The 144,179-nt window shown below is 45.0% G+C and overlaps 1 protein-coding gene across 1 annotated transcript; it reads left to right on the top strand.

The window, feature by feature from the left end:
- The first annotated feature begins 30,311 nt into the window (after nt 1-30,311).
- On the top strand, nt 30,312-130,049 carry minar1 (membrane integral NOTCH2 associated receptor 1). The gene is made up of 3 exons (XM_078529915.1): nt 30,312-32,483; nt 104,253-104,507; nt 129,852-130,049. Exons 1-3 carry the CDS (start codon nt 30,312-30,314, stop codon nt 130,047-130,049), a joined length of 2,625 nt encoding a protein of 874 aa, XP_078386041.1.
- The last annotated feature ends 14,130 nt before the right edge of the window (nt 130,050-144,179 follow it).

Below are 144,179 nucleotides of genomic sequence, written 5' to 3'. Positions count from 1 at the left end.
GGAAAAGGCTATACCTTCAATCACTACACATAGAGTAACACTGCATAGGAGCACGAGAAGGGGCAAAGGGTATGAGATTTATTTACTGATATATTGTTTGGTAAAATATGAGGGGCATGGACAGGGTGGATAGGGAGCAGCTGTTCCCCTTAGTTGAAGGGTTAGTCACAAGGGGGCATAAGTTCAAGGTGAGGGGCAGGAAGTTTAGGGGGGATGTGAGGGAAAACTTTTTTACCCAGAGGGTGGTGACGGTCTGGAATGCGCTGCCTGGGAGGGTGGTGGAGGCGGGTTGCCTCACATCCTTTAAAAAGTACCTGGATGAGCACTTGGCACATCATAACATTCAAGGCTATGGGCCAAGTGCTGGTAAATGGAATTAGGTAGGTAGGTCAGGTGTTTCTCACGTGTCAGCGCAGAGTTGATGGGCCGAAGGGCCTCTTCTGCACTGTGATTCTGTGATTCTGTGAAAAGTGTTGTGTGAGGGTTTCTGCTGTTGTGAGGGGGTGTCTGAAATGGGTGCACCATTAGAGAATGGTTGGTTCACATTGGGATGGTGAAGTTCCTTTTAGCTGAAGCAAAGCCTCACTATGTGGTCCCTCTCATTCTGACCAGTTGCATGTGGTCTCCTCCTCTGCTCCTCCTCCTCTTCTCCCTTCTCCTCCCAAAGTGGCACCTGGCTCCCAGGGGCTAGGTCCTCATATTTGTGAGGTTGTGGAGGATGAAGCACACCACCACAAACATGGGGTGCCTCTCTGGGGTGTACTGTAGAGAATCCCCCCCACCCTGGCACCACCACTGACTGACCTTGGTGGCAAAAGCACTATTTGAGGAGCCTGGTGGCTTGCTCCAGGGTGTTACATGTGGCTCCATGACTCTCATTGAAGGACCTCTGACCTCACACGGTGGGATGGCAGAATGAGGTTCTGAGCCGTGTAGTAGACAGATAACCCTTGTCACCATCACCATTCCTGAGGCACTGCACCTGGCTCAACCAAGGTGGGCCTGGTGCTCCTGGAAGACCCATTCAAGGTAGGGCCTTCTAAGGAGACCCATCCTTCTCCTCCCTCCTCAGAGAGGGTCCCCTCTCTGTCTCCTCTTCTGCCTGAGCTCTGATGCTGCAGAGCAAGTAACACTACAACTTCTGCCCCCATATCTATCAAAGAGTCTGTAATTCTCTCAGACTTGCTGTTGTTGCAGAAACCTCCAGTGACTCACTACAATTCTTTCATTAACTTGGCCTGATAGAAATAAACCAAAAAACACCTCAGCTGTAACTTGTTGAGCAGCCCTTTAAATAGCCCCTGAATAAGGCCCATTTTGTTTCCTAATAATTGTTGCAGGATCGAATAAGGCATTTAATGTCCATGCATTGGTTAATTTTAGTATTCTTGCACTGCATCAGACACAATTAATGACTTTGGGCACGTGCCAGGGATGCCTGTGTGTGCCAAACCAGTTGCTTCATGTGGGCTGTGCGACAAGTGGCCAGTCCCATCTCTCATGTTAGAGCATCTGTGGGTAGGCCACTAAAGCTGGAAGCAGTGCTAAGCAAAATAAATTTGTTCCAATGACCTTCTGGTGTTGAGTAAGACAGCTACCACTGCATCAAGGTGGATGTGTGCTTTCTATAATATGCAATTGTTCAATTATTCAGCATTTGATTCTGTGTCTCTGCTAACTGTTCACCGTATGCTATTAATCAAGCCTGGGTGTGGACACAGAGAAAGGAGAAGCTAAGCTGAAAATAAGCAGTGGAGCAAGCTGGGAGCTTGAGAGTGGAGACATTTTAAAAGCACTGTAACTAAAGCTCCTGCACACATAGAAACTGGTGTATCATCTCTTCATATCTCCAAGGCATAAAACACAACCTTCTCATAATTTATTCATTTCATGATGGCTTGGGTATGATGAAATCAATGATACTCATTACAACGCCAGGCAAACTTATAAAAAGTAGGTATATACTCAAGAATTTAAAGTCACTTGTAGAATATATTAGAGCCTGCATTTATTTAAAGAATCAGCTGCTGGCAGTCTTGCTACTGTGTTTGACGGTCCTGGCTAACACTGTAATGCAGTACCAAGGGAGTGCAGCATTGGCAGAGGTGCTGGCATTTAGATGAGGCAGTGAAGTGAATACTTACATTCCTGGTTGAAAAGAAACGGATAGTTCCTGGTCTCCTGGCCAAACCTCATCCCTCCAACATAATCAAAAAACAGATTAACTGATCATTGAAATCATCTGTTGCATGCAAAACATTGCTCTGTTCATGTTGGTGACCAAGTTTGCCAAAATAACAGTCATAACATTGAAGTTGAAATTTATTGGCTGCAAAACACTTAGGAACAGCCTAAAGATGCAAATGGTATGATATGAATGCACATTTTTTTCTTGTGGATATAAACTGTTGTGATAAAAGCAAAATACTGCAGATGCTGGAAATCTGAAAGAGAAACAGAAAATGCTGCCCCTTCACCTCCTCCCTCCCCACCGTCCAAGGGCCCAAACGCTCCTTTCAGGTGAAGCAGCATTTCACTTGCACCCCCTTCAATTTGCTCTCCTGTATTCACTGCTCCCAATGCGGTCTCCTCTACATTGGAGTGACCAAACGCAGACTGGGTGACCGCTTTGCAGAACACCTTTGATCTGTCCGCAAGCATGACCCAGACCTCCCTGTCACTTGCTATTTTAACACTCCACCCTGCTCTCATGCCCACATGTCCATCCTTGGCCTGCTGCAATGTTCCAGTGAAGCTCAACGCAAACTGGAGGAACAGCACCTCATCTTCCAACTAGGCACTTTACAGCCTTCTGGACTGAATATTGAGTTCAACAACTTCAGACCATGAACTCTCTCCTCCATCTTCACCCCTTTTTTGTCCCCTTTTATCAATATTCATTTTAATTTTTTATTTTTAATTTTTACATACTTATTTTTATTCTTATTTATTTTCATTTTTATTCATTGTTTTATCTCCACCTTTTATCCTAATTTCAACCTTTGTTCCCACCACCGTCCACTCTCCTCACCACCCCCCCCCCCCCCCCCCCACCCCCCACCCCCCACCCCCCATTATGGCCATCTGTCACTTGTTAATATTGTTCTTTCCAGAGTGCTTACCCTTGTCCTGCTATTATCACATTCTGCTTTCTGAACTTAATGCCACCATCAGCGCCTCCTTTAGCCAGCAGCACCACCATTAACACACCCCTTTGTCCTTTTGTTCATGACATTTTTATCAGTCTCTACTTTGCCTCCACCTATCGCTGGCCTTCTATCCAGCTTCACCTACTCCACCCCCCACCCCCCACTCTTAAACTGCTGTGATATTGCTTTAACTACTTTAATACTGATTAGCATACCACTGAATATGTAAATAGTTTAGTATACATTATTACAGGAAGTGATGCAAGGTGACATGTGATATAGTAGTTGGAACAGTGTTGGTCAGCAAGTATGGTCAGCAATGTCGATTAGCAAGTATGGTCAGCAATGGCGATCAGCAAGTATGGTCAGCAATGGCGATCAGCAAGTATGGTCAGTAATGTTGGTCAGCAGGTATGGTCAGCAATGTTGGTCAGCAAATATGGTCAGCAGTGTTGGTCAGCAGGTATGATCAGCAGTGTTGGTCAGCAGTGTTGGTCAGCAGGTATGGTCAGCAGTGTTGGTCAGCAGGTATGGTCAGCAAATATGGTCAGCAGTGTTGGTCAGCAAATATGGTCAGAAATGTTGGTAGGCAGGCATGGTCAGCAGTGTTTGTCAGCAATGTTGGTCAGCAAGAATGGTCAGCAGCGTTGGTCAGCAGGTATGGTCAGCAGTGTTGGTCAGCAAGAATGGTCAGCAGTGTTGGTCAGCAATGTTGGTCAGCAGGTACGGTCAGCAGTGTTGGTCAGCAATGTTGGTCAGCAGGTACGGTCAGCAATGTTGGTCAGCAGTGTTGGTCAGCAGGTACGGTCAGCAATGTTGGTCAGCAGGTACGGTCAACAATGTTGGTCAGCAATGTTGGTTAACTGTGTTGGTCAGCAGCTGTATGACGGGTTCCTCTGGAATTGTTCTTATTCTTCAAAAAGGAACCCTTTGTTTAGTTTGCTAATCATTGCTACAGTGTTGGTATATTTGTGTTAAAAGCCAATAATACACAACATAAACTAAATTTTATCAAGAATTACATTGTAATTGGGTTCAGTATAATCAAAATGCTTCTCTTGTGCTTGTTCAAATATTCTGACACAGTAAAAGTGGTCATTTGAACCAAAGTGCTAAATTTTGGAAACATGAAAAGGGTTAACACCAGAGTTCTGAAAGAAAAAAGGACCATAAACTCCTGTAGAATTAGACATTCAAAGGATTCATGCATATTGTTACCATTAGTTGTCCTTAATTAAGGACTGGCTGGATTGAGATAAACCTATCAAGGTTGCAAGCTGCCAGACTAATTAATGTTTAATGATGTCTGAGTGAATGGCAGTACAAGCTGGAGAAAAGAGCCTCATAAAACTGGTGATACATGGAACTTGGCTTATCACTGTTTCAGTGTTTGGAAAAGAAATGAGTGAAGAATCTAAGGGAATTCCAGATATTAGGCTAATTAAAGCTTGGCGTGCGCTTGTCTAATTCAACAACACCATAAGCTGCCAAAAAGAATCATAGAATCACAAAGCACAGACAGAGGCCATTCAGCCCATCAGCTGTGCCAGCTTTTCGAAAGACCTATCCACTTAGTCCTACTCCCCATCTCTTTCCCCATGGTCCTGCAAATTTAACCTTTTTATGTTTTTATCTTTGGACTAGTGAATGAATGAAAAAGCGGAAGAAGAGTTTCACCTTCTTAAGAACCTAAAGAGAAAATATCTGCCCGGCTCCAGGGAAAAGGTGGGGGTGTGAGATTGACTGAGTTGCTCTGACAGAGAGCCGCCATGAACACAACAGGCCAACTGGTCTCTTCCTGTGTTGTGACCATTCAATGATTCTTTGATTAAATTAAAGTTTGTTTTCCTCAAACCAAATCAGAAGGTTGAGGAAGGTTAAAGGAAGTTATGAAGAGTTTAAGAAGCAAGGTTTCAGTTTGCAATCTAAAGTGACTTGCAAGTTGAATCACATTGTGGAGTAAGAGCTCAGGTCACTGAGAAAGGAGAGATAGGGAGCAACTATAAAACAGCACAAAGAATAGCAGACATGCATTCATGTCAGCAGACATGTAGGCCCTGAGGAGATGATGCTGAGGAGATTGAACAGCCAACGCTATAACAACCAATCCATTAGGTGGTCAAGGTCTGTGTCTCCCAGTTTATAAGAGGGTAGGGAAATAACCTGAATGTTCTTGGCTAGGAACTTATCAGCAAATTACTGAGTGTAACTGTAAATGTAATCTTTTTAACTGTACAACGATCTTCAACAATGAGCATAACTGCTCTGATGTTATTAATGATGCTCTTGTTCTTTGGTGTATCTGTACCAATTTAAACTCTGTCAGTTCATAATATCTATTTGAATACTTCTGGTACTTCCAATGTTTAATATTTTCATTGTGGTAACCAACTTGTCAGAGATATCTGAGTGAAGCAGTACTGGTTAATGTACCTCTGAGTTTGAGCCATGTATGATGAGTCTGGCAATTAATCATTCCATCTGGTCATAATATGGCCCTATTATGATTGACGTAGTTTGCTAATACATTTTAGACTGGGTAATATAAGGCTGTTCACTTCTATGGTTTAAGAACACTGAAGACAAAGCAATAGTGTCACCTATCTTTACACACCACTGGGAGGTCTGAAGTGAGATACAAGACCACCTATCTTGGAAATGAAACTTGGACTCAATCAATCATGAGGAAAATGAATAGGTAACTTTCGTCATAAAATCATAGGATCTTACAACACAGAAGGAGGACATTCAGCCCATTGCACCTTTGGCAACTTTTTGAAAGTCCTATCCAGTTAGTCTCATCCTCTTGCTATTCCCTCATAGCCCTGACAATAGAAATGAGCATTGAGAGAAATGTAAAACAGGCTGCCAACTTGCTAGCAACCATTTTACACAATGGCACAAAGTCAAGATCTACCCCCATTGTTAGGTTCAGTCCATATCACCCATCCAACTATTGCCCCATTTCAAAATCATTTAGGAAGTTTGTCACATCTGCATCCAGCTCTCCTGGACTTGAGCTGAGGTCCCTTTAAGGACTGTTGAAAATGGCTGCTTCCTGGCTTGTATGGTTATTTTTGGGTGCGGTCAGGAACCAGCAGGCAGGTCAAAAAAGTGGTGTCCTGGGTTCATTCCTGCACCCTTTCACCCTGGCTACTGTATATCTATGAGCCCTGGCTGGTGGAATTGTAGACTGCCTGAAAATCACAATGGTCGGGACCTCAGAATTAAGCTGACACTTCTGCTTCCCTCTCTATTTTGGACCTCTACCACAGTGTTGTTAGGCATAAGTGAGGTATTGGGAGCATGAAAATCACTGCAGAGTCGAAGTATAATTCAAACATCGTAAATATTATTGAATTATTGTGATATCTCAGTGAATAGATGTGAGTAAGATCCAAGAGATAGGAGTGAGTGCCATCTACTGGTTATGAGCACAAAGTAACTCCCTCTATGTCAATCGCTTGTGCTCAATAAATACGTTCTAAATGTTTCAAAGAAAATGGATTGTATTTTAATAGACGTCTTTATATCTGAATATCATAACAAACATGGGAAGAACTAGTGCTGACATAGACAGTGACGACCTCCTGTGCTGCAATTCTTACAGATCTGTAGAACTGGGATCATTGACATATAGCTTTTCCTGGCTATTGATTGAAAGATAAAAGCACAGAGATTGTACTTCTTTGTTTCAGCATATATTGGCTGTTTTGTTTCTTCTGCACAGAAACCCTAATTTCTAAAAATGAGTACAGCAGTGTTACTTTATTGGTCTTTTCACAAGAGGATGCCATCAGAGGAACTTAGAAAGTTAGTAATAAATAGGGTAAAGCACTTTTAACTGGAAATTCATTGGAAGCTGGTTTTCAGATGGGCACCCGTGTACTGAAAAGCCCAGTATTCTCAAAACTGTTCAGCATCTTGTCTGTATCTATATCACAGTAGTCATGCCGAATTCTTCATTATACCCCATTTAACATATGGATTGATAGGAGTATTTGGGTGTCATGTGAACATCACCAGACATTCCTTTTTAATACCCCTAATCTATCATGCATTGTGCTGGGATATTCACTCCATGAATGGTATCTGTTCAATCATTACAACTGTAGCAAATTGCCTCTTGGTGTAACATAATTTGTGAGCCCATAGCTCAGTGTCAGCCCTGTGATTTATTATTTAGTAAACATTTGCTTTCTACTGTCTAATGAAGCCCCAAATTGGTATTTTCCCGTGATTCATTTTTTATGAGGTGACCACAGCAAAACATTCCGGGGTCATTTCACACTGAAGTACCTCCAAAATGGAGAAGATCACAAACCTTCAGCCAAACTAGGATTAATTCGTTGTTGAGTATCACACTTGAATTAAATAAAGTCACAGCAATTAGAGAGTGAGCTAAAGGTTGTTCCATGATACTGGGACCCAAATAATTCTTTGTGGTTGATTTTGGCTTTTTGGCAATTTCCTGGGGGGTGTGTTGCTTGACCTGGGAAGAGAAAGCCCCATGACCCCATGTGACCTTGAGGCCCCAGCCCGATGTACATTCGCCAGGTCAGCTGCATGGGCACCAAACTGAGGCAGGGCAGCGACCAGCAAGGTAGTTGTGGGTTAGGGAGCGGGGTTGGCATAGTCTTGGATGGTGAGGTAACCAGGTCAATTTGTTTCTCCTTCTATCTAATTCCCTTTATAAGACTACAGCTGAATCTTTTCTGCCACTCTGTCAGGCAGTGCATTCCAAATCCTAACCACTTGTTGCGTAAAAGAGTTTTTTCTCATGTTGGCACTGGATGTTTTGTCAGTCATCTTAAATTTGTGTCCCCTGCTTATCAACTTTTCAGGCATCTATGTAGAGGACCCCAATTTCCATATTAAAATGGACTTATCACCTAAAACAGGCAGGTGCTTTGGACACCTAGTGGTAGGCCCCCTTCAAAATCCACATTGCCATCGTTAAAGGAAGAAGCAGGATCCCATTACAATGCTGCTAAATCTAGGTGAAAGGAGTGAAAATCAACTTCTTTGAGTCTTGTTTTCATACTTTCTGATATGGCCTTATCTTCATGTTCCACTCAGGTTGACACTGCTATTAGTAAAGTACATCAGGGCAGGGGGCTTATAGAATGGGCGATGCCATTGTGGGGAATGGAAATTGTGGGGAAAGAGCACCTCTCATCCGTCCAAACTCCAATTGATGTAGGCCCAAACAGTCCAAACTTTCCTCATAAAATAACTCCTTCATCCCAGGAGTCAGTGGAGTCAACCTTCTCTAAACTGCGTAATAACCACATGTAATGCAAGTAATATCTTATTTCAAAAACGACCAACCAGAACTATATTTCATTTCTTTTAATTGGTGTCAACAATTTGATCTATTTTTGAACCTGACACTTTCACGCCTCAGTGAAATGACATTGTATGAGGTTTGGGCAGGAACTAATTGAGACCAAATATCCTTGAAATGGTTGTGAACCTCATTAAGTGTAGGTTCGACTGAAGTGTATTTGCAGTTTGACGTATGCTGACAAAAAAGGGAAAAAAAACCCATTGTTTTCATTTTTCCTTGTATTCTGACAGGAAAAATGTGTTTGCCGCTTAAAAGCGTGAAATTAAGCGGGTCAGCCAAGGATAAAGAGCTATTTAACTTCTTGCTGCAGGATGCTGGGGCAAGGTAAAACCTGCTATTTTTAAGATTCATTTTGTCTTGTAATTTTTTGCCATGTGAAATTCAATTGTGCTGAGCTAAATGAAATGGATCAGGATTTGGGACTTGTATAATAAATTAGTTCAATTATACCACAGGTCATTTAGAAATTAAATGACTTAGTCTCCTGTATTCATTACTGGCTGCGCTCTTTTTTTTATTCATTCATGGGATGTGGGCGTTGCTGGCTAGGCCAGCATTTATTGCCCATCCCTAATTGCCCTTGAGAAGGTGGTGGTGAGCTGCCTTCTTGAACCGCTGCAGTCCCTGTGGTGTTAGGGAGGGAGTTCCAGGATTTTGACCCATCAACAGTGAAGGAACGGCGATATATTTCCAAGTCAAGTTGGTGAGTGGCTTGGAGGGGAACTTCCAGGTGGTGGTGTTCCCATATGTCTGCTGCCATTTTCCTTCTAGATGGTAGCGGATTTGGGTTTGGAAAGTGCTGTCTAAGGAGCCTTGGTGAGCTCCTGCAGTCCATCTGTAGATGATACACACTGCTGCCACTGTGTGTCAGTGGTGGAGAGAGTGAATGTTTGTGGATGTGGTCTCAATCAAGCAGGTTGCTTTGTCCTGGATGGTGTCAGGCTTCTTGAGTGTTGTTGGAACTGCACTCATGCAGGCAAGTGGGGAGTATTCCATCGCAATCCTGACTTGTGCCTTGTAGATGGTAGACAGGCTTTGGGGAGTCAGGAGGTGAGTTACTTGCCACAGGATTCCTAGCCTCTGACCTGCCCTTGTAGCCATAGTATTTATATGGCTAGTCCAGTTAGGTTTCTGGTCAATGATAACCCCCCAGGATGTTGATAGTGGGGGATTCAGTGATAGTAATGCCATTGAATGCCATGGGGCAATAGTTAGATTCTCTCTTGTTGGACATGGTCATTTCCTGGCATTTGTGTGATGTGAATGTTACTTGCCACTTGTCAGTCAAGCCTGGATATTGTCCAGGTCTTGCTGCATTTGGACATGGACTGCTTCAGTATCTGAGGTGTTACGAATCGTGCTGAACATTGTGCAATAATCAGCAAACATCCCCACTTTTGACCTTATGATTGAAGGAAGGTCATTGAGGAAACAACTGAAGATGATTGGGCGTAGGACACTACCCTGAGGAACTCCTGAAGTGATGTCCTGGAACCGAGATGATCCAGCAACCACAACCATCTTCCTTTGTTCTAGGTATGACTTCAACCAGTGGAGATTTTTCCCCCTGATTCCCATTGACTCTAGTTTTGCTAGGGCTCCTTGATGCCACACTCAGTCAAATGCAGCCTTGATGTCAGGGGCAGTCACTCTCACCTCATGCCTGGAGTTCAGCTCTTTTGTCCATGTTAGGACCAAGGCTGTAATGAGGTCAGTAGCAGCCAAGAAGTATGTCCACCCGAGTGTCATTAGTTTGGATAGTCTAACTCCAGCACATTGATCAGCAGACGCTGTAGAAACAGTTGAAATTGAAAAAAGCCCCGTGTCATCTAAAATGATCAGAAATTACAATTGGTGCCTGAAGCATTTTGATGGATAACTGATTGAATTAAGAAAAAGGAAGGTAGGCTTGCTTTTATATAATCCTTTTCACAACCACCGGACATCTCAAAGTGCTTTACAGTCTGTGAAGTATTTTGAAGTGTTGTTACTGTTGCAATAGAGGAAACAAGCAGCCAAGGAAAAACCAGTTCAAAATGTTCAAATCCTGGTAAATAATCAGCAATACTGGCACCAGTAATACTGGAGTTCCATTTAAAGATATACAGGACCTGTTCAGACGAGTTTTACTTGTACCCTTCATTTCCAAGTTTTACTGTTTTTTTTCCCTTTTAGTAATATAATAATGACCAGATAATAATGGAATAAAGAGAATTATGTAATAATAATAATCTATTTTTTATGATGTTGATTGAAGGATAAGTATTGGCTGCAACACTGAGGATAAATTCCCTGCTCCTCTTTGAAATGGTGCCATGGGATCTTTTACATCCACCTGAGCAGGCAGGTGGAGCCTTGGTTTAACATCTCACCTGAAAGATGCAATCAGAAGCCAAAACTGAGCAGGCCCCAGTGAGATTTGAACTCACAACCTCTGCTTTTTCAGGCCATTGATCTAAACCTTTGATTTTTGAAGTCATTCAATGCCAATAAGCCTCTTTTAAAACTAGCACATCTTGAACAAATGTCCAAAATTTTACAGGCTTTATATTAGGAGTTAGGAGTGTCACACAGCTCAGAATGATTAACGCAGATATCAAATCCTGTTACAGAGCAAAATAAATGGAAAGATTGGCTATTACAGGGTCTAAGATTGTATATCTTCATATTCATCCTCCTAAGCTAATATTTCCACAGTAATAATCTACGTGATAAGGGTTTGTAGTATACTTATGTAAGAAATTTACAAATCTCACCATGAAATCACTGGAAGGCATAATATATCTATCACAGGCTTCCTCTGTATGAAATAGCTAATGATTTATTTATCAGTCCTTATTGTTTCAAACTGAGACGTAAAGAAAATTGCTTGAAAAATCAAAGTATGTCCCATTCAAATTTACTGGAAACAATATTTTCATTTTCATCCCTAGTAACAGGCATGTTAACTGGGCAGCTACCCTAGTTTATAAATGTTACTGCCCAATCTTGATCTTGATCTGAATGGTATCTCCTGCTGCAAGCTGATATGACCATCATCACAAACCCCTGAGCTACCCTGCCCCAGTTTTGACGTAATGATCCAAACATAATTGTACTCTCAGGTGAAAAGGTGAGCACCATAAAGACAAACAAAACCCCTGGAACTTATAGGCAGTGGAATACGTTACAAACAAAATACTTACTCTCACAGGGAAATTACAATTACATTAGTCAAAACATTAGAACTGTACCCAACAATTTACTCTGAGATTCATATTTTTAGGCTGTGTTAATCTAGCCTGAACGTGTATGGCACATATTACTGGCAGGTTGCTAGAACAAGAACCTTTACGGACATATGAACATACAAAATAAGAAAAGGAGTAGGCCATTCGGCCCCTCGTGCTTGTTCGGCCAGTCAATATGATCATGGCAGATTTGATCATGGCCTTAACTCCACTTTCCTGCACCTTGTAACTCTTGACTCGCTTATTAATGGAAAATCTGTCTAACTCAGCCTTGAATATATTCAATGACCCAGCCTCCACTGCTCTCTTGCAAAGAGAATTCTAAACACTAACGGCCCTCTGACGGAAGAAATTTCTCCTCACCTCCGTCTCAAATGGGAGACCCCTTATTTTTAAAATGTGCCCCTAGTTCCAGATTTCCCCCATGAGGGGGAACATCCTTTCAGTATCTACCCTGACCAGCTTCCTCTGAATCGTATATGTTTCGATGTTTTGATAAGATCACCTCTCATTCTTAGTCATAGAGGTCTACAGGATAGAAAAAGGCCCTTTGGCCCATCGAGTCTGCACCAGTCAAACAAGTACCTAACTATTCTAATCCCATTTTCCAGTACTAGGCCCATAGCCTTGTATGCCATGGCATCGCAAGTGCACATCCAAATACTTCTTAAATGTTATGAGGGTTTCTGCCTCTACCACCCTTTCAGGCAGTGAGTTCCAGATTGCCACCACACTCTGGGTGAAAAAATTCTTCCTCACATCCCCTCTAAACCTCCTGCCCCTTACCTTAAATCTGGTTATTGATCCCTCCCCAAGGGGAAAAGTTCCTTCCTGTCTACAAAACTTCAATGAGTATAGCTCCAACCTGCTCACCCTTTCCACATAAGATAACCCCTATCCCAGGAATCAACCTAGTAAATCTTCTTTGAACTGCTTCCAATGCAAGTATGACCCTCCTTAGGTAAGGTGACCAAAGCTGCAGATTGTACTCGCGGTATTGTCTCACCAATGCCCTCTACAGTTGTAGTAAGACTTCCTTGTTTAATATACTCCACCCCCTTGCAATAAAGGCCAAATTTCTATTTCCCTTCATAATTACTTGCTGTAGCTACAAGCTAACTTTTTGTGATTCATGTACAAGGACACCCAAAATCCTCTGTACCGCAGCATTCTGCAGTCTCTCTCCATTTAAATAATATTAATGATAATATTTTGGTACAATCCTCCATGTTGGTAGCAATGTCCCAAAATTTTCTATCATCTACAATTTTGGAGAGCATGGGATAAAAAATTTTTATGGCCAGTTTTTAGGAGTGGGTGTCACGGTTCATGACCTACCTGCACCCTTGCTATTGAAGCAGGCAGCGAGCAAACTTAGAGCTGGCTTCTCAGTTGCTGCTTGTAGCTTTGTTCTGAGCAGGGCCCATGTAGCTGGCTGCCTGAGTGCTCAGCAGGAGGCCCTAGGAGCATGCAACTGATCTCACGTGATGTGGACAGCCTGTTCCTCTTAAAAGCAGTCCGCACCTCTTAAATGGGAGGTGCACTCAATGGAAGGGAGCTGCTGCTGGCTGCTTGCACTAACAATGGCTGCATGTTGGAGCTGCACAACTGGAGCACTAAGGTAGAGAAGGGGCTCCTAAGTTCACAGGTGTGGCACTGGAGGTAGACAGGAGGAGAGAAGTCATGTTTCTGCAAGGTGTCAGGAGGCCCTCAAGGAAATGGCCAGGGAGATCAATGCACGGAGTCTGGCTGCGAAGATCTGGCAGCAGTGTCACAAGAAGTTTAATGACCTTACATAGGTAGTCAAGGTCAGTTAATGCATCTTCAAAGGACCTCATACCCATCTCACCACCAACCTCCAATGCTACTTAATGCATCACACCCCCATCACTCGCTCATCACGAGATGTCTGGCCAGAGCAGACAGGGAAAAACTGTTCCCATTGGTGGAAGGATCATAAACAAGAGGGCACAGACTTGAGGTGATTGGCAATAGAAGCAGTGGAGACATGAGAATAAATGTCTTTCACGCAGTAAGTGGTTAATATATGGAATGCATTGCCTGCGAGTGTGGCAGAGGTAGGTTCAATCGAGGCATTCAGGAGGGAAATGGATTATTATCTGAAAAGGGAGAATGTGCAGGGTTATGGGGAGAAGGCGGGGGAATGGCACTGGGTAAATTGCTCTTGCGGAGAACTGGTGAATACGCGATGGGCTGAATGGCCTCCTTCTATGCTGTAATTATTCTATTTTATTATATCAACAGTCTCTGGTACTCAGGACTCATGCAAATACCCCATATCACCCTCACACACATTGCAGTGATGTCTGTTTCACACCCAACTCTTATTGCATTCACACACTTCCAGCTATTCAGCTATGGCAGGAAGATCACCTAACACAGTTCACCATAATCACTAACATTTTACCCTTCCCCTAAGAAACATAGAAAATAGAAGCAGGAGTAGGTCATTCAGCCCTTCAAGCCTGCTCCGCCATTCATTATGATCATGGCTCATCCCCTATCTCAACACTCCCCCTCTCTCCCCACATCCCTTGATGCCTTTAGAGTCCAGAAATCTATCTATTTCCTTCTTAAATACATTCAGTGACTTGGCCTCCACAGCCTTCTGTGGTAGAGAATTCCACAGGTTCACCACCCTCTGAGTGAAGGCATTTCTCCTCATCTCAGTCCTAAATGGCCAACCCTGTATCCTGATGTTGTGACCCCTTGTTCTGGACCCCCAGCCAGAGGAAACATCATCCCTGCATCCAGTCTGTCCACCCCAGCCAGAATTTTATACGTTTCAATGAGATCCCCTCTCATTCTTCTAAACTCCAGTGAACATCGGCCCAGTTGGCCCAATCTCTCCTCAGACGACAATCCTGCCATCCCAGGAATCAGTCTGGTGAACCTTCGCTGCACTCCCTGTATGGCAAGTACATCCTTTCTTAGGTAAGGAAACCAAAACTGCACACACCGCTCCAGGTGCGGTCTCACAAAGGCCCTGTACAGCTGCAGTAAGACATCCTTGCTCCTGTACTCAAGTCCTCTCGCAATGAAGGCCAACATACCACTTACCTCCTTAACTGCTTGCTGCACCTGCATGCTTGCTTTCAGTGATTGGTGAACAAAGACACCCAGGTCCCTTTGTACATCAACATTTCCTACTCCATCAACATTTAAATAATACTCTGCCTTTCTATTTTTCTCACCGAAGTGGATAACTTTACACTTGTCCATGTTTTACTGCTTCTGCCATGTATTTACCCACTCACTCAACCTGTCTAAATCACCTTGAAGCCTCTTAACACCCTCCTCACTGCTCACATTCCCACCAAGTTTTGTGTTGTCAGCAAGCTTGGAAATATTACATTTGGTTCCCTCATCCAAATCATTGATATATATTGTGAATTTATGGGACCCATGCACTGATCCCTGCAGTGCCCTACTAGCCTGCCTACTATCCGAAAAAGATCCATTAATTCCTACTCTGTTTCCTATCTGCTGACCAATTTATAATCCATGCCAATAGATTATCCCCAATCCCATGTGCTTTAATTTTATACTTTTATGTGGAATTTTACCAAAAGCCTTCTGAAAATCTAAATACACCATATCCACTGGTTCTCCCTTATCTATTCTGCTAGTTACATCCTCAAAGAACTCCAGTAGGTTTGTAAAACATGATTTCCCTTTCATAAATTCATGTTGACTTTGTCTAATCCCATTGACATTTTCTAAGTGTTCTGTTATCACATCCTTTATAATAAACTCTAGCATTTTCCCTCCTACTGAGGTTAGGCTAACCAGTCTGTAATTCATTGTTTTCTCCCTCCCTCCTTCTTTAAATAGTGGGATTACATTTGCCACCTTCCAATCTGCTGGGACTGTTCCAGAATCTACAGAATTTGGAAGATGACAAGTTGAAGGACAAGTTCACCCAAAATGGCCAGAAAGACATCTGCATCTCCTGAGCTCTAAGGAGGAGATGGGTCTCTGAATCATATGGTTAGCTGTGACAGAGCCAGTAGCATTCAGCATTGCTGAGAGCAATGAGATGAGATAGTATGTTCCTGCCTCTCAACTCCCACCTCACCCTCATCCTGCTATCTGGCATGATATGCATATGGCTGATAGAGTGATGACAGACCTCTTGCTTTCCATCCCATCCACATTCCCTCATCCTAGCCCTCCGCTTTCAGATACCCAACAGCTGGCATCTGCCCAGGAGGAAGAGAGAGAGCAACAGCACTGATGGAGGCCCTATTGTTTGATCTGACAGTCACAGACATTAGCTCAGGTACTGGCACTGTGTTTACCTTGGAGGTAGAAAACTGAGCTCTGCACATGGTGAGTAACTGGGCAGGAGTGGGCTGCAGCCAGGCCAGGGGGAAAGGGAGTTTGTGTGCCAGCTCACTGGAGGCTGAGGTTGCAGTTAAGTCCTGTTACTGAGGATTTAGATGAGGACTTCGATGGGGAGACAGACACAAGTATGCTGATGAGGATCCACACCAAGATGCTGGATGTATTGGCTGGCCTGCCAGAAAGTTTCCTGTCACTGTCAAGGAGAATGGAAGATTCCAGCTCCAACTTGGCAGAAGTCATTGCACAGAGCTTCCCCTCTCTGCTGCCTATGCTCCACCTCCCTCTTGTGTTACAGACCCAGAGGCATAGCCATTGCTGCCCCCATACCTGTTGCAGCTTTTGCGTGGACAGGTCACCAAATTCTCTGCCCTCCCTCTGAGGATGCAACAACACTCCCTGAAAAATCCAGCAACTCACCACAACATTACCAAAAACACCCCACAATACATCTAAAAACTTTACAACAGCCTAAAGTTGTTCTAAATCATCTTTCCTGCAAGTTGGGTACCTGACCCTTTAAAGAACACAAGTACCGAATCCTTCTTGCAGCTACACAAAGGCTGTTTGGGGAGTGATGAGTGAATCTGTTGAGGGGATCTCCACGGCCAGGTTTGTAACCCGTGTGCCAAATCAGCCAGTACAACTGTTCGATGTTATAATGTGGTCAGTTGGGAAGCTTCCAGTGCACACACACAGCATGACCATGTGAGGGCCATTCCCATTAGGAAGCAGCCAGAAATGGTGTGTGCCCCAATCCAAGGGCCTTTGGCTTCCATGGTACCAGCTCCAGCAATGTTATAGAGCCAACTTTCTATCTCCAATTCCTGAGTCCAAATGATTTACATATATGGTAAATGGGGAGATGGTGGTATAGTGGTAATATCACTGAGCTAGTAATCCAGGGGCCCAGGCAAATACTCTGGGGACGTAGGTTCAAATCTCACCATGGCAGCTGGTGGAATTTCAATTCAATCAATAAAATCTGGAATATAAAACTAGTCTCAGTAATTGCGACCATGACAACTATCAACGATCTAGTTCACTGACTTCCTGAGGTAGAAGAGGGGAAGAGCAATAGTGACTGGGGATTTGTTAGTTAGCGGAACAGACAGGCATTTCTGTGGCTGTAGACGTGACTCCAGGGTGGTTTGTTGCCTTCCTGGTGCCAGGGTCAAGGATGTTACAGAGCCGCTGCAGGAAGTTCTTCTTGGGGAGGATGAACAGCCAGAGGTGGTAATACCAATGACTTGGGTAGGAAGGGGGCTGAGGTCCCGAAAGTAAATCTCAGGGAGAAAGCAATGGAGATTGAAAAGCAGGACCTCTAAAACAGTAATCTCAGGATTACTTCCAGTCCCACATGCTAGTGAGCATAAAACTAGGAGAATTGAACAATTGAACACAAGGCCAGAGAACTGGTGTAGGAGGGAGGGCATCAGATTTCTGAGGCATTGGGACCAGTTCTGGGGCAGGTGGGACCTGTACAAGATGGACGGGTTGCATCTTAGCTGGACTAGACTAATATCCTTGCAGGGAGATTCAGTAATGCTGTTGGGGAGGGTTTAAACTAGATTGGCAGTGGGGTGGCTGCCTGAGAGGGAGCTGATAAAAGGAAGTAGAAAGCAAAAATAGAAGACAGATGAAGCATAGATAAGCATCCAATAGGATCAAAGGATAATGTTAGAAAAGTAGAATTAAAAGCACTCCTATCTGAATGCACGTAACATTCGCAAAAAGGTCGATGATTTAAATGCACAATCACACCCAAATCATTGGGCATGACTTAATTGCCATGACGGAGATGTGGCTACAGGGTGACCAAGATTGGGAACTGAATATCCAGGGATATTCAGCATTTAGAAAGAATTGGCAAAAAGGGAATGGAGATGGGGTAGCAATCTTAATAAGGGACGCCATCAGTACATGACTAAGAGAGGATCTTAGATTGAAGGATCAAGTTGTAGAATCAGTTTGGGTGGAGCTAAGAAAGAGCAAGGGGCAGAAAACATTGGTAGGCATTGTTTATAGGCCACCAAACTGTAGGGCTAATGTTGGGCACAGTATAAATCAGGAAATTAAAGATTCATGCAACATGGGTAAAACAGTGCCAATGGGCTTCAATTTACACATAGACTGGGTTAACCAAATCAGCACCAATGCTGCAGAGGAGGAATTCCTGGAGTGTGTAGGAGATGAGTTTCTGGAGCAGGATATTGAGGAGCCAACTAGGGATCAGGCTATTTTGTATTTAGTGTTAGGTAATGAGAAAGGGTTAATTAATAACCTTGCTGTAAAGGAGCCTTTGGGAAATAGTGACCATTGATAGAATTTTGCATTAAGTTTGAATGCGATATAGTTCACTCTGAAACTAGGGTCTGAAATCTGAAGAAAGGAAATTATGAAGATATGAGGGGCAAGCAGGCTATGGTGGATTGGGAAAATACACTAAAAGCTTTGACGGTAGACTGGCAATGGCTGGTATTTAAAGAAATACTACACGGTCTACAACCTCTAAGGCACAAACATCCAAAGGGAAAAGTAAATAAACCGTGGCTGATGAAAGAAGTTAAAGATTGCATTAGATCAAAGGAAGCGGTTTATAAGAATGCCAGAAAAAGTGGTAAACCCGAAGATTGGGAGCAATTTAGAATCCATCAAAGGAAGACCAAAAAAACTGATTAAGAAAGGGAAAAGAGAACATGAATGTAAACTGGCGAGGAACATAAAGGTGGACTGTAAAAGCTTCTTTAGGTATGTGAAAAGGAAAAGATAATTGTTGGCCCATGACAGGTGGAGACAGGAGAATTTATCGTGGAGAACAGGGAAATGGTGAAGAAACTAAACACTTACTTTGCATCTGTCTTCACAGAAGAAGATATAAAAAATCTCCCAGAAATACTAAGCGACAAAGGGACTTGTGAAACTGAGAGACTAAGAGTAATTAGTATTAGTAAAGAGGTAGTACTTGGAAAATTAACTTGATTGAAGGTTGATAAATCTCTTGGACCAGATAAGCTTCATCCCAGAGTGTTGAAGGAGGTGGTTATAGAGATAATGGATGCATTGGTGGTTATCTTACATAATTCTATAGACTCTGGAAAGGTTCCTGCAGGCTGGTAAGTAACAAATGTAACTCCAATATTTAAGAAGGGAGGAAGAGGGAAAATGGAGAACTACAGACCTGTTAGTTTTTTTTCATTCATTCATGGGATGTGGACATCACTGGCTAGGCCAACATTTATTGCCCATCCATAATTGCCTTTGAGAAGATGGTGGTGAGCTGCCTGCTTGAACTGTTGCAGTCCATGTGGTGTAGCTACACCCAAAGTGCTGTTAGGGAGGAAGTTCCAGGATTTTGACCCAGCAACAGTGAGGGAACGGTGGTATATTTCCAAGTCAGAATGGTGAGTGACTTGGAGGGGAACTTCCAGGTGGTGGTGTTCCCTTGTGTCTGCTGCCCTTGTTTTTCCACATGGTAGTAGTCGTGTGTTTGAAAGGTGCTGCCTAAGGAGGCTTGTTGAATTCTTGCACTGCATCTTGTAGATGGTACACACTACTGCCACTGTGTGTCGTTGGTGGAGGGAGTGAATGTTTGTGGATGTGGTGCCAATAAGCGGACTGCTTTGCCCTGGATTTTGTCAAGCTTCTTGAGTGTTGTTACAGCTGCATTTATCCGGGCAAATGGAGAATATTCCATCACATTCCTGACATGTGCCTTGTAGATGGTGGACAGGCTTTGGGGAGTCAGGAGGTCAGTTACTTGCCACAGGATTCCTAGCCTTTGACCTGCGCTTGTAGCCACAATATTTATATGGCTATTCTAGTCCAGTTTCTGGTCAATGGATGTTGATAGCGGGGGACTCAGTAATGGTAATGCCATTGAATGTCAAGGGGCAATGATTAGATTCTCTCTCGTTGGAGCTGGTGATTGCCTGGTATTTGTGTAGTTTAATGTCGCTTGCCACTTGTCAACCCAAGCCTGGGTATTGTCCAGGTCTTGCTGCATTTGGACATGGACTGAGTGAGTATCTGAGGAGTCACAAATAGTGTTGAACATTGTGCAATCATCAGCGAACATCCCCACTTCTGACCTTATGATGAAAAGGAGGCCATTGATGGAGCAGCAGAAGATGATTGGGCAGAGGACACTACCCTGAGGAACTCCTCAAATGGTATTCTGAAACTGAGATGATTGACCTCCAACAAACACAACTATTTTCCTTTGTGCTAGGTATGACTCCAACCAGTGGAGAGTTTTCCTCCTGATTCCAATTGACTCCAGTTTTGCTAGGGCTCCTTGATGCCACACTTGGACAAATGCAGCCTTGATGTCAAGGGCAGACACTCTCACCTCACCTCGAGAGTTCAGCTCTTTTGTCCATGTTTGAATCAGGGTTGTAATGAGATCCAGAGCTGAGTGGCCCTGGTGGAACCCACTTGATAACACTGTTGATGACCCCTTCCATCATTTTACTGATGATCGAGAGTGGACTGATAGGGTGGTAATTGGCCAGTTGGATTTTAACTGCTTTTTGTCTACAGGGAATACCTGGTCAATTTTCCACATCCCAGTGTTGTACCTTTACCAGAGCAGCTTGCTTGGGGTCTGGCAAGTTCTGGAGCACAAGCCTTCAGTAAAATTGCTGGAATATTTTCAGGGCCCATTATCTTTGCAGTATTCAGCGCCTTCAGCTGTTTCTTGATATCATGTGGAGTGAATTAAATTGGCTGAAGGCTGGCATCTGTGATGCTGGGGACCCCTGGAGGAGGCTCATCCACTCAGCACTTCTGGCTGAAGATTGTTGCAAATGATTCAGCTTTATCTTTTGCACTGATGTGCTGGGCTCCCCCACCATTGAGGATGGGGATATTTGTGCAGCCTCCTCCTCCAGTGAGTTGTTTACTTGTCCACCACCATTCATGACTGGATGTGGCAGGACTGCAGAGCTTAGATCTGATCAGTTGGTTGTGGAAATCGCTTAGATCTGCCTGTCCCTTGCTGCTTATGCTGTTTGGCATGCATGTAGTCCTGTGATGTAGCTTCACCAGGTTGACACCTCATTTTTAGGTATGCCTGGTGCTGCTCCTGGCATGCCCTCCTGCACTCTTCATTGAATTAAGACTGATCCCCTGGCTTGATGGTAATGGTAGAGTGGAGGATATGCCGGGCCATTAGGTTACAGATTGTGTTCAAGTACAATTCTGCTGCTGCTGCTGATGGCCCACAGCACCTCATGGTTGCCCAGTCTTGAGTTGCTAGATCTATTCAAAATCTATCCCATTTAGCACAGTGGCAGTGACACACAACACAATGGAGGGTTTTCTCAATGTGAAGTCAGGACTTCACCTCCACAAGTGGTCACTCCTACCAGTGCTGTCATGGACAGATGCATCTGCAGCAGGCAGGTTGGTGAGAATGAGGTCAAGTATGTTTTTCCCTTTTGCTGGTTCCCTCTCCACTTGCTGCAGCCCCAGTGTAGCAGCTATGTCATTTAGGACTCGGCCAGCTCAGTTAGTATTGGTGCTACCGAGCCACTCTTGGTGGTGGACATTGAAGCTTCCCACCCAGAATACAGTCTGCACCCTAGCCACCCTCAATGCTTCTTCCCAGTGGTGTTGAACATGGAGTAGCACTGATTCACCAGCTGAGGCGGCGGGAGGAGGGGGGGTGCAGGGTGGGGGGGTTGGGGTGGTGTTGGGGGGTGCTGCGGTGTGTGGTGGCAGGAGTGCGGTATGTGGTAATAAGCAGGAAGTTTCCTTGCTCATGTTTGACCAGATGCGATGAGACTCCTTGGGGTCCGGAGTTGATGTTGAGGACTCCCAGGGCAACTCCCTCCTGACTGTATACCACTGTGCCACCACCTCTACTGCAGGGATGGCAATGGTGGTGTCTGGGACATTATCTGTAAGGTATGCTTCCGTGAGTGTGGCTTGACTAGTCTGTGAGACAGCTCTCCCAATTTTGGTACATGCCCCCAGATGTTACTAAGGAGGACTTTGCTGGCTTTGCAGTTGTCATTTCCCGTGCCTAAGTCAATGCCAGGTTGGCCATCTGGTTTCATTCCTTTTAGACTTTTTATTGGTTTTGATACAACTGAGTGGCTTGCTGGGCCATTTCAGAGTCAACCACATTGCTGTGGGTCTGGAATCACATGTAGGCCACACTACGTAAGGATAGCAGATTTCCTTCCCTAAAGGGCATTAGTGAACCAGATGTGTTTTTATGATAATCGGCAAAAGATTTTTAATTACAGATTTTCACTGAATTCAAATGTCACCATCTGCTGTGGTGGGATTCACATTCGGGTTCCTAGAGCATTACCTTGGGTCTCTGGATTACTAGCCAAGTGACAATACCACTACACCATCACCTCCAGTTTTCAGTAGTAGGGAAAATGTTAGAGTCTATTATAAAGGATGTGATAACTGGACATTTAGAAAAGAATGGTGAAATTGGGTGGAGTCAACATGGATTTATGAAAGGGAAATTATATTTGACAAACTTGTTGGAGCTTTTTGAGGATGTTACTTGTAGAATTGATAAAGGAGAACCAGTGGATATGGTGTATTTGGATTTTCAGAAGGCATTTAATATGGTCCCACACAGGAGGTTGGGAAATAAAATTAGAACACATGGGATTGGGGGAATATACTAGGATTGAGATTTGGTTAACAGACAGAAAGCAGAGAATAGGAATAAATGGATTGTTTTCAGGATGGCAGGCTGTTACTAATAGATGATCAGCCATGCTCTAATTGAATGGCGGATGAGGCTTGATGGGCCAAATGGCCTACTCCTGTTCCTATGTTCCTGTGTCCTTAGGGAAGGAAATCTGCCATCCTTACCTGTTCTGACCTACATGTGACTCCAGACCCACAGCAATGTGTTTGACTCTTAATTGCCCTCTGAAATGGCCTTGCAAACCATTAAGTTCAAAACAATTAGGGATGGGCAACAAATGTTGGCCTTGTCATTGATGCCCTCATTTCATGAATGAATAAATGAAAAAAAAAACAATAATCCTCGCATGGATCCCTGCAAGACACCGGTTCACACTTTTCCCAGTCTGAGAAAAGATCCCTTAACTCCAGTTGTCTGCGTTTCATTTTATGTCCATCATTCAATCCATTCTTCTACCTGATGCCTTACTCCACAACTCCTGAAATTTATCATGAGTCTCCTTATCGAAGACCTTTTGAAAGTTAATGTGGACCATATCCAGAGCAATGCCCTTGTCTAGTCTTTCTGTTACTTCTCCAAACAGTGAGATGTTTGGTTAAGCACGACTTTCCTCTTAGAGATCCATGCCAATTACTTTGAATTAATATTTTCTATCTCCTAGCTGTTTTGTATTGAATCTTTTGGCAAAGACACAAGTATTTTTCCTACCACTGAAGTTAAGCTAACTGGTCTAGTTCCTCGATTCATTTTGTCTCCCTCTTTGAAGATAGGAATTACATTTGCTGCTCTCCAGTCCTCTAGCATGATGTTTTGTACTATTGAATTTTTAGTTATAGATATTAATGATAATGCAGCATTGTTTAGATGGTTACATGTGCCAGTGATGGCCATACTGCATCTGAATATCTAAACTGTTCCTTCACATGATGTCCTGCCACCAACCACCCCAATTGGTCAAATAGCTTTTTCCCATCTTTTAATAGTTTTTGCAACCAACAAATGAAAATGTTCAGAGAAGATGAATGAAACGCTTTTTTAAAATATCATTATTATTTTTTCTGGGTTGTTTGCAGCAATGTCTAAGAGATTAATCTTTCATTCCTACAGACTCCAAGACACACAGGCTGGTAAATGAACTTTTCCAATCTTGCTAATGAAATATTGTCCACTTCCCAGCACAAACTGGTCTTCATTTATACAAGTCCAAGTGGCTCATGAGCAGTTTGAGAAGAGCAGAGTGTTGTTATTATTACAGCTATCCATAAAACTGGCTTGTCTATTTCAAAATTGTCAGTCCCACCATTTTGTTTGTGCATTGCGCAAATCTACTGCATGAAAGACATTTAATTTTTTTGTTTAAAAATGGACAGGAAAATACAACCCAACAAATGACACACACATACATAAAAAGAGCATGACAGAAATGATGAGGCTTCCTGTTTTTAGTTATCCTCACAGTTGGGGAATATTTGCTGTCAAGAAGCCCATGGAGAATGTTTCTTCAAATGCAGGACCTCACTGCAGTGCTTAATCTGTCACTAACACAGCCTGGAGTGTACAGCACTTCATACATATCCCACTATCCCTCTTGAATAAATATTGAACAGAGGTTCTGCCTGGAATTGGTGACTGTGTGAAAATGTCACAACTGTATTGCGTATTTCATTTTGAATTTATACTGCAGCCTCAGTCTCACACCAGCAGCTGCAGTGTTGAATACAGACAGATAAGACCCTGTTTACACTGATTATTCACCTCAGGACACAGTTCTGTGCATGCCTGCCTAGGCATATGCAAAAGATTCTTTCCCAACGTTTCAATATATAAATCTTTAAGATTGTGGATAGCAATCTTTGTATAGTATAAACATTTGAATTAATTACAGGTTCATTTTAAAATTATCCTTTGACACATAGTGCAGTTCCAGTCTGGCATTAAACCACATGCAGCATTAAACCAAAGGAGTGTCAACCAATCTTATTCTAGAATATCCCACATCATTCACTCTGAGTCAGTACAGGGTCTTGTCCAGATTTATAATACCAGTTTAACATCAGTTTGAGGTAGGAGCCAGTAGTAGTGTGTACCTAGTTATAAAGGGTGCACTTTTAAAAAATAAACCATTAATGCTTTGTATCTAACTATGATCAATTCTTCTTCTTTTTAGGCAGACCCTTTGGATCGAGGGTGACTTCCTTCCACTCAATGATTTTTGAGATGGGTGATAAGTCCAATTCACCAACAGCAGACTCTGCCACACGCAGGGCAGGTGCTGCTCACAATGTTGGGCAGATGAGTTATTTGGGGGTTTGCGTGATCTCTCTGATGCCTTAACTTTGGCTCTGTGTGTCACCAATGTCGTTTCTTGATGTGCTCGGTGTCTTCCTGAATGAAGCTTCTCTATTTTGATCAGTCACAAGCCAGAGACTCCCATAAGTCAGTGAGGATGTTTGTCCTCTCCACGGATGCTTTGAGGACATCCTTAAAGTTTTTTTGCTGTCCTCCTGGGAGTTTCCTGCTGTGGCTGAATTCTAAGTAGAGCAGTTGCTTTGGGAGTCTTGCATCAAGCATATGAAGCACATATAAACCATTAGTTACATGTGTGTGACTATAAACTACCACTACTGTGCACTCAGTTATAAACCATTGATACTGGAAGAGAAGAAATTTTCTTCATCTAAATGTTGAGAAGATCAAAGTAATTGTCTTGATCTCAGCCACAAAACTTCCTTCCCCAATTATTGATTCCATCTGCCTCCTTGGCAACTGTCTGAGGCCATCTGAGGCTGAACCAGACAGTTCACAAACTTGATGTCGTAACTGAGATGTGCTTCCAACCACATACCTGCTCCATTACCAAGACCATCTAATCTACTTCCAGCTCTGTAACATTGCCTACCTCTGCCCTGCCTCACCTCAAATTCTTCTGAAACACTCACCTGCTCTTCTCTTAGCTCCAAACTTGACTATTCAAGTGAACTCCTGATTGGTCTGCCACTTTGCACCCTACTTACACTTGAGTTCAACTAAAACTCTGCTGCCCGTAATTCCTCCCACATTCCATTCACCCATCACCCCTGTACTTACTGATCTACATTGGTTACTACTTCAGCAATGCCTCAATTTTATCATTCTCACCCTTGTTGTCAATTCCCTCCATGGTCTCACACAATGTTACTGCTGTAATCTCTCCAACCCTACAATCATCCAAGATCTCTGTGCTCCTCTAATTCTGGCATGATTTTACTTGCTCTACCATTTGTGGATGTACCTTCAGCTGCCAATGCTCTAAGCTCTGGAATTATCTCCCTAAACCTCTCTCGCCCTCTCTCTCTCTCTCTCTTCCTTTAATTTGTTCCTTAAAATTAATCCTTTTAGCAAGATTTTGGTCATGCCCTAATATATCCTTATGTGGCTTGGTGTCAAAGTCTGGCTTCCTAATACTCCAGTGAAGCATCTTGGGATGTTTTACTATGTTAAAAATACCATAAAAATATAAACCATTAGTACCGGCTGCCTAGCTTAGAATAGTTAGTACTGTTTACCTAACTATAAATCACTAGTAAAGGTTACCTAGCTGTAAACCATTAATATTATGTGATAATTAGCATTGAACACCTGATGAACATTTATAAAACACTGGTTAAACCTCAACTGGAGAATTGTGTCCAATTCTGGGCACCACTCTTTAGGAAGGAAGCGAAAGCATTGGAGAGAGTCAAGAAATGATTTACGAGAATAGGGATGAGAGACTTCAGTTATGTGAATGGATTAGCAAAGCTGGGATATTATTTTTAAAGAGTATGCTGAGAGGAGATTTTTTAGATGTGTTCAAAATCATGAGGGGTCTGGACAGTGTAGATATGGAGAAACTGTTCCCATTTGTGGAAGGTTCGAGAGCCACCAGACACTGATTTCAGGTGTTTGGCACAAAAAACTAGAGGTGACATAGGGGAAAACATTTTACACAGAAAGTGGTTAGGAGACGGAACACACTATGTCATTGTGTCATGGAGACAGATTCAATTGTGGTTTTCAAAAGGGAACTGGATAATTATCTGAAGAGAAAGAAATTGGCAGAGCTTTGGGGGAAGAACAGTAACTCTCGTATACAAGGTCACCAACATCCCTCTGAAAATGAAAATTTAATAGTTTCTCACCTTTTAAAACATGTTCTGCTTTTCTATTCTTCCTACTGAAATGAATGACCATGCATGCTCTCACATTATACTGTACATGTCACCTTCTTGCTCACTCATTTAACCGAGCTATATCCCTTTGCAGCCTCTTTGTGTCCTCTCCACTGCTTACTTCCTCACCTTTATATCATCAGCAAACTTGGATCCATTACATTCAGTCCCTTCATTTAAGTCAGTAATATAAATTTTAAAATAGTTAAGGCAATAACATTAATCCTTGTGGCACTCCACTAGCAACTGTCAGCCTCCCCAAAGACCCATTCATTCCTACTCTCTGTTTTCTGTCCTTTAGCCAATCCTCTATCCATGCATTACCCTCAGCTTTATTAGCCCTTCTCTTGTGTAACAATCTTGTGTGTAGCACTGTTATGAAAGCGTTTTGAAAATCCAAATGCAAAACATCAACTGGTTCCCTTTATTTACCCTCAAAAAATTCTATTAGATTCATCAAACATGATTTCCCTTTCATAAAAGCACGTTAACACTGCCTTGTGATTTATAATTTACTAAGTGTCCCATTACCACTTTCTTCATAACAGTTTCCAGTTTCTGACCTGGCTAAGGTCCATTTCATGGCATTAATGATGACTCTTTGCATCACTTTTCTAATGATTGAGAATAGGCTGATGGGATTTGGCTGGTTTGATTTGTCCTGCTTTGTACTTAACTATGTGTCCTTGACCTGTGTATTTACAAGGTACCATTCATGCTACTTACCTAGCCAAGTGCCATCGGTATATGTATCCCATTTAGAAACTTATTTTGCAAGGTATATGCCATTTCCTTATTCTTCCTACCAAATTGCATTTAGTAAGATTGACATTAATTTGTCAATTGCATGCCCATTCTGGAAGGCTATTAATATCTTTTTGCATTTTGTCTTGCATTCCTCAGTATTAATTACATCATGTCAGTTTTGATATCATCTACAAATTTTAGAATTGTATTTCTGAATCCAAATCATTGATGCAAATTATGAGTCACAATGTTCCCTGCAGTAATCCTATGGAACACTACTTCCCATCTTTTGGCAGTTTGTGTAATTACCCTTAACTCCTATTTTCTTTATTGCCACCTTGCTAGTTTTTCTGCCTGACTCCACATATTCTGATCTTAGTCATGAGTTCTACTACATACCATTAGTGCTGTCAACTTAATTATGTACTGAGGCTTTACCAACATTTTGAAGATGATTTCCTTTTAGTCTCAATAGTGTGCTTTTTTAAAACACTGTGTATACATCAAATAGGATAGAATGAAGTGTCAATTCCAATTTTATCTCATTGTTCAGCAGTCATTTTAACCTTATTCTCAATGAATTGAGTGGTAGTATTTTCATAATAATCAGTAATTGGCATGCACATTGGGAAATTATATGTTCGCTTTAAATAATAATTAGGTGTCAACTGTGGCTCAGTGATAGTATTCTCACCTCCAATTTAAATGTTTGTAGGATCACATCCAATTCCAGAGACTTGAGTGCATAATCTGGACAGAGGGATTGTTGCTCAGTTGGTGTGCCATCTTTCAGTTGAAATGTTAGATCAAAGTTTGCCTGCTCTCACAGGAGATGTAAATACAATGGATTTCATGATGTAGTTATATAAAGCATTGTTTAGACCCCATCTGTAATATTGCATTCAGCCCTGTGCACTGCAATTTAGGAAGGATACATTGGCATTGGAAGGGGTGCAGCACAGATTCACCAGAATAATACTGGGAACAAAAAGGGTAAATTTATTAGGTCAGGTTCCATAAATTAGGCTGTAGTCCCTTGAGCACAGATGATTAATTTGTGAGATATAGCTGAGATATTTAAGATGGTTAAATGAAATGACAGGGGAGGTAGAGACAAACCATTTCCTCTGGTGGGGGGAGGGGGAGTCCAGAAGGGGGCATAACCTTAAGAAGGATTAAACCATTCAGGGGTGATGTCAGGATTGCTACTTCACACAAAGGGTGATGGGAATCTGGCACTTTCCCCATCAAAAAGCTGTTGAGGCTGGAGATCAATTAAAAATTCAAAAGTGGCATTGACATTTTTGTTAGGCAAAGTATAATAATATATAATATGAGGGCACAGATTCAAAATAATTGGCAAAAGGGGTAAATGTGATGTGAAGAAAAAAATGTTTCACCCAGAGGGTGTTGGAGTATGGAACAAACTTCCTGAAAGGGTGGTGGAGGCAGGTTTGATCGAGATATTCAAAAGGAAATTGGATTGCTATCCGAAAAGAGAGAATGTGCAAGGTTGCAGGGATAAGGCAGGGGAGTAGGACTAGGTGGAATGCTCTTTCAGAGAGCCAGTGCAGACTCGGTGGGCCGAATGGCCTCCTCCTGCACTGTAAATATACTGTGATACTGTATTAAGAGTTACAGAACCAAAGCATGTAGATGGAGTTAAGATACTGATCAGCAATGGTCTAATTGAATGGAGGAACAGGCTTAAGGCACCAAATGGTATCCTCCTGTTCCTATTGGAAAAAGAGAAAGGGGTGGAGGGGGGGCGGGGGGGGGGGGGGGGATGGAAGTTGTGCTGGGATCCTGGCCAATATTATCTTTCAACCAACATCGCCGAACACATTGTTTGATGTTGTCATTCCTCCAGTACCGCTCTTTCTAATTACATCTGGTTGGTTTGTCAAAGAATAAGGAAAGTTTGAAATTGCGTACAGTTCCTGTCAGCTCTACACATTGAGCGCTCCTCGTTATGTTTCTCCCTGAAGCTGATCCATTGGATTGAATGTTAATGACGTAACGCTGGAGCGAAACAATGTGATTCCTAATCTTTCAGCACCTCCAGCCTGTGGACAGCTCCTTCCTTTCAGCACCATTCACTCCCTCCTGCCTGTGGACAGCTCCTTCCTCCAAACGTGTAACTGACCGACCATGGATATTCAGCGAGGCTCGGCGTTTTCATTGCAGATCGCGATGTATTTCTGCATCTGAAGTTGAAGAAAATAAGACGAGGGATGTAGACAAACTGGCTCTTTCTCTCTGGGAGTTATTGGTCCGTTCGTATTATTGGTTGCGAATTAATTGTTAACCAGGACTCCAGGCAGCTAAGCCACCTGCACACGGTATGTACAGGGTATGTGCGGAATATGTACAACACTGAGCTCTTCAATTCTAGAGGTAATAGACCCTTCAGACTCTCTTAGTCTTTTATTTTTGTGGGAAGTTTAAAGAAAAGATCAATTGCTTCAAAATGTGTTTTAACAAAAGCACATGAGCTGGTTATAACCCGGAGCAACACAATAAGATTCGATTTCTATTTCTTTAGAGGGAGGGTGGAAATCAATTGCTTTTCAATCGATAGAATCGCAGAGGAGGAAAATGGAAGCGGCCCCGGAATACTCGCTTTTTCTCGTGCGGATCTTGGAGGAATTGGATACGAACCACAGCACGGTTTCCTATCAGGATCTGTGTAAATTGCTTTGTGCTCGCTTTGATTTAACTCATTTGGCAAAGCTGAGGAGCCTTTTATTTTACACCGCCTGCCTGGACCCGAATTTCCCAGCCACTCTTTTCAAAGAGAAATTACGGTGCAATGTGGACAGTCCCCAGTCCAAAAAGATCATGATCGCTGCTGATATCGTCACCATGTTTAATCTGATTCAGATGAACGGTGGGGTCGCGAAGGAGAAGCTGCCTCATCGACAACAGCACAAGGTCAGGAAAAATGAATCTTTTGAATGCTGCCGATCAGACACTGAAATCTGCCGGGTTCGCTCCCCTGGATCCAGCCACGACCCGATGCACAGGGAGGGTTGCAGTGAGCATTCGGCACCCAGAGGCTCTAATATATGTCCCGCGTCTGACTGTAAAGACTGCCAGCGTCTCATTTGCACTTCGGATCCCAATTTTTTCCTCGCGTTCAGGGATGAGGGGGCGGAGGAGAATACAGGGAGGGCAGCCTCACTCGACCGAGTACAAACGTCCCCAACTTTTAACGGTATCGATCCTCAGGCGTGCGTTATGCAGACTACATATTTCCCGATGGATCCGGACCAGGATTCAAACTCCGACCAAGACTCCCCAAGCAGGAAGAATGACAGGAATGGGACATTTGATTCCAGCGACGAAGCATTCGGAATCACTCCCTGTGTACAGGGCAGGTCTGTGTTCAATGGCGAACTTCAGGACATGCTCCCCTGTGTTGCCAAGTTGGTGCCAATGGACAAAGACTCAGAGGATGAGGACAATGGATCCCACGTTAGAAAACATGGCTCACGTTTTTCTACCTTTTTCAGTAACAGTTTTGAGATGCCCTATAACAATCCTTACTGTGATTCGATGCCATCGACAAGCCAAGAAAAGAGATATGTCAAACATGAAAGTCTGGATGATCTTCAAGGAACCACCTACTTTGGTCCAAGTACTATCTCACAGGAGCCCCGGAAATTCTCCTCCAAACCAAACAAGCCGGCACCTTGGCTTCTAAAGAGCTGGAGTCTGAACAACGACACAGTCCAGGACTGTGAAAAATATTTTTCTGGAGAGAAACACAACACTCACCGATATCAGGGCAATGTCAAAGATGAGTTGCTGGCCGACGCCCGCCAGAGGCAGGCGGCGGCGGCGGCCGAGGCGATCAGCACCATGGACAGGGCACAGTCCTACTTCCAACAGGCTGGAGGGGGCGGCGAGGAATCACTGGGCCAGGCGGTCAACCAGTTCAGCACCAAGCTGGAGGCGGCTGTGCACTGTAGCCAGAGGAAGGTGAAAGACAAAAGTGTCAGCTGCACCTCACAGCCGCGGGACTTCGACAAGACAAGTGTGGGAACCCAGACCGAACAGGCCGTCCGGGGCAAGTGCAAGGAGGGTCCCCAGGGGTATCACCCCAAGTACGGGGAGAAAGTGCCCGTCAAACAGTCGGACGAGGACTCCGAGGCTCTCAGTGATGATATCAGTGACATCTTCCGATTTCTGGACGACATGAGTGTGAACGGGTCCACGGGTCTCCTGCAGTCCTGCTATAATAGCAGCGGTTCCCTGTCCCGCCTGCCCAAATCAGGCTGCGAGAGCCCGGAGCGGACCCCGGTTAATACCAGCGGCCCCCACAAGGATATGGGCAAGGGGCTTCTCCCCAACCAGCCCGGCGATGAAGAACTCAAGATGAGCGTCTGCAAGCTGGTGCTGAGGATCGGCGAGATTGAGAGGAAGCTGGAGAGCTTGTCCGGGGTCCGGGATGAGATCTCCCAGGTTCTGGCCAAACTCAACAAACTGGATCAGAAGATCCAGGAGCCGGCGCAGGAGACAGTCTCTCCCGTCAGCAACAACGAGAGTCTCCGCGTCAAGGCCCTGAGAAAAAGTTTGTTCGTCAGAAGATCATCCAAATCCCTGACGGAGGAGAACAGCGCCACTGAGTCCAAGATCGCCAGCATCTCCAACTCTCCCCGGGACTGGAGGGTGGTGGGCAACAGCGGCGAGCCTGGCATCACCCTGGAGGAGGGCAAACAGCAGGTGCTAACAGACAGCAAGGATTTTCAACGCAAAAGCAGAGAGGTATTTGTATTACTTCCTGACAGATTGGCTTTCTCACCTTGTCTCCCGGAGAGTCGCTTCACATGAAGCAATTCTCGTGAATGATACAAGGGCAACTGATAGCAAATCAGCCGCCTGCGCCGAAAAAGCGTCATTGGAGAATTGGAGTTGTTTAGTGCGCGTAAAGCGATCTAATTTAAATGGATCAGATGTAATTACAGACCCTCACAAGGCCGACAGCAGCACTGTGCCAGTGATGAATCTGCTCACTGTTTAGTTATCCTAGCTACTAATAAGGAACATAAAAGTCAAACGGGTCGAAAAATCAATGACCATTCACTCTAAGGTGTTGTAAAGTAACAGAGATGCCCGGGCATTGTTCTAGGCGAGTGGAAACGTTGATGTTTTAAAGCGACGGCCAATGTTATCAACCAAGTGTCAGGGAAGGTGTGACAGGAAGTAAAGGTGACGCTTACAGAAAATGCTTGCCAAATGCAAAACAATTATCTTATATTATGGTATAAAATTAATATATTCTAACTCTGTGAATGCAGCCGAATCCAGAATCGGGACCAGTAAGATACAGGGTACCAAATGGCACGCCTCGCATCACACTTTCGCTGGCACCTTTTTTGATGATATCGCTATTATAACACGGCGCTCCTTACACTCACACTGAGCAATGCCATGGGTGTCCTGTATAAATATGTGCACACAAGACTTCACAACATGCTGGCATGAGCAGTGGTTGGCACCAGAGCCAAGCAATGATTTGCTGTCAGGTGCTAAATACGTGTTGTGTAAATCGGAAATTAGGATTCCACCTGACTCAAGAAGGAAGCAGAGTCTCATTTGACTTGTCATTGTCATAGTCGTAGAGTTTTACAGCACGGAAACAGGCCCTTCGGTCCATTGTGTCCACGCTGGTCATCAAGCACCCATCCACGCTAACCCCATTTTCCAGCACTTGGCCTGTAGCCCTGTAGGCTATGGCGTTTCAAATGTTCATCTAAATACTTCCTAAATGTTTTGAAGGTTCCCACCTCTATCCTAGGTAGTGAGTTCCAGATATCCCCCCAGCTTCTGGGTGATTTTTTTTCTCTCAAATCCCCTCTAAACCTCCTGCCCCTTACCTTAAATCGATGCCCCCTGGCTATTGGCCACTCCACTAAGGGGAAAAGTTTCTCCCTATCTACCCTATCTATGCCCCTCATAACTTTGTGAACCTCAATCAGGTTCCCCCCTCAGCCTTCTCTGCCCTAAGGAAAACAACCCCAGCCTATCCAGTCTCTCTTCATAGCTGAAACGCTCCAGCCCAGGCAACATCCTGGTGAATCTCCTCTGCACCCTCTCCAGTGCAATCATATCCTTCCTATAGTTTGGTGACCAGAACTGCACAATCCAGATGTGGTTATACAGCTCCATCAAAAAATCCCTGCTCTTGTATTCAGTGCCTCGACTAATAAAGGCAAGTATCCCATATGCCACCTTAACCACCTTATCCACCTGTCCTGTTGCCTTCAATGTTCAAGGACATGCAGACCAAGGTCCCTCTGATCCCCTGTACTTCCTAGGGGTCCTACTATTCATTGTGTATTGCTTTGCTGTGTTAGTCCTGCCAAAATGCATCACCTCACACTTCTCAGGATTAAATTCAATTTGCCACTGTTCTGCCTATCCGACCAGCCTGGTTATATCATCCAGTAATCTAAAGCTTTTGTCCTCACTATTTACCACACCACCAATTTTTGTGTCATCTGCGAACTTACTGAACATGCCTCCTACATTCATGTCTAGATCATTCATTTACATTACAAACAGCAAGGGACCCAGCACCGAACCCTACGGTACACCACTGGATACAGGCTTCCAGTCACAAAAACAGCCTCTGCCTCCTGCCACTAAGCCAATTTTGGATCCAATTTGCCAAATTGCCCTGGATCCCATGGGCTTTTACCTTCTTGACCAGTCTCCCATGTGAGACCTTGTCAAAAGCCTTACTGAAGTCCATGTAGACTACATCAACTGCACTACCCTCATCTACACACCTAGTCACCTCCTCAAAAAATTCAATCAAATTTGTTAGACATATTCTATCCCTGTCAAAGCCACACTGACTATTTCTGATTAATCCCTGCCTCTCCAAGTGGAGATAATTCTGTACCTCAGAATTTTTTCCAAAGGTTTTCCTAACACTGATGTTAGACTAACTAGCCTATGGTTCCCTGGTTTATCCCTACCACCCTTCTTGAATAATGGTACCACATTAGCTGTCCTCTGGCAACTTTTCTTTGACCAGAGAGGATTTGAAAATTAATGTCAGGGCCGCCTCATTCTCCTCTTTTGCCTCCCACAGCCTGGGATACATCTCACCTGGGCCTGGGGATTTATCCACTTCTAAGCCCGCTAAGACTGCTTATACCTCCTCCTTCTCATTGCTAATTTGTTCAAGTATGTCACAGTCCCCCTCCCTGACTTCTATACCTACATCGTCCTTCTCTATGGTGAATACAGATGCAAAGTACTCATTTAAAACCTCACCTACATCTTCCAGCTCCCCACACAGATTGCCATTTTGGTCCCTAATGGGCCCTACTCTTTCCCTGGTTATCCTCTTGCCCCTAATATACTTATACAATGCCTTTGGATTTTCCTTTATTTTACCCACCAGTGTTTTTTCACGGCACCTCTTCGCTCTCCTAATTTCTTCTTTAAGTAACTCCCTGCACTCTCTATACACCTCTAGGGCTTCCGCTGTTTTGAACCCTCGGTATCTATCATAAGCTTCCCTTTTTTTCCTTATTCAATCTTGTACATTCCTCAACATCCAGGATTCTCTGGATTGCTTGGTCGCACCCTTCACCTTTACGGGAACATGTTGGCCCTGCATCCTCACTATTTCCTTTTTGAATGACTCCCACTGCTCTGATCTAGATTTTCCTCCAAGTAGCTGCTCCCAGTCCACTTTGGCCACATCCTGCCTTATCATATTGAAATCAGCCTTCCCCCAATTCAGAACCTTCATTTCCAGTCTATCTTTGTCCTTTTCCATAAGTAGCTTAAATCTTACTGAGTTATGGTCACTATCACCGAAATGCTCCCCCACTGACACTTCTACCACTTGCCCGGCTTCATTCCCTAAAATTAAGTCCAGCACCACCCCTTCTCTTGTAGGACTTTCTACATGCTGGCTTAAAAAGCTCTCCTGGATACATTTTAAGAATTCTGCCCCCTCTAAGCCTTTGCCTATCCAAGTTAATATTGAGGAAGTTGAAATCCCCTAATATTATTACCCTATTATTTTTACACTTCTCTGAGATTTGCCTACATATCTGCCCTTCAATCTCTCCCTGAGTGTTTGGGGAGGTCTATAGTACACTCCCCCGTAGTGTGATTGCCCCTTTTTGTGTTTAATTTCTACCCATATGGCCTCATTTGAGGAATCTTCTAAGATATCAGCCCTCCTTATTGCGGTAATTGACAGCTTGATCAATATCGCAACACCACCTCGTCTCTTACACCGGCCCACCGCCCCCCCACCCCCCACCCAGCCCCGCCTCACCTGAAGATTCTATACCCCAGAATATTGAGATGCCAATCCGACCCCTCCCTCAACCATGTCTCCGTGATAGCAATGATATCATATCCCCATGTGTTAATCAACACCCTCAACTCATCTGTTTACTCACAAGACTCCTTGCATTAAAACAATTGCCATCCAGCCTTGCCATGCTCCCTGTGCCTTAAATTGACTAAATATGCTCTACCTCCCAGACTGATTTGATTTTTCTTCTATACTTGTCTATGCATCACCCCCTACTATACCTCCACGCCATATCCCACCCCCCTTACAAATTAGTTTAAACCCCCACCAATAGCACTAGCAAACCCCTAACCCCTCCAGCCCCACAAGGATGTTGGTCCCGTTCAGGTTCGGGTACAACCCATCAGACTTTTACAGGTCCCACCTTCCCTAGAAATGGACCCAGTGATCCAGGAATCTAAAGCCCTCCCTCCTGCACAAATCTTCAGCCACGCATTTATCTGCTCTATCCTCCTGTTCCTATACTCAACTAACACCTAGCACTGGGAGTAATCCAGAGATTACAACCTTTGAGGACCTGCTTTTCAATCTGCTACCTAGCTCCCTAAATTCTTGTTGAAGGACCTCATCCCTCTTTCTACCTATGTTGCCAGTACCAATATGAACCATGATCTCTGACTGTTCACCCTCCCCCTTCAGAATGCCCTGCAGCCATTCAGTGACATCCTTGACCCTGGCACCAGGGAGGCAATACGCCATCCTAGAGTTACGTCTGCACCCACAGAAATGCTTGCCTGCACCCCTCACTATTGGGTCTCCTACCACTATTGCTCTTCCTCTCTTTCTGCTGCCCCCTTGTGCAGCTGGGCTCTGGCTGCACTCCCCAGATGAACCGTCACTCTCACCATTTTCCAACATAGAAAAACGGTTCTTGAGTGAGATGCACTCTGGGGCTTTCCTGACTAACTGCCTGCCTCCCTTCTTCTGACTGGTGGTCACCCATTCCCTCTCTAACTGCACTTTCTTAAGCTGCGGGGTGGCCACGTCTAAAAATGTTATTCTCAGCCTTGCGGATGCACTGCTGTGCCTCTAGCTGATGCTCAAGCCCTGAAACCTAGTGCTCAAGCTGGTCAAACCAGTGGCACTTCCTGCAGATGTGGTCACCCAGACTGCCAGGAGCGTCTAAGACTTCCCACATACTGCAGGCTGTACAACACCTGGGACTGAGCTCCTCTGCCATACCTTTAGTTAAAATGCCCTTACCTTAAATTTAAGCCAAGTAGAAAATTATTTAAAACAAAAACAAAAATATCTGGAAAAACTCAGCAGGTCTGGCAGCATCTGCGGAGAGGAGCACAGTTAACGTTTCTAGTCCGAATGACCCTTCAACAGAACTAAGTAAAATTAGTTCTGTTGAAGGGTCTTTCGGACTCGAAACGTTAACTGTGTTCCTCTCCGCAGATGCTGCCAGACCTGCTGAGTTTTTCCAGGTATTTTTGTTTTAGTTTTGGATTTCCAGCATCCGCAGTTTTTTGCTTTTATCTTAGAAAATTATTTAAGTTTGTCTCCTAGGTGTAGTTGATTCTTAAATCTTGATTTACATTTTGTCACTGAGACCATTTTACACAGACACTAAACTTGCAGCATAAATGCAAACTGAGAATGAAGGCTCCTGCCAATCTTCTAATTTCAATAAATTTAAGTCTGCAGGTAATGTTTGAGACTTAGACTAGTGGCAGATTAAACTAAACACATGGGTAATACACTGATTCTATTGAGGGTGAAATATTTTATGTTAGGCATGGAGTTAACGACATAATCATCACTTTCCAAGTATTAGCAGCCTAGAGATGTCCAGCAGCCCATCAAACTAGAACAGAACTTTAGTTTTAAGGTTGAACAAGTTGGCTTCAACCAATTATAGTTTATAGTGTAACCAATGTGAAGCTGAACCAGCCTAAGACTGGTTCACACACAATCAACACCAACTACAATGCTATAAATTCTTGCAGAGGGCTCCTTGCAGTGATGCAAAAGGTGTATTATAACTGCGCCTGAGTGAGATTTGGAAGAACAGGTCCAGACTAAGGAAAGAAGAAACCAATGATGGAAATACGATTTCTAGATGTGCATCATTTTATCTTATACGTGAAGCAGTATCTGGGCATGGAGAGTTACAGCCTCAATTCATCCTCTGCTAGTTGCTGCTACATATACAAACCAACGAGACAGCCCAAAATATAACCCTCCTAAATGCTCCATAAATATAAACCACTAGTCACAATATTCCAAATCTTCGCTCATTCCTAATCATGAATTATAGCCAGTGAGAGTTTAGAACAGTAAACAATGATAGGTATACAATGTCACAGGCACAGAGAGATCTTCAGAAAGATATATCTCTACAAAGTGAAGATTGGGCTCACTGGACACCTGACGCAGAACCAAAATAAACAACAGTAATCTGTAGATTGTTCTGAACAAATATAAATTACAGAAAGATATTGAGGAAAATACAGTGCAGTGCTATGGTCATCAGTCACTAACCCGGTCTAAAAGGAAAACCTTGCAGGCAATGAGGAGAGAACAGGGAAACGGAAAAATTGGATGTTTCATGAGCCAGAAAAAGGTATGATGGGTCAAATGGCCTCTCTCTGTGCCTACAATTCTATGAATTGTAAATCTGTTCATTCATTTCTAAAAACAAATTCAGAGCCTGAAAGTTATACCATATCATTTTATACCATGAGAAGTGTGTGGCATACTCATACATGGCTCTTTGTGAACTACAGACCTATTGGCATTACACTTTCATTGCCGTGTATGAACTTTATTGTCTGTATCGTTATCATTTGGCTACATGGATCAGTGACACACCACAAGCAGTCGGTTATTACTGTTGCTACATTACCAGCAAAAATGGTGACTGATATGGTGGAGGTTCACTACTGTGCAGTATGAGAAAGCTTCCCGGGTATACAGACTATGGGATAGGATCACTAAGCTGATCTATACCAGTTTATACCTCTTGTTTCAATAAAAAGACCATGCGCTAAGTTACCCGATAAGAATTTCCAGCTTATAAAGTGTAAATACACTCCATCAGTTTAAACTCACTTGTGTAGATGCAAGAATGCTGGAGAACTTAAGTTTTTGAAATCCTAAAATGGAAGTGTTCCCAAAAACAAAATGTTCAATCCCAGCCCTGGTATCCATTACACAAGTCTTATGTGATTGATAAGCTCAATTCCTTCCTTAAATATATCACTGGCAAAAAAGATGCACATTTTAATACCCAGACATGTTGTGTCAATTCTCTTCATTACACCACCAAGGATTAAATTCGACCCAATCTATCTATAATACACTGCTAGGAGTAAAATACCTAGTCGTCACTCTATCGCAAAATAAATCCTAATAAATACCAGCAATTTATTTTAACATAGGAGTCAAATTGGTCAAAACTTGGATAATAATGAATAATGTCAAAATGATTTGATTCAGGCCACTTCTGTATTCAGGTGCTTTACATCGCTAGTATCACATCTTTATTTTTTCTCAAGATATGGATCATGCTTACAAGCTCACATTTATTGCTGATCCATGGTTGTCCTGAGAAGCTGTGGGTCTTCCCCTTGAACTGTTATAGTCTTTGTACTGATGGTAATCCCACAATGGTGATGGTAGTGAATGTCAGGGTATTGATCCAGCAGCAATAAAGAAACACTGATACATGTCCAAGTCACGATGGCGTGTGACTTACAGGAAAACCTGGAGGTGCTGCTCTTATTTCTCTGGGTGATAAAGATCAAATGGGAAGGGGAGAGGCTATTGGGTTAATTCAGATGAGATGCTGCAGAGCATTTTGTAGATCATACATCCCACAGTCATCGTGTGAAAGTGATGCCAGACGGTGCCAGAGGCATCAATGAATTAAACTGAGCGGTTCTGAATAGCACTGAAATTCCTGAATGTTGCTGTTGCTGCCGTATTCCAGGGGAAGTGTTCCAAACTCCAGGCAAGGTTTATAAATAATGGGGAGGCTTTGAAGAGTCAGGAGATGTGCAGAGTAAACAGTTTCTATTTTATTTTTGTAAGCAATAGTATTGATATGAAAAATCCCAGGGTTAAGCTTCTGGTCAATGGTGCACCTTAAATTATGTATATTGGGGATTCGGTGGTGGAAGAAAATATGAGTGTTGGAGGTGTTAGACTATAGATTTACCAAAAAATAGTGGGGTCAAATTATGAAGACAGGTTGCATAAACTTGACTTCTATTCCTTAAGTTTAGAAGGCTGAGATGCAATCTGTTTGAAATGAGGAAGGAATTTGATAGGGTAAGATACAAAGAAACAAATTCCTCCTTTGGAGAAATCCAGAATAAAGAAGTGTAATCATAGAGCTAGATCATAAAGCATTTTTTCATACAATGGTTAGTGGAAATCTGGAATTCTCTCTTCATATAACTGTGGATGCTGGGGGGAGGGTGGTGGGAGGGCATTGAATTTTCAAGACTGAGATAGCCCAGTTATTGTTAGGTAAGGGTATTAGGGATATGGAGCACAGGCAAATAAATGGGGTTGAGGTATAGATCAGCTCTGATCTAATTTAATTGATTAATTTAATCTACTTAATTAAGCAGCTTCAAGAGGTGGACTGGTCTACTCCTGTTCCCATGTTTCAGTGTTAAAGGTCAGGAGCAGGTAGTGAGGTGTTTCAGGGTGGAAATGATCCCTTTTTTAAGTAGTAGTGTAAATATCACTTCATGGCTGCCAGCCCAGGTGTGGATGTTATGCAGGTTCTGCTGGTCTGACCTTTAGAGATGTTGTGATTTTTCTAAAAAATCATCTTATTCTTAGGATGTGGGCAACATGTATGGAGTGTCCAGTGCACTCAATTGCTCCTTAATGTCATGCAGAGTGAACTGAATTGGGTGAGCACTGGTGTTTATTAAGATGGTGATTTAGGGAGGAGACTGAAGGGCAATTTTTACTTTGCATTTTTGGCTATAGATACCAGCTCATTTATAATAATGTGATAAAATGGTAAATGTATTCGTGAAGCAGGCAACATAAAATTCTGCCAGTATAATTTAAATTCTTTATCATTCTTTGGAGCTAAAGTTCACACAAGATTTGCATTATTCATGGTGGAGACAGGAACTGTGCATACAGGGGCAGGGAAAGCATCCGGTCCTGAGCTCTCTCCCTTCCCGGCGTTGCAGTAATTCCCTGCACTACTTCCCAGGCAGTAGTGCATGTTATTGCATCGAGTGTGTGCTGGCTTTGATTCTAAGTGCAAGCCACTAACGCTCGCTGGGGAAGACTGCAGTGTTCCTGTTTCCACACACAGCACATACAGTCCACTTTAGTCCATTTTACAAAGTCATTTACAAAGTCAGTTATATTTTCACATGTGCAGGGTAGAAATGTTTCTACCTTATCTTTCTAAGCTTTATAAGGAATGTTTCAGCATTCTATGTCACTGGAATTAATACACTTGCTGAAGAGGAATAAACAAGAGATACCAGGAATATCAGATAACATCTGAAACAGACAGGGCTATATTGTAAACAAAAACAGAATTACCTGGAAAAACTCAGCAGGTCTGGCAGCATCGGTGGAGAAGAAAAGAGTTGATGTTTCGAGTCCACATGACCCTTCAACTGTGGACTTGAAACGTCAACTCTTTTCTTCTCCACCGATGCTGCCAGACCTGCTGAGTTTTTCCAGGTAATTCTGTTTTTGTTTTCGATTTCCAGCATCTGCAGTAGTTTTTTGTTTTTAGGGCTATATTGTACACAGGCCTGCCTATCTGGCAATGTTGGAGAAGTACAGCTTCCTCAAGCTTAGGTTCAGTAAAGAGTCGTGCCATTTGCCTTAAGACAATCTATAGCCAATATCCATCATAGAAATGGCTTTACCAACTTACCTCAAATGGTTGCCATGTTTACCATTCAACAGATCTGCCACTAACTCCAATTTGCAATAACGATTGAATTTTCTTTCCAGATTCAGCTTTCTCCTGTCCTACTTTCTGACAAAGATTTATCGTGAGCTTTTTGTCTTTCACCATGCTGTTTGCTTTTCTTTCTCTTCTGTAAATTACAGCAAAGAATAAAGACAGGATTTGAGGGGAAGACTTTGAGGAAGGAAATTCCAATTCGTATGGCCTACGCAGCTGAAGGCAGGGCTGCCAATGGTGGGGATGGGGGCTGAAGGTGCACAAGATGCCAGGATTGGCATATGGATTTCTATCGCAGTTTTAGAGTTGAAGCAGGTTACAGAGGCAGGGAGGAGCGAGGCCATAAACAGAAGGATAAGAAATTTAAATCTGACATGTTTGAAGACCAGAAACCATTATAAACTAAGGAGTACAGACTAATGTTTGAACACGTTTGGGAGAGGGTATGAGCAGCGGAGTTTTGTTAACTGAAGTTTATGGAGAACGGAAGATGGGAAGTTGCCTAGGAGAAGATTCAATAGTCAGGTCTAGAGGTACCAAAAGCAGGAACAAAAACAAAAAGTGCTGGAAAATCTCAGCAGGTCTGACAGCATCTGTGGAGAGAAAGACAGGGTTAATGTTTTGAGTCCGTATGGCTATTCTTCGGAAGGTTCTGATGAAGAGTCATACGGACTCGAAATGTTAACTCTGTCTTTCCCTCCACAGATGCTGTCAGACCTGCTGAGTTTCTCCAGCCCTTTTTATTTTTGTTTCAGATTTCCAGCATCTGCAGTGTTTTGCCTTTACAAAAGCAGGAATGTGGTTTTCAGAAGCAGATGGGTTGAAACAGTGGCAGAGACTGCTGACGTCACTGATATGGAAATAGGTGTTCTCAGTGACGGAGAAGGTGTGGGATCAACAGCCCGGTTTGAAGTTGGGAACAATAAGATTTAAACTGAGAAAGTGGCCAGAGAAAGGTTTGACATCAATGGCAAGGATACAGAGTGTATTTCTGGATCTGGAGACGATGGGTTCAGTTTCCCCAATGGCTAACTGAAAATAAACTGCAGCTCATAAAAGGCTGGATTTTGGACAAGCAGCCTGACAACACAAGCTGTTGAGGGATCAAGAGGGCTGGACCTGGCATCTTCAGTGAAAACTGACACCATACATTCGGATGGTATCACCAGAAGGGCAACATTTAAACAAGGATGAGGAAGGATCAAGGATAGATCTATGGGGGTCTCCAGAGGTAATGCCAGGGGGACAGGGAGATAGGGAGGCTCTGATTATGATTTGATAGGTAAGAGTGGAACCAAGCAAGAACTACAGGGAACTACATATAAACCCCTTACCTCAGCTCTGCTTAGATCCTGCATTAATTAAGAAGATTTATTTATCCCAAAGGAACAGTCCAAATTGATGGACAATGACAGCAGTAAATGGATGAATTATTTAAAACTAGACTCTGCTCCTGACAACACTGAAAGTTGGCTGTCCATTTAACAACAACCCGTGAGAAGCTACATAACTGACTTATGGTTCAATTTCCCACATCCTGATTCCCATGACTTTCATGGTTCAGTCTTTCTCATCCCCGATTTCTTGGAGCCCTAAGCTTAAATGCTGCATTCTTCTTTGAGAAGCCCATACTCCACTGAAAATTCAGGGCAAGGAACAAGTATTTCATTAAGAATTTCAACTAATTCCAAGTTGAATGATCCACAAGGGAATGTGGGCTGGTTTTCCTGGCTGAATTAATCTATCAATGCTTCACAAATAATGACAAAGAATCTAAAGTAGAAAATTAGGCCATTCAGCCCAACCAGTCTATACCAGTGTTTCACTCCACAGGAGCCTCCTCCCACTCTAAACACCACTTTCCAGCTTGCCCCACATCCCTATTATACCCATAAATACATCAAACACATCAGCAAATCCGATGTGCCAAAGCCAGTTGGCTGTTTTGCATTTTGCCAATCCTCAGTTTTAAGTTTCTACAAAGCACAATATGTGATTTTAGATTTACATTCAAAGCTGGTTCTAACTCTATCTATAAACAGTGACATTATTTGGGATTGTCCACAGATGCTGCTGATTTGAGTTCATGGTGTTGTTAACCATAGCAGTGTCCAGGCTGTTCATTCACACAGTCCTCCTCAGTATTTGCATGATGACTAATAGAGTCAATCTGCTCCTTCCACCATCATGTAGTCAGGGAGTGAGAAAAAAACACTCCACCAAAAGCAAAAATATAAAATGAAATTAAGGCCTGAACTTTGCTTGAGAAGACCATCTATTTTTGGATGGTCCAGTAGCCAGGTTACACTTCCATTATTTTTGGAGTAAGTTTCTGTGTATTTAAAGGTGTTACGTGAAATTGATGAGAGTTTGGAGTCTCTTGTGAAATTATAGTTTCCCTTTGGGGATTCCATTTTCCCTGAGCTGTGAGGGACAGGATGGTAAAGGCATGAAGCAATAAAGGAGGGAAACTGAGAGAGTGCATCACCACACACAGACAGACAACACCTGACCCGCAGGTGTCTGCCCCACAGGCTCTACAGTACATGGAGAGCCTACCTGGGTTTTATCTACATGTCGTGTCTGAGAAGATTCTATCTCCTTGATCTCATCACAGGGATGTAACAGCTCCTGGACCCTGACTCATAGCCTCTTTCACCAGAGGCACTTCCTTATCTGTGGCTGTGAAAGTGACAACAGCACTTATCCTTTGCTCAGCCAGATGCTTCCAGACAGCCTTTGCCAACATTCATCTCAGTGAACACTCAGCAGTTCATCACTGCATTAGACACATCACAGATATCCTGTTCAGGACAAGTCTGAGTTCACTCCAGTTCCACATGGACCCAGCAAAACAAAGAGAGAGAGAGAGAGAGAGAAGGGGAGGGAGAGAGAGAGAGAGTGAGATCTATCATCAGTTTCTTTTGTGTGGTTGGATTCCCACAAGAGCACATGCCATTGATGCCTCCCATGTGGCTACACAGGGCCGTCAGAAAGTCACATCAACATCACCATTTCCTGAATGTCCGGGTAAGTGATTTCGCTTCATTCTGTATGTTGGTGCACCTTAAACAGGAGATGGCCACAATTCATTTATTCACTGACAGTCCAGGGTACGGAGTGCAGCTGAGCTAACTGAGTGAAGACTTGGGGCAGAATCTTCTGGTTGGCATGCGGGTGGCGGAGTCCACACGTCAGCGCTTAAAATGTCACGTGAGCGTCCCGACGTCAGCGTGCAGCATCGCGGTATTTCAGTCGGCGGGCACGCTATGCAGCGGGACGTGTGCCCGCCATTAATTAAAGGCCTCGTTAAGGCCCTTAACTTGCCAATCGTCGACAATTTTGAGGGGCCCGTGCGAACTTCGGCTCAGCGTACAGGCCCAATGGGCAGGCGGGTAGGTGAATTTTTTACAAACCTCATCCAGTGGCAGGATGAGGTTTGATTTCGGATTTAAAAAGTTTAATAAAGTTTTTGTTTATTTCATTAACATGTTCCATCTCATGTGACATTTTCACATGATGGGGACATGTTAATGAATTTTTTATTGTTCTATTTTTCATATTTGCCAGCCTTTCAGCGATCGCCCTGAGGCAGCCCTTTGCCTCAGGGAGATGTGCGCTCTTTCGTGCACATGTGTGAAACAGCTCACTCTGACAGTTGGGGAATCCCCCCCCAACTCGCACAGGAAACACATAGCGCTTCCCATCGGGCAGCCCGCTGGGTGGGCCTTAATTGGTCCGCCCACTTAAAATGGCGGCGGGCCCGTTTCGGCGGTGGCAATCGGCTGCCTGCCCGCCGCCGAGCCGGTGGGGCCTGCCCGCCCACCAAGGGCAAAATTCTGCCCTTGGAGTTTGGTGAGAAGGGGAGTTATAAGTGTTAATTTTGTTCTTAAATTTTGCTCCTGAAGTCTAATCTAGTCTGTAATTAGCAGTAACTGGAAAGTACTGTGGAAGCAGGTCACATTCTTTCTTTCTTACAGTTTAGACAGGGTAAACTCACTCTCAGCTGTAGGAGCTGAGTAGTTAATGAGCTAATTGGTTGAATCTGGGGACTGTAGCCCCAGTTCAGTTTACTATAGATTCAGGGTTCTTTAGTGCAGCCTTGGCAGAGTGCAGCTAACTAACTGAGTGGAGACTTGGGCTTGAATCTTTCAGTTGGCATACGGGGGTGGGCCCGAAACGCTGGCACGTAAAATGACGCGTGATGATGTTGGGCGTGCATCCCGATGTCATCGTACTGTCTTGTGATGTTTCGTTCAGCGGGCACATGCCGGAGTTGGCTGCACGCCCGCCGAAAACTGATAGGCATGTTAAGGCCATTAATGAATTAATTAGCGTCATTGTTAACACTGCCCATCCAACCTTACGGTTGGCGGGCAGGTGAAAAGGCCAAGCGGCCTTTACGTTTTTTAGGAAACCTCATCCACGAGTGGGATAAGATTGCCTAAAGCTTTTATGAATCAAATAAAAAAGTTCTGTGAAATATAAAACCTCATCTGACACTGTCACACAAGGGGACATGTTTAATGTTTTTTCCCATTTATTTAATTATTTCATTAGCGATTCCATCTCCCTTGAGGTAGCTCCGTGCCTAAGGGAGATTGAAGTGCTCTTTCGCATGCATGTGTGAAAGAGAGCTGGCCCCGACTCTCCCTCCACCCCCCACCCGCACAGGTAGTGCTGAGCGCTACGGCTCACGACTTATGCTGGGTGGACCTTAATTGGCCCACCCGTGTAAAATGGCGGCGCGGAGCTGATCACGGGCAGCAGTCAGCTCCGCGACCACTCCCACTCGCTCCTGTCTAGCTCACCCACCCACTGAAAAATTCAGGCCTTGAAGTTTAGCGAGAGGGGGAGTTTGGTGAAGTGGTGGGGAGGGGGGTGATGGAGGTTTTCGTTTCCCATTTCTATCTTTCTTACCCCATAGGAATTGGCTCCTGCTCTAGTACAGGGAAAGGAGCTAGCCGTTTGGTTAGCATCTGGTAAGTGGCTAAGTTCTATTCTATCCCTAAGGTTTAAGAAGTACATAAATGGATGGTAAAGTTAATAAAATAATAAGAAAGCAACATAAATAAGTGATTAATATAATTAAGTAATTATTTAAAACACATTAAGGATGGCAGATCAGGTGATGTGTCAAGGCTGCAGCATGTGGGAGTTCCTGGATAACATTGTGATCCAGGGTAAACACGTCTGCAGTAGGTGCTTGTGGCTCGAGGAACTTCAGCTCAGAGTCATTGAGCTGGAGGCTGAGCTGCAGACACTGCGACACATCAGGGAGGGGGAAAGTTACCTGGATGTTTATACCAGGAGGCAGTCACACCACTTAGGATAGGGTCTTCTGCTTTGGTCAGTGGTCAGGGGCAGAAGGGTGTGACTGCGAGTGAGGGAGGTAAGAGGACCCAGAGGGCAAGAGTACAGGAGTCTGAGCCTCTGTAATTGTCCAGTCGGTTTGAGATTTTCTCAGCTTGTTTGTATGAGAACAGGGGCTGCAGGGTGGATGAGCAAACTGACCATGGCACCATGGTACAGGAAGCCATTCAAGTGGGGAGAGCAAAAAGGAATGAAGTGGTAGTAGGGGACAGTATAGTGAGGGGGATTGACACTGTTCTCTGTAGCAATGAGCGAGAGTCCAGGCAGCTGTGTGGCCTGCCCGGTGCCAGAGTTCGAGACACCTGCACAGGGCTGGAGAGGAACTTGCAGTGGAAGGAGGAGGATCCAGTGGTTATGGTCCATGTAGGTACCTATGAGATAGGCAGAATGAGGAAGGAGTCTCTGCATAGTCAGTATGATGAGCTAGGCACCAAATTAAGAAGTAAACCTCAAAAGTAATAATTTCTGGATTATTACCTGAGCCACATGCAAATTGGCATAGGACAAATAAGGTTAGAGAAATGAATGTATGGCTCAAGGGCTGGGGTGGGAGAAGTGGGTTCCGGTTTGTGGGGCACTGGCACTAGTGCTGATAAAGTGGGGGCTGTACTGTTGGGATGGTCTACACCTGAACCCTGCTGGGGCTGGTGTCCTTGCGAGCTGCATAACTGGGGAAGCAGGGAGGGTTTTAAACTGAATAGTGGGGGCAAGGCAAAAGTAAAAGATATTAATATGGGAAATGATAAACAGGCCATGACTGGAAGGGACAAGGAGTACAATTCTAAGAGTAAATCAGCAGGTAAGGTTAGAAACTACAAAAATAATAAAAGAACAAAACTAAAGGCTCTAAACACACGTCGAATTCAAAACAAAACAAATGAACTGATAACGCAAAGAGAAATACATAAGTACGACATGATAACCATTACAGAGACATGTGGTAGCACATTAGGGAGGGATGACCTATGTTCAGGAAACCAGGATGTAGAAGTGGGTTGAGGTGAGGAATGATAAAGGCAAGAAGTCACTTGTGGGGGTGGTGTACAGGTCTCCTAATTGTAACTACACAATAGGACAGAGTATAAAAGAAGAGATAATGGGAGCTTGTTAGAAAGGTACAACAATAATCATGGGGGATTTTAATCTACATATAGACTGGAAAAATCAGATGGACAAAGTAGTGTAGATTCATCCATAGAAACATTCATAGAATGTTTTCGGGATAGTTTCTTAGAACAGCACTTTCTGGAGCCAACCAGAGAGCAGGCTATACTAGACCTGGTATTGAGCGACAAGATAGGATTAATTGATAACCTCATAGTGAAGGCACCCCTAGGTAGCAGCGATCATAACATGATTGAATTTTACATTTATTTTGAGGGGGAAACGAGTGCATCCAAGACTAGTATTTTAAACTTAAATAAGGGCAATTAGCAGAGCTAGCTAGAGTGAACTGGCAAATGAGGTGAAAGGATATGTCAATGGAAGTTCAGTGACAGACATTTAAAGGGATATTTCGGATTACACAGAATAGATACATTCCAATGAGAAAGAAACATTCCAAGGGGAGGGCCCATCGTCTGTGGTTAACTAAAAAAGTTAAAGACAGTATCAAACTTAAAGAAAAAGCAAATGATTAGGCAAAGACGGGTGGCAGGTCAGAAGATTGGAAAGAAAATAAAGAACAGCAAAATATGACAAAAATATTAATAAGGATGGAAAAATTAGAGTATGAGAGAAAGCTAGCTAGTAATAAAAAGATAGATAGTAAAAGTTTCTATAGATATTTAAAAATGAAAAGAGCTAATAAAGTGAGCATTGGCCCTATAGAGAGTGCGTCTGGAGAATTGGTAATGGAAAGTAGGGAGATGACGGATGAATTAACAGGTATTTTGCTTCGGTCTTTGCTATAAAGGACACAAGTAACATCCCGGAAATAGCTGGAAATCAGGAAATGAAAGGGATGGAGGGAGGAACTCGGGAAAATTACAATCACCAGGGAAGTGGTATTGAGCAAATTGTTGGGGCTGCGGACTGACAAATCCCCAGGTTTGGATGGGCTTCACCCTAAGGTCTTGAAAGAAGTGGCTAATGAGATAGTTGATGCATTGGTTTTAATTTTCTGAAATTCCCTAGATTTGGGAAAGGTTCCATTGGATTGGAAACTAGCAAACATAACTCCTTTATTCAAAAAGGCAGGGAGACAGAAAGCAGGAAACCATAGGCCAGTTAGCCTAACATCAGTCACAGGGAAAATGTTAGAAGTTATTATTAAAGATGTCATAGCTGGGCACTTAGAAAAATTCAAGGCAAATAGGCAGAGTCAACATGGCTTTGTACAAGGGAAATCACGTTTAACCAATTTATTAGAGTTCTTTGAAGGAGCTACATGTGCTGTGGATAAAGGGAAACCAGTGGATGTACTGTACTTAGATTTCCATAAGGCATTTGATAAAGTGCCACATCAAAGGTTATTGTGGAGAAAAAAAGCTTATGGTTTAGGGGGTAACATATTGGCATGGATAGAAGATTGTCTAGCTAACAGGAAGCAGAGAGTTGGCATAAATGGGTCTTTTTCTGGTTGGCAGGATGTGACAAGTGGTGTGCCACAGGGATCAGTGCTGGGGCCTCAACTTTTTATGGTTTATATAAATGACTTGGATGAAGGGACCGAAGGAATGGTGGCTAAATTTGTTGACAACACAAGGATAGGTAGGAAAGTAAATTGTGACGAGATCATAAGGAAGCTACAAAGTGACATAGATAGGTTAAGTGAGTGAGCAAAGATCTGGCAAATAGAGTATAATGTGGGCACAAATGAAATGTTCATTTTGGCAGGAAGGATAAAAAAGAAGCATATTATCTAAATGGTGAGAGATTGCAAAGCTCTGAGATTCAGAGGGATGTCAGTTAGCTGGGTGTTCCATGAAGCACAGAAGGCTAGTATGCAGGTACAGCAAGTAATTAGGAAAGCCAATAGAATGTTATAATTTATTGTGAGGGGAACTTATTACAAAAGTAAGGAGGTTACACTTCAGTTGTACAGGGTACTGGTGAGATCACATCTGGAATATTGTGTATAGTACTGGTCTCCTTCTTTAAGGAAAGATGTAAATACGTTAGAAGCAGTTCAGAGAAGGTTTACTAGACTTATACCAGGGATGGGCGGGTTGTCTTATGAGGAAAGGCTGGACAGGTTAGGCTTGTATCCACTGGAATTTAGAAGAGTAAGAGGCAACTTGGTTGAAACCTTTAAGATCCTGAGGGGTCTTGACAGGGTGGATGTGGAAAGGATGTTTCCTCTTGTGGGAGAATCTAGAACTAGGTGTCACTGTTTAAAAATAAAGGGTTTCCCATTTAAGACGGGTGAGGAGAATTTTTTTCTCCTCTCAGAGGGTAGTGAGTTTTTGGAACTCTCTTCCTCAAAAGGCAGTGGAAGCAGAGTCTTTAAATATTTTTAAGGCAGAGCTAGGTAGATTTTTGATTAACATGGGGGTGAAAGGTTATCGGGGGTAGGCAGGAATGTGGGATTGAGGTTACAATTAAATCAACCATGACCTTATTGAATGGCAGAGCAGGTTTGAGGGGCCGAGTGGCCTATTCCTGCTCTTAATTCGTATGTTCGTATTTGCATTGCTCAGCCAGAGTACATTGGCAGGATGGCTGTTGGGAGACTAGGGCCACCTGCTTCAGCCTTGGCAGATGGCACCTTCTGAGTAGCTGAGGACAGAGGCCAAGAACAGTTTCAATGGGGCTCTGGATGCCACTAGGATCAATGGGAAACATACCAATGGAATTCACAAGTTTCGTTTCTGGGGCCCGAATAGATCTGGAGGATTCCTTGTAGTCTAGTACAATCAAAAATTGATGTGGTTTGTTGCAATTTCCAGAGTTTGGCCATTATATGGGCATAGGGCTTGAGACAGTGAAAAGGGAGAAAGTGCTGGAGGCCAATCCACTGCTCAAAACATTCATGCTCAGGAGAGAGAAGCCACGCTGCTCCCAGCAGCGTGGTCATCAGGCAGAGATCAGTGACAATTTCTTCCAATAAAGGGACTATCCTCCATCTGCATCACATAATAAAACTCTTCATGATGCTGAAGAATCATTCAGTTAATCTGTAAGATGTCGAATAATATGTTTGGGAGAGAGCAGTTACAAATATTAATCTGCAGATAAGAGAGGTAACAGAAGAACATCCTGGTGTTATGATCCTGGACAAGGGACTCCCAATTTGATACAACCGGTCCCCAGGCGAGGCCCCCAACTTGTTAACTTCCCAAATGGGCCCCCAATTTTGTTAGGCTTCCCGGTGAGGAGGAATGAGCTGGGTCCCTTTCTTTATTCAACCCCCTCGGTTAGTAGCAACAAGATTATTTTAAAACGAATCTCTCCCCCTGTGGATATCTTTTCCCTGTACAAAAGCATTTATTTTTTAGAAGGAGCCAATTTAACCAGGCTTTCTTGAGTCAAAGAAAAAATAAATTTCTTAGTTACTAAAAACCCGAGAAAAAATAATAAGAATGCAACTTACATACAGATCAGAAATGGGAAGTTGAGCTCAAATATAAGTTGAGATATATGAATCTCAGTCTTTGGCTTGTCTGTGAGGTGTAGGTGGCGAAACATTATGGCTGTTAAGTTGGGTGATTCTGGTAGAGCTGACTTTGGCAGTTTCGCAGTTGGTTTGGAGACACTTAGTTCTGCAGGTGGGAAGAAGCTGTCCTATTTCCTTTTTGATTGTGGCTTTACTGACTTGCCTCCATCGACAGAGAGATAAAGCCTTTACCTACAAGATACAGGGATGCCTAGTTGGTTTTATTCTGCTGCGACTCTCACAGCACACATTAGCATACCAGAATTAGAGCACACAGATCAGGTCTGCAGTTAGCTTTTTAATCCATTTTATTGTGTATTCATGGAAGGGAAAAAACAAACATGTCTTTTGCCCAGAGTCTGTCTTCTTCCAAGTCAGGCCATTTCCACATTCTGACTCAACAGGAGATGGCTTCGGCTGAGATGTGGTAATCAGTCTCCATTGTCTCCGCAATTACAGGAGATTAAAGTTCAGTCTTTTGAATTTCATCTCTTCCTTTCAAGTGTCTCTGTCAGAAGTAGGCCTTGACACCTTTTTAGGTGCGGCATTCCATGTTCTCTCTGGACCAGTTGGTGAAGTATAATCCACATAGGAATTTTCCAGAAGGTGCTTACTTTACAGTCTCAGCCATCTTTTGTTCAGTGTCTTTGCTTGTATGTCTTTTAAAAAAAAAACACATGCCTTCCTTAAAAGTTCAATATATCTGTAAGTAATTTGGGGCTGCAATCCACTGTCATGACACTGGAAAAATACACAAACCACACCAAATGATGTATCAGTTGCCCTGATCTCCTGAACAGGCAGAATCAAGTTGGTTCAGAAAGCAGCTCATCATCACCTTCTCAAGGGCAATTAGGGATGGACAATAAATGCTGAGCTAGCCAGTGATGCTTGCATCCCATGAAATGAATTTTAAAAATCTCCATGGTGTTTCATGCCAATCCTCTTGCATTGTATCAATGGGGGTTGCTGACTTCTCCACCATCTATGAGAAGGGGCTGTCCACACTACCTGCACACAAAGTCTATACTCCTGAATCATAGCCCTTTTAACAACTGAGCCCCTGAGATTTTGTCTCAGGAAATGCGGTATGAGATCATGAAATATAAGGAGAAGCGGTGAGGGGGCTGGCCAGCGTCTCTTGTCTTGTATTTGTTAATAGTCTCATTAATTTCTTCTTTTACACCATATGGTCCTCGATAGAGTGCAGGTGAGTCATACTTCCAGCAGTGAGTCAGTCTCTCCATAGCACTCGTACCTCTACTTATCCCAATTGACCTAGTGAGGTCATTAAAGCATTTCTGGCACTCAATATCCATGGGCAGGATTTTTAGGCCAATGGGCAGGTGCGATTGGTGGGCCTGGGAGTGGCCAGGGACCGGACCACTGCCCATGATCAGTCCCCTACTGCGATTTCACGTTGACTGGCCAATTAATGGCCAGCTAGCGTGAAACGTGTGCTGAAATGCTCAGCGCTGCTGGGGTGGGGGTGGGCGCTGACATAAGCACGGGCACGGGTGAGCACTGAATGAAAGCTCCTTGAAGGTAGAGAGCTGCCTCAGGGAGCTGGAGACTTCGAAACAATTAAATAAAGATTTTAAAATTCGGAAAAAAGTTTCCACGCATCAGAACCAGTCACCTGGACATATACATGAGGAAAATTCTGTCCATACATTTTTATTTTTTAAATTTAATAACGGAAACCCCATCCCGCCCTTGGATGAGGTTTCATCAAAAATGCAAAGTCTGCCTGGCAAATTCACCCGACCGCCAACTGTAAAGTTGGACGGACCACAAAAAATTGGGGACAATTGGAAGTTTAACAACTTTAAATGTCTTCTTAATTGTCAGTGGGCACACTTCCAATACTCTGACCGAAAAATCACACAAGAGCGGGATGATGTTGGGACGCTCGCCCGACGTCATCTCGAGCAATTTCGTGTCCAATCGGATAGGGCGTGCGCCCACACACCGACCTAAAAATTCTGCCCCATGCATTCGTGGAATTGGCATTTTCCAAAAATGCCACGTCCTGCCAAACCACTGGCATATCCTTTTTATAGAGCGTAACCAGAAAGTCTTGATCTTTTGGTCAACACAGCTTCTGATCGTCTTGGGGCCCTGGTCACATCAGTCCCCCCTCCCAGGTTCTTCCTTATGCGATTATTACTGAAGATCAACACAGTTCAAGCTCCCTCTGCCTCTCCCTTCCTAAGTGACCAGCCTTCCTTCCAGCCAGTTCACCTGCAGCAGCAGAGACCTGATCCACTACAGGATTCTCACTGAAAGCCCACCCTGCACATCCATTGAAGCCCCCACCATCTCCACCACATTGGGAAAATGCAATCATGTGCTGGTACTCAGCACCTGAACTTACACAATGTAAGGGGTTTACCACCTGAAACAGGAAGCTCACTCAGTAATCATAGAACCATAGAACTATAGAATGCTACAGCACAGAAAACAGGCCATTCGGCCCTTCTAGTCTGTGTCGAAATATTATTCTGCTAGTCCCATTGACCTGCACCTAGTCCATAACCCTCCAGACTGCTCCCATCCATGTATCTATCTAATTTATTCTTAAAATTCTTAATCAGCTGCTTTCTAATTGGCAGCAGCTGGATCAGAGGAGGAAACAGGGGTAAGTACTTCACTGTCATTGTATCTGTCTTACCGCCCTGTTTGCCCTAGTCAGGACATGTTAAGATGGGCCCAGGTGCGTGGCAGGGTAGGTGGTGCCTGGAAGTCCTACAATTGTCCCAACTCCCAGACACATGGGGTGGGACATGAAATAAGAGCTGCAGCCAAGGAGGGTTGTGCAAAGGCGACTCAGAGGGCCAGCCTGGTAGCTTCAGGATGTAAGGGGGAAGCAAGGTTGGTTGATTCAGTTTCCTCCAGGGATTTTCTTTTCTTATTTGTGAATGAATAAAATGGGAAGCACTTCAGCTTCAATCCTGAGCAAATTAGGTCATGCTCCCACTCACTCTGGAGGCAGGGTTGCCGACTCTGTCTGGATGTAATCTTGGAGGTTTCATCACATGGCTTTCTTCTGTCAACAGCCCTCATACTCCCCTGCTATTGGTCACTGAATGTGTCCATTCATGTGGCACCAATGGGAGAGGGAACAGACTCTATTACCTGATTGGATGATTTGCAGCTGTACGTCAAGTAGTTTTACCTTTCCCAACTTTAATGTTTTTACAAATAATAAAAAGATGAAAGGGTATGTTTTGTTTTAAATGCCACGATTCTTCTGCATTAATCTTCAATTCCTGGAGACTCCAGGCCAATCCTGGAGCATCGGTGACCCTAGTGGGGCTCAAGAAAAATTCCCTCTCCTGTATGTCCATAGAAAGAAAGAGTTTGCATTTATATAACAACTCTCGTGTCCTCAGGCCACTCAAAACACTTTACATCCAATTAATTATAACAGAACTGTAGACACTCTTGTTATGTAGGCAAATCTAATTCTCACACCACAATGATGGCCAAGTTTAACTATGGGCAGAGAATGGGTGGAATATGCCCATTCATGCTGGTGTGAAGCCTAAATTCAAATTCACGGGTGAAATGTAGGCATAGGACAGGCACTCTGGCACAGCTTGCTAGTACTGGAAGGGCAGGAAATCAGCTGCTCCCTCAAGGAATCAGCCAACATTAGCAGCGTGGGGGCTGAATTCAGGCTGAAGGGGATTGGAATCAGAGTTATCGGGCCTCCTGTCCACCAGCACCAGATGTTCTCAATGAATATTTTGCGTCTGTCTTCATAAAAGACAATGATGATGCAGAAATTGTAGTTAAGGAGGCAGACTGTGCAATATTGGATGGAGGAAGGAAATATTAAGCATTTTAGCATCTTTGAAAGTGGATAAATCACCAGACCATGATGAAATGTATCCCAGGGTGCTAAGAGCAGCAAGGGAGGAAGTAGCAGAGTCTCTGACCATCATTATCCAATCCCTCTGCCGTGGTGCTGCTGAAGGGGGCTGTTAATATTGCGCTGCTGTTTCAAAAGGGTTGAAGGGACAGCCTGAGTAATTACAGGCCAGTCAGACTAACCTCGGTGCTGAAGCAAATTATTGGAAAAAGTTCTGAATGTATAAATCATCATTTAGAAAGGCAGGGATTAATCAAGGACAGTCAGCATGAATTTGTTAAGGGAAGGTCATGTCTGACTAACTTGATTGGATTTTTTCAGGAGGTAACATGGAGGGTCAATGAGGTTAGCGCATTTGATGTAGATGACATGGGTTTTAGCAAGGCTTTTGACAAGGTCCCACATGGCAGGCTAGTCAGAGAATTAAAACCTCATGGAATCCAAGGGCAATTACTAAATGGTCTATAAAAAAAACCCCTTGAAATGTTATTTTTGTTATGAAGTTTCCCCTGAGAAGGTGATTAATCCTTTTGAAGCCCTTTGCATAATGATCATCATCAACAGTATAACATTCATCCACTTGATGTTAAGTGATAATGTATTCAGAATGCATTGTCAAACAGCTGAATTTGTAGATGGAGCAATGCTAAGTGATGAACTGAAGCAGAACTGCACTGAGCAACTCTCAAACCAGAGAAGTTCTACTGGGCTTCATGTTAAAAATAATCAAACAAATGAGACTATAGCTTCAGATCAAGCGAAAATCCACTCAGCTTGAGGCACACAGCCTCACATGACTCCAATTGACATTGGTATACTTTATAAGTGCAAAGAGGAGAACAGAATAGAGGCTATGCCGATAGGATGAGGTGAGGAAGAGTGGGAGGAGGCTCATATGGAGTATAAACACCAACATAGACAAGTTGGGCTGAATGGCCCATTTCTCTGTTGTAAGTATGTTGCAATCCTGTGTAATTTGTAAGATTTACATACCCAAGTTCTTGCATGTTAGTAATACTTCATTAGAACATGCCTCATCATTGTTGTTCTGTCACCAAACTTAGCTTCAGGTAGGTTTATCTAGTTATGTGACAAACATCAGATTCTGAGCTTTGTGCTAAAACCTTTGTTCTATTCCACATGCGAGCAGCATTTGTGTAGCTGTGAAAGCAGAAGCAGTGAATAGCACTGCATAGCTCTGTATGAGCATGCTCAAGTAGTACATGGATTGTTCCTGAAAATTTAGATACTGATTGAAACACTACATTGGTTGAACAAGTTTAGCATTAATGAAGGAACCTGCTGCCGCTCACATAACTGTCTGCTCAAGATTCCAATTAAATGATGATTGAGGATTAGCTGGTGTGAATAATTTTAATAGAACTGAAATAGCTAGGCAACTTCTAATGAGTTAGTAATAGTGTTGTGTTGCAATTAAAGCTAAAGTTAATTATTACCCTTTAGCTTCATCCTTAATAATTGCTCTGATTTGGAATGCACTATCCAAAAGGATGGTGGAAGCAGATTCAATAGCAACTTTCAAAAGATAATTGGATATGTACTTGAAAATGAAACATTTGAAGGACCCTATGGAAAAAGCAAAGCAGTGGGACTAATTGGACAGCTCTTTCAAAGAGCCGGCACAGGCATGATGGGCTGAATAGCCTCCTTTGGTGCTGTATCAGTCTATGGGCAAAATTGTTACCTTGGTGGGCGGACACGCACCCGACCCGCCCGAACATAAAATGACGTGAATTAACGTCGGGCGAGCATCCCGACTTCAACGCGCAGTCAGGTGATATTTCGGTCGGCGGGTGCAGGCCGGAGTCAGCAGCACACCCACCAACAATTAAAAGGCCTGTTAAGGCCATTAACAAGGCACTTAAAAGAAAATTTTCACTGCCTGAACAACCCTATGGTTGACGGGCAGGCAAACAGGCCAAGCGGCCTTTGCACGGGTGGGATGATGTTTCCTAAAGCAAATGCAAATAAAATAAAAATTTTAAAATGTAATCAATAACATGCCCCTGCTCATGTGACAGAGTCACACAAGGGGACATGTTTTATAACATTTTTAATTTCTTTATTATGTTTTTAAATCTTCATCTCCCCGAGGCAGCGCTGTGCCTCAGAGGGATTATTAAGCATGCACCCGCACGCAGGCACCAAGTTTGTACTCGCCCCGCTCACCCTCCTGCACAGGCAGCACTGAGCACTGCCGCTCGTGTTTCACATTGGGCGGGTCTGAATTGGCCCGCCAGCATGAAATTGCAGCCCGGCCTCGATCGTGGGCGGCGGTCGGCCTCCAGACCACCCCTGCCGAGCCTGCCCGACAAGGGCTAAATTCTGCCCTATGATTCCATAGCTGGAATCTTCCAATCTCTCCTGCCAGTGGGATCTTCCAGTCTGCATCAGCCACGACAGGTCTCTGCCACACCGAGGCCAGGAAATCCCAGCCTATGATTCTATTTCAACATGTTCATGGAGTATACATGTATATATTAATATGTATATATATATCACCAGATTCTTGTATTGACCGTGTGTTTTCTTCTGAACCACACATGCCAAACTAGGGAATAAACTAGCCACAATAAGTTGGAAATTCAAAAACAAGTAACAACACAGAACGTGCACCAGGATGTGACTTACCCAACATTTCTTCACAACATCAGAGAGGAAAAAGACACAGGCCTGGATTTTACCCATGGGGCGCTCCCGAAGTTGGCGTGGTCAGAAGTGGATGTAAACTTCGCTCCTGTCTGAGATTGCATTGTGAACGCGGTATTACCCTGGGTGGCCAATGAGGGCCCACCCGGCGTGAGTCGCGACTGCTGGTTGGTTTCGCCGTGCGCGGGGGCGGGAATGTATCTGGAGCTTGATCCAATGGGAACCCAGTGGGTTGTTCAAAAAAGGAAGGGCAATCTCCCCGAAGGCTGCTGGGAGTTGTGGGGGAAGCCGAGGGAGCTGTTTTGAAGCAATCCAAGAAGTGTCCTGGTATACAGACATAACCTCAGCATCTGGTGGCCTTGGAAGGCCGGAGGGCAAGTCAGGTGGGCACTCTGCCCACTCCCTGGTTTCTCAGGTGAGTGCCTGGGAGTACAGGTTGAAGAGGTTAGTGCCAGCTGGTATATCTTAATGCCCAGGAACAGCAAGAGAAGGCTGCCTCACCTGGCCAAGAAGGCCAGGGCAGAGGTCACCGTCCAGGTCAGTGGACAAGTGCTGCACAGGGCTTCAGTGCCATAAAAGGTTCAATGAGCTTCTAGGGTCAGCAAGGAGTATGGGCAGAGATGGCATGGACCTGTGCAGAGAACTTTAGTCAGGTGCATGTTGCTCAGAACATTCAGGGGTCTAAGAGCCAAGTGGCACTGAAGCCTGCCCTGCCAAGGCTGGGATGTCAGCATGACTAGCCTCAGTGCATTGCAGGGTGAGATGTGCCACAGTGACACCGCCCACCTAATGCCTGGGTTTTGGAGGGTGGGGGGGGTGTGGCGTGGATGGCGGGGCGGGGTGGGGGGGTCCAGAAAAGGTTGTTCAGGGAGACGGAGCACAATAAGGAGGCTTTTCTATTTCTCCCTGTCAGGAGACGTGCAGTCATAACGCTGCAGAGAGCCAAATCTGTGTATCCTCATGAGGCAGAGAAGCAATGTCCTGGGGCTGGGATGCTACCGGCCAGCTCACTCCTCCGGGCGCGGTGAGACGGGGTGTCGGATGAAGGTGAGAGTGTAGGTGACAGGTGCCTGTGCGATGGGTACTGGAAACATAACGGACTCCTCTCACCAGAAACTGAACTGTCATAGCCAGAGAAGCTCCAATGCGGATGACACCATGCAGCAGGTCTCCATTGCCTCCTCAGCCCACCCAGCATGCAGAGTGATGATTGAATTTACTGATCTTTTGCCTTCCTCCCGCAGATACGCCATCTGCAGGAGCTGCTGGTGACACGGAGGACCCCCCATTGAGCTCTGAGGAAAACAGCACACTCAGTCGTTTGTTCATGTGAAGTAGCATAAACATTTATTTGACTTAAATGGGCTGAGTTGGCTGGAAGGTATGAATAGGTGCCAGATGCAGCACAGGCTTGTATAAGTATGGCATTGTGTGGTGCTGGGGTACTGGGCTGGGTTCTCATTTATTGATTGTTAGCAAAAGAGACAGTGTCGTTGGCCTAGATGCCTAGCCGAAGGTTCGCTGCATCAAAAAATCCCTGGTGTCCCAGCCTCCATGAGGGTTCCTGTCATCTGCCTCGAGGTCCTCACCCTGCGCCACCCCAGGCTCTTCCTCTGAACCATCACTTGAGCCATCCTCTATGGCCTGTGGAGCTGCCCTGCTTTCCTCAGCCTCCATCGGGTTCCTCCCTTGACAGAGCCAGACTGTGCAGGACACAGCATGCGACAGCTATGAGGGAGACACACTCTGGACGACACTGCAATGCCCCCCCTGATTGGTCCATGCATATAAAGCACATCTTCAGCAGCCCAATGGTCCTCTCCACCACTGCCCTTGTGGAGGCATGACTCTTGTTGTATCTCCCCTCGGCTTCAGTTCTTGGGTGATGCAGTGGGGTCATCAGCCACCTCTTCAAGGCATAGCCTTTGTCACCCAGGAGCCATCCATCCACTCTTGGAGGAGCCACAAACAGTCTTGGTGCCTGTGAGTGCCACAAGGTGGAAGCAACATGTGAGCTCCCAGGGTAACGGACACAAACTTGGAGAATCTGTGTCCTGTGGTCACAGACGATCTGAACATTTATTGAGTGGAGCCCCTTCTGTTTACGAAAGTTCCCGGCTCACCTGCTGGCACCTTGTTGGCCATGAGAGTGCAATCGATTACACCCTGGACACCCAGCCATCGCAGCGAAGCCTCGTGCTCTCCCCACCTGGCTTGCTGCATCTGTCCAGAAGTGGATGAATGTGCGGATGTGTCTAAAGATAGCATCAGTCATGAGTTTGACACAACTGTGTGCAGCTCATTGAGAAACACTGCACAGATCACCCACTGAGCCCTGTAGTGGCTGAAGATGGTTCTCTTCACTCAGGAATCTTTATCAGCAAAGTCCTGGTGATATCAAACCACTGTGATACATGACTGTCTGACTAATTAATGCTGGATCATTCTTGAGCAGCGCCTCAATGAAAGCACACCCGGCCTTACCTACCACTGCATAAAGGAGGAAATTCTAGAACTAAGGTTGCCTGATCAGCTGCAGCCTCCAAGATGCCACCAACTATTTCTGCAGACCCTGGTGCATGCCCATCCAGCAATGATCAAAGTGATCAGTCCTCCCAGGCTCTGTGTGAACAGGGATTTGGATACAGAACTGTGCTCCCTGCTGCAATGACACCTGCAGCCACTATGCAGCACAGAGACAGAGCAGGCAGAGACAGTAACGTCTAGATGTGGCCTGACAGGTCACCGCACTGTATTGCTGGCACACCTCAATGCTAACCCTATAGAGATTGTGGCTCAGAGTAGCACTAAGGGCAATGGTCTTGCAAACCTGACCAGTATCACCATGACTTCCACAGCCATAGAGTTGAGGGTGGGGGAGGGTGGGTGCTGGGCTGCTCTGTCAAACATGGCTGAAAATTCATGGCCGCACCTGGAGTTTTGTTTCCCTTAAGTTGTCCCTGCCACTTCTGAATCCCCTGCTTGCTCGGTCAAGGCAATGCTTGTTTATGGATCGAGATGTCTTTTGAACTTTTCCATAGCTTTCAGAATGTTTGCCCCCTGTTGCCACACAACTCTTTAATTGGACATTCCTGTAAGTTTGGTAAACATGTCAATGCCCCTCCCACCACTAACGCTGGGCCTGGATCTACCTGAGCCTGTTAATTATTATCGTAATGCGCTTGTACCAGACAATTGAACTCTGTTAACACCTGACCTTTTAGGGATGAATTGCACCAGATTTGAACTATCCAGTGCCTAGTTGCACCTGTGGATGAAAATTATCCCCATTCTCTTCCTTTCCAGTCCTTCCAGCTCCACCTGTCATCCTCCTTCTATTAATGTTGGCACTCTCTGCTCCCCAGCTGAGCCAGAGCAGTGAAGAATTTCCACACTGATGGTAACTCAAACAATGTGCCTTGGAGCCACTGCTACTCCCCAGGGTGGAGTCTCAGTGATTCTAGTAATCTGTTGGAGCACAGATTGGTGGGTTGCTGTGAAACCCTGCATGCCCCTTTGAGCACAGGTATCTGCAGCCATGATGACAGCAGTCTGAACTTGCATGGCAGAAGCTGTGCTTACATGGCAACAAGGAGAGCTTGCAAGGTTCAGTCTGTGCTTCCACTGCAGCACCCAGGCATTGGGTTTGGCTACCACTACCACGCTGGGAAGCACAGGCTCCAACTTTGTGCTAAGACTCCTCCATGCTCCTTGACAGTGACAATGGGTCTTCTGTCAGGCGTGCCAATGCACCAAGCATTTCAGTGTACATACCCATCAGCATTTTCTGTATTCTTCCCCATGAAAGACCTCACCTAAGTTTGCATTCACATGCAACCCCACCCTTGAGTGAGCTCTTACCTGAGTTAACCTTTCCTCTCCCCCTGGCTGCCAACTGCTCATGCCCAGTCACTCCCATGTAGAGATCCAACTTGTAAGCTAGTGTCTAAATTACATGCAGTGTCAGCACCTGAGCTTGTGGCTGTGAGTGTGAGACTGAGTGACAATGTTCCTTCAACATCAGTCTCTTCTTTCTCTTCCACTTCCTTCCCTGCCACCACTGCCTGACCAGATTGCAGTTCTTGGGTACCTGATAGGAGAAGGCACAAGGTTTGTGTTGTGGTAAAGTGAGAGAAGAAAGTTAGAATTCCATGCTTATACCATCTGCTATTTGTAAATCAGAAGAAATTATGGGATGAGGAGGAAAATGGACTTGAGAAGGAGGATTAGGTGTGAGAATATCATCATCTGCAATGGCTTCAGTTCCACAGCTGGTGATGGCATCAGTCATGGCCGCTCCAATGATGGGGGTGCCATCTTCTCCACCAGGGTAAGGACAAACAACCACACATGTCTGCTGCCAGCTAGGTGCTTCTGCCAGCGGTTGTGTGCCACCTTGTCCTGCAAGAGAGAGAGAAGTGTCTCAGTAAGTGTGGTGCAATCTGTTTGGGTGATGTGGGTGACATGATTGAATAACTAGCAGTGTGGGCAAGTTGTGAGATGTGGGTGTGAGGCTTGCAGCAGTGTTAAGCATGTGAGGATGAGGTAAAGCTATGAATGTGAGGAATGAGTCATGGTTGATAAAAGTTGTTGGTAGGTAAGTGAAACGGTGAATTGGTGACTTGAGCAGTGTGTGAGTTGGCGGTGGGATATGAGATCTGAAGATGCATCCGCTGATCTTGACCACTTGTGTGAGGTCATTGGACTTCTTGCAGCGCTGCAACCAAGTCATTGCTGACATTTATTGTGACGGCTATCTACCTCCATGTCTTTGCAGTGTCTGTGTGGAGGGCCTCCTAGTCCCCTGTGGATAGATGACATCTCCCCTTCTGTCTACCTCCTGTATCAATGCCTCCAATAGTGTGTCAGAGAAAATTGGAGCCAGCTCTCTGCTCTGTCACACCATTATTCAGTGTTCTTCATGCTGGGACTCTTACCCGGACACTTCCACTAACTGCCATAGGCAGAATACAGCTCCCCTTTAAGCCAGCTTTAAGTAGTACAGGATGGCTTCAAGTGCTGCTTGTCTCACATGGACTTGGGTCCCTTGTTGGGGACTACAGCCACTCAGTGGCATATTTAGTGCTGGTTGCATGCTACAATTATGGTGCTGATCAAAGATTTTATGCTGCCTGGCAGGAGTGTGCATGAGTTAATTGCACATTACCATGCCCATTTTAAGGGGCTATCCAATTTTGCCCTGAAATTTCTGAACTCTGGTCACAATCTTCCATTCCTCTTTATAACTGGGAGCAATCCCAGAGGACTGGAGTTTGCAAATATTACACCCATGTTCAAAAAAAGAAAGACTGAAGACCAGTCGGCATAATACCGGTGGTGGGAAACATTAGTGTCCATATGCTGGAACTAAATTAATTGTCACTTGGCAAAACATGGGTTAAAAATGACAGCCAGCAAGAACTTTGTAAAGGCAAACTGTGTCTGACAAACTTGATTGAGTTCTTTGATGGCATTCCCTATAGAGGCATATCTGATCCAAAACTTTAAAACACAGACTGTAGTTGGTTTAGAATCTTCCAGAGCTCATTTTCTTTCAGAAAAATGGACATTAACTGATGGCTAAGATGGCTGCTGAAGTACAGGTGACTTTTCCAATTTCTATCTCGTCTTCATAAAATTCCTATTGAATAGTCATTGGTGGGGGTCTCCTCATTGAATGTGCAGATCAAGACAAAACCCATCTGTGAGATTGAAACTTTCTATTCTTTGCGGACTCACCCAAAATTCAAAACCTATAGACCCCAAGACTCCCTAGCTTGATACTCAACAAAAGAAAGCAGCAGAAGCCAGTTTATCATAAGTGGGTGTGAACAGAGCCCCCACCCCCCACCATCAATTCTCCATTGGATAGCAATGGATTCTAGCTTTAAACCATTCTAAATGGATAATAAAGGCATTTGATCAGATGGTCACCTGATCAAAACTGTTTTCGGATAACTAATCTATGATCCCAGGAACCTGGGAGAAACTGTTCAGTCTGCAGAGAACACAGCAACAAACAGCAGTTGCAGAAAAAAGCAGAAACGCTTATGCCTTTTAAAACCTGGAGACAGCTATATTTCAAAGTCTCCCAGCCATTCCTTTTCAAAGTTCACCAGCACAGGTACTTAACCTCCTGGTAAGAAAACCACAAGTAACCAATTTTGTGACCTGCTGAAAAAGCCATTTCTTTGAGTGAATCCTGCAACATTACTGATTTACAACTCCAGCTATTGAAACCACTCAGACTGCTCTTTCAGGGTAAAATCACCTTCTTTAATGGGTCCACAACAACTGCTTCTTCCTAATGTGAGCCAAACATGTGACTTATGAACTATTCCTTTGTAATTGGTAAAAGTGCACTATCTTCTTGAACTGTTTCTTTCTCGAGGTTGTGTGTGCTGAGTGGTTGACATAGTGGTAGACGTTTGGGATGAACGTGCGAATAAATAATCCTCTATTTAAACCCACAAAAGCTAGTTGCTGATTATTCAGAATTGATTACAAACTCAGGGGCTGAGAAACGCACATACTTTCTTTTCCAAAAACACACTGATTATAGGCAGTAAGGCACAGGGAAAAAAGGTTTCAGCTTCTCTCTCATCTCTGCGGCTGCATCTGGGATCTGAACCAATTGGTCTAAAAAAAAGCTGAATGTGACATTAAAATAATAAATTGGAAGTAAAAAGAGAAAAGTCCAATAGCTGAAATTGCTTCCTAAAAAAGGGGATTACAGTGGCAGGCTTTGCATATATTAACAGTAGAGAATAGAATGGCTGACTTTAATGTGAAATCGTTCATAAAACAGGAAGAATTAACTTGGAAAAAGTTAGCAGCCTTCACCATTGGACAGGTTCGAGCAATAGCTGACTTGTGAAAAAATGGGGGACAAAGGCGCAAGGTGCTGAAACTGCTGGCTGAACATTTTGGCCTCGCCCCAGAATTGGAACAGGCAGAAGAAATGGCCCAAGTTACTTTAACAAAAAATTGCTGAGAAAAGCAGAGGCTAGAGTTAGAGTTACAGGCAAGAAAGGAAAGAGGGGGAAGAGAATTCCAGGACACAGAGAGAGAGAGAGGGAATTCCCAGAAAAAGAACGAGAATGAGAATTCCAAAGGGAAAAGCTTAAGAAGGAAGTACAGGCTGAAAGAAACAGTGAAATAAGACAGATTGAGCTGGCTGGCAAGGAACAGCCTTTACATAGCGGAGAAGCCATTGGTAACTCAAATTACTCTAGTTCTGAGACAAGCTTTGGTTTCTTAAATTATTCCCAATTAGTAACCAAATTTGAAGGGGATGACATTGAAACCTTCTTCATATCCTTTTGAGAAGCTGGCAGATCAGTTAAAGTGGCTGGCAGAGGTTTGGACTCTCCTAATGCAAGGTCCGCTAACAGTTAAAGCTCATGAAGCTTATTCCCTGTTGCCTGCAAAGATCTCTGCAAGCTACGAATAAATGAGAAATGATATTCTGAATGCTTACGAAATAGTGCCGGAAGTATACCTTCAAAAATTTAGGAATTTTCCCAAAATTCCACTGAAACCTTCCTCGAGTTTGAAAGGATTGAACAACTCACATTCGACTGGTTGATGTGAGTGCTCAAAATTGATTGTACTTATGAGAAATTAACAGAAATTATCCCATTCAAGGAGTACAAAAAATTGCCTCCCGTACGACCTTAAAACTCACATAGAGGAGCAGGGAGTTTCAAAAGCCAGGGAACCAGCCATCATGGCACCTCAGCAGCAGGTAACATGTGATCCTATCCAGGACTCCAGTGTCGAACTTGACTTTCCAATAAACCTAAAACTCACCTGTCTCTTGGTACTAAAATTTCCAAAGCACTGCCAGCAGATGATAATGAAAAACCTCATCTGCTGGACAACATATAACTTGGATTTTTAATAGGGAGAAGGGGATTGAAGGCACTAGATCCCTGAGCACGAGCATTCTTAAATCCAGACCCCAACACCCGAAGAAATTCATTTACATTTGTGCCTCATTCAAAATAGTTGATGCTGAGGAACCTAAGCTTGAAACAAAAGCTGATATAAACAATTGCGGTATAAGATTAATGTGTGGATGGTAGAATGAGTGTGTGTAAAATGTGTGTTCATATTTCTCTTGCTTTACCATAAAAGCAATGCGAAAAAAATAATCAAGATTCCATTTTTTCCCAAGTGGGGGAGGTTGGTTGTTTCCAGTAGAGGCATGTCCTATACATAACTTTAAAACATAGACAGTAATTGGTTTGGAATCTACATGAACTAACGTTCTTTTAAAAATGGACATTAATAGGTGTCTAAGATGGCTGCCAAAGAGCAGGAGACTTTTGCAATTCCCACCTCAAGCCACCATAAAGTCCCTGATTGAATAACCAAGGCTGGGGTTCTACCCCATGAATGGACATACCAAGATGAAACCCATCTGTGGGATTTACACCTGCTATTGTTTGTGAACTCACATGAAGCACAAAAACTCTGAAATTCCCTGGCTGTAAGCTTGATACTCAACAAAAGAAAGCAGCAGAAGCCAGTTTATCACAAGTGGGTGTGAACTGAGCCCCCCCCCCCCCCCCAAACCATTCTCAATTTTGTAGCAATGACTTTTAGCTTTGAAACATTCTGCACAATGGAAGTATTTGATCAGGTGGTTACCTGATTGAAACTGTTTTCTGATAATAAATCTATCATCCCAAAAATCAGGGAGAAACTATTCAGTCTGCAGAGAACACAACAAGAAACAGCAGCTGCAGAAAAAAAAACAGTAACACCTTTTAAAATGTGGTGACAGTTACATCTTAAAGCCTCCCAGCAATTCCTTTCCAAAGTCCACCAATACAGAAACTTGACCTCCTGGTAAGAAAACCATAAGTAACCAAATTAGTGATCTGTTAAAATTGCCATCTCTTCAGGTGAATCTGGCAGCAATGCTAATATACAATTCCAGCTATTGAAACCACCTAAACTACCCTTTCACAGTGAAACCACCTTCATCAAGGGCCCGCAATGACTGCTTCTTCCTAAGGCGAGCCAAACACATGACTTATGAACTGTTCCTTCCTTTGTAATTGGTAAAAGTACACTATCTTCTTTAACTATCAGTTGACAGTTGAGTTACTGCAGTAAGGAGCAATGATATCTTGAAGGGGGCATCGACTGAAGCTTAGTGGGTAGAGCTTAGGAATAAAAAAGGGGCAGCCACATTGTTAGGTGTTTATTATAGATCCCAGATAGTCAGCGGGAAATTGAGGAGCAAATATGTGCGTAATTTGTGGAGGTGTGTAAAAACAATAACAATAGGGTAATATATTAGGTGATTTCAACTTTCCCAACTTTAATTGGGATAGACATAGTGTTAAGGGCTTGGATGGAGTGGATTTCATGAAATGTGTACAGGAGAACTTTTTAGGTCAATGTGTAGAGGGTCCAACAAGGGATGGCGCAGTGCTGGACCTAATTCTGGGGAATGAAGCTGGTCAGGTGGCTGAGGTGGTGGTGGAGGAGCATTTTAGTGATAGCGACCACAACATGGTACAGTTTAAACAAAAACAAAAATACCTGGAAAAACTCAGCAGGTCTGACAGCATCTGCGGAGAAGAACACAGTTAACGTTTCGAGTCTGAATGACTCTTCATCAGAACTTAGGAAAAATAGAAAAGAGGTGAAATATAAGCTGGTTACCGCTTATATTTCACCTCTTCTATTTTTCCTTAGTTCTGTTGAAGAGTCATACGGACTCGAAACGTTAACTGTGTTCTTCTCCGCGGATGCTGTCAGACCTGCTGAGTTTTTCCAGGTATTTTTGTTTTTGTTTCAGATTTCCAGCATCCGCAGTTTTTTGTTTTTATGGCACAATTTAAGTTTGTTATGGACAAAGAAATAGACAAGTTGCAAAAAAATGTTTTGGATTGGGGGAAAGTGAATTTTAGTAAAATAAGGCAGGATCTGGCCAAGGTAGACGGGAACAGCTACTTGTGGGGAAGTCTACAGAGGAGCAGTGGGGGGCGTTCAAAAAGGAAATGGGGAGGGTACAAGCTCAACATGTTCCCTCTAGAGTGATAGGAAGGAGCAACAAGCCCAGAGAACCATGGATGACCAGAGATATTCACGTTACGATGAGAAGGAAAAGAGAGACTTTTAGCAGGTACAAGGGAAGCAAATCAGTGGAAGCATTAGTGGAGTACAGAAAGTGCAGGGTGGAGCTTAAGAAAGTAATTAGGAGAGCAAAGAGGGGATATGAGAAAACTCTGGTTGGTAAAAGTTGGGAAAATCCCAAGATATTCTATCAGCCATGATTGAATGGCAGAGCAGACTCGATGGGCCGAATGGCCTAATTTCTGCTCCTATGTCTTATGGTCTAAGTATATCAGTGGGAAGAGGATAACCAAGGAAAGAGTAGGGTCCATAAGGGACCAAGGGGCAATCTATGGGTGGAGCCAGAGGACATTGCTAGAGTGTTGAGTGAATACTTCACGTCCATCTTCACCCAAGAGAATGAGGATGAAGGTATCGAACTCGGGGAGAGAGACTGCGAGGTTCTTAAGCAAATTGATATAGGGAGTGACAAGGTATTGGAGGTGTTGGCAGGCTTAAAAGTGGACAAATCTCCAGGTCTGGATGATTTGTGTCCCAGACTGCTGAGGGAGGCATGGAAGGAGATGGCAGGGGCTCTGACCCAAAGTTTTAACTCCTCTCTGGCCACAGGGGAGGTGCTAGAGGACTGCAGAACAGCTAATGTGATTCCGCTATTTAAGAAGGGTTGTAGAGATAAGCCAGGGAACTACAGGCCAGTGAGTCTCACGTCAGTGGTAGGGAAACTATTGGAGAAAGTTCTGAAGGAGAGTATCTATCTCCACTTGGAGAGGCAAGGTTTTATCAGGGATAGTCAGCATGGCTTTGTCAGAGGGAGGTCATGCCTAACAAATTTGATTGACTTTTTTGAGGAGGTGACCAGGTGTGTAGATGAGGGTAGTGTAGTTGATGTAGTTTATATGGATTTCAGCAAAGCCTTTGACAAGGTCCCACATGGGAGACTTATAAAGAAGGCAAATGCACATGGGATAAAGGGTAATTTGATAAGGTGGATTCAAAATTGGCTTAGTTGTAGAAGGCAGAGGGTGATGACAGAAGGCTGCTTTAGTGACTGGAAGCCAGTGTCCAGTGGCGTACCACAGGGATCTGTGCTGGGTCACCTATTATTTGTCATTTATTTAAACGACATAGATGACTATGTGGGGGTTAGGATTAGTAAGTTTGCGGATGACACAAAGATCGGCCAGGTGGTTAACAGTGAGGTTGAGTGTCTTGGGCTACAGGAAGGTATAGGCGGGATGGTCAAATGGGCAGATAAGTGACAGATGGAATTTAACCCTGAAAAGCGTGAGGTGATACACTTTGGAAGGAGTAATTTGACGAGGAAGTATTCAATGAATGGCATGACACTAAGAAGTTCTGAGGAACAAAGGTACCTTGGCATGCGTGTCCATAGATCTCTGAAGGCAGAGGGGCATGTTAGTGGGGTGGTGAAAAAGGCATATGGGTGGGACACTTGCCTTTATCAATCGAGGCATAGATTACAAAAGTAGGGAGGTCATTTTGGAGTTGTATAGAACCTTGGTGAGGCCACAGCTGGAGTACTGTGTGCAGTTCTGGTTGCCACATTATAGGAAGGATGTGATTGCACTGGAGAGGTTGCAGAGGAGATTCACCAGGATGTTGCCTGGGATGAAACATTTAAGTTATGAAGAGAGGTTGGATAGACTTGGGTTGTTTTCGCTGGAGCAGAGAAGACTGAGGAGGCGACCTGATTGAGGTGTACAAGATTATGAGGGGCATGGACAGGGTGGAGAGGGAGCAGCTGTTCCCCTTAGTTGAAGGGTCAGTCATGATGGGACATAAGTTCAAGGTGAGGGGCAGGAGGTTTAGGGGGGATGTGATGAAAAACCTTTTTACCCAGAGGGTGGTGATGGTCTGGAATGCACTGCCTGGGAGGGTGGTGGAGGCGGGTTGCCTCACATCCTTTAAAAAATACCTGGATGAGCACTTGGCACGTCATAACATTCAAGGCTATGGGCCAAGTGCTGGTAAATGGGATTAGGTAGGTAGGTCAGTGTTTCTCATGTGTCGGTGCAGACTCGATGGGCCGAAGGGTCTCTTATGCACTGTGAGATTCTGTGATTCTGTGAACTGTATCTTTCTCGAGCATGTGTGTGTTTGTTTTTGTGTGTGAGAGCTAAGTGATTGACATAGCGCTAGGCTTTCAGGGTGAGTGCGTGAATAAATAATCATCTGTATTTAAACTAATGAAAACTTGCTGCTGATTATTCAAGCTTAACCGCACACCCAGGGGCTGAGAAATACATACACCTGCTTCTTCAAAAACACACAGTTTATAGATAGTAATAGAAAAGGAAGAAGCATTTCGTTTTCTCTCTCATCTCTGTCCACAACAGATGAACTGATGAGGCGAGATGATGTGGGTAATGCTGTTGATTTTGTGTACATGGATTTCAAATGACATTTAATAACGTGCCACATAATAGATTTCTTAAAACTGAAAACTATGTGATTAACTGAGAGACAGAGTTTAGAGACTAGTTGAGAAATTGTTTCTCAGACAGCAGGGAGATATACAGTGGTATTCTCCAACGGTCAGTATTGAGGCCATTAATCTTTGTGACATATATCAGTGAACTGGTCTAGAGTGTACAGGGCATAATTTCAAAGTTTACAGATGACAGAAAATCCTTTTGTAATGAACAGTAAGGAGGATAAGATTAGACTCAAGGAGGAAATAGACAGGCTGGTGAAATGGGCTGACAAGTGACAGGTGAAGTTTAATGCAGAGAAATTTGAAATGGTGCACTTTGAAAGTACCTCTGGCAATTATTTAAATGAGTTATCCAATTAGTTGAATTTAGCCCCACTCCCCTGCACTCCTCCCATAGCCCAGCATATTTTTCCTTTTCAGGTGTTTAACTAATTGTTTTTGTACCCTCTGTCTCTATTTATAAAGCCATGGGTCGTATTTATTTAAACAGCCTTGTTGGACCACCTACAAAGATCTGTATATGTGAATCCGAAGATAACACAGTCCCTGCCCCAGTCCCCACTCCTGCTCCTCTCGGTATTGTACCATTTAATTTCTATTGCCTCTCCTCATTCTCTCTTTCAACATGCATAATTTCTCTGTATTAAATTTAGTTAAACTTATAATATAAAGCTTCCCATTTAGTAAATTCCTGGATCTGACAGTTAGCCAGCAAGGCCCTGCTTTCTGAGCTAACAAGACTCTTGCTGAATATAAGCTTGGCTCAGTTGACACTCTTACTTCTGAGTTCGAAGATTGTGGGTCCAAACCAGTCTCCCAAACTGGAGCACATGGTCCATCCTGATCCTTCAATGTTGCCCTCCTGATCAATGCCTTCGCACCCTCTCCAGTTAGTTATTAAGCATTCCAATACTATTCAAAGAAGAAAACATTATCTTGACCAATCTTCCAAAATAAAGCAGCTATTCTTCTTGGTGATGTTTGTGAGGCTTTGCTGCGCCAGGGATTAGAGGGGGAGATGAGGAAAGATTTTTTTCACTCAGAGGGTGGTAGGGGTTGGGAACTCATTGCCTGAAAGGGTAGTAGAGGAAGAAGCCCTCATCTCATTTCAAAGGCCTCTGCTTATGCACCTGAAGCCTCCAAGGCTACAGACCAAGTGCTGGAAAATGGGATTAGGCCACGTGGCTTGTTTTTTGGTAGGTGCAGGCACAATGAGCAGAGTGGCCCTCTTCTGTGCTCTAAATTTTTCCATAGTCTCTGAATGTTCTAAATACCTGAAATGGAGGAATGTGCGAGAATGTGGGGACAGGGCAGGAGAGTGGCACTACGTGGATTGCTTGTTAGGAGAATGAGCACCGACACGATGGGCCGAATGACCTTCTTCCCTGCTGTAACGATTCTATGATTCTATTAAGGTGGAAGACAGCTACCTGCTGGGAACACAGGCCATTATCATCAAATTTGATTCCAGGTCAGTACTCCACTGAGTGCTGAAATCTGGTACCTGCTGAAATCGGCTTTCTATCCTTCTGCATCATTTGAATCACAGTAGAGTCTGTACATGAATGTGCAATGAGTTTTATGGGTCACAATCAAGCTATTATGTCTGACTTAACAGTGGACTAGGTTAGACTTTTAAAAATGTTGGGGATTTGGTGTTACGTGGGTGAAGTTCGCAAAGGTTATTTTCCGAATTATTCATTAAGAGCTAACACTACAGCCAACCAAACATATTAAACACAAAATAGAAACATGGGAATAGGAGGAGGCCATTCGGCCCCTCAAACATGTCCCATCATTCAATGAGATCAAGGCTGATCTGTACCTCAACTTCATTTACCCGTCATTGCTCCATATCCTTCGATCCCCTCACCAAACAAAATTCTATCAATCTCAGTTTTGAAAGCTCCAAATGGCCATAGGCTTTAATAGGTGAGAGTTTCACATTTCCAGCACCTTTTGAATGGGAGAAGCACTGCCTGACTTCCCTTAGTGCTAATTTTAAGATTATATTACCTTGTTCTGGACTCCCCCACCAAAGGAAATGTATAGTCTGTCCCTACTCCATCAGGTCCTTTCAACCTTTAACACACCTCAATCGGATCACCTCCCAATTTCCTAAACTCAAGAAGGAGAGGCTTGCATTTATATAGCACTTTTTATCACCACCAGGTATCTCAAAGTGCTTTTATAGTCAATGAAGGACTTTTTGAAAGTGTAGCTAATGTTGTAATATTCTCCCTCATTGGGCGCACTCGATCGGTGGGCCCAAGAGCGGTCAGGAAACGAGCCTCCGACCCCGATCAGCCCCTGACCGCGATTTCACGCTGGTTGGCCAATTATCGGCCAGACAGTGTGAAACGCGCACTGAAAGGATCAGCACTGCCGGGGTGGGGGCGTGAAGAGGACGGGCAACGACGTCACCGTGGGCATGGGTGAGCGCTTTGAGAGAGCTACCTGGAGGCAGACAGACAGGGAACTGCAGACCTGTAAAAATAAAATAAAGCATAAAAAAGCTGCAAAAAATATCTTTCAGCACAATCAAGCACCTGAAAGCATACCTCATAAAAATGCTGTCCGCAGATATTTCTTTTTATTTTATTTCCTAATGGAGATTTCATCCTGCCCTTGGATAAAATTTCATGAAAAATGTAAAGGCCGCCTGGCCTGTCTGCCAGCTGTGAGGTTGGATGGGCCACGGAAACTCACATTCAATTGCACTGTTAATGGGATTCATTGCCCACTTAATTGTCAGTGCTTTTGACTGCCTGCCCAGTGACATTTCATGTGAGTGCACGATGACATTGGCCCAACGTCATCTCATGCCATTTTATACCCAATCTGATCGGGCACAGTGTGTGAGAGTGTGTGTTTGTGAGTGTGAGTGTCTACGCGAATGAGTGTGTGAGGAAACAGGAGTTTAATTGGAAACTGTTTTTATGTATTCAGTATACTCTTTCTGTATTGCCCAGCCCTGGGGTGTTCATGTTGACTTATTGTTCCAACGTCAGGAGTCACTCCGTCGATTCAGACTTGTCAGGGGTGCTGTGTTTCAGATGAGACATTAACCTGAAGCCCGATCTGCCTGTTCAGGTGGATGTGAAAGATTCCACTGAACCTTTTGAAAGAAGAGCAGGGAGCAACTTTCATCCTACAACCAGCAGCACTGAGAAAACAATTCATTGCTCACTCATCTCAGTGTGGTTCATGGGATTATGCTGTGTACGAACTGGCTGCTGCATTTACCTACAGACCAACTTTAAAAATAATCTATAGGCGATGAGGTGTTTGGAAACTTCCTGAAGATGTAGAAATGCAAATGTTCGTTTTCTCGAAGTTTCAGGTTCTACATGGAAGAATATATTTTATGAGCTGTTAGTTTATAACCTCAGGCATAGCTTAACAGGGTGAGAGCAAACACATTACAGCATCCATAATTCATCCAGCTACTGGGCATAATAAACTATTGGCCAGCTTTACATAGGTTGACAGAATGTCTCAGGCTATATCTATCTCAGTTGCTGCAATGTCCTTTGGCTGTTGGTTAGAGCAGTGACTCTGGCCACCATTTCACATGAAAGTACAAGGGATGGAGCTTCTCTGGGTATCCTGAGGCCTCAAACAGGGCAGGTTGCCATTGAAGCAGTTCTTACCCAAGTGCCTTCAACAAAACATCAGAAAGGGAAAATGCCCTATGTCCTTCACCAGAATTTTAACTTGAGATGCAACAACTAACGACCCCTTTTAAATAGTGGTTTCGGCCTGTGGGAGTTACAAACTGATGTAGAATTTTGGGTGAGGCTACATTTGGGCAAACTGTGGGGTTCAGGGCACAATTCCAGCACCTGAATGGTGAGGGCCCAGGTGCCCCAATACTAGCCCCCAGCTGAATACAAGAAATAGAAGCAAGAGTAGGTCATTCAGCCCTTCAAGCCTGCTTCACTATTCAATGAGACCATGGCTGACCTACCCCAACTCCACCGTCCCACTGCAGAATATGCTGATAGTGTTCGATGAAGGGGGTGAGGTGGGGTGGTGGGAGCAGGGTCATTTGGAACATAAGCACTGGCATAGACCAACTGGGTGACCTGTGTCTGTGCTGTGTTCTATATAACTTTATGTAAAAATGGACTTTTTTTATTTGTACGATGATTCAATCATGGGACTCATCAAAACAGAGACCAGTCTAACTCTCTATTCGACATGGTTCACTAGAATACAGCAATGACAATCCTAGCTGGGTTTGCCTCTGTCTGTAAGTTTATATACTGAGTGAAGTAATGAACTTCAAACAACATCAACTGTTCTCAGAAACTCTTTGGGCGGAATCGTGCCAGATTTGCACAAAGTGCAGTAGCAGGCGGGGAAAAGGATGTTTTACCCGCCAGTCGCAATGGCGGCTTTTCGCGCAATATCGTCCCCTTCCTGGTGCGACCCTCCTGATAAATTATGCATTCCCAGGAAACATGCCGGGTCGCTGGCAGAGCAGCCTCCAATTCGCCCGCCTCGCCATCACCTCAGGCCTTCAGTAAACCGGGCACCATGTTTAAAGGCCGCCCCTGCACAGAGCCAGGGCTCTTCCAGCGAGAGGAAGCTGCTGGGAACTGATGGCTGCCAAAGGGAGGGAACAGGTTGACCCCAGATTTAGCGATGCCTCCCTCGAGCGCTTACTGGATACAGTGGAGGCTGCTGTGAAGTCACTCCTGCTCTAGGCAAAGACCAGTAAGCCAGGACACCAATCCAGCATGGGAGGTGGTGGCAGTGATGGTCAGCCCATGATCAAAGCCCATCACACATCCACAGGAATTTCATTCACTACCAGTTCAAGGGGCATCACTATTCACTCTCTCACACACACCATCTGCCCTGTGGATTGTGTCCTCAACCCATCCATGGCACCACTCACCACCCACATATGCCAGGCATCCTTCTCATCTGGCCTGGTTGGCACCCTGCTTACACTCTTTCCAACTGTCTTCATGCAGGACAAGCTGGCACACAATGAAAGGGAGAGGTGGCAGACTGGTGGAGGAATGCCTGACATCAGGGTCCTCACAGACTTTGCAAACAGAGCCATCCAGCTGGCCGGCGATGACCTGGACTGTCCCTGTGCAGATGATGAGTCTGGCGGTGGTCTACCAAATGAGGATCCAGCAGTGCAATATCCAACCAGGCTGCGAGTGAGTTCCCCTGTTCCGAAGTCCCCTGCCAAGCACTAATTAACTCTCCTTGTTTTCACAGGCACATCTGGGAAACAGCCGAGGGGCCCACGGCCCAGGTCCCCGACTCAAGCCCCGAAGAAACCTCAGAAGAGGTATCTGATGACACCCTCATTGAAGACCAGTCACAGCGCTCACCCACATCCTCCACCAGCGCAGAGACACACACCTCGGTGGGACCTAGCTCTAGAGTCACCTCAGGATCACAATCTGGTGAGCACATCGCACTGTCTGATCCACAGCAGCCGGAGGCAGGGACTTCCCAGGTTTCTGGCACTCAGAGGACTGCTGGAGACCATGAACCTGCTGAGACCGAGTCAGATGATGAGCCTCTGGATCGGTCATACCTCAGTTGCTGGAGCTGCAAAGGCAAGCTCGGGAACATCAGGAAGGGATGTCCGCTGCACTCCTCAGGCACGGTAGAGAAGTCTGTCCACCTTCAGGCTGAGGTGATAGTGCCAGCATGTCAATGCACCGAGGTCAACACTGATAGGTTGGCAGCCACTATGGAGACCCTGGTCTAGGACGTCGCTACTGCACTGCCGCAGGCTGAACTCCATCACTGACACGATAGTTGACCTCCAGTAGTGTCAAAATGAGAGGGGTGCGGGCAGCTTGATATCATTCCCGCTACCCCTTCTCCCCAAAGAGTCAGCCAGGGGCCCTCGGGCACCCAAGTGGAGGAGGATCAGCAGGTGCACACCCCGGGATCATCCATCCATCCGGGGAGTGTCCGTCCCATCTGAATCCCCTCTTCCTGTGACCTCAGCAGCTCCAGCTCCACAGGCTGAGGAGGGTGCCACTGCCACACAGCAGGACCCCGAAAGCAGGCCGGGCCCTCCAGGTCTCAGTCCTCCTTGGTCGTCAAGTTCATCACAGACAGGGCATTGCAGTCAGCAGGCTGCCTCCACCCCCGCTGTGGATGTTGGGGGAGCACCAAGATGTAGCGGCAGGGTTAGGAAGAATAAGAAAATGTAATTGCACAGCCTGGACACCGGTATTAATCACTTGTACATAATGTCGACTATTTTAAATAAACTCCCAACAATGTCACCCTGTCTATGGCTCCTTGTTATGATGAGCAGTGTTTCTGTCATTCTAAAGTGAAAGCTTGGTTCCTGAACAAGATAAGGGCAGGAACAGGAGAAGTTAAAGTTTCCCTGCTGCATCTCCATGATATGACCCTGTTCAGAGTGCAAGTGGCTTGCCATCAGCCAGACAGGAGTCAGACATTCACATAAGCTACGTGAGGATCTATGGACTGTCCCCACCTCATGTCATCATCATCCTCCTGGAATGTGGAGACTATGGGCATCTGCTGTGTCTCCATGAAAGGAGCCTTACCACAGAGGGTCTGTGCGCTGCCATCAGTCGGACAGGAGTCAAATGTTCACAAATGCAATGCGAGGATCTATGGAGTCTCCTCACCGCATGTTGTCATCATCCTCCACAAAACTAGTGGCAATGGGGGCCTCCTTAGTACGTGTGCCCTCATCGCCATTATCCTCATCTTCAAGGACATCTTCACCCTTATCCCCGTTGACCTCCTCCTCATCAGAGGAGGTGTGCAGCTCCTCCATCTCCCCCTCAGGGAGCTCCTCCCCTTGTTGCAGCGCCAGGTTGTGAAGGGTGCAGCAGGCAACAATGATACGTGATGCCCTCTGTGGACTGTATTGCAGGGCCCCACCAGACCAGACCAGGCACCGGAACCTCATTTTCAACATCCCGATGGTTTGCTTCACCAAGGTGCGAGTTGCAGCATGAGCCTTGTTATACCTTCTCTCTGCTGCAGTCTGAGGCCATCACACGGGTGTCATCAGCCACACGCTCTGTGAGTAGCCCTTGTCCCCAAGGAGTCATTTCTGCAGCTTCTGTGGACCCTGGAAGATGTCTGGGAGCTGAGATCGACTGATACTGTAGGAATCATGGACACTCCCAGGGAATCGTGCACAGACATGCAGGGTGCATTTATTGTAGTTGCACAATTCAGCTGCACATTCAGTGAGTAGAAGCCCTTCACATTGAGATAGTTGACTGCTTGTTGCCATGGAGATCTAAATGGCACGTGAGTGCAGTCGATGGCACCCTGCACCTGTGGGAAACCCGAATCTGCGCAAATCCCAGCGCTCTTGCTTCTTGGCTTTCCTGATCCCAGGTGAAATGCACAAAGTTCTGTGCCTTTGTGAAGTTGGCATCCATGACCTGCTGAATACACTTGTTTATGGAGGTTTACAAGGTCCTGTAGAGGTCACCTGCGGAGCCCTGAAAGGAGCCACTGGCATCGACATTGAGCACCACGGTCACTTTCACAGCCTCTGACAGTGGATGTCCTCTAAGTACCTGTGGTGCCAAATCTTGCAGCAACTGGTAAATGTGACCGACCGGTTCCGTGGGCACGCGCATTCTTTCAGCAACATTGGTTCTTGGTCATCTGCAGGAATGACATGTGCCATTTGTATACCCTGGGGCTAGCTAGGCATTGACCTGTAATGGCTCACTGTGACTCTTCAGCAGCGTGTGCAGGAACACCAGCCACTCCTCCTTCCTGAGGGTGCTGCTCCTCCCTCTGTGCAGCCAGGCACCTCCGTCACTCTCTCCTCCTTTGTCTCCGCTCCCTGTAAGCCATGAGACATACAGCAAGGTCATCAGGCTCCATGCTCCTGATATACTCCTCCTGCAGGATGAAAGAGAGACGTGGATTAGCTTGGGTGTACTAAGAGCCTCCCTTGGTTAAGTCTGAAGGTCCCTTAACACATCCTAGAGAGTGCTGGCCATCACTTGGATGGCCAGTGTGTAGTGCGCTCATTGGCTGCCCAAATCCCCAACCACCTCCACCCCACTCCACCTGACCGATTGGCGGCAGCTTTGCCCACTGGACTGCATGTTGTGCTCTCAGCTCAGGCACAGGCATTCCTCTAACCCACACCGCAAGGCTGCACTGTTAGCTTGAACCATGGGGGAGACTGGTCCAAACCTGCATGATGACATTGCAAAGGGCTGTGAGCACCTCCACCAGTGACTGCTCCATGGCCGCTTTAGCAAGGAGATTGTACAACGTGCCCAGTCATCCAGCTGTTCTGCAGCCCACTAAAACACTCATTAGTTTGCAGTCTGTGCCCGAGGGGTGAAAAGCTCTGGAGCACTTGGTGACATTCTATAGGCCTCTGCGTTGCTTGAGGAGGCAGATAAACTAGAGGCCCGAATCCAATCATGTCAATGTGGCTGCCCCTGGACTGTCTCAGCTGCAGAGGAATGGTCACTTTATACAAGGTGTCCCTAATGCGTGGCTGCTTCCCTCCTCCCCTCCCCCACATGTGCTTGTGCACTACCTTCTGACCCTGCTGGCCTTTCACCCCCACTCACCCCAACCACAGCCCTTGCCCTGGCATCGCACTGTCAGCCAGCCAGGGGTAAGCGACTTGCCTGTGCCCTCGCCTGAATGCACAGCACCTCTAGGCGACCCTCACGAGCGCTGCGCAATGTTAGTGTGGACTCGTCTCCAGGCTCCCCTGCTAGCTCAGCTCGCCAGGTGCGTGCCTTTGAAATGCTGTTGTGAAACACGTCGGTGTGCAATCACGCCAACGTGCCCGGATTCTCCAATGCGGAGAGATGATTCCGATGGGCAGGCATGGTGACAAGATGCAAATGCATTGAAATTAGGTTCCCAACGTTGGACAATGGGAAAGCCAGCCCGCCGATGATGGGCAGAGCGGACGATCACAAACTGGTTTCACAACGGCGTTAAACCAGTTTTTGGCCTTCTCACCTTATTACCCACTCAGCCCCCCATGACACCCAGTGTCAACGGGGATGGAAAATTCCTGCCTTTATGACAGTTCTTAATATCATTGTCAGCATAAATTAAAATGCAGTTCCCTTAACTTCAATGGATTGAATACATTCAAACTTTGAATGAGCAGCGCAGCAAACTGAACATTGAGTTGATCGATCTCTTTGTTCTTGGCATCTATCCTCTTAGACTTTACGTTTACTCACCTTCAGCTTTCTTAATTCTATCTACTTCTGCCCTTCCATAGTGCAATGGGCAGCACGTCTGGTATGGTGCAGTGGGCAGCATGTTTGTTATGGTGCAATGGGAGCATTTTTAGAATGGTGCAATGGGCAGCATGTTTGTTATGGTGCAATGGGCAGAAGGTTTGGTATAGTGCAATGGGCAGAATGTTTGGTATGGTGCAATGTGCAGCACGTTTGGTCTGGTGCAATGGGCGGATTGTTTGGTATAGTGCAATAGGCAGCACGTTTGATCTGGTGCAATGGGCGGATTGTTTGGTATAGTGCAATAGGCAGCACGTTTGATCTGGTGCAATGGGCAGATTGTTTGGTATAGTGCAATGGGCACCGTTTTTGGTATAGAGCAATGGGCAGCATGTTTGGTATAGAGCAATGGGCATGACATGTGGTACAGTGCAACGTGCAGGATGTTTGTTATGGTGCAATGGGCAGCATGTTTGTTATGGTGCAATGGGCAGCGTGTTTGGTATAGTGCAATGGGCTGCATGTTTGGTATGGTGCAGTGGGCATCATGTGTGGTATAGTGCAATGGGCAGCTTGTTTAGTGCAGTGCACTGTGCAGCATGTTTGGTAGGGTGCAATGGGCAGAATGTTTGGTATAGTGCAATGGGCAGAATGTTTTGTATGGTGCAGTGGGCAGAATGTTTGGTATGGTGCAGTGGGCATCATGTGTGGTATAGTGCAATGGGCAGCTTGTTTAGTGCAGTGCACTGTGCAGCATGTTTGGTAGGGTGCAATGGGCAGAATGTTTGGTATAGTGCAATGGGCAGAATGTTTTGTATGGTGCAGTGGGCAGAATGTTTGGTATGGTGCAGTGGGCAGAATGTTTGGTATAGTGCAATGGGCAGCATGTTTGGTATAGTGCAATGGGCAGAATGTTTTGTATGGTGCAGTGAGCAAAATGTTTGGTATAGTGCAATGGGCAGCATGTTTGATATAGTGCAATTGCAGCATGTTTGCTATGGTGCAATGGGCAGAATGTTTGGTATAGTGCAATGGGCAGCATGTTTGATATAGTGCAATTGCAGCATGTTTTGTATGGTGCAGTGGGCAGAATGTTTGGTATAGTGCAATGGGCAGCATGTTTGATATAGTGCAATTGTTTGATATAGTGCAGCATGTTTGGTATGGTGCAATGGGCAGCATGTTTGATATAGTGCAATTGCAGAATATTTGGGATGGTGCAATGGGCAGAATGTTTGGTATAGTGCAATGGGCAACATGTTTGGTATAGTGCAATTGAAGCATGTTTGGTATAGTGCAATGAGCAGCATGTTTATTATGGTGCAATGGGCAGCACGTTTTGTATAGTGCAGTGGGCAGAAGGTTTGGTCTGGTGCAATGGGCAGAATGTTTGGTATGGTGCAATGGGCACCATGTTTGGTTTGGTGCAATGGGCAGCATGTTTTGCATAGTGCAATGGGCAGCATGTTTGGTATAGCACAGTGGGCAACATGTTTGTTATGGTGCAATGGGAAAATTGTTTGGTTTGGTGCAATGGGCAGCATGTTTGTTATGGTGCAATGGGCAGAATGTTTGGTATAGTGCAATGGGCAGCACGTTCAGAATGGTGCAATGGCCAGAATATTTGGTCTGGTGCAATGGGCGGATTGTTTGGTATCGTGCAATAGGCAGCACGTTTGGTCTGGAGCAATAGGCAGCATGTTTGGTATAGTGCAATGGGCAGCATATTTAGAATGGTGCAAAGGGCAGCATGTTTGTTATGATGCAATGGGCAGAATGTTTGGTACAGTGCAATGGGCAGCACGTTTGGTCTCGTGAAATGGGCAGCATATTTGGTATAACGCAATGGGCATCTGGCAGGTTTGTCTTCTTCAAGCACTCTTGATAGCTCACTTGTGTGGTCACCTGTCCCCATAGATTACCTTCACTTGGGCATGTATGGTATGGTGCAATGGGCAGCATGTTTGGAATGGTGCAATGGCCAGAATGTTTGGTGTAGTGCAGTGGGCAGCATGTTTCATATAATGCAATGGACAGCATGTTTGGTATGATGCAATAGGCTGAATATTTGATACAGTGCAATGGGCAGCATGTTTGGTCTGGTGCAATGGACAGCAGGTTTGTTGTGGTGCAATGGGCAGAATGTTTGGTACAGTGCAATGTGCAGCATGTGTGGTATGGTGCAATGGGCAGCACGTTTGGTAGAGTGCAATGGGCAGCACGTTTGGTAGAGTGCAATAGGCAGCATGTTTGGTATAGAGCAATGGGCAGCATGTTTGGTATAGTGCAACGGGCAGCATGTTTGGTATATTGCAATGGGCAGCATGTTTGGTATGGTGCAGTGGGCATCACGTGTGGTATAGTGCAATGGGCAGCATGTTTGGTGCAGTACAGTGTGCAGCACGTTTGGTATAGTGCAATGGGCAGCATGTTTGTAATGGTGGAATGGCCAGATGTTTGGTATGGTGCAAAGGAGAGCACATTTGGTATGGTGCCATTGGCAACATGTTTGGTATAGTGCAATTGGTAGCAGGTTTGGTCTGTTGAGTTGGGCATCACATTTGGTATAGTGCAATGGGCAGCATGTTTGGCATGCTGCAATGGGCATCACATTTGGTATAGTGCAATGTGCAGCATGTTTGGTATAGTGCAATGGGCAGAATGTTTTGTATGGTGCAGTGAGCAGAATGTTTGGTATAGTGCAATGGGCAGAATGTTTGATATAGTGCAATTGCAGCATGTTTGCTATGGTGCAATGGGCAGAATGTTTGGTATAGTGCAATGGGCAGCATGTTTGATATAGTGCAATTGCAGCATGTTTTGTATGGTGCAGTGGGCAGAATGTTTGGTATAGTGCAATGGGCAGCATGTTTGATATAGTGCAATTGTTTGATATAGTGCAGCATGTTTGGTATGGTGCAATGGGCAGCATGTTTGATATAGGGCAATTGCAGAATATTTGGGATGGTGCAATGGGCAGAATGTTTGGTATAGTGCAATGGGCAACATGTTTGGTATAGTGCAATTGAAGCATGTTTGGTATAGTGCAATGAGCAGCATGTTTATAATGGTGCAATGGGCAGCACGTTTTGTATAGTGCAGTGGGCAGAAGGTTTGGTCTGGTGCAATGGGCAGAATGTTTGGTATGGTGCAATGGGCACCATGTTTGGTATGGTGCAATGGGCAGCATGTTTTGCATAGTGCAATGGGCAGCATGTTTGGTATAGCACAGTGGGCAACATGTTTGTTATGGTGCAATGGGAAAATTGTTTGGTTTGGTGCAATGGGCAGCATGTTTGTTATGGTGCAATGGGCAGAATGTTTGGTATAGTGCAATGGGCAGCACGTTCAGAATGGTGCAATGGCCAGAATATTTGGTCTGGTGCAATGGGCGGATTGTTTGGTATCGTGCAATAGGCAGCACGTTTGGTCTGGAGCAATAGGCAGCATGTTTGGTATAGTGCAATGGGCAGCATATTTAGAATGGTGCAAAGGGCAGCATGTTTGTTATGATGCAATGGGCAGAATGTTTGGTACAGTGCAATGGGCAGCACGTTTGGTCTCGTGAAATGGGCAGCATATTTGGTATAACGCAATGGGCATCTGGCAGGTTTGTCTTCTTCAAGCACTCTTGATAGCTCACTTGTGTGGTCACCTGTCCCCATAGATTACCTTCACTTGGGCATGTATGGTATGGTGCAATGGGCAGCATGTTTGGAATGGTGCAATGGCCAGAATGTTTGGTGTAGTGCAGTGGGCAGCATGTTTCATATAATGCAATGGACAGCATGTTTGGTATGATGCAATAGGCTGAATATTTGATACAGTGCAATGGGCAGCATGTTTGGTCTGGTGCAATGGACAGCAGGTTTGTTGTGGTGCAATGGGCAGAATGTTTGGTACAGTGCAATGTGCAGCATGTGTGGTATGGTGCAATGGGCAGCACGTTTGGTAGAGTGCAATGGGCAGCACGTTTGGTAGAGTGCAATAGGCAGCATGTTTGGTATAGAGCAATGGGCAGCATGTTTGGTATAGTGCAACGGGCAGCATGTTTGGTATATTGCAATGGGCAGCATGTTTGGTATGGTGCAGTGGGCAGCATGTTTGTAATGGTGGAATGGCCAGATGTTTGGTATGGTGCAAAGGAGAGCACATTTGGTATGGTGCCATTGGCAACATGTTTGGTATAGTGCAATTGGTAGCAGGTTTGGTCTGTTGAATTGGGCATCACATTTGGTATAGTGCAATGGGCAGCATGTTTGGCATACTGCAATGGGCATCACATTTGGTATAGTGCAATGTGCAGCATGTTTGGTATAGTGCAATGGGCAGCATGTTTGATATAGTGCAATTGCAGAATGTTTGGGACGCCGCAATGGGCAGAATGTTTGGTATAGTGCAATTGCAGAATGTTTGGGACGGTGCAATGGGCAGAATGTTTGGTATAATGCAATTGCAGAATGTTTGGGATGGTGCAATGGGCAGAATGTTTGGTATAGTGCAATGGGCAACATGTTTGGTATGGTGCAATAGACAGCATGCTTGGTATGGTGCAATGGGCAGCATGTTTATTATGGTGCAATGGGCAGCACGTTTTGTATAGTGCAATAGACAGCATGCTTGGTATGGTGCAATGACCAGAAAGTTTGGTATGGTGCAATGGGCAGCACGTCTGGTATAGCACAGTGGGCAACATGTTTGTTATGGTGCAATGGGAAGATTGTTTGGTTTGGTGCAATGGGCAGCATGTTTGTTATGGTGCAATGGGCAGAATGTTTGGTATAGTGCAATGGGCAGAATGTCTGGTATGGTGTAATGGGCAGCATGATTGGGATGGTGCAATGGCCAGAATATTTGGTATGGTGCACTGGGTGGATTGTTTGGTATAGTGCAATGGGCAGCATATTTAGAATGGTACAAAGGGCAGCATGTTTGTTATGATGCAATGGGCAGAATGTTTGGTACAGTGCAATGGGCAGCATTTCTGGTATAGCACAATGGGCATCTGGCAGGTTTGTCTTCTTCAAGCACTCTTGATAGCTCACTTGTGTGGTCACCTGTCCCCATAGATTACCTTCACTTGGGCATGTATGGTATGGTGCAATGGGCAGCAAGTTTGGAATGGTGCAATGGCCAGAATGTTTGGTGTAGTGCAGTGGGCAGCATGTTTCATATAATGCAATGGACAGCATGTTTGGTATGGTGCAATGGGCAGCATGTTTGGTATAGAGCAATGGGCAGCATGTTTGGTATAGTGCAACGGGCAGCATGTTTGGTATAGTGCAACGGGCAGCATGTTTGGTATAGTGCAATGGGCAGCATGTTTGGTATAGTGCAATGGGCAGCATGTTTGGTATAGTGCAACGGGCAGCATGTTTGGTATAATGCAATGGGCAGCATGTTTGGTATGGTGCAGTGGGCATCACGTGTGGTATAGTGCAACGGGCAGCATATTTGGTATAGTGCAATGGGCAGCATGCTTCGTATGGTTCAATGAGCAGCACGTTTGTAATGGTGCAAAGGAGAGCACATTTGGTATGGTGCCATTGGCAACATGTTTGGTATAGTGCAATTGGTAGCAGGTTTGGTCTGTTGAATTGGGCATCACATTTGGCATAGTGCAATGGGCAGAATGTTTGGTATTGTGCAACGCACAGCACGTTTGATATGGTTCATTGGGCAACCCATTAGGTATAGTGCAATGTGCAGCATGTTTGGTATAGTGCACTGGCCAGAATGTTTGTTATAGTGCAGTGGGCAGCTTGTTTGGTACAATGCAATGGGCAGCACGTTTGGTCTGATGCAATGGGCAGCACCTTTGTTACAGTGCAATGTGCAGCATGTTTGGTATAGTGCAATGGGCAGAATGTTTGGTCTGGTGCAATGGGCAGCAGGTTTTGTATAGTGCAATGGGCAGCATGTTTGTTATGGTGTAATGGGCAGCACGTTTGGAATGGTGCACTGGCCAGAATGTTTGTTATAGTGCAGTGGGCAGCTTGTTTGGTACAATGCAATGGGCAGCATGTTTGGTATGATGCAATGGGCAGCACGTTTGTTATGGTGCAATGGGCAGCATGTTTGGTCTGATGCAATGGGCAGCACCTTTGTTACAGAGCAATGTGCAGCATGATTGGTATCGTGCAATGAGCTGCACGTTTGGTATAGGGCAACGGGCAGCACATTTGGTATGATGCCATTGGCAGCATGTTTGGTATAGTGCAATTGGTAGCAGGGTTGGTATGTTGAATTGGGCATCACATTTGGTATAGTGCAAAGTGTAGCTTGTTTGGCATACTGCAATGGGCATCACATTTGGTATAGTGCCATGGGCAGCATTTTTGGTATGGTGCAATGGGCATCAGATTTGTTCTAGTGCAATGGGCAGCATGTTTTGTATGGTGCAATGGGCAGAAGGTTTGGTCTGGTGCAATGGGCAGAATGTTTGGTATGGTTCAATGGGCAGAACAGTTGGTATGGTGTAATGGGCTGCACATTTGGTATAGTGCAATGGGCATCTTGTTTGTTATAGTGCAAAGGGCTGCACGTTTGGTATAGTGCAATTGGCAGCATGTTTGGTATAGTGCAATGGGCAGCATGTTTTGTAAAGTGCGATGGGCAGAATGTTTGTTATGGTACAATGGGCAGAATGTTTGATATAGTGCAATGGGCAGCACTTTCGGTATAGTGCAATGGGCAGCACTTTCGGTATAGTGCAATGGGCAGCACTTTCGGTATAGTGCAATGGGCAGCACTTTCGGTATAATGCAATGGGCAGCACTTTCGGTATAGTGCAATGGGCAGCACTTTCGGTATAGTGCAATGGGCAGCACTTTCGGTATAGTGCAATGGGCAGCACTTTCGGTATAGTGCAATGGGCAGCACTTTCGGTATAGTGCAATGGGCAGCACTTTCGGTATAGTGCAATGGGCAGCACTTTCGGTATAGTGCAATGGGCAGCACTTTCGGTATAGTGCAATGGGCAGCACTTTTGGTATAATGCAATGGGCAGCATGTTAGAAGTGGTGCAATGGCCAGAATGTTTGCTACAGTGCAGTGGGCAGCATGTTGGTTATAATGAAATGGGCCGAATATTTGTTATGGTGCAATGGGCAGAACATTTGGTGTGGAGTAATGGGGTGCACGTTTGGAATGGTGAAATGGGCAGAATGTTAGGTATAGTGCAATGGGCCCAATGTTTGGTATAGTTCAATGGGCAGCATGTTTGGTATAGTGCAATGGGCAGCATGTTTGGTATAGTGCAATGGGCAGCATGTTTGGTATGATGCAATGGGCAGAATGTTGGGTGTACTGCAATGGGCAGCAAGTTTGGTATGGTGCAGTGGGCAGAAGGTTTGGTATAGTGCAGTGGGCAGAACGTTTGGTATGGTGCAGTGGGCAGAAGGTTTGGTATAATGCAATGGGCAGAAGGTTTTGTATGGACCAATGGGCATCATGTTTGGTATAGTGCAATGGGCAGTACGTTTGGCATAGCGCAATGGGCAGTATGTTTGGTATAGTGCAATGGGCAGCATGTTTGGTATAGTGCAATGGGCAGCATGTTTGGTATAGTGCAATGGACAGCATGTTTGGTAAAGTGCAATGTGCAGCACGTTTGGTATAGTGCAATGGGCAGCATATCTGGGATAGCACAATGGGCATCTGGCATGTTTGTCTTCTTCAAGCACTCTTGATAGCTCACTTGTGTGGTCACCTGTCCCCATAGATTACCTCCATTTGGGCATGTATGGTATGGTGCAATGGGCAGCACGTTTGGAATGGTGCAATGGCCAGAATGTTTGGTGTAGTGCAGTAGGCAGCATGTTTCATATAATGCAATGGGCAGCATGTTTGGTATGATGCAATAGGCAGAATATTTGATACAGTACAATGGGCAGCATGTTTGGTATGGTGCAATGGGCAGCATGTTTGGTATGGTGCAGTGGGCAGCTTATTTGGTGCAGTGCAATGGGCAGCACGTTTGGTCTGGTGCAATGGGCAGCATGTTTGGTATGGTGCAATAGGCAGCATGTTTGGTATGGTGCAATGGGCAGCATGTTTGGTACAGTGCAATGGGCAGCATGTTTGGTATGGTGCAATAGGCAGCATGTTTGGTATGGTGCAATGGGCAGCATGTTTGATATAGTGCAATGGGCAGCATGTTTGGTACAGTGCAATGGGCAGCATGTTTGGTATGGTGCAATAGGCAGCATGTTTGGTATGATGCAATGGCAACATGCTTGGTACAGTGCAATAGGCAGCACGTTTGGTCTCATGAAGTGGGCAGCATATTTGGGATAGCACAATGGGCATCTGGCATGTTTGTCTTCTTCAAGCACTCTTGATAGCTCACTTGTGTGGTCACCTGTCCCCATAGATTACCTTCACTTGGGCATGTATGGTGTGGTGCAATGGGCAGCACGTTTGGAATGGTGCAATGGCCAGAATGTTTGGTGTAGTGCAGTGGGCAGCATGTTTCATATAATGCAATGGACAGCATGTTTGCTATGATGCAAGAGGCAGAATATTTGATACAGTGCAATGGGCAGCATGTTTGGTCTGGTGCAATGGACAGCAGGTTTGTTATGGTGCAATGGGCAGAATGTTTGGTACAGTGCAATGTGCAGCATGTGTGGTATGGTGCAATGGGCAGCACGTTTGGTATAGTGCAATGGGCAGCATGTTTGGTATAGTGCAATGGGCGGCATGTTTGGTATGGTGCAGTGGGCATCACGTGTGGTATAGTGCAATGGGCAGCATGTTTGGTGCAGTACAGTGTGCAGCATGCTTCGTATGGTTCAATGAGCAGCACGTCTGCTATAGTGCAATGGGCAGCATGTTTGTAATGGTGGAATGGCCAGATGTTTGGTATGGTGCAAAGGAGAGCACATTTGGTATGATGCCATTGGCAACATGTTTGGTATAGTGCAATTGGTAGCAGGTTTGGTCTGTTGAATTGGGCATCACATTTGGTATAGTGCAATGGGCAGCATGTTTGGCATACTGCAATGGGCATCACATTTGGTATAGTGCAATGTGCAGCATGTTTGGTATAGTGCAATGGGCAGAATGTTTGGTATAGTGCAGTGGGCAGAATGTTTGGTATAGTGCAATGGGCATCACATTTGGTATAGTGCAATGTGCAGCATGTTTGGTATAGTGCAATGGGCATCACATTTGGTATAGTGCAATGTGCAGCATGTTTGGTATAGTGCAATGGGCATCACATTTGGTATAGTGCAATGGGCGTAATGTTTGGTATAGTGCAATGGGCAGAATGTTTGGTCTGGTGCAATGGGCAGCAGGTTTTGTATAGTGCAATGGGCAGCACGTTTGGTATGGTGCAATGGGCAGCATGTTTTGCATAGTGCAATGGGCAGCATGTTTGTTATGGTCTAAAGGGCAGCACGTTTGGAATGGTGCACTGGCCAGAATGTTTGTTATAGTGCAGTGGGCAGCTTGTTTGGTACAATGCAATGGGCAGCATGTTTGGTATAGTGCAATGCACAGCACGTTTGGTATGGTGCAATGGGCAGCACATTTGGTATGGTGCAATGGGCAGCATGTTTTGTAAACTGCAATGCACAGCACGTTTGGTATGGTGCAATTTGCAGCATGTTTTGTAAACTGCAATGCACAGCACGTTTGGTATGGTGCAATGTGCAGCATGTTTTGTAAACTGCAATGCACAGCACATTTGGTATGGTGCAATGGGCAGCATGTTTTGTAAACTGCAATGCACAGCACATTTGGTATGGTGCAATGCACAGCACGTTTGGTATGGTGCAATGGGCAGCACGTTTGGTATGGTGCAATGCACAGCACGTTTGGTATGGTGCAATGGGCAGCATGTTTGGTATGGTGCAATGGGCAGCATGTTTTGTAAACTGCAATGCACAGCACGTTTGGTATGATGCAATGTGCAGCATGTTTTGTAAACTGCAATGCACAGCACGTTTGGTATGGTGCAATGGGCAGCATGTTTTGTAAACTGCAATGCACAGCACGTTTGGTATGGTGCAATGTGCAGCATGTTTTGTAAACGGCAATGCACAGCACGTTTGGTATGGTGCAATGTGCAGCATGTTTTGTAAACTGCAATGCACAGCACGTTTGGTATGGTGCAATAGGCAGCATGTTTTGTAAACTGCAATGCACAGCACATTTGGTATGGTGCAATGCACAGCATGTTTGGTCTGGTGCAATGGGCTGCACATTTGGTATGGTGCAATGGGCAGCATGTTTTGTAAACTGCAATGCACAGCACGTTTGGTATGGTGCAATGTGCAGCATGTTTTGTAAACTGCAATGCACAGCACGTTTGGTATGGTGCAATGCACAGCACGTTTGGTATGGTGCAATGGGCAGCACGTTTGGTATGGTGCAATGGGCAGCATGTTTTGTAAACTGCAATGCACAGCACGTTTGGTATGGTGCAATGGGCAGCATGTTTTGTAAACTGCAATGCACAGCACGTTTGGTATGGTGCAATGCACAGCACGTTTGGTATGGTGCAATGGGCAGCACATTTGGTATGGTGCAATGGGCAGCATGTTTTGTAAACTGCAATGCACAGCACGTTTGGTATGGTGCAATGGGCAGCACATTTGGTATGGTGCAATGGGCAGCATGTTTTGTAAACTGCAATGCACAGCACGTTTGGTATGGTGCAATGTGCAGCATGTTTTGTAAACTGCAATGCACAGCACGTTTGGTATGGTGCAATGCACAGCACGTTTGGTATGGTGCAATGGGCAGCACGTTTGGTATGGTGCAATGGGCAGCATGTTTTGTAAACTGCAATGCACAGCACGTTTGGTATGGTGCAATGGGCAGCATGTTTTGTAAACTGCAATGCACAGCACGTTTGGTATGGTGCAATGTGCAGCATGTTTTGTAAACTGCAATGCACAGCATGTTTGGTATGGTGCAATGCACAGCATGTTTGGTCTGGTGCAATGGGCTGCACATTTGGTATGGTGCAATGGGCAGCATGTTTTGTAAACTGCAATGCACAGCACGTTTGGTATGGTGCAATGTGCAGCATGTTTTGTAAACTGCAATGCACAGCACGTTTGGTATGGTGCAATGCACAGCACGTTTGGTATGGTGCAATGGGCAGCACGTTTGGTATGGTGCAATGGGCAGCATGTTTTGTAAACTGCAATGCACAGCACGTTTGGTATGGTGCAATGGGCAGCATGTTTTGTAAACTGCAATGCACAGCACGTTTGGTATGGTGCAATGCACAGCACGTTTGGTATGGTGCAATGGGCAGCACATTTGGTATGGTGCAATGGGCAGCATGTTTTGTAAACTGCAATGCACAGCACGTTTGGTATGGTGCAATGGGCAGCACATTTGGTATGGTGCAATGGGCAGCATGTTTTGTAAACTGCAATGCACAGCACATTTGGTATGGTGCAATGGGCAGCCTATTTGGTATAGTGCAATGCACAGCACATTTGGTATGGTGCAATGCACAGCACGTTTGGTATGGTGCAATGGGCAGCACGTTTGGTATGGTGCAATGGGCAGCATGTTTTGTAAACTGCAATGCACAGCACGTTTGGTATGGTGCAATGTGCAGCATGTTTTGTAAACTGCAATGCACAGCACGTTTGGTATGGTGCAATGGGCAGCATGTTTTGTAAACTGCAATGCACAGCACGTTTGGTATGGTGCAATGTGCAGCATGTTTTGTAAACTGCAATGCACAGCACGTTTGGTATGGTGCAATGTGCAGCATGTTTTGTAAACTGCAATGCACAGCATGTTTGGTATGGTGCAATGGGCAGCATGTTTTGTAAACTGCAATGCACAGCACATTTGGTCTGGTGCAATGCACAGCATGTTTGGTCTGGTGCAATGGGCAGCAGGTTTTGTATAGTGCAATGGGCAGCACGTTTGGTATGGTGCAATGGGCAGCATGTTTGGTATAGTGCAATGCACAGCACGTTTGGTATGGTGCAATGGGCAGCACGTTTGGTATGGTGCAATGGGCAGCATGTTTTGTAAACTGCAATGCACAGCACGTTTGGTATGGTGCAATGTGCAGCATGTTTGGTAAACTGCAATGCACAGCACGTTTGGTATGGTGCAATGGGCAGCATGTTTGGTAAACTGCAATGCACAGCACGTTTGGTATGGTGCAATGCACAGCACGTTTGGTATGGTGCAATGTGCAGCATGTTTTGTAAACTGCAATGCACAGCACGTTTGGTATGGTGCAATGTGCAGCATGTTTGGTAAACTGCAATGCACAGCACGTTTGGTATGGTGCAATGGGCAGCATGTTTTGTAAACTGCAATGCACAGCACATTTGGTATGGTGCAATGTGCAGCATGTTTTGTAAACTGCAATGCACAGCACGTTTGGTATGGTGCAATGTGCAGCATGTTTTGTAAACTGCAATGCACAGCACGTTTGGTATGGTGCAATGGGCAGCATGTTTTGTAAACTGCAATGCACAGCATATTTGGTATGGTGCAATGCACAGCACGTTTGGTATGGTGCAATGGGCAGCACGTTTGGTATGGTGCAATGGCCAGAATGTTTGTTATAGTGCAGTGGGCTGCATGTTTGTTATAATGAAATGAGCCGAATATTTGTTATGGTGCAATGGGCAGAACATTTGGTGTGGAGTAATGGGCTGCGCGTTTGGAATGGTGAAATGGGCAGAATGTTAGGTATAATGCAATGGGCCCAATGTTTGGTATAGTGCAATGGGCAGCATGTTTGGAATGGTGCAATGGGCAGCATGTTTGGTATAGTGCAATGGGCAGCATGTTTGGTATAGTGCAATGGGCAGCATGTTTGGTATAGTACAATGGGCAGCATGTTTGGTATAGTGCAATGGGCAGCATGTTTGGTATAGTGCAATGGGCCGCATGTTTGGTATAGTGCAATGGGCAGCATGTTTGTTATAATGAAATGGGCCGAATATTTGTTATGGTGCAATGGGCAGAACATTTGGTGTGGAGTAATGGGCTGCACGTTTGGAATGGTGAAATGGGCAGAACGTTAGGTATAGTGCCATGGGCCCAATGTTTGGTATAGTGCAATGGGCAGCATGCTTGGAATGGTGCAATGGGCAGCATGTTTGGTATAGTGCAATGGGCAGCATGTTTGGTATGGTGCAATGGGCAGCATGTTTGGTATAGTGCAATGGGCAGCATGTTTGGTATAGTGCAATGGGCAGCATGTTTGGTATAGTGCAATGCGCAGCATGTTTGGTATGGTGCAATGGGCAGCATGTTTGGTATGGTGCAATGGGCAGAATGTTGGGTGTACTGCAATGGGCAGCAAGTTTGGTATGGTGCAGTGGGCAGAAGGTTTGGTATAGTGCAGTGGGCAGAAAGTTTGGTATGGTGCAGTGGGCAGAAGGTTTGGTATAATGCATTGGGCAGAAGGTTTTGTATGGACCAATGGGCATCATGTTTGGTATAGTGCAATGGGCAGCACGTTTGGTATAGTGCAATGGGCAGCATGTTTGGTATAGTGCAATGGGAAGCATGTTTGGTATGGTGCAATGTGCAGCACGTTTGGTGTAGTGCAATGGGAAGAATGTTTGGTAAAGTGCAATGTGCAGCACGTTTGGTATGGTGCAATGGGCAGAATGTTTGGTATGGTCTAATGGGCTCCACATATGGTATAGTGCAATGGGCATCATGTTTGGTATAGTGCAATGGGCTGCACGTTTGGTTTAGTGCAATGAGCAGCATGTTTGGTATAGTGCAATGTGCAGCATGTTTGGTAGAGTGCAATGGGCACCTTTTTGGTATAGAGCACTGGGCAGCATGTTTGGTATGGTGCAATGGGCATGACATGTGGTATAGTCCAATTGGCAGCTTGTTTGGTATAGTGCAATGGGCATCATGTTTGGTATAGTGCAATAGGCAGCATGTTTAGTATAATGTAACGAGCAGTATGTTTGGTATAGTGCAAAGGGCTGCACATTTGGTATAGGGCAATGGGCAGCACGTTTGGTAGAGTGCAATGGTCCCCTTAATTTGGTATAGAGCAATGGGCAGCATGTTTGTTATGTTGCAATGGGCAGCACGTTTGGTAGAGTACAATGGGCAGCATGTTTGTTATAGTGCAATGGGCAGCATTTTGGGTATGGTGCAATGGGCGGCATGTTTAGTACAATGTAATGAGCAGTATGTTTGGTATAGTGGAAAGGGCTGCACATTTGGTAGAGTGCAATGGGCACCTTTTTTGGTATAGAGCAATGGGCAGAATGTTTGGTATGGTGCAGTGGGCATCACGTGTGGTATAGTGCAATGGGCAGCTTGTTTGGTGCAGTGCAGTGTGCAGTATGCTTCGTATGCTGCAATGAGCAGCACGTTTGGTATAGTGTAATGGGCATCACATTTGGTATAGTGCAATGTGCAGCACGTTTGGTATACTGCAATTTAAGCATGTTTATTATGGTGCAAAGGGCAGCATGTTTTGTCTCGTGCAGTGGACAGAAGGTTTGGTATGGTGCAATGGGCAGCATGTTTGGTCTGGTGCAATGGGCAGAACATTTGGTATGGTCTAATGGGCTCCACATATGGTATAGTGCAATGGGCATCATGTTTGGTATAGTGCAATGGGCTGCACGTTTGGTTTAGTGCAATGAGCAGCATGTTTGGTATAGTGCAATGGGCAGCATGTTTGGTATAGTGCAATGGGCAGCATGTTTATTATGGTGCAATGGGCAGCATGTTTTGTATAGTGCAGTGGACAGAAGGTTTAGTATGGTGCAATGGGCAGCATGTTTGTTGTGGTGCAATGGGCAGAATGTTTCGTATGGCGCAATGGGCAGCATGTTTAGTATAGTGCAATTGCAGCATGTTTGATATGGTGCAATGGGCAGAATGCTTGGTGTAGTGCAATGGGTAGCATGTTTGCTATAGTGCAATTGAAGCATGTTTGGTATGGTGCAATGGGCAGCATTTTTCGTATCGTGCAATTGCAACATGTTTGGTATGGTGCAATGGGCAGCATGTTTATTATGGTGCAATGGGCAGCGTGTTTTGTATAGTGCAGTGGGCAGAAGGTTTGGTCTGGTGTAATGCGCAGAATGTTTGGTATGGTGCAAAAGGCAGAATGTTTGGTATAGTGCAATGGGCAGCAGGTTTGGCATAGTGCAATTGCAGCATGTTTGGTATGGTGCAATGGGCAGAATGCTTGGTGTAGTGCAATGGGCAGCATGTTTGCTATAGTGCAATTGAAGCATGTTTGGTATGGTGCAATGGGCAGCATTTTTCGTATCGTGCAATTGCAACATGTTTGGTATGGTGCAATGGGCAGCATGTTTATTATGGTGCAATGGGCAGCGTGTTTTGTATAGTGCAGTGGGCAGAAGGTTTGGTCTGGTGTAATGCGCAGAATGTTTGGTATGGTGCAAAAGGCAGAATGTTTGGTATAGTGCAATGGGCAGCAGGTTTGGCATAGTGCAATGGGCAGCATGTTTGTTACGTTGCATTGGGCAGCATGTTTGGTATGGCGCAATGGGCAGCACGTTGGTCTGGTTCAATGGAGATCATGTTTGGTATAGTGCAATGGGCAGCACGCTTGGTCTGGTGCAATGGGCAGAATGTTTGGCCTGGTGCAATGGGCTGCATGATTGGTATAGTGCAATGGGCAGCATGATTGATATGGTGCAATGGGCAGCATGTTTGGTCTGGTGCAATAGGCGGATTGTTTGGTATAGTGCAATAGGCAGCGCGTTTGGTATAGTGTAATGGGCAGCATATTTAGAATGGTGCAAAGGGCAGCATGTTTGTTATGATGCAATGGGCAGAATGTTTGGTACAGTGCAATGGGCAGCACGTTTGGTCTTGTGAAATGGGCAGCATATTTGGTATAACGCAATGGGCATCTGGCATGTTTGTCTTCTTCAAGCACTCTTGATAGCTCACTTGTGTGGTCACTTGTCCCCATAGATTACCTTCACTTGGGCATGTATGGTGTGGTGCAATGGGCAGCACGTTTGGAATGGTGCAATGGCCAGAATGTTTGGTGTAGTGCAGTGGGCAGCATGTTTCATATAATGCAATCGACAGCATGTTTGGTATGATGCAATAGGTTGAATATTTGATACAGTGCAATGGGCAGCATGTTTGGTATGGTGCAATGGGCAGCACGTTTGGTAGAGTGCAATGGGCAGCATGTTTGGTATAGAGCAATGGGCAGCATGTTTGGTATGGTGCAGTGGGCATCACGAGTGGTATAGTGCAATACGCAGCTTGTTTGGTGCAGTGCAGTGTGCAGCACGTTTGGTATAATGCTTAGGGCAGCAGGTTTGGTATGGTGCATTGGGCATCACGTTTGGTATAGTGCAATGGGCATCACATTTGGTATAGTGCAATTTAAGCATGTTTATTATCGTGCAATGGGCAGCATGTTTTGTATAGTGCAGTGGGCAGAAGGTTTGGTCTGGTGCAATGTGCAAAATGTTTGGTATGGTGAAATGGGCAGAACATTTGGTATGGTCTAATGGGCTGCACGTTTGGTGTAGTGCAATGGGCATCATGTTTGGTATAGTGCAATGGGCAGCACATTTGGTATAATGTAATGAGCAGTTTGTTTTGTATAGTGCAAAGGGCTACACATTTGGTGTAGTGCAATGGGCAGCATGTTTGGTATAGTGCAATGGGCAGCACATTTGGTATAATGTAATGAGCAGCATGTTTGGTATAGTGCAAAGGGCTACACGTTTGGTGTAGTGCAATGGGCAGCATGTTTGGTATAGTGCAATGGGCAGCATGTTTATTATGGTGCAATGGGCACCATGTTTTGTATAGTGCAATGGGCAGCATGTTTGGTATAGTGCAATGGGCAGCATGTTTGGTATAGTGCAATGGGCAGCATGTTTGGTATAGTGCAATGGGAAGCATGTTTGGTATGGTGCAATGGGCATCATGTTTTGTATAGTGCAATGGGCAGCATGTTTGGTATAGTGCAATGGGCAGCATGTTTGGTATAGTGCAATGGGCAGCATGTTTGGTATAGTGCAATGGGCATCATGTTTGGTATGGTGCAATTGGCAGCATGTTTGGTATAGTGCAATGGGCATCATGTTTGGTATGGTGCAATGGGCATCATGTTTGGTATAGTGGAATGGGCACCTTTTTTGGTATAGAGCACTAGGCAGCATGTTTCGTATGGTGCAATGGGCATGACAAGTGGTATAGTCCAATTGGCAGCTTGTTTGGTAGAGTGCAATGTGCAGCATGTTTGTTATGGTGCAATGGGCAGCACGTTTGGTAGAGTGCAATGGGCAGCATGTTTGGTATAGTGCAATGGGCATCATGTTTGATATAGTGCAATGGGCAGCATGTTTAGTATAATGTAATGAGCAGTATGTTTGGTATAGTGCAAAGGGCTGCACGTTTGGTATAGGGCAATGGGCAGCACGTTTGGTAGAGTGCAATGGCACCTTTTTTTGGTATAGTGCAATGGGCAGCATGTTTGGTATAGTCCAATGGGCCGCTTGTTTGGTATAGTGCAATGTGCAGCATGTTTGCTATGGTGCAATGGGAAGCATGTTTGGTATAGTGCAATGAGCAGCATGTTTGGTATAGTGCAATGGGCAGCATGTTTATTATGGTGCAATGGGCAGCATGTTTTGTATAGTGCAGTGGACAGAAGGTTTGGTATGGTGCAATGGGCAGAATGTTTGGTATGGTGCAATGGGCAGAATGTTTGGTATGGTGCAATGGGCAGAATGTTTGGTATAGTGCAATGGGCATCACTTTTGGTATAGTGCAATGGGCAGCACATTTGGCATGGTGCAATGGGCAGCACGTTTGTTATGGTGCAACGGGCAGAATGTTTGGTATGGTGCAATTGCAGCATGTTTGGTATGGTGCAATGGGCAGAATATTTGGTGTAGTGCTATGGGCAGCATGTTTGCTATAGTGCAATTGAAGCATGTTTGGTACGGTGCAATGGGCAGCATTTTTGGTATGATGCAAATACAACATGTTTGGTATGGTGCAATGGGCAACATTATTATTATGGTGCAATGGGCAGCATGTTTTGTATAGTGCAGTGGGCAGAAGGTTTGGTCTGGTGCAATGGGCAGAATGTTTGGCATGGTGCAATGGGCAGAATGTTTGGTATGGTACAGTGGGCTGCATGTTTGGTATAGTGCAATGGGCAGCAGGTTTGGTATGGTGCGTTGGGCATTACATTTGGTATAGTGCATTGGGCAGCATGTTTGGTATGGCGCAATGGGCAGAATGTTTTGTATAGTGCAATGTGCAGCATGTTTGGTATAGTGCAATGGGCAGCATATTTAGAATGGTGCAAAGGGCAGCATGTTTGTTATGATGCAATGGGCAGAATGTTTGATACAGTGCAATGGGCAGCACGTTTGGTCTGGTGAAATGGGCAGCATATTTGGTATAGCGCAATGGGCATCTGGCATGTTTGTCTTCTTCAAGCACTCTTGATAGCTCACTTGTGTGGTCACCTGTCCCCATAGATTACCTTCACTTGGGCATGTATGGTGTGGTGCAATGGGCAGCATGTTTGGAATGGTGCAATGGCCAGAATGTTTGGTGTAGTGCAGCATGTTTCATATAATGCAATGGGCAGCATGTTTGGTATGATGCAATAAGCTGAATATTCGATACAGTGCAATGGGCAGCATGTTTGGTATGGTGCAATGGGCAGCACGTTTGGTAGGGTGCAATGGGCAGCATGTTTGGTATAGAGCAATGGGCAGCATGTTTGGTATGGTGCAGTGGGCATCACGTGTGTTATAGTGCAATGGGCAGCATGTTTGGCATAGTGCAATGGGCAGAATGTTTGGTATGGTGCAATGGACAGCAGGTTTGTTATGGTGCAATGGGCAGAATGTTTGGTATAGTGCAGCGTGCAGCATTCTTCGTATGGTGCAATAAGCAGCACATTTGGTATAGTTCAATGAGCAGCACGTTTGGTATAGTGCAATGGGCAGCATGTTTGGCATAGTGCAATGGGCAGAATGTTTGGTATGGTGCAGTGGGCAGAATGTTTGGTATAGTGCAATTGAAGCATGTTTGGTATGGTGCAATGGGCAGAATGTTTGGTATGGTGCAGTGGGCAGAATGTTTAGTATAGTGCAATTGAAGCATGTTTGGTATGGTGCAATGGGCAGAATGTTTGGTATAGTGCAATGGGCAGCATGTTTGGTATCGTGCAATTGCAACATTATTGGTATGGTGCAATGGGCATCATGTTTGGTATAGTGCAATGGGCATCATGTTTGGTATGGTGCAATTGGCAGCATGTTTGGTATCGTGCAATTGCAACATTATTGGTATAGTGCAATGGGCTGCACGTTTGGTATAGTGCAATGGGCAGCATGTTTTGTATAGTGCAATGGGCAGCATGTTTGGTATAGTGCAATGGGCAGCAGGTTTATTATGGTGCAATGGGCAGCATGTTTTGTATAGTGCAGTGGGCAGAAGGTTTGGTCTGGTGCAATGGGCAGAGTGTTTGGTATGGTGCAATGGGCATCACGTTTGGTACAGTGCAATGGGCATCACGTTTGGTCTGGTGCAATTGGCTGCATGCTTTGCATAGTGCAATGGGCAGCATGTTTGTTATGGTTTAATGGGCAGCACGTTTGGAATGGTGCAATGGCCAGAATGTTTGTTATAGTGCAGTGGGCAGCTTGTTTAGTACAATGCAATGGGCAGCATGTTTGGTATGATGCAATGGGCAGCACGTTTGTTATGGTGCAATGGGCAGCACGTTTGGCCTGATGCAATGGGCAGCACCTTTGTTAGAGTGCAATGTGCAGCATGATTGGTATCGTGCAATGAGAAGCACGTTTGGTATAGTGCAATGAGCAGCACATTTGGTATGGTGCCATTGGCAGCATGTTTGGTATAGTGTAATTGGTAGCAGGGTTGGTATGTTGAATTGATCATCACATTTGGTATAGTGCAATGTGTAGCATGTTTGGCATAGTGCAATGGGCATCACATTTGATATAGTGCAATGGGCAGGTTGTTTTCTATAGTGCAGTGGGCAGAAGGTTTGGCCTGGTGCAATGGGCAGAATGTTTGGTATGGTGCAATGTGCAGAACATTTAGTATGGTTTAATGGGCTGCAGGTTTGGTATAGTGCAATGGGCATCTTGTTTGGTATAGTGCAATGGGCAGCGTGTTTGGTATAATGTAATGAGAAGCATGTTTGGTATAATGCAATGGGCAGCATGTTTGGTATAGTGCAATGGGCAGCATGTTTGGTACAGTGCAATGCGCAACATGTTTGGTATGGTGGAATGAGCAGCATGTTTTCTATGGTGTAATGGGTGGAATGTTTGATATAGTGCAATGGGCATCACGTTTATTATGGTGCAATGGGCAGAATGTTTGATATAGTGCAATGGGTAGCATGTTTTGTATGGTGTAATGGGCAGAATATTTGGTACGGTGCAATAGGCAGCATGTTTGGAATTGTGCAATGGCCAGAATATTTTTTTTTTAATTTAAAATTTGATAAGGTTCCTTTAAAGTTTGATTTTTGTTTCAGTGTCTCTTTAAACTCTTTCGAGTTATCAACAGTCACAGATTGCAACTCTTTCGAGTACAATCACAGTTCTTGGTTTCCGGGAGTGGGATGTGAACCCACAACCCTCTGATTCAAAGGCGAGGGTGCTATGAACTGAGCCACAGTGGGCAGCATGTTTGTTAAAATGAAGTGGGCCGAATATTTGTTTTGGTGCAATGGGCAGAACATTTGGCATGGTGTAATAGGTTGCACGTATGGTATAGTGCAATGGGCATCTGGCATGTTTGTCTTCTTCAAGCTCTCTTGATTTCTAACTTGTGTGGTCACCTCTCCTCATAGATTACCTTCACTTGTACATGGTCTGGCATGGTGCACTTGGCAGCACTTTTGTTATGGTGCAATGGGCAGAATGTTTGGTGTTGTGCAATGGGCAGAATGTTTGGTATGGTACAATGGGTAGCATGTTTGGTATAGTGCAATAGGCAGCACGTTTGGTATGGTGCAATGGGCAGAATGTTTGGTTCAGTGAAATGGGCAGAATGTTTGGTATGGTGTAATGTGCAGCATGTTTGGTATAGTTCAATGGCCAGAATGTTTGATATAGTGCAATGGGCAGCATGTTTGGTTTGGTGCAATGGGCAGCACGGTTGGTATGGTGCAATGGGCAGAATGTTTGGAATTGTGCAATGGGCAGAATGTTTGGTATGGTGCAATGGGCCCAATGTTTGGTATGGTGCAATGGGCAGCATGTTTGGTATGGTGCAATGGGCAGCACGGTTGGTATGGTGCAATGGGCAGAATGTTTGGAATTGTGCAATGGGCAGAATGTTTGGTATGGTGCAATGGGCCGAATATTTGGTATAGTGCAATGGGCAGCATGTTTGGTATGGTGGAATGGTCAGCATGTATGGTATAAAGCAATGGGCACGATATTTTGTATGGTGCAATGGGCAGCACGTTTGGTATGGTGCAATGGGCAGAATGTTTGGTTCAGTGAAATGGGCAGCATGTTTGGTATGGTGCAATGGGCAGCACGTTTGAATGGTGCAATGGCCAGAATGTTTGGTATGGTGCAATGGGCAGCACATTTGTTATGGTGCAATGGGCCGAATGTCTGGTATAGTGCAATGGGCAGCATGTTTGGTATGGTGTAATGTGCAGCATGTTTGGTATAGTGCAATGGGCAGGATATTTTGTATGGTGCAATGGGCAGAATGTTTGGTTCAGTAACATGGGCAGCATGTTTGGTCTGGTGCAGTGGGCAGCACATTAGGAATGGTGCAATGGCCAGAAGGTTTTGTATAATGCAATGGGCAGCATGTTCGGTATGGTGCAATGGGTAGCACATTTGGAATGGTGCAATGGGCCGAATGTTCAGTATGGTGCAATGGGCATCACGTTTGGTATGGTGCAATGGGCAGCACATTTGGTATGGTGCATTGGGCTGCACGTTTGTTATGGTGCAATGGGCAGAATGTTTGGAATGGTGCAATGGGCTGAATGTTCAGTATGGTGCATTGGGCTGCACGTTTGTTATGGTGCAATGGGCAGAATGTTTGGTATGGTGCAATGGGCAGAATTTTTGGTGTGTTGCAATGGGCAGCACATTTGGAATGGTGCACTGACCAGAATGTTTGGTATAGTTCAATGGGGAGCACGTTTGGTATAATGGAATGGGCAGCTTGTTTGGTATAGTGCAATAGGCAGCACTTTTTGTATGGTGCAATGGCCAGAATGTTTGGTATAGTTCAATGGGCAGCATGTTTGGAAAGGTGCAATGGCCAGAATGTTTGGTATAGTGCAATGGGCAGCATGTTTGGTATGGTGCAATGGCCAGAACGTTTGATATGGTGCAATGGGCAGCATGTTTGGTATGGTGCAATGGGCAGGATATTTGGTATAGTGCAATGGGCAGCACATCTAGAATGGTGCAATGGGCAGAATGTTTGATTTGGTGCAATGGGCAGGATGTTTGGTATAGTGCAATGGGCAGCACATTTGGAACGGTGCAATGGGCAGAATGTTTGATTTGGTGCAATGGGCAGCATGTTTGGTATGGTGCAATGGGCAGAATGTTTGATTTGGTGCAATGGGCAGCATGTTTCATATGTTGCAATGGGCAGCATGTTTGGTATGGTGCAATGGGCAGCATGTTTCATATGTTGCAATGGGCAGCATGTTTGGTATGGTGCAATGGGCAGCATGTTTGGTATGGTGCAATGGGCAGCATGTTTGGTATAGAGCAATGGGCAGGATGTTTGGTATAGTGCAATGGGCAGCATGTTTGGTATGGTGCAATGGGCAGCATGTTTGGTATAGTGCAATGGGCAGGATGTTTGGTATAGTGCAATGGGCAGCATGTTTGGTATAGTGCAATGGGCAGGATGTTTGGTATGGTGCAATGGGCAGGATGTTTGGTATAGTGCAATGGGCAGGATGTTTGGTATAGTGCAATGGGCAGGATGTTTGGTATAGTGCAATGGGCAGGATGTTTGGTATAGTGCAATGGGCAGGATGTTTGGTATAGTGCAATGGGCAGGATGTTTGGTATAGTGCAATGGGCAGGATGTTTGGTATAGTGCAATGGGCATCTGGCATGTTTGTCTTCTTCAATCACTCTTGATTTCTCACTTGGGTGGTCACCTCTCCTCATTGATTACCTTCACTTGGGCAACAAGCTTCTTCCAGTAATATTTGCCCATCCCTATTTGGGCACTCTCTGTTTTATTTATTCTTTCATGGGATGCGGGCATCATAGGCCAAGTCTGAATTTGTTGCCCACCCCTAATTGCCCTTGACCTGAGTGGCTTGCTAGGCCATTTCCCAGGGCAGTTAAGAGTCAACCATATTGCTCTGGGTCTGGAGTCACATGTAGGCCAGACCAGGTAAGGACAGCAGATTTCCTTCCCTCATGGACATTAGTGAACCAGGTGGGTTTTTACAACAATTGCTGATAGTCATCATGACCACCATTACTGAGGCTAGCTTTCAACTCCAGGTTTATTAATTAACTTTAAATTCCACCAGCTGATGGATTTGAATCCATGTCCCCAGTGCATCAGCCTGCATGGGCCTCTGGGTTACATGTCCCATGCTAATCTTGATACATTCACGATTTCAATGGTTTGAACAGTTCTGGCCAACCATAGTTCATAAGGAAGCCCAGAGTACATCGCAGAGTTCTGATGGCCCACACAGACCTTTTCAAGATAAATCAAATAATTGTCTCCCAATCCTTCACCCTGAACCCAGGGAAACTGAAGCCAGTTGGAAACCCTCACTGTTGGCCCTATCAGGCTAACTGCATTCAGATTAAGACCCCCAGTGAAATCTGTTCAGTTTTTTGGGATTTTGGTCTTTTTACTCAAAGCACTATACTGATTTTATTTGGACCACTGTTTTGATTAATTGATCCTATTGAATGGCTAAGTAGGTTTTCAGTGAGATGTCCTTTTCCTTTTCTGTTCATGTGGCTTTCATCCTTTAACTTCTTTTCCAGGTAGATCGACGATATGTCATTTCACAATCACATAGACCATCAAAGCCAGGGAAAGATTCTCTTCTGATTGAACAAGTCTTCAGCCCTCATCTCTACCCCAACTCCATGAAGTCCCACATGAAGAGCAATCCACTGTACACGGACCTCCGACTGGCCGAGGTTTTGGAACAAAAACAGCCCCAGCCATCATGGACCATTGAGGAATACAATAGGAATACTAGTGAGAAGCTAAAGTTAGCAGCTTTGGATATTCAGGTGAGGCCTTGTTTTAATATCTTCACTCTTCTAAAGTGTGCGGTGCTGTTGTTTAACCTTCTTTTATATTCTTTTTATGCCAGGCTCAGGGAGAGTTTATCCTTTGGCAAATTGGTGGACCTGAGTCAAAAGGGGTCTAAACAAGCGTAGGAAACAGGGGGAGGCCATTCAGTCCTCAAGCCTGTTCCGCTATTCAATGAGATCTCAGCTGACCTGTACCTTAACTCTACCTGGCTTAGTTTTATATCCCTCAATGTTCTTGCCTGACAAATATCTATCAATCTCAGTTTTTAACTTTTCAATTGCTGCCCCTACCAGCTTTTGGGATTGTTATGTAAAATCTAAAGTCACTAAGCAAAATCAGAACTAACAGCAAAACACTAATGTATTTGCTGACAGTTGCTTAGCGGCTGGGATCTGACTTAAAAGACCAATAGAGAAGGCTCTTTATTTTGAAATCAATGATCTCAATGTTTCTTTTCACTATTAATGTAAGATATTGCTGATTGGAATATTCAAGTTTTATTTTTACTGAGCCTTTATTCTGCCTGGTTTACATCTAAGTGGAACCTTATAAAATCATTGTTCGGTCTCAGCTGCAGTATTGTGCTAAATTCAGGGCACCACACATCAGGAAAGGCCTCAGAATGGGTAAAGAGGAGGTTTACTGGGATGTTACCAGAGATGAGGACCTTCAGTTCTGAGGATAGGTTGGAAAAGTTAGAACTGATACCCCCGGAACAGAGAAGGTTAAAGGGTGATCTAGCAGAGATTTTCAAGATGGTGAGAGATTTTGATGGAGATAAAGAATTCCCTCTGGCAAGTGTGTCAATAACCATAGTTAATAGTTTCAAAATCATTGGACAAAGGTCTAGAGGGGAGATAAAGAGAAATGTTTTCCTTCAGAGAGTTGTCGGAATCTGGAATGCCCTACCTGAGAAAATGGTGGAAGCTGACTTCATAAATAACCTTACAAACTATTTGGTCCACCATGCCTGTGATGGTTTTTAGAAAGGGCAGTTATGCTTAGTCCCACACCTTGTTTTCCTTCTGTAGCTCTGTAAGTTCCTTATCCTTAATTACCTATCCAACTCACTTCATGAACTTTACCAGTTAGGACATTGTCACCTGGGGCAATACCCTTTGGCTGGACAAACACAACAGGTTTGGTTCTTAACTTCCAGCATTCAGCCTTCGCATGCCTCTTCTTGTGTCAACAGTAGCATGTTGGTGCCCTTATGCTAAACCTGCCCTCCAAACCTTCACTTCTACTAACCTGGGAAGGGTCTGGGTCTCTACATTGTCCCCCTTTCTCAGCAGGACCTGACATCTGATCATCATTAACCTTCCTCCCATTCCAGTTCCTCTAGAAAGTTCTAAAGTTAGACTTGTTACTAATCATCTTAAAAGTTAACTCATAATTTTCTGCTGTTATCAAGGCTTCCCTTATTTTACGGACTTTGTGGTCTTTCAGGTAAGTCCTTAACCACAAAGGGACTCGATTTTTGAATTCCTCTACCAACATCATCGCCCTAAAGTTATCAAATTTCTGTTCCACTTCCGTCGACCTAACCACCTATCGAAAGCTTTTCCCTGGCAAATTCTTTATAGGTCCGGCTCATTCTCTTTCTCAACTTTCTAGGGCAGAATTTTACGGCCCCGTTTTGGTGGGGACGGGGCCATAAAATGCGGCGGGCCGTTATAAACGCCACTGACTTCAGCGGGAACGTAAAATCCCGCTGTCGTAAAATTCTGCCCCTAACTTTCTGCCTATAGGCCTCTGGCACCAATCAGTAAGCGTCGAGTATAGTACTTCTTCGTAATCACATGACTGCTCTGCTGAAAGAGATCCATACACCTCCAAAGCCTTCCCTACCAAAACACTTTGTAGGAGCATTGTCCACTGTTCTTTCAGCCAATTCAGAATCGTGGTAATTTTCTTGAATGACAGGAAATACATCTTTACTTTGCTCCTCACTAAATTTGGGTACTAAGCAAAACTTCTTCACCCAATCAAAATTAAGGGGAGTTCTCTCCGAGGCAGCCTCACTTCTCTTCATCAACTCAAGTTTGTGTAATCAGAACTTATACTCTATTTCAAGTTTTCTCATCCCCCTCTGTCTTTCTTTATCGTTTTCATCTCTTTCCCTATCTCTTTCCTCTTTTGCTAATTTCTCAATTTCTAAGTCAGTCTTTCTTAGTTCTATTTCTTATTCAACTCTGGCCAGTTGCTCCTGATCACTAATGGAAGTGGTTCTTTCTTCCTCGAGCATCAGATGCCTAGCCAGTTCTTCAAGGAGCCTGTCCCTCTTAGCTCCTAATCTTATGTTAATCCCCGTGTGCCTACAGCCTGTAAATTGTCTTTTCTCAACTGTTTCAATTCCCTGAGAGTCAGATCCTCCCTTTCAACAAAGGCTTGAGTCTCACAGGTGTTCATGTCGAATTACCAATGCAATATAGTAAAAGCAAACTTAAAATCTTGTTTGTCTAAGTGCTGGAAAGTTCTAGTGAGCCTGTTTTACAAACCGTGTGTTCCATCCCAGACTTGAGCCCTCAAATTTGTTTCGATCTCCGTGGGGAAACATTAAACCAAAATAATCAGATTTACTAAATAGCCTCCAGTGAAGAAATTACCAACAAGATTTCACTTTTTGTATCTTTTACTTTGAAACAAATCAGGACCAACGCAAATTAAACATGAACTAACAGGCACATGGGATATCAAATAAGAAGGTAAATTTCACTTTAAATAGTTGATACAACAAAGTTATGTCTTACACAATCACATTCACATCACTCCCTGCAGAAATGTGGCACTCGATAGCTGCACAGTTCTGCAATGTGCTGTTCTTCATTCACACAGGGTAGGTGAGGAGTCCTATCCAACAACAGCTTTCAACTTTGAGTTTTACAGGTATGATCATCGTCAGCAGGCAGTTCTATGAACTCTCTCTCCATTGGGTCATGACAGTCCTGATGGTGTGGCGTTCCAGAGTTCCTTTTCAACCGACCAACCAATAACACCCGGTTCATGATCTGGCCTTCTGATACAAACTTTCAGCTCTTTCTCATGTTTGAGTTGTTCGCACCATTTTTCCGATTCAATCCCTTTTGGCTTCCTTGTACACGGCTCCCCCAAGAGCTTCCGGAATTCTATTTTTCTTCTTATTGCCAAAAGGAAAACTGAAGTTTTTGTAGAGCTGCGCTCCTCACACGAATTCTGTGCTCCTTCTTCTGTCTCTGTCTGCTTTCTTTTTGTGTCTGCATCTGTGTGCTGATCATCTTCACCCTCCAGCTCTCCTGCTTGTAACTCTTCTTTGTGTCTGCAGCAGCCACATGGCTTCTTTCTTAATTTCCTTCCTATTGCTATTGCTTCCAGGTCAAGGGTCGTCAGGTCACATAGACAAGTGTTTCTTATTACCCAAGAAAATTACAATTGATTCAAACTCTTAAAAGTCCTTCTCAAACATCATTAAAAACAATTACAGATGCCACAGACATGTTAGAGAAGTTACAGATTTTCCTTACTATACTGCTTCTGGATCAAAGTTCATCACACTCAGAAAACTTTTTCTCTTCAAATGCTTATGCAATTCCATTTTGAAACCACAATTGAATCTGCTCCCACAACAGTCTTAGGCAGTGCATTCCAGATCCTAACCACTTACTGGTTAAAAACGTTTTTCCTCACGTCACCTTTGGTTCTTTTGCCAATCACCTTAAATCTGTGCCCTCTGGTTCCAGACCCTTATGTCAATGGGAAATGTTTCTGCCTGTCTACTCTGTCCAGATCCCTCATGATTCTGAATAACTCTATCAAATCTCTCAACCTTCTCTTCTCCAAGGAGAACAGTCCAACTTCTCCAATCTTTCAACATAACTGAAGTCCCGCATCACTGGAACCATTGCCCTGAACCTTTCCTGCAACCTCTCTAATGCCCTCACATACTTTCTGATGTGTGGTGCACAGAACTGATATAATGCTCCAGTTGAAGCCAAGCCCAGTGTTTTAACAGGTTCATCATAACTTTGTTCCTTTTGTACTTTATGCCCCTATTATTAAAGCCCAGCATCCTTGTTAACCACTTTCTCAACCTACTCTGCCATCTTCACTGATTAGTGTTCAGATACCCCCAGATTCCTCTGCACTGCCAGCCCCCTTAGAATTGTATCCTTTATTTTATATTGCCTTTCCTCGTTCTTCCTAACTGATGGCCTAACTAGTGTTTTATAAAGTTCTAGCTTTACATTCTGTGCCTCGGTTAATAATTCCATATGTATATTTAACCACCTTTATCTCTCCTTCCTATCTTCCAGGATCTGTGGACAGGCACTCCAAGGTCCCTCTGTTCCTCTACACCTATCACTATCTTACTATTTATTGTGTATTCCCTTGCCTTGTTATTCTTCCCCAAATGCTTTACTTCACACTTCTCCAGATTAAATTCAATTTGCCACTTTTACTCATCTGGTCAATGACCATCAGTGATGTCAGCCAATCAGCTGCGTACATTAAGCAAGCTACAGATATTGTTTGTTTGACCAGTTCATCACCTGCCCCATGAACAACCTAAGGTAGCAGTACACGGCACTATGTCAGCATTGTCAACACATTATAGATTGTACTCAAGTAGCCCAGCAAACTCCCTGCATCAACCCCATTACCTATGTCATGAGGAAGGGGTTCTATTCTTAATCTCCAGCCCCTACACGACCAGCAAGTGAATACTCACCGTCCTGTCTGCTACCTTCATACTTCCCCAAATCCACTGCCTTCACCATGTCCCTAGAATTACAAGGGTCCCTTTCTCATTGTGGGTGACTGGGAGTAGATCAGTAAGTGTCTGTGGCATCTCTCACCCTGTTATTATGCATTGTCTCCTTAAAAATCTGAAACATCAGCAACCAGTCCATAATGGGTGCAACGTGGCATGTTCACTCTAAGCTGCAATCATTGCATGTAAAGCTTGACGGAAGGAACTATTCCAGCAGAAGGTCAGGATGCTCAGGGCACTGCATTGGAGTGTAATGGGCACTGCATTGGAGTGTAGTGGGCACTGCATTGGAGTGTAGTGGGCACTGCATTGGAGTGTAGTGGGCACTGCATTGGAGTGTAGTGGGCACTGCATTGGAGTGTAGTGGGCACTGCATTGGAGTGTAGTGGGCACTGCATTGGGGTGTAGTGGGCACTGCATTGGAGTGTAGTGGGCACTGCATTGGAGTGTAGTGGGCACTGCATTGGAGTGTAGTGGGCACTGCATTGGGGTGTAGTGGGCACTGCATTGGGGTGTAGTGGGCACTGCATTGGGGTGCAGAGGGCACTATCCTAGAGGGTAGAGTGCACTGCATTGGGGTTAGGTGGAAATTTAGAGTTGGTCAAAGGTCAGAGACAGGAAGGTGTCATTGCGAGTCAGGTGGGTATGGGATCAACAAGTAGGGATGGAGGAGCCTCAGTCCTTGACTTTGACCAACAGGCATAAGGTGTGAATGAGGAGAATGACTGTATGGTGGGTGAATGGATTGGTCATGGCACCATGGTGAAAGGTGTGATTGAAGTTGGGGGAACAAAAAGGAACATGATATTGATAGGGGATAATAAAGTCAGGGGGATAGATGCTGTTCTCTGCAGCCGCAACTGGGAACTCAAAAGGTTGTGGTGCCTGCCCAGTGCCAGGCTTAAAGTCATCACCTCGTGGCTGGAGATGGACTTGGAGTGGAAGATGGAGGAGTCAGTTCTCGTAGTCCATGTAAGAACAATTTTGCTGGAACCAGGAATCATGTCCTTTTATTGCTATAAACTCTTTCATGGGATGTGGGCATCGCTGGCTGGGCCAGAATTTATTGCCATTACCCAATTACCCTTGAGAAGGTGGCGATGAGCTGCCTTCTTGAACTGCTGCAGTCCAAGTAGTGTAGGTACACCCACAGTGCTGTTAGGGAGGGAGTTCCAGGATTTTGACCCAGCAGCAGCAAAGGAACTGCCGATATATTTCCATGTCAAGATGGTGTATGGCTTGGGGGGGATCTTCCAGGTGGTGGTGCTCCCATGCACCTGCTGCCCTTGTCTTTCTAGGTGGTAGTGGTCGTGGGTTTGGAAGGTGCTGTCAAAGGAACCTTGCTGAGTTGCTGCAGTACAGCATGTAGATGGTATACACTGCTGCCACTGACCATTGGTGGTGGAGGGAGTGAATGTTTAAGATGGTGATGTGGAGCCAGTCAAGCAGGCAGTTTTGTTCTGGATGGTATTGAGCATCGTAAGTATTGTTGGAGCTGCGTTCATCCAAGCAAGTGGCGAGTTTTCCATCACACTCCTGATTTGTGCCTTGTAGATGGTCAACAGGCTTTGGGGAGTCAGGAAGTGACACATTTTCTCAGAATTACCAGTCTCTGACCTGCTCTTGTAGCCATAGTATTTATATGGCTAGCAGTTCAGTTTCTGGTCAATGGTAACCTCAGGATGTTAGTAGTGGGGGATTCAGCAATGGTAAAGCCATTGAATGACAAGGAGCAATGGTTAGATTCTCTCTTGTTGGAGAAGGTCATTGCCTAGCACTTGAGTGGCACGAATGCTACTTGCCACTTGTCAGCCCAAGCCTGGATATTGTCCAGGTCTTGCTGCATTTGGACATTGACTGCTTCAGTATCTGAGGAGTCGCGAATGGTGCTGAACATTGTGCAATCATCAGCGAACATCCCCACTTCTGACTTTATGATGGAAGGAAGATCATTCATGAAGCAGCTGAAGATGGTTGGGCTGAGGACACAACCCTGAGCAACTCCTGCAGTGATGTCCTGAAGCTGAGATGATTGACCTCCAACAACCACAACCATCTTCCTTTGTGCTAGATATGGCTCCAACCAGCGGAGACTTTTCCCCCAATTCCTATTGAGTTCAATTTTGTTAGGATTTCTTGTTGCCGCATTTGGTCAAATGCTTGATGTCAAGGGCAGCGGTTCTCACCTCACCTCTTGAGTTCAGCTCTTTTGTCCATGTTTGGACCAAGGCTGTAATGCGTGGCCTTGGCAGACCCCAAGAGCATTGGCTAGCAGATTATTGATGGCACTGTCGACGACACCTTCCAACACTTTGCTGGTGATCGAGAGTAGGCTGCTGGAGGGGTAATTGGCTGGGTTGGATTTGTCCTGCTTTTGTGAGCAGGACATACCTGGGCAATCTTCCACATTGCCTGGTAGATGCCAGTGTTGTAGCTGTACTAGAACAGCTTGACTAGGGGCGCTGTTATGGTAAAGCCGGTGGTAAATGCTGAGTTGTTAAAATCCCAGACGGAAACTTGAGGCAATTGCCACAACTTGTTTTGCAATTTGCATAAATTTTGAGATGCCTGCCTTGAATTCAGTAGTAATAAGACCACCAAGTCTTATAGGATTTTACAAAACTAGATCAAACATTTATTAATAAGCGAAATGATTTTAAACACATACATATGTCTACAATTACTACAATAATAACTCCTAAAACCCCTACTTAACCTGACTCCCAGTTACACTTTTGTTAAGGCAACAGTAAGACACATAGGTTTTAAAAGACCCAGGCAAGGTGACACACAATACCCTGAACCACTCAAATTCAAAGCGAGTTTTCTTAACTCCAGTTCTTTGAAACCAGCGGCTTGAGGCATAGATGCTGAAGGCTTTTCACACTTGTTAGATCCTAAAAATGCCGACCCTTATACACAGCCTTCACTCCTTTATACATATTTTCCTCTATGAACACAAATTCCCATTGTCTCACCATGTCTTTGAACTTTATCTTTCTGATAATAAAAATCTCTCATAGTACTAAGTTTCACCAGTAATCTTTGGGAAAAATAAACACATGGGGCAGAATCTTCCGGTCTGCGTGCGGGGGCAGGACCGACGTGTAAAATGATGCGTGATGATGTCGGGCGTGTGTCCCGATGTCATCGCGGTATTTTGTTTGTCAGGTGCGCAGCCAAAATGTTAAGGGCCTGTTAAGGCCATTAAAGGATTAATTAAAGTATGTAAAAACGCTGCCCGTCCAACCTTAAGGTTGGCGGCAGGCGAAGAGCCCAAGCGGCCTTCGTGTTTTTCAGGGAACCTCATCGACGGGCGGGATGAGGTTTCCTGAAGCTTTTGTAAAATAAATAAATAACATTTCCCACCTTTACAAACATGTCCCAACTCATGTGACACAGTCACATGAGGGGATATGTTTGAATAAAGTTTTCAATCAATTCTTTAATTATTTTCATAACCATTCAATCTCCCTGAGGCGTGGAACTGCGGCAGGGAGATTTCTGCGCTCTTTTGCGCACATGTGCGAAAGAGCGCAGGCCCCGACTCTCCCTCCTCCCCCTGTCTGCACAGATAGCGCTGAGCGCAACCGAATGCACATGACACTGGGCGGGCCTTAATTGGCCTGCCCGCGTAAAATGGTGGCGCGCAGCTGATCGCAGGTGACGATTAGCTCCGCGCCAGCCCCCACCCACTCCCGCCCAGCCCACCACCATAGGAAAAATCCAGGCCATTGTTTCTGAACTCCACTGGCTGAGTGACACATTTCACACCTCCTTTGACAACAATCTAGCCTGGTTTATTTAAAAATGCAAATGTCCTTTTATACCTTACATTCTAAACTGCCTCCATGTTCACCATGTTTACATCAAAGCCTTCAGACCAGCTGCCTTTAATCCAATTAAGTCTCACACACACAGACACAAATATATAGCAAGTTCTGGAGCACAAGTCTTTTGCTCTATTGCTGGAATGTTGTCAGGGCCCATAGCCTTTGCAGTGCCCAGTGCCTTCAGCCGTTTGTTGATATTGCGTGGAGTGAATTGAATTGGCTGAAGACTGGCACCTGTGATGCTGGGGACCTCCAGAGGAGGCTGAGATGAATCATCCGCCCAGCACTTCTGCAAATGCTTCAGCCTTTGCCCTTTGCACTGATGTGCTGGGCTCCCCCATCATTGAGGATGGGGATATTTGTGCAGCCTTTTCCTCCAGTGAGTTGTTTAATTGTCCACCACCATTTACAACTGGATGTGGCAGGACTGCAGAGCTTAGATCTGAACGATTAGTTGTGGATCACTTAGCTTTGTCTATTGCATGCTGCTTCCACTGTTTGGCGTGCAAGTAGCCATATAGCTTCAAACAGGTTGACACCTGACTTTTTGGTAAGCCTGGTGCTGCTCCTGGCATGCCCTCCTGCACTCTTCATGGAGCCAGGGCTGATCCCCTGGCTTGACAGTAATGGGGGATATGCTGGGCCATGAGATACAGATTGTGGTGGAGTACAATTCTGCTGCTGCTGGTGGCCCTCAGCACCTCATGGATGCCCAGTTTTGAGTTGTTCAATTTGTTTGAAACCTAGCCCATTTAGCACAGTAGCAGTGCTACAGAACATAATGGAGAGTATCCTCAATGTGAAGTTGGGGCTTTATCTTCACAAGGGCTATGCGGTGGTCACTCCTACCGATATGGTCATGGACAGATGCATCTGCAACAGGTAGATTGGTGAGCAGAAGATCAAATAGGTTTTTCCCTCTTGCTGGCTCTCTCACCACCTGCTGCAGACCCAGTCTAGCAGCTGTGTCCTTTAAGGCTCAGCCAGCTCGGTCAGCAGTGGCGCTACTGAATTGAACATATGTTGAAGTCCCCCACCCAGAGTACATTATATGTCCTTGCTGCCCTCAATGCTTCTTTCTATTGGTGCTCAACATGGAGGAGCACTGATTCATCAGCTGAGGGAGGGGTGGGGGGGTGGTTGGTGATAATCAGCAGGAGCTCTCCCTGCCCATTTTTGACTTGATGCCATGAGATAACAAGGGGTCCTGAATCAATGTTGAGGACTCCCAGAGCAACTCCCTCCCAACTGTCTGCCACTGTGCTGCCAATGGGACAGGGCATACCCAAGAATGGTGATGGTGGTGTTTTTGGACATTGTCCACAAGGTATGATTCAGTGAGTATGACTATGTCAGGCTGTTGCTTGACTAGTTGTGAGACAGCTCTCCCAATTTTTGGCACAAGTCCCCAGGTATTAGTAAGAGGAGTTTAAAGGGTTGACAGAGCTAGGCTTCTGGTTTTCTAGGTCGATGTCTGGTGGTCCATTCCTTTATGACTTTGTAGCGGTTTGATACACTGAGTGGCTTGCTAGGCCATTTCAGAGGGCATTTAAGAGTTAACCACATTGCAATGGGATCTGCAGTCACATTTAGGCCAGACCACAATAGCAGATTTCCTTCCCTAAAGGGGCATTAGTGAACCAGATGGGTTTTATGACGGTGGTTTCAGGTCACCGTTACTGAGACTAGCTTTATATTTCAAATTTTATTAATTGAATTTAAATTCTACCAGCTGCCACGTTGGGATTTTAACCCATGTCCCCGGAGCATTAGCCTAGGCCTCTGGATTACTAGTCCAGTGATATCACCAGTAGTACAGTGACATTACTACCACACTACCTGAGAATTTGGGGCATCATGGTCCAAGTTAAAATGCAGAACATCAAAGGTAATCATCTCTAGAGTGTTACCTGAGCCACACGCCAACTGGCATCGGGTCAAGCAGATTAGAGGAGTAACCATGTGGCTCAAAGAGTGGCATGGGAAGAAGGGGTCTTAAATCATGAGGCACTGGCATTAGCACTTAGGGAAAAGGGTGGGCTCCACTTAAATCAGTCTGGAACCAGTGTCCTGGCAAATCATAGAACTAGGCTGTTGATAGGGCTTCAAACTAACAGAGTAAGGGGAGGGTTCTGGTGAAAGGAGACTTAGGTGTTCAGAGAGAAAGGTGGAGGGAACAGAACATTGATGTGGGGAAAGGCACACGGAATGGGACAGAAAGGGACAGAGAATTTAACAGTAGCCATGTATCAGCGACTAATGTCCATTCAGGAAATAGTGGTAAAAAAGCAGAATTAAAGGTTCTTTATCTGAATGTGTAAAGCATCACCATAAGATAGATGAACTAGTGGTACAAATAAAGTTAAATGCTTTACATACATGCATATGTACATACATACAAATCTGAAGCAGGAGTAGGCCACTCAGCCCCTCAAGCCTCCTCTGCCATTCAATAAGACCATGGCTGATCTGATTGTAACCTCAACTCCACATTCCCGCCTATCTAATTGCCATTACAGAGACATGGGGCAGAATTTAATGTCCTCCCCTGAGTTGAGTTTGGAGGTGGGGATGCATTTAATTGGGCAGCAAGGTTCTGGATGGGTACCCGACTGTCTTCCAGCCTCTACCCTGATTCAGTTTGGGCAGAAAAACTTGTGGATTGCCTTCCCATCCCAATGCCAATTAAGACTCTTAACTGGGCAATGAATGCCCAACTTAAGGGCCTCAGCCCACTGGTACTTAACCAGCGGTGAGCAGGGTGCCTTAGCATGTGGAGACCCCAATGTGGACTCCCAGGAAGGTTCCTTGTTGTCATGCACTCAGTGCCTGATCGGGGAACCTGGCATCGAGAAGGGAGGAAGCCATTGAATGCCACCCCCATGCTGCCACCCCGTCTATAAAAAGAATGGCATAATCGGAGTGATAGCCCCGATACTAAAGGAAAGCAGAAAGACATTAGAGAGGAAGGATCTTGGCATGGAACATCATAAAGTAGAATCAGTTTGGGTGGAGCCCAGTTTGGGTTATGGCAGGGCCATTCAGCTCCTGACCTCATTACAGCCTCAGTTCAAACATGGACAAAACAGCTGAACTCCAGAGGTGAGGTGACAGTGTCTGCCTTTGACATCAAGGCAGCATTTTACTGAGTGTGGCATCAAGGAGCCCTAGCAAAACTGGAGTCAATGGGAATCAGGGGGAAAACTCTCCAATGGTTGGAGTCATACCTAGCACAAAGGATGATGGTCGTGGTTATTGGAGGTCAGTCATCTCAGCTCCAAGACATCACTGCAGGAGTTCCTCAGGATAGTGTCCTCAGCCCAACCGTCTTCAGCTGCTTCATTAATGGCTTCCCTTCCATCATAAGGTCAGAAGTGGGGATGTTCGCTGATGATTGCACAATGTTCAGCACCATTCATGACTCCTCAGATACTGTAGCAGTCCATGTCCAAATGCAGCAAGACCTGAACAATATCCAGTCTTGGGCTGACAAGTGGCAAGTAACATTCATGCCACACAAGTGCCAGGCAATGACCATCTGCAACACTAGAGATCTGACCATCCCCCCTTAACATTCAATGGCATTACCATCACTGAATCCCCCACTATCAACATCCTGGGGGTTAGCATTGACCAGAAACTGAACTGGACTAGCCATATAACGACTGTGGCTACAAGAACAGGTCAGAGGCTAGGAATCCTGCAATGGGTAACTCACCTCCTGACTCCCCAAAGCCTGTCCACTATCTACAAGGCATAATTCAGGAGTGTGATGGAATTCTCTTCACTTGTATGGATGAGTGCAGCACCTACAACACTCAAGAAGCTTGACACTATCCAGGACAAAGCAATCCATTTGATTGGCACCACATCCACAAACATTCACTTCCTCCACCACCAACACACAGTACCAGCAGTGTATACCATTTACAAGATGCACTGCAGGAATTCATCAAGGCTCCTTAGACAGCACCTTCCAAATGCACTACCACTACCATCTAGAAGGACAAGGGCAGCAGATGGATGGGAACACCATGACCTCGAAGTTCCCCTCCAAGTCACTCACCATCCTGACTTGGAAATATATCACTGTTCCTTCACTGTCACTGGGTCAAAATCCTGGAACTCCCTTCCTAACAGCACTGTGGGTGAACCTACACCACATGGACTGCAGTGATTCAAGAAGGCAGCTCACCACCACCTTCTCCAGGGCAACTAGGGATGGGTAATAAATGTTGGCCCAGCCAGCGAAGCCCACATCCCATGAATGAATTTTTAAAAAGCAAGAAAAATTGCTGATGGGAGTACATTATTGTCCCCCTAACAGTTATTGTATTGTTGAACAGTGCATTAAACAATAAATTACTGGAGTGTGTAACAAAAGTAATGTAATAATTGTGGGGTCTTTAATCTTTAGATAGAATGGACCAATCAAATTGGCAAAGGTGGTCTAAAGATGAGTTTGTAGAATGTTTTTGTGACAGTTTCCTGTAGTAATATGTTGTGGAACCAACTAAGGGTTTTAGCTTTAGTAATGTGTAATGAGGCAGGATTAATTAGTAATCTCTGAGTGAAAGATCCACTGGGGACTGATGATCAAAGTACAACTGAATTCCTTGTTAAGTTTCAAAGCGACATACTCCAATCACAAACAGGTTAAATGAAGCCAATGACATAGGTATGAGGGGAGAACTGGCTAAGGTTCATTGGGTACATAGACTAATAGACTAATGGCTGTAAATAAACGGTGGAAGACAGTTAAAGAAACAATTCAAAATGTCCAACAAAAATACATTCCATTGAAAAATAAAAACTCAGCATGAAAGACCAAGAGTGTGGTTCACTCAGGAAGTTAAGTATTCAATTAAAAGAAGAGGTTTATAATGTTGCAAAGAATCATAGCAAATCTGAATATTGGGAGTGTCTTAGAAATCAGCAAAGGGCCACCAAATAAGTTGATAAAAAGGGAAAAACTTAAATATGTGTCTAAACTAGCCAGGAATATAAAAGCAGATTGTAAGAGCTTTTATAAGTATATGAAAAGGGAGGTAGGAACTAAAGTAAAAATTAGTTGGTTGAAGCAGAGACAGGAGAAATTATCATTGGGAATGAGGAAATAGCAAAGGCATTGGACAAATATTTTGTGTCTGTCTTTACTGTAGAAGACATAAGTTCCACACCAAAAATATGGGGCAGCCTAGGGGTTAAAAAGAGCGAGGGAATTAAGGTAATTAATATCAGCTGAGAAAAAAATACTGGAGAAACTCAAGGGGCTAAAACCCAACCAATCCCCGGGTCCTGATGACCTCCAGACTGGGGTTCTAGAAGAAATGGCTACAGAGATAGTGGATGCGCTGGCTATGATTTTCTAAAATCCCCTAGATTCCAGAATGATCCCAGCAGATTGGAAGTCAGCAAATGTAACACCACTATTCAAGAAAGGAGGGAAAGAGAAAACAGGAAATTACAGATCAGTTGGCCTGACACCAGCATTTGGGAAAATGCTGGAATCTATTATTAAGGGAGTCTTGACACTTAGAAAATCATAGCATGATCAGACAAAGTCAACATTAATTTGTCCCCCATCTCCAATTGCGCCTTGAACTGAGCAGCTTGCTAGGCCATTTCAGAGGGCAGTTAAGAGTCAACCACATTGCTGCCGGCCTGGGGTCTCATCAGGCCAAATCAGATAAGGACGGCAGATTTCCTTCCCTAAACGATATTTGTGAACCATATGAGTTTTTACAACAACCAATGATAGTTGTCATGATCACCATCACTGAGACTAGTTTTATATTCTAGATTTTTTATCAATTGCATTCAAATTTCATCAGCATCGTAGTGGGATTTGAACCCATGTCTCCAGAGCATTAGCTTGGATCACTAGTCCAGTGACATTAGCATTTCATCACCATCTCTACAAAAATCAGTAATGGGGCCTCAGCTATTTCTTCATTCAAAGGGTCATGAATTTTGGGAATTCTCTACCCCAGAGATTTGTGGATGCTCCATCATTGAATACACTTAAGAGTGGGACAGACAGATTTTTGGTCTTACAAAGAGTCAAGGGATATGGGGAGCAGGCAGGAAAGTGAAGTTGAAGCCAAAGATCAGCCATAATTGTACTGAATGGTCTACTCCTGCCCCTCTCTGTTGAGTAAAGGGCACTGTGCTGGAGCATAGAGGGCACTGCCCTGGGGTGTAGAGGGCTCTGATCTGGGGTGTAGAGACACTGCACTCACTGCTGAATAATTAAGGAAACTAAAGTATTCAATTTAAAAGAAAGGGATTGCATTTATCTCACGCCTTTCATGAGCTCTGCAGATATCAGCCAACGTGATGTCCATGTATCCTCAGCTGCTTATTGCACAGGTCAGTTTGGCTAGGTGCTTTCATCTTCTTCCCTACTGAATTGGAATGGAAAGGCTGAATTCCATGATGTCACCAAACTGCTACATTTCCCAGTTGAGTGTTAGTACAAACTTGAACTCAATTAATCTGGCACTAGATAACAATGACTAATAAAGCTAATGAATTATTGTTAAAAAAAAACTATTTAAATGCTGTGCTTCAGGCATTGAAGCCCTGTATAAAGCAGCTAGTGAGGCCAAGGAACAGCTTGGGACATCAGGTACCAGCCTCAGTAAAGTGTGGTACAAGATGTGGAACAAGATGTATCCTCTTATCTTGTGCTGAAACACAATTACTGACAGCAGTTTATCCTGAGCTTCTTGGCATGAGTCAGCAGCCAATGAATGAATGAATCATGGCCAAACCTCAGAGTGAGGGAAATACATTCAGCAACTGGAGAAAGAAAATAATTTGCATCTATGCAGCATCTTGCATCACCTCAGGACAATGAAGGACGTTTTAATTATATTCACTGTTATAATGTAGAAAACATGGCAGCCAACTTGCACACAGCAAAACCCCACAATTGGAACGAGATAAATGAGCAGGTAATCTGACACTGTTTGAGGGATAAATATTATCCAGGACACTGGAGGAACATCCATTGAATAGTACCATCAGATTCTTGAAATGCCCGAGAGGCATTATACAGATGTTGTTAATTAAAACAGAAAATGCTGTTAATGCTCAGCATCTGTGGAGAGAAAAATTGGGTTAATGCTTTAGGTTGGTGATTCTTCGTTCTTATGAAGGGTCATCTGATCTGTGAAGACCTCCAAAATGCTGCCACTAGACGCCATTGAAATTGGCCTCATTGCGCCTGAGCTGAGGTTGCATGTGTTGTTGATGGAAGGGCTGGAAAGTGTAAGGTTGGTCTCCCAGGATCCTTGCTTCCACACCCCTCTCTCTTCTGTGTAAACCTGCCACAGATGATTGTGCAACATTGCATGAGCTGTTTATGGAAAAAGGGTTGGGTCAGTGTGAGATAGAGCTGGTGGCTGCTCAGCTAAACATGATGGAATGGAACTCCTATCTGCTCTACAGTGCTGTTGCATTGGTCAATGGGAGCCAACAATCCCTCCCTTTGCTTCATGAAGTCAGGTTGATCTGGACAATCCTGCCATGGGCTTTTGCTGGTCACTGGAAAGGAGGTGAAGGTAATGGACCTTTTAAAGTCTATGTCACCAGTTGCTGCACTAGTGGACAACCAATTGATTGGTGCTACTGGTGTGTCCTGTGTGAGTCTCGAATACACTGTCACTCAGCAAATTTGTAAAATTTATTAAACATTGTTAAATTAGCTTCCCTCAAAGTATCATCAGGATCTTTTGAGGTAAATCCCAGAACATGATTAATAGCAGTGTCACTGAACAAACAGTGTCACTTTCCAATGATTAGTTACTTAAAATCCAAATCCTTTTAATTTCCACCTTTGTTGCTGGTATCATTTTCTTCCACATTCTCTCCCAAACTCCACAAAACCTGAATTGTCCAAAACTCTGCAGTCTGCTTCCTTTTCCACATTACACCCCATTCACCCATCAACTCTTTCTTCATTGATTTTTACTAGTTCTGTATTCCTCAGTAAATTAAATTTAAAATCTTCATCCTCACCTACAAATCCCACATGGCATTACCTCATCCAACCTCTAGAACCTTCTCTGATTTCTGTCTCCTTTCATGCCTTCTGGTCTCCAACCTGGGCTCCAGTGGATATTCCCTTCCTCTGGTTTTCCTCTTAGTCTTCTGCCACCCTTACCCTACACTCTGGAAATCTCTCAGTAACTCTTCCATCTCTCCACTTTCCTCTCTTCCTTTAAAAACTTGTTCAAAACCCGCATCCTCTACCAAACAGTCACCACCTCTCCTACCTCTCAGCAACTATTCCTTCTCTCCTCTGTAAAATACCTGGGGTATATTTCTGTGGTAAAGTCACTGTAAAGAAGAACTGGTATCTTCATTACATCATGACCTCAAGACTCCCAAAGCACATCATAGCCAATGATGTACTTTTGAAGCATAGTCATTGTTGTAATGTTGGCAAGTGCATCAGCCAATTTGTGCACAGCAAACTCTCATAAACAGCAGTGAGTTACTGACCAGGTAATCTGTTTTTAGTGATGTTGGTTGAGGAATTAAATATTGGCCAGGACACCAAGGAGAACTCCCCTGCTTTTCTTCAAATAGTGTCATGGAATATTTTACATCCACCTGAGAGGGAATATGAAGCCTTGGTTTAAATTCTCATCTCAGAGACGACACCTCTGACAGTGCAGCATTCCTCAATACTGTATTGAGTATCATCCTAGATTATGGGCTCAAGTCTCTGAAGTGGGGTTTGAAATTATGACCACCTGACTTAGCAGTGAGAGTGATACCACTGAGCCACTGCAACACCTGCAAATACCAAGCTATGGTGTTATCCTATGAGCCTGCTCCACCATTCAATAAGATCATGCTGATCTGATTGTGGTCTCAAATCCACTTTCCTGCCTGCCCCCCATAACCCTTGACTCACTTGTCTATCAAAAATCAGTCTAACTCTGCCTTGAATAAATTCAATGAGCCAGCCTCCACTGCTTTCTGGGGAAGAGAGTTCTACACATTAACGACCCTCTGAGAGAAAAAACTCTCCTCATCTCACTCTTAAAAAGGAGACCTCTTATTCTTAAACTGTGTCCCCGAATTCTAGTCTCTCCCATGTGTGGAAACATCCTCCCAGGATCGACGCTGTCAAGTCCCCTCAAGATCTTATATGTTTCAATCAGATCACCTCTCATTCTTCTCAACTCCAATGGGTATAGGCCCAACCTGTTCAACCTTTCTTCATAGGATAAGCCCCCCCGTCCCAGGAATGAGTTCAGTGAACCTTCTCTGAACTGCTTCTAACACAATTACATCTTTGGAATTGTGTAAAACACTGGTGAGGCCACAACTGGAGTATTGTGTGCAGTTCTGGTCACCACATTACAGGAAGGACATAATAGCTCTGGAGAGAGTGCAGAGGAGGTTTACACGAATGTTGCCAGGGTTAGAAAAATGTAGCTACGAGGGGAGATTGGATAAGTTGGGGTTATTTTCCTTAGAACAAAGAAGGCTGAGAGGTGACTTGATTGAGGTGTACAAAATTATGAGGGGAATAGATAGTGCGGACAGGATAAAATTGTTTCCCTTGGTGGGGAATTCTAGAACCAGGGGACATAGATTCAAGATAAGTGGCAGAAGGTGTAGGGGGGACATGAGGAAGCACTTTTTTATGCAGAGGGTAGTGGGTGTCTGGAATTCGCTGCCCAAGTTGGTGGTAGAGGCAGAAACTCAACTCTTTTAAAAAGTACCTGGATCTGCACCTTAAGTGCTGTAAGCTGCAGGATATGGGCTGGGTGCAGGAAGGTGGGATTAGAAAGGGCACCTGGGTGTCCTCAGGCTGGCATAGACAAGATGGGCTGAATGGCCTCCTTCTGTGCTGTAACTTTTCTATGGTTCCATGATTCTATGATCAGTTCAGTACCTTTCTTACACACCCCATTTATTTCTTCCTGCATACTCTGTCCTACAATGTAATGACTATTAGGGGGATCTAAACTATTCCTACAAGTGACTTTTGCCTTTCCCATTTCTCATCTCTATCCAAACTGATTCTACATCTTGCTCTTTTGAATGAAGGTAATCTCTCACTACTGTACTAATGACATCCTTAATTAACAGAGTTACCCCATCACCTTTTCCAAACTTCATATCTTTTCAAAATATCAAGTATTCTTCAATATTCAGGTCTCAGCCTTGGTCACCATGCAACCATGTCTCTGTAATGGCTATTAGGTCATACATATTTATTTCTAGTTGTGCTAACAGTTTATCCATTTTGTTATAAATGCTGGAAGCATTCAGATACAAAAACTTTAACTTTGTCTTTTTACAATTTTTGCAATTTCTGGCCTTATCTGCTGGGGCACTCTTAAGTTTGTACTCTGGTTATCTCTACCCAAACCACTGCCCTGTTCTAGAACCTCACTGTTACCCTTTGATTTACTACACTTCCTCTCATATGATCCTTCCCCCACCCCCACTATTCCCCTCACCAATTATACATTTATCTCCATTTAATTCCATTTGCCACCCTTTGTCGATCCCAATTGTTCCATTTCTCCTGAGTCCTTTCAATCTCCCCAATATTCATCACCTGATCATGTTGTTTACTGATATCAGCAAACTTTTTCATTTCAACACATCCCTCCACATCCCTTGTAAATGCTGTGATGAGCAGGGCACTGCAATAAACCCTTGTAGAGTAAGGAAGAAGAATTAATGCAGCCTGGTGATGTATGTGTTGGTAATGATTAACTCAGGGAGAGTTGGGTAATGTCAAGTTTTCCCCTCTTGTTTATCCAGGATATTCCAATATAAAGAGGCAGGTCATGTGGAAAAAGCTAGTGAAAGAGAAGTAAGGACAGGGGCACATTAAAACACTGGCCTACAGAGCCCATGCCCAGGAATCCAGTTCAATATGGAGTCCCAAAAAGCTGTGAAGGGTTGAAACAATTTACATTTTCAATGCTGAGATTGATAGCTTTTGATGTGTCAAAGTGTTAAGGAATATGGAGCAAAGGTAGGTCAATGCATTTGAGCTACAGATCATCTATGACCTTATTGAATGATGGAATAGCCTCAAGGGGCTGAATGGCCACTTCCTGTCCCTAAGTTTCCCTGGTAAAGCTTACCATAACACAAAAAAATTGCAAATGTTGACCTAAGTTCATTATATTGTAATATGTTTCATGCACTTTACTGTATGTTTGTGTTTGAATGGATAGGGAGGGGGTGAGGGGGTGGGTGATGGATTGGGCTGAGGATTTAGAGGGTTCTTAGCACCCAGGGCCAGAGGAATTCCTAATCTGGTTCTGAGTAAAATTCATTGCAAGGGTAGTTGACAGAATCCAGCTGGATTTTAACTGTGAAAAGTCTATCCCAGTGATTGGCTAGCTATTGAGATGAGTTTGTTTTCTTGTCTTTTACTTCTGTTTCCCCTCACCCAGGTTATGGAGTGGGGGTAGTGTTGCCGGAGTTACACAAATAACCATTCTTCACATGTAAGCATTGAGAGGGAGTGTTGGCGAATCACTCCTACACCCACAACCATGACGACTGAGGTGGTTCCTAACCTCCCCAAGCTGATCTCCACTTTCCATTGTCCAGAGGCACTTAGAAAGTCATTTCCAAATCTTAAATAGAATTCGATAATATAACCAACCCCTGGCATATCCCCAGATCCAACTATAATCATTCCCATCACATTCTCCCCAGAGAGAGAGAGACAGGCTAGGAAATTTGAGGAATTTATCCCTAGTCTGATCATCTCTCTCATTTCTTGGCCCTTCATTTCCTTCATTGTGAGCACTCTGCCTTGTACATCCCTGCTCAATCTGTCCTTGTATTGCTTGCCATCACTTCTTTGACAAGTCTACTGAGAACAATTTCCACCTTACATTTGCCAGGCTGATGATCTTCCTGAAGAACAGTGCAATGAAACATAACCTTTGACTGAATTTGTAGGTTACAGTCAAAGGGCGGAATGGTCCCAGATTTGCACTAAGTGCGGTAGCGGGCATGAGAAAAGATGTTTTACCCAAGGCCGCAATGGCAGATTTTCCCCTTCCCACTTCAATAAATTATGCAGTCACAAGAAACACAGCAGATCACTGGCGGCCGGCCTCCGATTGGCCTGCCACACCATTACCTCGCCACTTCCTCATGCCAGGCTCTATATTTAAACGGCAGCCGCGTGCACAGTCCTCGATGCTTGCAGGCCAGGACTGCTCCGGTGAAGACATGGCCCTTATGGCCAAGAAGAGTGCAGCTCCTGCACCCCCACTTTCCCCCACCGATTCAGTGACGCATCCCTGAGGCACCTTCTGGATGCTGTGGAGGTCCATCGCAGTGTCCTCTACCCCCCACTCTGGCCGGAGGAGGCCCATCAATCTCAGCATTCCGGCTTGGGATGTGGTGGCAGAGGTTGTCAATGCCAATGCTGCACACAAGAGGTTGGCCATCTAGTGCAGACAATGGATGAATGACCTCATCCGTGCTGCCAGGGTAAGTCAACCACCTCATCACTCTAAACTCTCACACTCACAAGCCCATCACACATTCACCGGCATCTCACTCACTGCCAGCTCAAGGGACATCACCACTCACTCTCTCACACACACCCTCACATCTCCATCTGGCTTCATCTCCTCTGGAGACTGCCTCCTCAGCCCACCCGTGGCTCTACTCAGCACACACGCACGCCTGGCATCCTTCGCATTTGGCCTGGCATGTACCTTGCGCGCACTCTCTACATCTGTCTTTATGCAGGACAAGATCACGCACAATCAATGGGAGAGGGCCCAGACCGGGGCTAGAGTGCCAGACATCAAGGTCCTCACTCCGTTCGAAAGTCGCGTGTTGAAGCTGGCTGGAGAGGACCCAGACTGTTCCTGCGGTGACGGTGAGATCGATGGCAAACACCCACGTGAGGATACTACACCACATCATCCCTCTCTCAATTCTATTCTGAGTCCACTGTTCTGTGCTGAACACAGCTGCCAAGCACTCGTCGTCTCCACTTTCTGCCCTTTTCTGTCAGACACATCTGACACGTCGCCCTCAGGCAACCTTGACCCTGACCCCAGTGCCGAGTGCACATTGGAAGAGGACCCTGAGTGTAATACCATTGAAGACCTGTCATGGCGCGCACCCACACCCTCCACCAGCGCAGCGACACACACCTCAGTGGGACCTAGATGTAGAGCTGCCTTAGGGTCACAATCTATTCAGTACGGCACACAATCTGTTCCACAGCAGGAGGAGTCACTCGGAGGACTGCTGGAGGCAAGGAATCCATTGAGTCCAAGTCAGATGATGAGCCTCTGGACTCGGTCCTCAATGGTGGAGCTGCAAAGACAATCATGGAAATATCAGGAAGGGATGTCTGGTGCACTCCTCAGATTGCAAGGCACAATGGAAGAGTCCATCCACCTTCAGTCCGAGGTGATAGCTCCGGCATGCCGACACACCAAGGTTAACTCTGGCAGGATGGCGGCCGCCATGGAAACCTTGGTCCAAGACTTCACTCCTGCACTGCTGCGCAGGCTGAATTCCATCGATGATGCCATAGTTGGCCTCCAACAGTGTCAACGTGAGAGGGGTGCGGGGCAGCTCGATCTCACTTCAGCTACCCCTTCTCCTCGAAGAGTCAGCCAGGGACCCTCGGGCACCCATAAGGAGGAAGACCACGCAGGAGTCAAACGTGCACAGGTGCAAGGTGAGGATGTCAGGACTGTCCTCATTGCATCTTGTCATCATCCTCAATGAATTTTGCAGCTATGAGGGCTTCCCGAGTGTGCCTGCCTCGTCTGGCCAGTGTGATGGCTTCATCGTGGCATCCTCACCTTCGAGGATCCCATCACCATCATCGCCTACAACCTCCTTCTCACCGGGGGAGACGTGCAGCTCTTCCATCTCCTCCTCTGCCAGGCCCTCTCCCCATTGCAGTGCCAGGCTGTGGAGCCGTGATGATGCACGAGACCCTCTGGTGACCGTATTGCCATGCTCCACCGGAACTGCCGAGGCACCAGAGCCTCATTTTCAAAATGCCTGTCATTTGATCCATCAAAATCCAGGTTGCGGCATTAGCCTCGTTCACACTGTCGCTCTGCAGCAGTCTGAGGCCACCGCACGGGTGTCATTGGCCACGTCATCTGGGGGTAGCCTGTGTCCCTGAGGAGCCAACCCTGCAGCCTCTCTGGACCCTGGAAGATGTCAGGGATCTGAGACCTGCTAAGGATGTGGGAGCCGTGTACACTTGCTGGGAACCGCGCACAGACCTGCAGGATGTCTTTGTGGTGGTCGCTCACCAGCTGAACATTCAGCGAGTGGAAGCCCTTGTGGTTGATGTAGGTGACCTCTTGTTGCCACAGAGATCTAAATACCACGTGAGTGCAGTCGATGGCACCCTGCACCTGTGGGAAACCTGAGATCAGTGCAAATCCCAGCGCTCTTGCTCCCTGGTTTTCTTGATTTCAGGCGAAATGCACAAAGTTCTGTACCTTTGTGAAGATGATGCCCGTGACCTCCTGGATACACTTGTGTATGGAGGCTTGTGATATCCCACACAGGTCACCTGTGGAGTCCTGAAAGGAGCCACTAACATAAAAATTGAGCACCACGGTCACTTTCACAGCCACTGGCAGTGGATACTCTCCATGTCCCCGTGGTACCAAATCCTGCAGCAGGCGGCATATGTGACCGACCAGTTCCCTAGACATGGTCAGTCTTCAGCGACACTGGTTCTCCGTCACCTGCAGGAATGACAGGCGCTGTCTATAGACCCTGGGTCTAGTGAGGCACTAATGAGCGACGGCTCTCTGTGGATCTTCAGCTGCGTGTGCAGCAGGCCCTGTCACCCCTTCATCTTGAGGGAGGTGCTCCTCCCTTTGCCGAGCCAGGGGCCTCCGCTGTTCTCCTCTTCTTCATCTCTGCTCCCTGTAAGCCATGAGGCATCCTGCTAAATCACCAGGCTCAATGATCCTGATGTTCTCCTCCTGCAGGATCAAAGAGAGAGACGCGTGGGTTAGCATTGGTATCCTAAGAACATCTCTTGGTTAAGACTGAAGGCTCCTTGATGCATACTGGGTAATGCTGGCCACCACTTGGATGGCCAGTGTGTAGTGCGCTCATTGGCTGCCCGAAACCCCACCCACCTCCACCCCACTCCACCTGACCGATTGGCAGCAGCTTTACCCATTGGACTGCATGCTGTGCTCTCAGCTTAGGCACAGGCATTCCCCTAACCCACACTGCAAGGCTGCACTGTTAGCTTGAACCATGGGGGAGACTGGTCCAAACCTGAATGCAGACATTGCACAGGGGCTGTGAGCACCTCCACCAGTGACTGCTCCATGACCAACTTTAGCAAGGGGATTTTACAACTTGCTCAGTCGGCCAATTGCCCTGCTACCCCTTAAACTGTACATTAAGTTGCAGCCTGTGCCCAAGGGGTGAGCTGTTCTGGAGCATTTCATGGCACATTCAGGCTTTTGTGCTGCTTGAGTGGGCAGAAAAGCTTCAGAGGCCCGACTCCCAGCCTGTCAATAGAGCTGCAGCTGAATGGTCTCAGCTGTGGGAAGAATGTTCACCTTTGACAAGCTTTTCCAAGTGTGTGGCCCTTCACCACTCCCCCCACCGCCCCCAGCACGTGGTTGTGCACCTCCTCCAGTCTGTGCTGCCTTGTCCCCCACCCCACCACCGCCCTCCCGCCAACCCCGGCCTGATCCACACTGGAGCCCTTGCTCTGGCACCGCACTGAAAGCCAGCCGGGAACAAGTGACTTGCTTGTGCCCCCAACGAATGCGCGGCACATCTTCCTTGATGTCCTACGAGTGATGCCCACGAGTGCTGCCCAAGGCTATGTGTGCTCACCTCCGAGTTCCCTTCGAAGTTCAGCTTGCCATTTGAATGCCATTTAAAGGCCGTTCTGAAGTCACGCCAACGTGAGTGGTAAATGTGGCGTGGAGGGATGATTCTGGTGTGAGGGCATAACAATGAGATGCAAATTCATTAAAATTAAGTACCTGATGTTGGACATGGGAAAGGCAGCCTGCCATTGACAGGTGGAGTGGACAATCGCAAACTGGTTTCATGGTGGCGTGAAACCAATTTTTGGTTTTCTCGCCATAGTGCCTGTTCACGCCCACCATGACGCCCGCTGCCAACGGGACCGGACAATTCTGCCCAAAGAATCTTACGACACAGAGGATGGCCATTTGGCCTGCCAAGCTGATGCAGACTCTTTGAAAGAGCTATTCAGTTTGATCCCACTTTACAGCACTTTCCCCATTACCCTGCAGGTTAGTCCCTCCCATCTTCATGTCTAATTTTGGAAAGTTTCCATTGAATCTGCTTCCACCCTTTCAGATATTGCATTCCATATTCCGATAGTGCTCATTTCTCCTTGTTCCTCCCCTAACTCCTTTGCCTTTATTTTTAACCTATGATCTTTGGTTACTGACCCACATTCCAAAGGGAGGATATAATTGCTACGAATCCATTAGGATTTGTTTTTGTTGAATACATGAAGGATGGTCTCTTGTGTAAGCACTGGCAACACTGCCCCATCAGGAACCAATTCCTTCACCTAGGCCAGGGGAAATGACAGTGAAAGAAAAGGAAACAATGGACAGTAGGTTGTATAGATTGGGACCTAGTAGCAGTCCTGGGGGACTATACTCCTTGCCTTGTGCCATCAGGTGCAGCTGATATTAAGATGATTTTCTGTCTCATTTCAGAACCAAGAATCATTAAACCCAAATAACTTAGAATACTGGATGGAAGATATTTACACTCCGGGATATGACTCCTTACTGAAACGAAAAGAGGCTGAATTCAGGAGAGCAAAGATCTGTAAGATGGCTGCTTTAATTGTAGCAGCAATCTGCACTGTGGTCTTGGTTATTGTAGTCCCAATTTGTACTATGAAATCTTAATCCTTTTATAATTCTTGTATCAAAGAGTCTGAATAAATATCCAAAGTCTCCAATATGTACATTTGGGGCTGATCTTTATCACTGTCTTAACCCTATATGTGTTGTATAAGTGGGTTTACAGGATTGGACACTAGGCTGTCTAGTCTTCACTGGTGCACAATGAGTTAAATATTTGTATAATCTTCCTCTGTGCACTGTTTTAAAGCAGCCGTTTGAAACAAACAGATCCATGACTCAATCAAACAGTATACCACGGATCTGTGTCCTAATGAGTTATCAGTGAACTCACCATCAAAATGTTAGTGCCATTTTAAAATTAATTTGTGAAGTAAACAAAACAGCATATTGGGAAAATAACAGTCATACTATAACTACACGGGTAGCAGCATTTGAGGGTCAGTTATGTTTTGATGCCAAATTTAATTTAAAATAAACTGAAGACACTTTTGATTGTTTCAGGAACATTCGGGATTAAACCGCCCTCCACCTGGTTGAATTTATTCGCTCATTGAATCATTTTTCCTTTCAGTCTCACTTCCTCTGAATAAAAGGTATTGCTATGGCTACCTGCATGGGTCCTAGTTATCCCTGCCTTTTTTTTTGGGGTCTGTGGGGCATTCCTTGTTCCAAACCTACTCAGGCTCCTCCCCCAACTCTTTTTTCTAGTACGTTGATGACTGTATCAGTGCCGTTTCCTGCTCTCACCCAGAACTGGAAAACTTCATTAACTTGGCTTTCAATTTCCACCCTTCTATCGCCTTCATATAGTCCATCTCCAAGACTTCCCTTCTCTTCCTCAATTTCTCTGTCTCAATTTCTGGGGATAGGCTATCTACTAATATTCATTACAAGCCCACTCCCACAGCTACCTCGACTACACTTCCTCACACTCTACCTCCTGTAAGGACTCCATTCCACTCTTCCAGTTTCTCTGTCTCCATCGTATCTGTTCTGATGATGCAATCCTCCTCAACAGCACTTCCGATGTGTCTTCCTTTTTCCTCAACCAAGGATTCTGCCTGCTGCAGGTGACAGGGCCCTCAACCGTGTCCGACCCACTTCCTGCACTTCTGCTTTCACTCTTCCCTTCCCTCCCAGAACCATGATAGGGTTCTCCTTGTCCTCACATTCTATCCCACCAGCCTCCACAGTCAAAGGGTCATCCTTCACCATTTCTGCTAACTCCAGCATGATGTCACCACTAAACACATCTGCCCCTCTCCTCCCCTTTCAGCATTCTGAAGATACCATTCCCTTCGGGACACCTTGGTCCACTTCCCAATCATCCCAACACCATGGCACCTGCCCAAGGCACCTTCACATGCAATCGCAGGAGGTGTAACACTTACCTTTTACCTCCTCTCTCTTCACTGTCCAAGGCCCCAAACATTCCTTCCAAGTGAGCCAATGATTTACTTGTACATCATTCAATATAGTATACTTGTTTGCTGCTCACAAAGCGGTCTCCCCTATACTGGGGAGGCCAAACGCAGGTTGGCTGGCCACTTTACAGAACACCTCCGCTCACTCCACAAGCATGAGCCTGGCCTTCCATTGCTAATTCACCACCTTGGTCTCACACTGACATTTCTGTCCTCGGCCTGCATTGCAGTAATTCAATGAAGCTAAACGCAAGCTGGAGGGATAGAACTTCACCTTCTGATTAGGCTCTTCACAGTCTTCTGAATTCTCAAAATTGAGTTCAACAATTTCAGACCTTGAAATCTGTCCTCCATTTTGATTCTGGTTTTTTTGCCATATGACTGTCTGAATCTTGTTTTTCATGTTTTTGCTTTCAGAGAGAGCTGCTCATCGTTCTGCCATTCACACAAATGCTTTGTTACCACTCCCTTTGCCTTTTGTTCCTTGACAGCTTTGTCATTTAATCTCCCCCCTCTACCCTATCCCAGAGCTTCCCTTGTGTTCTTCATCCCCCTCCCCGCTTTTGAAGGCATTAAACCCATTACATTTCCACCCTCCTTCAGTTCTAAAGAAGAGTCATATTCAATTCCAAAAATTAATTCTGTTTCTCTCTCCAAAGATGCTGCCAGACCTGCTGACTATTTCCAGCACTTTCTGTTTTTATGAAGGATTAAGTCATGTTCTTTTGATGCGTCTTTGAAGCTTCAGTTCACTCTTTAGGCAAACCCACCATCAGCCGAAGAACACAGGACCTGTAATTCTCCGCATTCTGAATTTCACTGGTCAGAAAGTAGTGGTCAGCACCCAGCTAACCTGAGTTCTGATGATGAGACTGGAGGACCAACTTAACTTGATTGCTGGGCTCCTGCATCCTGGCTTCGGTTGAAGGGATTAGCTGAGTTAAAGCCCAGCATTGGCACAGTCACTGAGATTTTGTTTTATTCATTCATGGGATGTGGGTGTCGCTGGCTGGGCCAACATTTATTGCCCATCCCTAATTGCTCTTGAGAAGGTGGTGGTGAGTTACCTTCTTAAACCACTGCAGTCCATGTGGTGTAGGTACACCCACAGTGCTGTTAGGAAGCGAGTTCCAGGATTTTGACCCAGCGACAGTGAAAGAACAGCGATATATTTCCAAGTCAGGATGGTGAGTGGCTTGGAGGGGAACTTCCAGGTAGTGGTGTTCCTATCTATCTGCTGCCCTTGTCCTTCTAGATGGTAGTGACCGTGGGTTTGGAAGGAGCCTTGGTGAATTCCTGCAGTGCATCTTGTAGATGGGACACACTGCTGCTACTGTGCATCGATGGTGGAGGGAATGAATGTTTGTGGATGTGGTGCCAATCAAGTGGGCTGCTTTGTCCTGGACGGTATCCAGCTTCTTGAGTGTGGTGGGAGCTGCACTCATCCAGGCAAGTGGAGGGTATTCCATCACATTCCTGACTTGTGCCTTGTAGATGGTGGACAGGATTTGGGGAGTCAGGAGGTGAGTTATTCATTGCAGGATTCCTAGCCTCTGACCTGCTCTTGTAGCCACAGCATTTATATGGCTAGTCCAGTTCAGTTTCTGGTCAATGGTAACCCCCAGGATGATGATAGTGGGGGATTCAGTGATGGTAATGCCGTTGAACATCAAGGGGTGATGGTTGGATTTTCTCATGTTGGAGATGGTCATTGCCTGGTACTTGTGTGGCGTGAATGTTACTTGCCACTCCGCCCAAGCTTGGATATTGTCCAGGTATTGCTGCATTTGGATATGGACTGCATCAGTATCTGAGGAGTCGTGAATGGTGCTGAACATTGTGCTATCAGCAGCAATCATCCCCACTTCTGACCTTATGATAGAAGGAAGGTCATTGATGAAGCAGCTGAAGATGGTTGGACCGAGGACACTACCCTGAGGAACTCCGCAGTGATGTCCTGGAGCTGAGATGACTGACCTCCTACGACCACAACCATCTTCCTTTGTGCTGAGTATGACTCCAACCAGCGGAGAGTTTTCCCCCTGATTCCCATTGACTCCAGTTTTACTGGGGCTTCTTGATGCCACACTTGGTCAAATGCTGCCTTGATGTCAAGGGACTTCAACTCACTTCAACTGTTGACATTAATGGTTTGAAAGCCCAACAGTCTCCTTCTCACTGGATGTTCCTCTCCAAGCCTAGCCTTGGCAGTACAAATGAATCCAGCTGAAGATTTATTACATGGTCTTTGAAGCTTCCGCACTAGACAAGCTCCAGATTGTGGCGATTGGGGGTTTGGGGCAGGGTGTGGGTACCTTCACAGATTGTTCTGTATTTGATCAGAAAGTTACGGAAAGAGCACCCAAGCCTCTGGAGCCTACTGTGTGCATGGTGCATAGGAACGTCAGAACATAACAACAGACGATATAGGAATTGCTAGATGAGAAAAAGACAAAGGTCCATTTAGTTCCTCTTCTACCATCATGGCAGTATCATGCAACAATAATAATGGAGTTGTTGGCTAATCCTAGCAATCAATCTCTACTAGTAATCTAGAACCACTGCAGAAAATGCGGGTTGACTCTTAACTGCCCTCTGAAATGGTCTAGCCACCCAGTTCATGGGCAATTAGGGATGGGCAACAAATGCTGGCCTTACCGGCGACGCCCACATCCCATGAAAGAATTTTTAAAAATTGACAGGAGGGCCTACTGATTCAAAATCACCTTTTTCCTCCCAAACATTCTTCACTTTACCGCTTGTCGTGTCTCCAAATCCTCACGTGCTGTATCTCAAATACCGAAATAAATCTTATCTAATTCGCATTTGAATGAATTGGTATGAAACGGTGAAAGATGTTCCTTGTCATCGGCAGGACATCATAAAATTGCTCCATAATATGTGTAAACATTTAGAAAACTGCATACATAGCAATTATTGGACAGTGGCTGCTAATATTCCTGCAAATGTGTTCATCATAATAACATGTGTCCAGGTCTTGCAATTCCCACCTGTGAAAACTGTGATCTATTATAAATGAATTGAACAATTTTGTATCTAATCACAGAATAAATACAACTGAATGTAAACAGCTCTTTGAGTGTTGGTGTGTGTTAAAATTATTCACAAATTTGTATAATCAACTGCTGACTGCTCCTCTTAAACCCTAGGATATCTGTGCAAAACATCAGGGTAATAAGTGACAGGCCCACATTAGCAACAAAATTGCCTGTCAAAGAATTCAAAGGATATTGTATTTCACCAGTCATATTGCTCCATCTTTCATAAGGAAAAATAAATTGAAGTTACACTGAAAAATTAATGTTATATTCTAATTCAATCTTATAAGCTGCCAGCAAAAATTCAAACGCTCCAAGAAAATTTAACAACATTTTTTTGCCAGATGTTTGCATTATTAATGGTTGGATCAATTTTGTCCATATCTAGGGGATGAATTTCTGCTCTATGGGAGTTTGAGTTGGAGGGAGCTCCACAATATTGCTGCAGGGATTCTCTGCGATGTGAGATTTCCAGGACTTTCATTGCCCGCTAGTGATAGTTGAATTGACTTCACTTAACTGCCTTAACTGAAATGCAAACAACTCAATTAAATTATTCATCCTTGAGGTTTAGAAGAGAATTTACACCAGGGAAGGGCGAAATACCAAATTGAGATATCAGTCACCTGTGTGTCTGCCTCAGGTATACAGGGAGTGAAGGAGATACTTTGCGTTAAAAATCTTGGCAGCAGGGTTGTAATAGGATACCATCCAATTCTGATTGGACACATTCATGAAGATTTCCTCAAACAGTCCCTGCCAGTCAAACAGCCCCTCTCCCCAGCTTGAGCAGTTTTAGTTAATAAATAGATGTTCAAAAAAAAGACTTACATTTATATACAACCTTTCACAACTGCAGCGTGTCCTAAAGCACTTGCCAGCCTATGAAGTATTTTTGACGTGTAATCAGTGTTGTAATGAGGCAGCCAATTTGCAGTCAGCAAACTCCCATAAACAGGGATGTAATAGTGACCAGATAATCTGTTTTTAGTGATGTTGATTGGTCAGGGCGCCCCTGATCTGAGTGCCTTAAGGTCTTTAACACCCACCTAAGAGGACTGACAGGGTCTTGGTTTAATGTCTCATCCTAAAGACAACACCTCCAACATTGGAGCATTCCTTCTACCCTGGTAATGTCAAGATTTTCATGTTCTAGTTCCTGGATTGGAGCTTGAACCTTTGACCTTCTGGCTCAGAGGCAAGGATGCTACCCACTGACCAGAGCTGGCACTATTTTTTCAAATATACACTTTTTAATGCTCCTGGCCTGCTTCCAGGAGTATTCAGGAAATTAATCTTCCCTTCCTGGAGCATGCTGGTTGGTTCTGGACGTTGGCGACTGCCATGGTATTAATGGCCCACCATACCTGCTCTGAACTTCCTGAGCCTTGGTGATGCAACCCGGTGATTATCTGGTTACTGACATTGATTCCAGCTCAGTTCAGGTGTAACCCATCCGATTTGTACGCATTCCTCCTACCCCAGAAAGTATCCCCGTACCCCAGGAATCTGCACCACTCCTCCAGCTATGCATTCAACTGCACTTTCTATTGCTCATATGCTGACTTGTACATGGCACTATGAGTAACTGATAACATTACCACTGTAAAAGGGCAGGGATGAGAAAGAACTGAAACCCCTGTTTCTTTCCCTTTATTGTCCATAATTGGTGTGTTTTTGAAAAGGATGACGTGTGTGTTTCTCAACCCTTGAATGTAGAGTCAATTTGAATAACCAGCAGCAAGATTTTTGTTGGTTTAAATATAGAGGGTCATTTATTCACACGTTCAACCCGAATATTTAATACTACATCACTCACTCAGCCACTTTCTCACTCACACACACACACACACACACACACAAAAGGACAATACAATTCAAGAGAATCATGCATTTTTACAAGTTATAAATAAAAGAATAGTTTGTAATTCACATGTTTGGCTCATCTTGAAGGAAAACATGCATTGCAGGCCTGATGAAGAAGATGTTTTCACCCCTGAAGTGTAGACTAGGTGGATTCAATAGCTGGAGTCATATATCGGAATTGCTGCAGGATTTCCTGGAAGAGATAGATTATCAGCAGGTGACGAAGTTAGTTACTTGTAGTCTTGAAACCAGGAGGTCCGTTTTCTGTATTGGTGGATTCGAAAAGGAACAAGCTTGAAGACATTATGATGTTGCAGTCTCCAGGTCTCAATGCATAGATTTGTTGTCTTTTTGACTGCTGCTGTTTCTGCAGTTATTCTGAGTAGTTGTACAGACAGCACTTAAAGACTATTTTTAAAGGGCAATCAATATGGCTGCCTTACCATGTGGTCCTTTGCAGCTCTCGTCCAGATATGGTGTTGGGTTTAAGTTAATTAGCCACAACCTGTATCTTTGCGTTTGCGGACATGCACCCTGGGAGTTTGAGACAATCATTGCCTTGGTTTCAGAACAACCCATTCAAGTCAGGAATGCAGTTTGAATGGTTTCAGGCTTTGGGTGTTTTACCTCTTTAGTCTGGAATGTTCCTTTGTGTTCTTCCAAGACAGTGTGGCAGATTCTTGGAATCCACAGACCGAGAGTCAGGTGACCCCCTCGGCAGCCATCTTTTGCAGCACATCAAAGTCCATTTTAAAAGAAATGTGAGTTCTGGAAGATCTCATGTCACTAGTTCCAGTGTGGACCCTGACCTCTGGCATGATCTTTTCCCCTAAAAGAATGTGCTGCACCCGTCTGAAATGGATAAGAAAAGACTGCCTGAAACCTTGATGTGCATTACCTCCGCTCTTTTGATTCTGGATGAAATAGCCCCTCAGTATAAACAGAAACTCCAACACAAGAGAATGTAAAGGTAATGATACTTTACAATTTTTATTAAGTGCCCTGTGAATCACTTATACAAAATGGTCCAACATCTTAGAAAAGATTGAAAATCAAGTGTTCTCACACCTGCCTCCCACCTCAGTTCCAGGGGTCTGCACAGTGCCATTACTTTTATTTTCATCCTTGGTTTTCAGTTGCTTTTTAGCTAACTACATGTTGAGAATGTCAATTGGAACATTATGCAAACTGTGCAGAATATAATTCTCTTTCAGATAATCTCAGGATATCAAACTGTAAGCGCTTCAGAATTGTTTGTATATCCGAAAAATTGCTTCACACCAAACGGGAGCGAATTTAAGATTAGGTTTTGCAAATGAATATTTCTGATTTGGAGCTTTACCTCCTGGGGATTTAGGTGCAGAGGCCACAGGAATTTTTGATTTTGTTGCCAAAAATAGATATAATATCCAGCAGCGCTTGCTGGCACCTGAACCTGAACTTCTGATATGTATTCCCAAAGGTGAACCTCCACACTGAGAGAACATCGTCAGAAAAACTTTAGTGTTCGTCTGTGCACGTGTCTGCTCTGTGATGTGGAATGGAATGGTGCCTCTGCCTATTTTTGCAGCACAAAACCCTAAACGTAAGGGGAAAGCTGTCTCGCCTCCCACTCCTCTCCTCCAGTGAAGTGAATATTCATGTGCAGACCCTTTTTCTCAGCATACTCACCAACTATATATTGGAGGAATATTAACCCTTCCCATTCACATTTTTTTTCATTCTTCCACAGGACGTGGGCCAGCACTTTTATTGCCAATCCCTAGTTGCCCTTGAGAAGGTGGTGGTGAGCTGCCTTCTTGAATCACAGAATCACAGAATCACAGAATCATAGAATCTCACAGTGCAGGAGAGGCCCTTCGGCCCATCGAGTCTGCACCGACACGTGAGAAACACCTGACCTACCTACCTAATCCCATTTACCAGCACTTGGCCCGTAGCCTTGAATGTTATGACGTGCCAAGTGCTCATCCAGGTACTTTTTAAAAGATGTGAGGCAACCCGCCTCCACCACCCTCCCAGGCAGCGCATTCCAGACCATCACCACCCTCTGGGTAAAAAGGTTTTTCCTCACATCCCCCTTAAAACTCCTGCCCCTCACCTTGAACTTATGTCCCCTCATGACTGATCCTTCAACTAAGGGGAACAGCTCCCTATCCACCCTGTCCATGCCCCTCATAATCTTGTACACCTTGATTAGGTCGCCCCTCAGTCTTCTCTGCTCCAACGAAAACAACCCAAGTCTATCCAACCTCTCTTCATAACTTAAATGTTTCATCCCAGGCAACATCCTGGTGAATCTCCTCTGCACCCCCTCCAGTGCAATCACATCCTTCCTATAATGTGGCGACCAGAACTGCGCACAGTACTCCAGCTGTGGCCTCACCAAGGTTCTATACAACTCCAACATGACCTTCCTACTTTTGTAATCTATGCCTCGACTGATAAAGGCAAGTGTCCCATATGCCTTTTTCACCACCCCACTAACATGCCCCTCCACCTTCAGAGATCTATGGACACGCACGCCAAGGTCCCTTTGTTCCTCAGAACTTCCTAGTGTCATGCCGTTCATTGAATACTTCCTTGTCAAATTACTCCTTCCATAGTGTATCACCTCACAATTTTCAGGGTTAAATTCCATCTGCCACTTATCTGCCCATTTGACCATCCCGTCTATACCTTCCTGTAGCCCAAGACGCTCAACCTCACTGTTAACCACCCGGCCAATCTTTGTGTCATCCGCAAACTTACTAATCCCACCCCCCACATAGTCATCTATGTCGTTTATATAAATGACAAGTATTAGGGGACCCAGCACAGATCCCTGGGAACTGGCTTCCAGTCACTAAAGCAGCCTTCTGTCATCACCCTCTGTCTCCTACAACTAAGCCAATTTTGAATCCACCTTATCAAATTACCCTGTATCCCATGTACCCCGAATCGCTGCAGTCCATGTGGTGTAGGTACACCAACAGTGCTGTTAGGAAGGGAGTCCAGGATTTTGACCCAGCGACAGTGAAGGAACGGTGATATATTTCCAAGTCAGGATGGTGGGTAGCTTGGAGGGAACTTCCAGGTGGTGGTGTTCCCATGTGTCTGCTGCCCTTGTCCCTCTAGGTGGTGGAGGCCACAGATTTGGAAGGTACTGTCAAAGGAACCTTGGTGAATTCCTGCAGTGCATCTTGTAGATGGTGCACACTGCTGCCACTGTGCAATGGTGGTAAAGGGAGTGAATGGTGAAGATGGTGAATGGATGACAATCAAATGGGCTGCTTTGCCCTGGATGATGTCGAGCTTCTTGAATGTTGTTGGAGCTGCACTCATCCAAGCAAGTGGAGAATACTCCATCACACTCCTGACTTGTGCCTTGTAGATGGTGGACAGGCTTTGGGGAGTCAGGAGGTGAGATACTCTCTGCAGAATTCCTAGCCTCTGACCTGCTCTTGTAGCCACAGTATTTATATGGCTAGTCTAGTTTGGCTTCTGGTCAATGGTAACCCCTAGGATGTTGGGGGATTCAGCGATGGTAATGATATTGAATGTCAAGGGGCGATGGTTAGATTCTCTCTTGTTGGGGATGGTCATTGCTCAGCACTTGTGTGACATGAATGTTACTTGCCACTTATCAGCCCAAGCCTGGATATTGTCCAGGTCTTGCTGCATTTGGACATGGACTGCTTCGGTATCTGAGGAGTCGCGAATGGTGCTGCGCATTGTGCAATTATCAGCGAACATCCCCACCTCTGACCTTATGATGGAAGGAAGGTCATTGATGAAGCAGCTGAAGATGGTATACCTCAGGGTTCATAGTGGGTACAAGGGACTCACCTTGGCTCCCTCCAATTTCGAATCTATATGTTGCTGCTTGGCAACATCAGGTTCCACATGTACACTGAGGGCACCAAGCATAACCTCACCACCTTCTCTCTTGACCCCACTACTGTATTTGATTTACCTTTAGGAGTGAATTGCAAATGTTAAGGCTGCTTAACCAGTATCCAATATCCAATATCCAGTGTTGGATGAGCAGAACTTTCCTTTAATTAAATAAGCCAGTGTCATTAGTCCCTGCCACAAATTCTGTTCACTAGTCAATGATTCCGTCCTGCTCCTTGGCCATTGTCTCAGGTTGAACAAGGCAGTTCATGATCTTGGCACCCTATTTGACCCTGAACTGAAATTTTGACCACACGTCCTTTCCATCACCAAGGCCATCTAATTCTATCAGCAAGACCATATAATGCCACCCCCTTAACATCGCCTGTCACCACCTGTGCCTCAGCTTATCTGCTGCTGAACCCCTCATCCATGTATATTTTACCTCCAGGTTTTACATACTTAGTCCTTCTCTGTATTTACATATTGTTAAATTCCTGCACCCAACACAAATGCAAAAAGAATCCTTTCAGCAGTTAGAAAAAACAACTTAGTTATAAGTTATTGTGATGCCAGCATTTCTCCTCCTTCAGGTACCAGGCTGTCAGAGGGTGCTGGCAACCATTGACTTCCATTGGATTGGTCCATGACTATGCTTGGCAAAGTACTGCAGCAATTTACTGTTGCCTTTTGCAGTGTGGCTCTGACCGCCTGTCATTAGATGTATTGAGCAGATTTACAGGCTGATAATCAACTTGTTTGGTCACATTATGGACACACCTTCTATGGCCATCAAATCCTGAGGTGGGACTTGAAACCCAAGCATCTGGCCTAGAGGTAGGGACACTACCACCGCATCACAAGACCTCCCAGATGACAGCATTACAAGTTGTAATATTTCATACCAAAGCCTTCTTTACCATTTGGAAACTTATATTTTTGGGCTTCTCTCCTCTGATATTCAGATCTTCTATTATTACTGAGTTATGATAGCATCACAAGTTGCAATATTTCTGATCTTTTCATGCGAACACACGAACAAGGAGCAGGAATAGGCCATTCAGCCCCTCAAGCCTGCTCCGCCATTTAATAAGACCATGGCTGATCTGATAGTGACCGGAAATCTGCACACCACCTACCCCGATAACCTATCACCCACTTGCTTACCAAGAATCTATCCAACCCTGCCTTTAAAATATTCAAAGACTCTGCTTCCACCACCTTTTCAGGAAGAGAGTTCCAAAGACTCACGACCCTCTGAGTGAAAAAATGTCACCTCATCTCTGTTTTAAATGGGCGACACCTTATTTTTAAACAGTGACCCCAGTTCTAGGTGCCCCCACAAGAGGAAACATCCTCTCCACATCCATCCTGTCAAGTCCCCTCACAATCTTATATGTTTTCATACTGGAGTTTCTTTTCGGAGCATGACTTTCTGATGCTATTCATGACTAATATTTGTGATGCAAGACTCCTGCTGAAAAGACCTTTCGCACAGCAGTGTTGCTGATAGCAGCTGCTTCCTCATCAGTCTCCTCAGCATGGGAACCTATTGGCCTTTCCAAAAGCAACAATAGATTCAGAGGACGAAGAGAATTCAGATTTACACTCAGATTTACTGCACCCATTTGGATTCAGGCCAGAATCCAAGTCTTCAGACCGAGGCACAGCTACTTGGGAGTGTCTGCCTTCACCAGTTACCTTTCATGATGGACACTCGTGGTTTATGCTGTCTACTCAAGGCTGACCTGTAAAAATAGAAAGAATTTATACAGCGCCTTTCACAACCTCAGTATGTCCCAAAGTGCTTTACAGCCAATTAAATGTATTTGAAGTCTAGTCACTTTTGCAATTAGGAAATGCAACATCTGATTTGTGTATAACATGATCCCACAAAAGCAATGTGACAATGACCAGGGGCGGAATCATCCCAGATTTTCACTAAATGCAGCAGTGAGAGGGAAAAAGGATGTTTTACCCGCCGGCCGCAATGATGGGTTTTCACGCCGTGTCATCCTGTTCCTGCCCCATTAGTTATACATTCCTGGGAAACATGCCGGGTCGCAGGTGGGGCATCCTCTGATTCTCCCGCCTCACCATCACCTCAGGCCTTCAGTAAACCGGGCGCCATGTTTAAAGGCCGCCCCTGCACAGAGCCAGCGCTCTTCAAGGGATAGGAAGCTGCTGGGAACTGATGGCTGCCAAAGGGAGGAAACAGGTTGACCTCAGATTTAGCGATGCCTCCCTGAAACACCTACTGGGCACAGTGGATATCCACCATGAAGTCCTTCATTCCCTCTCTGGGCGAAGGCCAACAAGTGAGGTCACCAATCCAGCATGGGAGGTGGTGGCAGCGGTGGTCAGTGCCAACTCCCTGTAAAAGAGGATAGTCATTCAGTGCAGGAAGAGGGTGAATGGTCTCATCCATTCCACCAGGGTAAGTCACTCTCCTCTTCACTCTCAACTCACACACTCACAAACACTTCACATGTCCACAGGGATCTCACACCTCAAGGGACAACACCACTAACTCTCACACACACCCTCACATCTCCATCAGGCTCATATCCTCTGGAGTTCACGTCCTCATCCTGTCCATGGCTCCACTCGCCACACACACATTCCACACAGTGCCATGTGTCCTACTCACACTCTCTCCATCTGTTTTCATGCAGGAGAAGCTGGCTCACATCAGCAGGGAGAGGTCCCAGACCGGGGGTGGAGTGGCCCACATTAGGCCCCTCACTCACTTTGAGGAGTGTGCCATCGCGCTGACTAGTGAGGACATGGACTGTGCCTGAGGTGATGGTGAGGTCAGCAGTGAACACCCACCTGAGGATCCTGCACTACATCATCCCTCTCTCAACGCAAATGTGAGTGCTCTCTCTCCTACCTTTGACTGTGCTGTCTTGAACTAATTATCTCTACTTTGGTTCACAGGGAGTTCTGCCAAGCGACCGATACCCTCAGCCGGCCAGTCCCTCAGCTCCATCCACATCCTCACCTCCAGCCAAGAGGACACCTCCTCCAGTGAAGAGCTGGAAATAAGCAGCCTGGAAGACCCATCACAGCGCTTACCCACACCCTCCACCAGTGCAGAGACACACACCTCGGTGGGACCTAGATCTAGAGCAGGCTCGGGTTCACAATCTGGTGGTCACCGCACGGACACGTATCTGTAGCAGGACATGGCAGGTTCAGCTGAGCTCTCTGGCACTTGGAGGACTGCTGGTGTAGAGGCATATGTGAGGCTCTAGTCAGATGGCGAGCCTCTGGATTCAGCCTTCCAATCATTGTGGAGAGTCAGCAGAAACCAGGTAACATCACCCGGGTCTGTTGGAAGCCCTTAACAGAGTGGCACACGAGTCAGAGGGGTGTGTCTGCCTGCTCTCTGATGAAGCGGTGCCCCATGTGAGCGTATGGAGGTTTCCATGGGAAAGGATGGTGGACAACATGGAGACCCTGATCCAGCAGAACATAGAGATGTGTGCAGACCTGCACTCCATTATGGCAGCCATGGGTTAATTCATGCAGTGGCAGCGCCAGAGGGAAACATGGCACCTCGATGCACCTCAACGTGCAAGTTCCTTATCTTCCCATGAATCCCACCCCCATCCCCATTGACCGCACCAACCTCCTCCTTCCCACTACCTCCAAGTCCCCACCAACCATCCTCACCATCCCTTCTACCGCTGCCATTGTGCCCTCACCCTCCCACCCTTGAGGCTCACTCTGCCCTCTCTCATTCTCACTATCCCCTCCTACCACACTCAGCTTCATTTCACTCCCCAGGAGGCAAGCATTGACTCCACAGACCCCTCCACCCCTCCCTTGCACTTTCAGATAGGCATCCCCCCTTACCCCTTCCTTCAACCTTAATCCTTCTTACCCCTGGACTCCTTCCCCCCTCCGAACTCCTTCCCTTACATCTTCCTGCCCCCTTACAC

Source organism: Cetorhinus maximus, chromosome 26, assembly GCF_964194155.1.
Source record: "Cetorhinus maximus chromosome 26, sCetMax3.hap1.1, whole genome shotgun sequence".
In the NCBI taxonomy this organism is placed as follows: domain Eukaryota; kingdom Metazoa; phylum Chordata; class Chondrichthyes; order Lamniformes; family Cetorhinidae; genus Cetorhinus; species Cetorhinus maximus.
This window is presented reverse-complemented; position numbering and strand designations above follow the sequence as displayed.

Excerpts from the sequence above, each read along its gene's own strand:
- minar1 (XM_078529915.1), top strand. The coding sequence starts at position 30,312 with ATGGAAGCGGCCCCGGAATACTCGCTTTTTCTCGTGCGGATCTTGGAG. Across the intron at positions 32,484-104,252 it reads TTCAACGCAAAAGCAGAGAG|GTAGATCGACGATATGTCAT; the intron begins GTATTTGTATTA and ends CTTCTTTTCCAG. Across the intron at positions 104,508-129,851 it reads TAGCAGCTTTGGATATTCAG|AACCAAGAATCATTAAACCC; the intron begins GTGAGGCCTTGT and ends GTCTCATTTCAG.